Consider the following 137760-nt stretch of genomic DNA (forward strand, 5'->3'; position numbering starts at 1 on the left):
AACTGCGCTACCGAAAGACCCGAACGCTGGATCTGAAGCCCTGATGAACAGGCAGAACTCTGTTCAATGCCATTGGCTGAGGTATGAACGGCCCCTGAGAATGGAGTCATTTCTGGATATCTGCCACAAGTCTTTTCGTTGGTGGTCCATAACCAGACTCCGGTGAAATCGAACCTGTTACTTGTTGCAGCTGTCAACCAAGCCATCGAGCCTGGGCTTTGGAAGTCTTAACAAGCGCACCATGTCTAGACTATCGGCCGATAGGATTTGACGTGCTGCTGGAAACGCGAAATTGGAAGCCACATCGTTAACCCTCCCAGCTTCAGCGTTTCGAAGCCAGCTCCAAGAGTAGAACGCAAAAGGGCTATGGAAATATTTCAGATTCCTAACAACATGCAGAGAATCAAGATAAACCGTAGACCAAGCTTTCCAGTCATCAGGCAAGCACTCAAGTTCTTCCCAACAAAGGGCCTCTGTAACACCAGGTCGTTCGAGTTGCAGTATAGCCATTTCGAGCTATGATTCAACATTGCTGCAAAACGGAATATCTTATTGATTATAGGTGCTCTGCAATTCTCCACACCATGCCGGTTTGACTGGTCGTTAGCATCTCGAAAGCCGTCCGGGTTGATGGACTGCGATAAGACAATAGAGGCCCCTTTGCTTATGCTGAGACACGACTTGTCAATATTCGTGGATATTTGCGTTGGCCTTTGAATACTACCCTCGGAGTGGAACCTGAACTTATGGCATATACTTGCAGGGCGATGATTGAGGTACATTCAACCTTGCAGGTATATCAGACAGCTATCAGACCTGTTTCTACCAAGGCGAAGTTCTACTGTGTGCTTGCCGTCGTCATATAACGATGGCGTACCAAGATAGAAATATAATTGCCTTGAACGGCTTGCATCGACTCCATCGTACTGTAACGTCTTGCCCTAATATGACGGAGATCGATCTGATACCCCTTAGGTTTGCCACGACTGTCACGGTCACCTGTCCTGACGCTACTATACTTATGATAAGTATCAGTTATTTGTTCAAAGAGAAGGATCCCCTGATATTTAAGTAGTGCTAGTGGTATACCGATCCTGTCTCGTTAACATAGTTCTCATAGGGGCATTGGTTTTCAAGATATTCCAAGGTCTAAAACCATAGCATTGGCTTAACTATGACTTCAGCTTACTATCAACTCGATAAGTGACACGGGAATATACCCGTCGTTTGCAAACGATTGAATTCAAAGTAGTTTCCGAGTCTATGATGCTCTTTTGTGGACAACGTGTTCTTGAAGCATCAGGGAGAGTCATATCTACTGATGACACTCATGCGGTAGACAAGCTGTCTGATTTGTAAGGATTTACGTATTTCTGATATCATGTTACTGTTTCATTTACCAACAAGCGTTTACGTCTATAAGGTTTAGGATGATATCACTGCAAAAAGCTCAACCGCTGAGTGACCAACAACTTGATCCAAAGATAAGATTGTTAAGTTATGTTATCAATTTTTGACGCTGAACCTCCATCACACGTTCCATAGCGCACATTCTCAAGTGCAGAAAATGGGAAAAAGACTATCTGTGGTACTTACCTGCGAAGGCTGCTTTAATCGCACGAACATAAATTTCTCAGCATGGCCTAGGCGTTATCTTGAATGTCAAAGGAGGAAAGATGGCAGCAACTATCGTCGGGACGATCAACAGAATCTACCTAGCTAAGTAGATTGGAGATTCCGCAAGGTTTTTCGCTGTTAGCAACTCTCACTGGCGGCAAGGGGCAAGAAAAGAGAAGTTCTGAACCAGTGTCGAAAATGACAAACGACGTCGAACCGCCACTTCAGAGAAGAAGACAACTGCAAACCCGGCGCGAGGCTCGGGCGAAATTCCACAAAATGCTGCCGTTGCGAAGAAATAGGATCTGCTTTACAACAACATCACAAATTATTAATTAGGGGTTTATTGCGGATTTAAAATGGGGAGTAAGTCTAAGTTTATGAATATGCGGTCCTAAATTTAGAATTGTATAGAAAAGGTTAAGCTATCTTTAGGATAACATAGACAAGATTGGCATAACTTTAGACTACCTACCTTAGTCAAAACTGCTAAGTTTCCCATCTGTTCAAACCAGTATCATGATGTAATATGCAACGTGTGAAAAGTTGATGCTGAACACATATCGACAAAGGCAGCTGCCAACCTAGGCGATAGTAACTGCATAGCACTGCCAGGACGAATCGGCATGACCTACTTGGGTTCTGTTACTTGGCACTACCTAACCGGCCAGTCAACCTCGAATGCAGGTACGGCCGTCGAGTCGTCGGGCCATCTGAGTTTCCAACGACACATCCTGGCACGAACACACCAGTCCAACCGGCGAGATAGAACACTTCCGATGTGTGTGAACTGGACCATTTCTAAAAATCATAACGAATACGACCCAATAGCTCAGACTCAAGGCAGACTGACATACGTCCCCGTGCCCAGCAACCAACAATTGACGTACATGCTCCTTCCATAACAATGGAGTACGACCTGACGCTCGACTCCCACCTCGCGTTCAGCAAAACACCGATGGCCAGTACTTTATCTATCAATCCAGGCGAACGGTATTGCCGATGGCGTGAGGCAGACGACCAGATTTTCTGCACCGTAAGCAAGAACCGGTTTCCAAAACAATTGGGCACTATATACTAATACATTTAGAATAAACGTTTTGCAAGTCCGAGTACTCTGCGAAACCACTACTGGAGAGTGCACGAAACTGACCTTGAGCACAGAATGCAAGGCAACAACAAAGGCATGACCCAAAACGACCTTCTTCGTAAGTTGGAAATAGTTCAGATGGGGTTTTCTGGTACTCGGCTCTTGTGGCAACATTCCGCATGACTGGTCGCCACGAAAGGCCAAGCATGCTGGCGAGTCCCCGCCGCCGCAGCCAAAACCCTCGTTGCTCAGCCTCATGGGAGGAGAACCCAGTACCAGAGGTAAATAGGACGGTAAAATAAGATCCCGATGACGTTTCCCTAGACGACTCTCCACTACTCTCCGAAACTAACACAGTAATCATAGCAGTGAAGCATAGAGAACGGAAGTAACAAACGACTCAACAAGCTCAAGAGCTTCGCCATAAACACTAACGCCTATGCCAAGAACGCTCACGAGGTGTTTAACAAAAACACCGTCGTCCTTCACCTTTGCGGTCTGGTACAAAGGAGTCAATGGCTCAGCGCCAGTGCTTTCATTGCAATGGCAAGGGGCACTATGCCTCTCAATGTCCCAAGAAGGAGCCAGAGAACAATAAGCTCGGGAGCCAGGGCGCAAGGTTCGCCCAAGAACTACAAGATCCCGTAAGCATTACATGCTTTTATCATTATTTGTTTCTAATATTATTTTAGCGCTTTGCTGCTTGAGAGCAGCGCCTTTCTGCCTTTGAGAAGAAGACTGATGCCAGGGGAGGAAAGAAAACTCGGGACCTCGATCCTATGTAACGAAAGGACTTAGGTAAATTAAGATAATCTTAGCCTAAATTTAGCCTAACTTTAGGATATTTGTTATTAAAACTTTATCTTTATTTAGCACGTCGACCCTTTAAAGGAAGAAGTCGGCGATCTCAAAGCAAGACTTTTTGTCAATGAGGCTACTGTTGCTGGTATACAGCAACAGCTAGTTGCCGCGGCGGAAATTAGCTTTAATCCCCCCTTTTACTGTTATACTAGTTTTTGCCCTCATTTGGTATGAATGACACTTCCAGTGCCCGTAAGGCAAAGTAACATATCCATATAGTGTCATTTTCGAACCAGTGCTGCCACCCTCCCTGTTCTTCGGGTTCAACCTGAGATGTGTCGCATTGAGGTGCAATGGAAGTTCATCGCAATTGAAGACTCGCTATCAAGAATGCGATACTACAAGAGTAGGCAGCACAACAGAAATTAAGGAACTCGTCATGCACAATATGACACTCATAAGCCATGCCAAGTTGAGCTACTACAAAACTCATACCGCTGAACAACCAAATACACATGTTCCTGGAAAGCACCTTCCAAAAAGTATGGAGGTCATCGAGTGCGGGCCGGGAACAACCCGGGGTAGTCGCGTGGACTCTCTCCACGTGCTTAAAATAAGCTTAATTTGAACGACATATTGACCATATTGTGTCTCGGATCAGTCATATTGGCAGAAACTTGATTGAACAAACATTTTACTGATTGTTGTCATTACTGTCCTTCAGGACAAGCTATCATGCTATCTATGTAATCAATAGTTGCCCAAACCGTCACGCCGTAAACCATGTCATCAGAATGCTAAACCCTCTAAACTCGCTTTAAGCCATGGAAAATTGTAGAAGAACCTTGGTAACACGGTAGGGATCCGCGTTGGAGGCAGGACGACGGTCCTCGAAGTAGCCATAGCCCTTCGCCGCAGTTTCGCGGGGGACGCGAATACTCGTGCCGCGGTTGGCAACCCCCCAGGTGAACTGGTCGATAGAACCAGTCTCATGGCGACCAGTCAGGCGCAAGTCATTGTCCTCGCCATATTCAGCGATGCACTCGACGTGGTGTGGCTCCAGCTTCTTGAGGGCTTCTTCGATAACCTTCATACCACCCTCCTCGCGCATAGCCTTGGTAGAGAAGTTGGAGTGCAGGCCCTGGAAAGATATTAGCATTAAATTTAGACAAGGAAGGAGCTACTCACCGCCCCATTCCATTCGCCCTGGATCGGCTTGGGATGCAGAGAAACCTTGGCGCCGAATTCCTCGGCGACACGGTGTAAGAAAAATCGTGAAACCCAGAGTTGGTCGCCCACTGAGAAGATTAGGTGGTTAGCGAAGGTCTCGCGATTTGTGGGGAATCCCGAGGTTTAAGCGGGGTCTCCACCAACTTACTTTCGATGCCATTGCAGGGACCGACCTGATACTCCCACTGAGCAGGCATGACCTCGGCGTTTGTGCCAGAGATTTTGATACCGGCATCTAGGGCCTTGTTAGATACAATACGGATAGGAGAATGGCAGAATCATCAAACTGCTATAGCTTGAGAAGAGCACAATCAGAGAAGTTCACTCACATAAACAAGCCTTATAGTGTGCCTCGACGATGTCACGCTGAACAACCTTTCCAGTACCAACACCACAGTAGTACTCTCCTTGACTTTAAATGGATTAGTTGTGCGCGTGTTCTGACACAGCATGAGACTTACGGAGCAGGGAAACCACCAGTGGGCCAGCCATAAGGTCGGTCATCACTTCCGAGCAAAGTGTACTCTTGCTCCAGACCGAACCAAGGCTCGTCATCGGCATACTGATCCATCACCTTGACACAGTCGTGGCGGAAGTTGAACTTGTTGGGTGTGCCATCGGCGTTCCAGCACTCAGCAAGAACGATGATGTTGGGGGAGCCGCGGAAGGGATCGGGATACACGGCGCAGGGGCGGAGGTAAACATCAGAATTCTCGCCAGGGGCCTGGTTTGTAGAAGAACCGTCAAAGTTCCAGACAGGAAGATCCTCTGGGGTGTAGTCCTTCTCGGGCAGAGTCTGCGACTTGTGAGCTCGTGTTCATATTCTCAATCGGGTAATTTTGCAGCCCCGGAATCGGTGATGTGGGTCGCCGCATTTCGACTTACTCGGGACTTGGATCGGGTGCCACCGTCGGCATCAACCCAGACGTATTCAGCCATGATCATGCCCTTCTGATCGAGCTTAAGAAACTTCTGGAGAGTCTCCGTCCTTGAGGTGATAGGAGCAGCCTGTGGAACACCATGTTAGTGGTTTGATGATAAGCAGATTGCTATCATGAGTACCAACCATTGTGAATGTGATTTAAATGTGAGGGGCCGGGCAGATTCTAGATATGAAGAAAATATGAAAAGAAGATACAGATGTATCAGGCAATCAAACGATTATGTGTAGGATGACCGAAAAACTAAACCTTGGGAGGCTGGGGCGTCGCGGGTTTTATGTTTACGGATTCCAAAGAAAGGTTGATGCTCTCGCCCGCCAAAAGATAAGGATTCCCTGTGGCCGGATGCAGGGGCGTGGCTGTTACCGGCTTTCAGAGTGGGGTTGAATGTATTCCGTCACAATCCTCGATTGGCGTTCGGCATGGCCTCTTTGTGGAGGGGGTGTATACATGAAGCTTAACAAGACACCACACACAGGGAAGATACTTGTTTTGAACATGCATAGACGTTTTTTTCTTCCTGATGAATATGTATATAAGGTATGCTGCTGTAAACGAGACCCAATCGCCTATGCCTACCGCAACTGACTCCCGTATAATCCCTATGATAGATCTCGCCACGCAAGTCGAGAATAACTCAGGGGGAAGCCAGTAGCTTCCTTCAAGTGGAACACATTTTCCATAATTGCACCACCGTCTCCAGCACGTAAGTGCTTCTCCGGCAGCCGGCTGAATGAGAACAGGGCCTTCTTCAGTGGGTAGTATCGCTGTCGTAGCGAAACTTTCAGGGCACTGCCGCCTCAGCATAGTGCTGAAAACAGTATGACATAATGGGGCGGTTTTGGCGGAGACGGTGTATGTGCAAGGTACTCATACTTTTTTGACACAGCCGCTCAGCGGGTATCCCCAGCGGCATAAGGCGGTGCTTTTCATCAGCCTCCGTATCTAATCATCACCGGGCCGGCGAGGTTTGGTAGCTGATTAAGACGACGATTCGGCTCAGTGCCGGCTCAACCTGTTCTCTGACAATTAGTTATCAAAATAGGCGGATATAAACCGCTTTGCTCCGCTTACGGAGCCTCGACTCCATTGAGGAAATGCGGCCCAGTATACCACAACTAATTGACCCAAACTCTTATCGCAGCAATGGCCCATTAAACACATTAAAGTAGAGTTAATTGCGCATGTGGTTGTGCGTATGTGGTACATACTCTGTACGCATGCCCGGATAAGGAATAGTGGGGGTGAGATAAGGTGAAAACCATGTGTTTCCAGCGTTGGCAATTCGGACCAATTGTATATCCTGCATTCAAAAGCTTCATGCAGTCGTCACTGAGTACCTAGGTAGGTCAGTCAATCCGTGAACCATAGATAAGAAGGCATCCCGTGGCGCCTCCGTCTGCTTCCCCAGGAAATTGAACCCCCAAAGTTCCCTCCCACTCTCAAGTAGAGGCTATCTAATGGTGCCCGCGCCTTTCGTGGGCAAAGATTCTGGGGTTGGGTGGGACAGGTGTAATCCTTGTGACTTCGTACGTCTGGTCCACATTCGCACATGCTGCAGGACAGGTAGCAAATGTGGTGTCCACAGGGCATGTCTAAAAAGAGCTCCAGGACCAAACTGCGCCCTGAGCCTTCTGATGTGAGCCATGGATACCCCGAAATACACCAGCCAAGAGCCAGGCCCAGCTATTTTGAGAAACGCTTAACGCCTGGTGCTTGTGACTCTCCAGGAACCCCGACAGCCTCGGTGGTTCCGGTTTGTCCCTGATCTGTTACCAAATCGTTTCTTGAACCCCAGACGAACCATACTCTTTTTGGTCAGAAGGCCCTGTTTCTTTGTTGAAGTTGTCCAACCATGGGCAGTAACACCTCGGCCGGAGTGCAATTCCTTCTACCACCGCTTCTTTTTTGGGGTTCATTCTCAGCGCTGCCCGGCGACGAGTCGGTGTCTCTCCAAGCACGCCCAGCCTTGTCACCAACGCCACCCCAAAAAAAGAATACCGTACCCAACGAACTAAAGCCACACACCCGAGATGGACAGCAACTTGCATGTTCTTATCATTGAGTCGTGATTGGCTCAGGGCATGCTCTGCATAATGCCTGTTATCTCACGTTGGGTTTCGACCGACGGCTTCAAAGCCGTTTCAGATATCTTCGTCTCTGGTTGGCTATTTTCATCACTAACCGAACTGTAAATCGCTCATTGATTCCGATCTTCAGGTCCTCTTCCATTTCCCCAGACCGTACAAAATTGCAATGTAGATTTCGGGACACTCCTGACTTTCAGGCACTGTCCTGGATTGAGAGGCTGTGGTCTCCGGCTTCGGGGATACGCGATGAGTCGAATAATTGAATTGCTGGGGTTTGCCGTCAACTATTAGCGTCGGTCCGGTCGTGTCAGTCGATTTTCCTCACCTCTTCATCCATTCTCCTTGGGTAGGGACTCCATTCTGCCGGGTGTCAGGGTTCAATTATTCCCGAGCTGAATCCGACTGGCTTGTAACGAACGGTTCTCGTCAGTGGACTGACACGCACGAGAACATGAGAAAAAATAGAGCCCTTGACGATGCCAGGGGTAATGCATATTCCGACAACTTAATTGAGATGCTCTCAAGTAAATGTATGGTAATGACAAGGCAGGCCAAGAGGAAGAATAACACCAGAGTGATTAGAGGGCGCGTCTGAAGACGTCAGGAGAAATTTTCTTCTCAGTCGAGGATTCGTGTGAGATTAGCCAGTGAAGGAAAGCAGAGTTATGCAAATCGTTCCTGCTCTGTGAGTGGAAGAAAATTATCTCAGTGCAAGTGCAAGTGCTCGAAACTTTGGTTTGGTAACTATGGCCAAACACCACAGCTACGCCTCCCTTCATTAGAAGAGAGTCATCCTAACTTGATCATAATCTTCTTAAATGTTACTGTCTTTTCAAAACTCATCATAAGTTTCATTGCTTTAGAATAGCAGAATAGTCACTCAAAGAGGCAATGCTCCTACTGAATGTTCCACACTGCTGAGATGGAGATCTGCCGTCCCCCCGCAATCCCCATTTTGACTCATTGGAAAATTGTCAGACCAATCAGACTCAAGCTTGAGACTATTACACATTTAAATGAGCAACAGGAACTGATCCGATTCTGGGCTTACCCCAGGTTTCCTCGATATCTTCCTATCTCTGGAGGAGAAAGAGCAATTAATCTCGATCACTAAAGGCCTCATGTCTATTGGATCGCCAGAAGGGGGATGTAAATCGGTTGGCTTTTCTCGCTCCCACCCTCCCGTCCTCCGAGATCTGGAGAATTGGGTGATGGAATCACGTCCAGATAACTTGTTGCGCGAATGAGATTGAGTCTAATTGTTGAGATACCGTGCCGGCTTTTGAAATCAAAATCTGCCGATTTCGCATTGGACTCAAAGTTTACCCACCACGGAGTCAACTCCGGGTTTGGCGTTCCGAGATGCAGCGAGACCCGGCGGGGTGATTGACGGGGGGTGACGGACTTTCACCGGGGGTTGGCCGTGCCAAGCTGGAGGCACTCAGCATCTGTGTGCGTCTTGACGCAGTTCAACACCATCCAGTGGCAACGGGTAATGGTGGTTTAAATCTCGTGATGGATCAAAGGGGATCAGAAGGGAAAGGGAGTTGCTCTTTACATCACTTTATTCTCATTGGTCTTGGCAGGAAGGGGCCAAGGTCAAGAATTGCCCTTGACCCTCAAAATGACGTCGCTAACTTGTGTTTCTACACACCCATGACGCTCTGTATGGGCACGTCCCAGTACCAGCTCGCTACTGCCATACCGCCAACGCTCATCGTAACTGCCATGAGGAAATTGACATCATTGTTGTCCAGAAGATCCCAACCGTTTTCGACAGCCCGCGATGGTCGCTGATCTCCAAAACTTGACTTGCGGTGCTTGTCTTTATGATGGTAGACACCAGCATGAGCATCGTCATCGTCCACAATAGCGGAACCACCAAGCTTCTCTTTTGCCTCACTCTGAATGGCCTCGGTTTTGACATTCGAATGAGCGGCCGCGTCCATGGCGGATTCGGCTACTAGGACGCGGTTGCCGCCTTCTCCCTCGACAATTTTACCGGACCGTACGTCCCTGACTGACCGTTGAAATAGGCCACCCAAGAAACTATCCAAGACGCTGCCAAGAGCACCCCAGATCACCATGAACCCCATGAACTTTCGTCGCTCCAGCATCGTCCATGCGGTACCGCCTGCGGGCGTCTGAGATGACTCCTCACTGCAGGACGGTAGGAATATCATGGATGTGGTGACAATAATCATTGACCCCAGCAAACCTGCACCTAGCCCCAGTAAGGTGACACCACCGTTTGTTCCGCGAGGCACCTTTCGGAGTGTTGGTGATGTGATCAGTCGAGGTTGTCCTGAAGACAGGATACCGAGCTCGGAGCTGAAGGTATCGGCCGCAACGGCCGCATAATTGGCAATGATTCCAACGACCAGGAGGTCACCGCCCCATGAAAAGCATAGTGATCCCGTGGGATCCGGAGTATTAGGATCGGCGAATGCGGCTTCTCGTTTTCGTAGTTGGTTCGCGTGGAGGACGGAGAGGACAGAGGCCATCAAACTGTTGGCGAGGACTTGACAGATCAGTCAATTGATTCATAAATGGCTTCAAGTGCTTACCTTGAACATGTGTTCTAGGCCCTTCGCCTCCAGATGTACCCTTTGAACGAAGCGTATAGTTGGCCTTGATGCCTTCTTTGATCTGAGACGTCGTCAGACATCTCCCTTGCCCATGTAGCGGGCGCAAATACTTACGTGTGTTACGCGTGTTCCGGCAAGGAAGAATACACATAGGAGTGCAAATGGAAGATTCCATGGGTGGTAGGCGTGTGCGGCAGCTGTCAGAGTCGCAGCGAAGATGCCAGCGGGCGTTAAAGAATTCCTGCTCTTGGCGCGGTAGATGAGCGCGCAAGTTGCGGGGAGAGCATATAGCAATCTCATGACTGATGGGTTTAAGCGCTGAGAGTACTGAAGTTTCAGGGCGCAAAAAGTGATCTGAAGTTTGTCGTTGTTGAACTTCTTTGTGGTTAATTGCAAGAGCTAGCCAATTTGGCATCAAAGCTACCCTCGTCAGCTGACGTCAGCGATAATGGCGTGGAACGAGAAATACAACCACGTGTGATAGCTTGAGCAAGATCGTCGCTCGACAATAATGTAATGTCCGGCTTTGGAATAGGAGAGGGAACGTCGTGTTTTATAGTCAAGAATTTCCAAGTTATGTCTAAGCGGTCTCTATCGACTCCCCAGCTACTACTCGATTCTGTGTAATTGCCTCCGTTACTAGTACATCCCACCATTCCTGATAACTCCTTCTGAAGACAAAGATGATGGGCTGAGGTTGCGCCAGAGCTTTGGATCGGAAGCGAAGAATCAGAAAGAAGGCCTTGCATCCAAAGATAATTAGAACAATGGAAGATCGAGTTCCAAAGAGGCACTCGAGTGAAGGTTCAGTCAAAGGGGCCTACCCTGAAACTCGGTGTTCTTATCTGGGTGAAAAGTATAGGGCTAAAGCCTGGAATACTATCTATCATACCGGCCTTACTTCCTAGCATAATTAAAGGTCGCTTTGGTCTTATCAGCCTCTTACAGTCATCGTTTTTTGAGTTGATTTCTATCCAACTCTTTTGAAGCACTCCGTGGATATCCACTTTTCCGGTCCGAGATTCCCGGACTGACCGGATCCGAGCCGAAATATCGATAAGATGACATTTTACCATACAGAGAAGACCGATCCTACAGGCATTTTCAGTGTTGACCTAAATGTTTGCTTGGAGTCTTTTGACTATAACTCTAGATCAACCTGAACTAGAAATTCAGTTCTTATGATAACATGTATATCAGCTCTTTTACAAGTACTTGTTGATGGAACATCTTCTGTGTATGATGATAAGGAATACTTTCGTGGCTTCTTGATTGGTATTGATACGAAAGTATGAGGATGAACTATAGGGACGATAACTATTGGTCATGCGAAAGGCAGAAAAAACTATAGATATGATACACAGGCTCTTCTGGCGCCTTATCAAAGTTTCGAGTTTTCTCTCCAGCATTTGATTAAAATATATACATAATAAAACACCAATCCAGCGCACGCAATGCTCAGCAAGCAAACATCGATGCCGCCAGCGGCGAGTTCCAATTTTCGAGTCCACCAATAAACAAATAACACGCTTCATTCTGTTTTGTCCGTTATCATCATAATTGCACTCATCCAATGTCGAAACTGACATCCTAAAACTCATATTCAGGTCTCATCCATATCTAGAGTTTGGAAAGATATGTATGGCGCCTCTTCGCCACTTGTGGGTGGCCAAGCCCATTGGCTATGTTGAAGAGAGACAGGGCCGGCGGCCTCGAAATTCACCATAGGGGGTGCTTGCGAATACCACATCCCTTGTTGAACAATAGGGTGAGAGTTCATATTGGTGGACATCATCCCTTGAGGAAAAGTCTCGTTGATTGGCCATTTGTTCATCTCCTCAAACGGGGTGAACGAGTGAGTTGACACACTAGTAGAAGAGCCCGACGAAGATGGCATAGATGAAGATACCCTCGAAGAAGCTTCAGCCTGAAAGGGCGAGGGCATATCCACCAAGGCTTCATTGCTCCCGATAAAGCCATTTGGAGGTCGGGCATTGCTCTGAGGGGAGTGCGACATGGATCGCATAGAGTTCATGCTCGGCTCCAACAACCCAAGCGCGTTCGTATTGTTATTACTGCCAAAAGCACGAGCACATGATTTGATCTGCTTCTGCACACTGCGCAAGACTGTGCCTTGGTAGAATCGCTCGTCTTTGCTGATCGTGTACAAGGAGCTTGCCAGAGAACAGAGACGACTATCCCACTCTGGACGGAAGTAGCTATGATCAAGACTAAGCCCTAGGTTATCCCGGAGGAGGTTGAAAGCTCGGGAACAAGTGTCCATGAGAGTACACAGAGCTTTAGAGAGGGGTTGCTGGAATGTTGAGGCTGAGTTTTGATTGAGTTGTCTGGTTGGCGAAAGGGACTGTATGATTTGTTCGACAGAAGCGCAAAATTGATGAACAGTCTCAGCCGGGACCACCACTTGCTCGTAGAATGAGCCATTTTTGGGAAAGAGGAACTGAATGATCATGGTATGGTGAAACGCAACAAGCAGTTGCCACAATCTGTCATCATCTTGACCCTTTGCTCTCAGATCGTTTGTATTTGTACCAAAAGAGCGGATAGCTTCTTGACAGATACCAACGCCATGCTTTGAGGCGGTTTGATCCGAGGTTTGGGAGAACAGGTACGCAACAGTGCTGACAACCTGGGCTAGAGGCCTCATTTCTCGAATGTTGCCCTTTTGCTTTTGCAAGGTGTTGAAGTTCTCAGAGACGAGGTCAAGCTGAATGGTAACCGATGAGGTCGAGGTCACGGGGAGAGATTCGAGGTCAAAGGTTGACGGTGTGGTCTTGGGCAAGACTCCTGCTTGGATGGAGGTCCAGATGTGAAGGGAATATGTTGTCCACCAGAGATTGGAGACAACTTCTTTCTCGACATCAAGGACGTCAACGCCATTTATGCGGCTAGAGTTCGGCTGGGAGGCATCCCTCGACATACAATCCTTGATCTCGATAACCAGCTTGCTTGCAACTTCGATATAACAGATCGCTCGGCGGAATTCGTGGGAAGATAGGGCATTCCAAGCCAGCAGCACCAAGGTTTGTGCTGTGGTAACCCCTTTATAAACTCTCGTAGGCACACCAGAGTATACAGCATCATTGTCCTCGGAGGGGTGATAGCAGGGCCGCATCTGTAGCTGAGTCTTGGCCCACTGCAGGAGTTCATGTCCACGAGTAACTGTCGAGTCCTCTCCGACGACGAAACTAGCATCAGCTAGCATCACAGCCATGAGGATTTCGTCACAGGTATCCTCGCGGATCTCTCGAAGCAGCAGTGTCTTGGAGATGAGAAATGTTAGGGGATGTGTGGAGAACCAGACGTCGATAAGCTGGTTCCTCTGTCGATGGCTCAAGGTAGACAAAGGGCTACAATATGCTGAAGGATTTTCGAACATGTTGGTAGAAGTGTCGTTGGACAATCCAGATCGGATCAATTGGTTACTTTCATTAGACTGAGGAGACCCCAAGTCGCTATATCTCTGGCCAACAGAAGCGACAAGGTCAAAGGCAATCAGGGACAGCAGGCCAGTGAATTCGGCGTCTGTGCTTTGCTGCTGCTGGGCTTTTCCTACTTCTCCAAAAATCAACGGGGAAAACTTGTCCTGGAACATCTGCTCAAGGGATGTAGCAAGGCTCTCAACACCATCAGCCAACGGGGCAAGATCTTCGTGGGTTCTGCCAGGAGACATAGAAGAGGCAGAATTGGCAGAGCACGATCTCCTTCTCTTACTGTCAGGTAGTTCATGTTCACTCCGCACCTGTAGGTGATTGTTGGCTTTTGTGCTGTCGAAGCTCAAGTTCCGACCCTTTGGTCTTGGAGGCTCAAAGTCGTAAATGCAGTCGGCACCTTGCTTACGACAAGCCTCGCAGATAGTTTCGTTTGAGCACTTGATTTTTCTCGCCCGACAAAACGCACACGATCGTCTCAAGGGATGTTTCGAGCTCATCTTGCTCGAGAGGTGTAAACGTTGAAGGATCAGTTACCATATGTTAACAAATCTGGGGGCCAAAATAAACTGGCAGCTCTGGGAATTTGCCAAAAAGGGATCTGATCTCGGTAGAAATGCCGAGGAGACGATCTTTGTATGAGGTTGAATGGCATCGGCTGCCTGGGTTTAGTTTCGAGTTAGAGTAGCCTCAACAGGAGCTAGACAAGCCCACACTGTAGGGTTTAGATCAGATCAACGCTCAGGGCCTCCAAGAAGGTTTCCCCTCTCATTGGCAGGTAATATTAGTAGTAGCCGAAAAGCTTGTCAAGCATCCATGTCAGAGGCCTGCATCATTTAGGGCTGATAGTCTCGATAGGGTGGGAGTGGCAGTGTCTGGGTCAGTGAAGCACCACTCTGCTGGTAACTTGGAGGGAGAGACTTGACGTGAACTGGCAGACAAAAGAAATGTATTGGATGGACTGAACAGAGCTAAATATGACACGGGCTGGAGGCAGTGTTGACAAGCGTCAGATGCTTATTCTTATTTTGAGGGTATCATACTGAACGAGAACGTCAAACACGCTGCCAGGCTCCCGGCAAGGCATCTCGGTGGACCCGATGTCATGGACACGGCTTACATTGCATTATTATATACGAAAATTATCGATACGCGAAGCTCGGTCTTACTGTTCTTCGTGTACCGCTCGTAAGTGAGACTGTATTGCAACAACACGAAAACCTTACTGTGAATCAAGGGCCAGGATTGTGATCTGGTTTATACTCAATGCTAACTCTCTTGGACCATACTTAACTCGTTCCGGAGAAGCCTATCGCATAGCCTGCCTAATATGGATCAGTTGAAAATAGTTCAGTGTCTCGCAGCACGACTTAATTTAGACCCTCCGAGCCCGTACGCAGTTCAAGAGCAAACACTGTACGGAGGAATGCGTCAATCCGGGCTGTGACCTGATAAATAGCCATCAGGGAGGAGAAACATGGTCAGTGATTTAATCCTCCGACACTGATCTCACTCGGCATCTAACATTGAGCAAGGATGACCTCAATGGGCGGTAAGGGGTCAAACGGTGCCGTTTCTTAGTCTTAGTGTGGCGCCGAGCCATTGGTTCTCGCATTGCTAGTTTAGTTGGGCTGAGTCTTACATGGCTTTCTCGTGGCTCTCTGCTTGTGACCAATGATGAGATGCGAATCTGTGTCCCCTTGTAATAGTATCCTCAGCTGAGTGATATGTTTGCTTTGTAACATGGATGCTTTGATGAGATTATGACTGTTGAGTTCGGCAGTTCAACTCATTCATGTTTATCAGAAGAAATTCCACTTCTCACCACACAATCATATTTTCAGCATTGCTTCATCAAGCGTCGTAGCTCAAATAAAGTTGATACCAGGCCAATAGCCCCCACACGGAACGTCGTCATGCCGGTGGCCCATGGTTCGACTAGTTCTAGACCCTGCGCCAGAGATATCAACGGGAAATGCCGACGCTGTCAAGTCACACTCACCCTCACACTAATAAAAAAGGCTTGATATTGTGGTGGTAGAGTTACTGGCCAACCACCCGATTCCGGTTTACCTGACATTAGATGGGCCCTCCATACAACTTTGTGGCTGTATGCAACATGCACAATGGCAAATTCCGTCGACACCTACCACGTAGTATGCATGATGAGACTGCATTTCCAGCCAAGGCAGAATCCCTCTTCAGCTATGGCATTCGCACACTGACGGTAATAAACATGCTTGTCATGTTCTGATTGAGTCAACTCGACCCAGACACTCATTACACGATGGTAACACAAGACACTTTGTAAATAGTCCAAATCCAAAACTTGATTTAATTGCCAATAGGCACATGATTGATGATATCCGCTAACCTGTCCCGCACCATATGTTGAAATGTCACGCCCTAATGCTTCGCCTTCCCATCCGTCCGTTCCCACGTTGAGTTGAGGGTGTACAGTCCCGTGTACCTCGCTTCCGACAAAATCATTACGTACCAGAATCCTTTACTTTTAAAAGAGACCCTCGATCTCGCCTGTCTCGACATTGACATCAACATTGAGATACCCAGGTGCTGTTGGCAGACCAGGAATTGTCTGAATATCAGCAGCAAGGGCATACCTGGTAATTTGTTAGTCACGTTACGTCCAAAAAAGTAAATAAGCTTACAGGTATCCCGCTCCAGCAGCCATCCTGACATCACGAATGGGGATTGTGAAGCCAGTAGGAGCACCCTTCAAGTCAGGATCATGGGACAGAGAGTATTGGGTCTTGGCCACGCAGATAGGTAGATGGCCGTATCCTTGGCGGGTGTAGGTGTCGACCTTCTTCTGGGCGAGTTCGCTGAACTCGACCTTCTCGGCACCGTACATCTTCTTGCCGATGGCCTCGAGGCGCTCTTGAACAGTACCCTCCAGATCGTAGGTCAGCTTCAGGTCCTTGGGCTTCTTTGAAGCCGCAATAACACCATGAGCCAGGTCGACGGCTCCCTTACCACCCTCAGCCCAGTGGTTAGCAAGGATAGCATCTTCAGCGCCTGCGGAGATGGCCTCCTCACGAATGACAGCGATCTCGGCCTCTGTATCGGTAGAGAACTTGTTGATAGCTACGACAACAGGGATGCCAAAAGACTTGGCGTTGGAAATCTGCTTCTTCAGGTTCACGCAGCCAGCTCGCAGAATGTCAACGTTCTCCTCCTTGTAAACGGGGCTGAGCGCAGCACCAGGAGCAATGGGAGGTGCGCCGCCGTGAACCTTGAGGGCTCGGACAGTAGCAACAATGACAACAACATCGGGAGTAAGGCCAGAAGTACGGCACTTGATGTTGAAGAATCGTTCACCGCCCATAGTAAAGTCGAAACCAGCTTCGGTGACGACGAAGCCAGCCTTCTCATCATGGTCCTCGTCAGGCTCAGTACCAGCAAGCTTCAGAGCGAGCTTGTCAGCAAGAATAGAGCTCTGACCGATGCTGATATTAGCAAAAGGACCAGCATGGACAAATACAGGAGTACCCTCGAGTGTCTGCATAAGGTTGGGCTTGATAGCATCCTTCATGAGAGCAGTGAGAGCACCGCCCGCACCGATATCATCGGCAGTGACAGTGTCGCCATTTCGTGATGTAGCCACGACCATTGAACCCAGACGCTCACGCATCTCGGCCAGACTGTTGCTAAGTGCCAGGATAGCCATACACTCGCTAGCAACCGTGATATCAAAACCAGTCTCTCGGGATTGGCCCTTCTCAGTGGGGGCGGTTCCAACTGTAACTCCTCGAAGGTGACGGTCATTGACATCCAGAACTCGTCTCCACGTGATCGTCTCGGGATCGATGTCCAGTCTGGCAAACCGGTGAATCTCATCCTCAGTCAGTTCATCAGGGTTGGTCTTGTCAATTCCGAGCTTCTTTAATCGGCGGAACATGACAGGAGCGAATTTTCTCTCGCCGTTCTTTGTGGGGACTAGCCGCTTGTACAGAGGTCCGTCCTTCTGAGTATTCTCGTGGAAGATCCGAGTCTCGATAGCAGCAGCCAACAAGTTATTGGCAGCGGTGATGGCATGAATATCACCAGTAAGGTGCATGTTGAACTCATCCATAGGGATGACCTGACTGTAGCCTCCTCCAGCAGCACCTCCCTTGATACCAAAAGTAGGTCCCTGACTGGGTTGTCGAACATTGGCAAAAGTCAAATGTCCAACGTGAGCTCCAAGAGCCTGAGCCAAGCCCATTGTTGTGGTGGACTTGCCCTCACCCAGGGGTGTTGGGGTAATGCCAGTGACAACGACATAGCGGCCGTTTCGACGGTGCTCCAGTCGCTGCAGGAGACCGAGGTCAACCTTAGCCTTGTATGCACCGTAAGGTTCCAGCTCATGGGGAGCAATACCGATCTCGGCAGCAATGCGTGTGATTTCCTTAGGGTTTTGCGCTCGTGACACAGCGATATCTGAAGGGACGGGATTCTCCAGTTTCAGGGGCAGGGGGGTGGTCTTTCGAAGCTTCTGAGACTCGAAATACCACGTTGTAGCATCGACGACATTCTGCATCAACATAGCAACAGTCATGGGTCCAACTCCACCAGGAACGGGGGTGATGGCGGACGCAACTTCAACTGCGGCAGCATAGTCGACATCACCAACAAGTCGTTGACCAGACTTCTTGGTGGCATCGGGCAAAAAGTTGGTTCCGACGTCAATTACAACGGCACCAGGCTTGATCCAGCTGCCCTGGACGAACAGAGGCTGGCCAATAGCAGCAACAACGACATCTGCATTCTTGACGTACTCTTCGATGTTTTGCGTTTTGGAGTGCAGAACGGTGACAGTAGCATCAGCGTTTCGCAATAGGTAGCTCACAGGGCTACCGACAATGTCGCTTCTCCCAAGAACAACTGCGTTCTTTCCCTTCAGGTCAATTCCCGACTCCTTGAGAAGGATCATGACACCCTTAGGTGTGCAGGGAACGAAAAGAGGTTTGCCACCCCTCTTGGCCAGCTCTCCAATGTTCTTGGTGCCAAAGCCATCAACATCCTTCTCGTCTGCCACAAAAGATGTGACAGTATACTCAGAGATGTGCTTAGGAAGAGGGAGCTGAACTAGAATACCGTGAACGGCAGGATCATGGTTGAATTGACGGATATGATCGAGAAGCTCCGCCTCCGTGATAGACTCAGGGTAATGCAGCAGTTGGCTGTTGATACCAGCCTTTTTGATGAGTCAGTCAAGGTGAGAGGCTAAAATTTCATTATGACTCACCTCTGCAGCAGCCTTGAGCTTCATGCGAACATAGGTAGCTGTATCGCGGGTTAGTGGTGAGATGATCTCATGATGGCGGGGCAGGATTATGACGAACAGGAGTCTGAACGATCACCCACTGTGAGACAATTGAGTCAGTGTTGAACAAGTAGAGTATTATGAGCAACCTGGTCATACCTTGGATAATCTTGAGGCATGGCTTGAACCTAGGGTTGAGCTTCTGTTTCTCAGTAACCTCGGCGCAGAGTTTCTCTCGGATCGACTTGGCAATAGCATTGCCATCGAGCTTTGCAGCAACCATTGTAGTCGAGGAAAAGAGTCTTTTCTGATGTGAGAATGGGCTAATGAAAGACAAAGACTTAGACTCGACAACAGAGGTTGAAGCAAAGATATTTCGTCGTTTGTTGACTGAGAGGCAGTCTCTGTATAAGAAGTGGGCTGTCGGGTTGTGAGGAGGGGCAGTCCGAATAGCGGCGTCCACGAAAGGCACGGTCGACACGGGAGAAACCACCGAACACGTGTGAAGGGGAGTTTGCCTGTGTGACTTTGTGCGTAAATACGCCTGTGGGTGGGTGAGAATCTGACTTTGCTGGGACCCGCCTAATTCTACTGCGGGTTCGGCTTGGTGCGTATACAATCGGCAGCTCAGCCGTTGATGTCCAAGGCTTGTTCTCGTTGCATATCGTGATATCGGTATCGATAACGTCGAAGATAGAAACCGCAAATGCCGTTGCTGTCTCGGGATCAATCGGGAAATATTCGATTCAAGCCACCCGGCGCAACGGAGGACCGCGCCGTACATGATCAACTGTAATATGATTATATCCTTAGTTGTATGTAGATGAGTATGGTATTAGACCCAATGCCGAACAATCTCCTGATGTCCGACGGATCAATGGCGAGAGCATATACATGTAGATCTATGCAATGCAATGCAAGCCCTTCCGTAAGGAAATGTTCCAAGCCAAAGTTGCAGAAAAGAGATGAAGCGAACCAGCAAGGTTGTTGGGTGACGATGCCGGTAATAACACAATATTGTACAGCAACGTAGTCTCTCAGTCGATAGACTTAGTCTCTCAAAGAATATTGAGCCAGTTGAGAACCTCTGTGCGGCTCGTCCATATTCGAATACTTGCAATCAGTCCATATACTTGGGCTCGCGTGGCTGACTTTGCATTACCGCAGAATCTGATGTCAAGTACCTGCCTTCAAGAAGGGACATTAACGTGTTTCTCAGCGAACCGGACATTCACGACCAATGGGATCGAATAGGTCTGGCGGTGATGCCTTCAATCGTGGTCTTACACTGAGATTAACGAAGGCCAGAGTTCTAGAATTTTACCTGTACAAGGTAGTTAGTCACCCGACAGATCTTACCTTCACGACCAGCGGCGCTCAAGATGCCAAGCCTGAGCTGCCACTACTTTACTCTGAGCAGGGGTGAGCCAGGTGCATTGCTATAAATACAGTGCTAATAACTATTCATACCCTTATATTTACACTTTGATGACCCAGAAGGGCTTACCCCAGGTGTATCAACAGGACTCGCAGGAGTTGGGAACCTACCTAGATACCTAGTCTTCAGATCGCACAAGGTATCCTCGTTACTCTGAATATTAAGCCAGAGCGGATGAAGGTTGCCTTGGATCCATTTATGCTGGCTACTGATCTTACTGATTATCTCGTCTCTTTCGTGATACGCATCACATCTCTGGGCGATGCGTTGCGGAGAGCGAGAAGCGAGGCATCCCGATGAACGAGCTGGAACTGGAGCAACTACAAGCTATTGCTGGCCGGTTCGAGGAGGATGTTTCGTATGTGTTTGACCACGAGAGAAGTGTCGATATGAGAGCAGCCAAGGGTGGTTGTAGCCAGCCCGTGTCCTGGAGCAGATCAACGTTCTTAAGGCTATGCGTGCTTAGAACGGTTTAACAGCTGAGAGCCTCAAAGGGACAAATTTCTTGTTAAAAACAGCAGGGCTACTGGGACGATAGATTCGTAGCCATTGCAGCTGAGCTAGAGTCTATTCAGCTACAGCATAGAAATATTCATAGCCCGGCCCCAGCCAGAGGTCGCCTGGGTTTCGTTGCAGACTACCAAAGTTGCTGATGCCCCAGGATGAGGAGCTGGGAAGTGAGCTGAGACTAAATGGGAGCCATAACATGAATCAAAGAATTACTCAGAATATGACTCTTGAATCCTTCAGTGACTCTCCTCAGACTCATATTAATCTGTTTAGGCATCACAATGTGCCAAACATGGTTTAACTCAACTTTAACACCTCTCTCCCTACAAATCAGGCATTAGCCATGTGCCCCTCACAGCTCAGCTAAGGCGGGGGAAACTGATTTCGATTTTTGCCCCACCAAAACGCACAACCGCCAAAAATTCCATCGCGAAAGCCCTCGCCATATAACCACCCGCTCCGAATCTGCCTCCGCCATCAACCCCTCCTAGTGCCCCCCAGACATCGACAACATGAGGCCCATTCTTCTTGCCGGGCACGAGCGTGCGCTCACCCAGATCAGGTATGTCTGAGTCGTGTTCTGTCTCTATACATCTATCTGTATTTCAGTCATGAGGAAGTGGAGGGAGAATATTATACCCTTATAAAGCCTAAAGCCTAGGAATAACTTCGCCGGTACCCTCTACTAACCTCTCTCAATAGATTCAACAAAGATGGAGACCTCATCTTCTCCGTCGCAAAGGATCAGCAAATCTGCGCCTGGTTCTCCCACAACGGCGAGCGACTTGGAACCTACCACGGCCACGTTGGAGCCATCTGGACAGTCGATGTTAACCCCACCTCAACCATGATCGCCTCCGGTTCTGCCGACAACACCATCCGTCTCTGGGAAGTCAAGACTGGCCGTCTCATCAAGACCTGGGAGTTCCCCACTGCCGTCAAGCGAGTCGAGTTCAACGAAGATGCCACCAAGTTGCTGGGAGTTACCGAGAAGCGAATGGGTTACCTCTCCAACATTGTCGTCATCGACATCAACCCCGATCTCAACGCTGAACAGACCGACGAGAAGGCTCTCACTATTGTTTGTGACGAGAGCAAGGCCACCGTTGCTGGCTGGAGTGCTCTCAGCAAGTACATCATCGCTGGCCATGAGGATGGTAGCGTCAGCCGATACGATGCCAAGACCGGTGATCTCCTCGACAACGTTCCCGTCCATGAACTCAACCAGCCCATTGTTGATCTCCAGTGGTCTCCCGACCGTACTTACTTTATCACCGCATGCAAGGACAAGACCGCCAAGGTATGTCGGACCAAATTATCCCATATGATGAATACTAATCTTTAAAGCTCATCTCTGCCCGCGATCTCGAGGTCCTCAAGACCTATATAGCCGACACACCCCTCAACAGTGCCACCATCACCCCCAAGAAGGAATTCGTCATCCTCGGTGGTGGTCAGGCCGCTATGGATGTTACCCGAACTTCTGCCCGTCAGGGTAAGTTCGAGGCTCGTTTCTATCACAAGATCTTCGAGGACGAGATTGGTCGTGTGCGAGGTCACTTCGGTCCTCTGAACACTGTCGCTGCCGACCCTACAGGCAAGAGCTACGCCAGCGGCGGAGAGGACGGATACGTGCGAGTTCACCACTTCGACAAGGGCTACTTCGACTTCAACTACGAGGTTGAGAGGGAACGAATCAACCGAATGCAGTAGATGCGTTCTTTTCCTGTGTGCTTGCATAGTACGGCGTTTGGGGGACAAACAAATAAATGTTTTTGTTCAAATGGGGCAAAAAATAAACGGGAGCTGGACGTGATGGAAAAAGAATTGGGTGTGTAAGGGGAGATAAAGAGGTTGACAAATGGGCTTGTAATTCTTACCATCTCTCCAGGGTTTAAGGAAAGGTCGAAATGCACGATTGATCACGTTTCTACGACTTTGGATAAACTTATGACCATGCAGTCACGAACATCATGGTCGCTACTTCACAGCGCGTCGAGTTGAAGATATCAAGCAGACAATCAGTCAGATGGCTCTTCTGCTCAAGTAACTTTCTTCATTGTACTATCAGCCATTCTCACGCCTGTATTCCCACCTGTGGAGGCATCGTGTGATGCATTTTCTGGCCCTTGGTACAAAAAGCCATGCTAGATTAAGCAAATACGTACACAATGGCTTCTCTTATAAGTCCTCAAAGCAACCAAACGCCAAAAAGTCTATCCCTTTGCCCACCCAACACACTAAAGGCAATTCCAATATTCCTTCACTTCTTTTTACCCTTCTTGCCCTTGGCAGAACCTCCTGCGGATACGGTAGAGACAACACTAGATGCTCTTGATGGAGTGGCGGAGCTGTTCTTGCTAGACTTGACGGACTTGACATTATCGAGTGCCTTGTTCTGTAAAACATGTTAGTCATAGACAATGCACAAGATTAGTTATTCACTCACCTTGACGCCGTTTTTAGCCTTCTTCTTTGCCGGTGCCATACCAAGAATGCTATCTTCGTCATTCTCATCGTCAGGCTCTCGCTTGGATTTTCCATTCACTCCGTTTGAGCCACGAGCAGGGACGTCTTCGAACTCTTTAACAATGGTAGTGATCAAAGTAGTACATCGACGAGACAGCTCAATTGGTGTTCGACTGAGGAAGAACCAGTCAAATCGGAACAGTGGTGACTCTCTAATGTCGTCTCGCATCTTTTCGTAAAGACCTTCCGAATCAATGCCATATCGATCAAGTAGAACCAAAAGGAATCGGTCCTCTTCTTCAGTGTAAACTTTCTTGTTGGTAGTCGACACAGAATAGTTGATCTTGAGCTGCTGTAGAGGGACTCGATACTGTTGCATCTTCTTCCTCAAAAGCTTTTGGTGGTGACCAATACGGCGAGTCCGCTCCTCGCCGTCTTCGATAGTCTTGATGTACTTGGGGTAGTCGGCGATCTCGGTATAGCGTTGCCAAAAGACCTTTGCATAAGCCTTGATTTCTGGGGCTGACTTGCTGTCAATCTCGTTAGAGATGCCTTCATAGTCAGTTCGTCCGTATTTGCCGGATCCGTTGACAAATTGCTGAAAGTCTCGTTTGTTCCAGTCTCCGAAACCTTGTAGCGACAACTTTTCTTTTTCCTCCCTCTCTTCCTCAGTCAAAGGTGTGGCATTGTCGATCTCCTGCTGGTCGAGGGCTCTTTCGGCCTCTCGCTCTTCAAGGGTTTCTTCGTCACCGTCAGGTAGAGGGACCTTATACCCAATTTCCTTCCGATAGTAAGCAGTCTCCCTATCTTGGAGATCTCGCAGGCGTGGGGGGTAAAATTGGTAGTCATGAACAGGAACTTGCTTGGGTGCTCGTGGTGCCTTTGGCTTAGCATCGGCCTTGGGGTTGGGATACATAGTTTGTCGGAAGTACTTATCCATCGAGTATGACTGTTCCTTTCGCTCTCGCTTGGCCGGGTTGATCCAGGTCATGTTGATATTCTTCTTTGTATTGGCGAAGTTCTCGCCATTCCACTCGTAAGCAGACTCTGAGGTGAATTTTTGCAGATCATCAATTCCCAACTTCTCATACTTTGCGTTCAGCTCCTTGGTTCGGTTTTCGCCCTTTGCAAGGATCTCGTCGATATCGTCATCACCGACTTCGCCGTCCTTGGAGACCATGTTGCCAGTAGGTCCCTTGGACTGAAAGACCTTCTCGGCACCGTGCTGGATCATGGAAAGAAGCTCATCCTTGTTGGCTGCAGCTTTAGCGGCTTGTTGGGCACGGCCTTGTTGGATAACCAGTTGGTCTAGTCGTAGCTTCTGGGCAGCTCTCTCCAAAACCTTTTCTTCAATGGCGTTATCTGTGACAAATCTGTATACAACAACCTGCTTAGTCTGACCAATACGATGGGCTCGATCCATGGCCTGAAGATCAGCTTGAGGATTCCAATCACTGTCATAGAGGATAACAATGTCGGCAGTCGTCAAGTTAATGCCTAGACCACCGGCACGCGTCGTAAGGAGGAAGACAAATTTCTCCGAACCAGGTTTATTGTATTCGTCAATGGCAGCAATTCGATCTTCATGTGCTGTGCCACCATCGATTCGACAATATTTGTACTCTCGGAATACACAATAGTCTTCGAGAATATCCAATAATCGGCTCATTTGAGAGAAGATGAGAACGCGGCTTCCCTGCTTCTGGAGCCGCTTGAGAAGCTTGTCAAGGACTGCCATCTTGCCAGCGTTATAAACCAAATGCTCATCGGTTGTATAAGGGGGTCCTGGCTCGGCGCCTTCGAACAGATAGGGATGGTTACAGCATTTTCGAAGTTGCATCACGATGTTGAGTAGTCGTGTCTTTGACTCTCGTTTGCCACCAGCACCGTTAACGGCATCAATATCTTTCTCCAGAATCTTCTGGTACCATTTAATCTGCATCTCCGACATGCCGAGATAAACATTGACCTCTTTCTTGGGCAATAGACTCTTCTCCACGTCGCTCTTCACGCGGCGCAGTAAGAAGGGGCGGAGGACTTTGTGTAGTTGTTGTACGACCGTATCTTGATCGCGGTCTTGACCTGAGAACCACTGATCAAATGCCTCAGAGTCGCCGAAGACATCAGGAAGCAAGAAATTCAGAAGAGCCCAGAGTTCATGCAGGTTGTTTTGTAACGGTGTGCCCGTAATAAGTAATCGGTTTCTGGAGGAGAACAATCGGATAACCTGTGACAGTGATGACTCTTCGTTCTTGATTCGATGCGCCTGAATATTCGTTAGCTGATGAAAGTCTCGATTGTTCCAAAATCACATACTTCGTCGATGATGATGTATTCCCAAGCAAATTTCTTCAAATGCGCTTTCTCTCGAAGCACCATTTCGTAGCTGGTAATGCAAACATCAAACTTCTCGTCAACAAGGCGATCGTTGATAAGGGTTTGTCGTTCGTCTTTCGCACCCTGGAGCACCAAAACATCGACCTCGGGGGTCCATTTGGCAAACTCTCGCTTCCAGTTATCGAGCGTGGACTTGGGCACAATGACCAAGTGTGGTCCAGTAATGCCAAGAATGTGTCGCAGGTAGCCAAGGAACGAAATAGTCTGCAGGGTCTTTCCAAGACCCATTTCATCGGCAAGAATACCAGAAATACCATTCTCGTGCAGGGAAATCAGCCAATTGAGACCGGCAACCTGGTAGTCTCGCATGGTGCCATGGATGAACGGAGGGGATTCTCGGAAGACCGTCTCAGCGGAGCCACCGTGCTTTTCGTCTTTCAAGAGTTCGGCGTCTTCTTCAGCTTCGGTACGTCGACGCCGCTCACTCATGGCGCCCCCTTGCCTTCCGGCGCCCTTCTTGCCTCGCGCAGATTCGGCATTCTGTCGATCGATTTCGGTCATGATATCGCGAATCTTGGGGTCGGGGTTTGTTTCAATGAAGTGGCGGAAGAGATCGGTCAGGCCGAGGAGGTATCGAAATCGACGAATGGTGTCATCTTCCTAGAGGTTCGATTAGATTGTTTCGTGTCATAGCCTTCTCTTGGGGTGCGACATACCTTGGATTCGCCTAACCGATCGTGTTTCTTTCCAAAAATGCTACGACGAAGTTGGTTAACTTCTGTGCGGCGCCTACGGCCATCCCCAGTAGGCTCTCCGGCGACGCTGCTAGCAGTGGTGCTAGGATTTTCGGTATCAGTGTAGTCGGGTGTCTCGTCAACTTCCTTAACAAGCTGTCAGCACAAGGTCTCACCCACAAATGTAAAGAATTTTGTGAATATAGGAACTCACCATCTCTTCTTCTTGTCGATGCTCCTGCGCGTCAGACATGGACGCGTCAATATCGACAGCTTTGGCTCGAGAGCGAGGCGCCATTGCGAGTCGAGTTTAGGATAAACCTCTTTACGCGACTGGCATCCAGAAGACGCGTTTCAACGGCTTGCAATGTGAAGCACAAGTCAATGCAAGTAGTCTATTGGCTCTTGTAGCGTATTCTGTGTGTATTTTGAAGGGTATGTGGTGTATTCAACACAGCCACGTCGCTTGAAGGATTGGAAAAGAAAGTGTGAATGCTGTTGCGAAGGTTTGGCGGGTAGAATCTAAACGGTCACCTCGAAGGGGGCCAATCTGGGCTAGCGGCGTGCATAGACCCTTGTAAATGGCATTGGGCCCCACGATGCAGCAAGGGAAGAAAGGATATTCCGATGGTTTTTAACGACGTCACTTTGTCTTACTGATCTTGTGTGAAGAAGTCACTGTAAATCTGAAAACAACCAGGTGAAGTATTCTAAGCTTATATTATCTTATATACTCGTACAAGTACGCGATTGAAAGAGATTCTGGTGAGTTGCTGAGACAATCTAATAGTTTGTATCAAGTCACGTGGCTGGAATCCCCCCACACCTACAGGTACCGACCCCTCGGTTAGTACCGTCCATCAGGCTCTGCCCATGTTCTGTTGGAGTGGATGACCTGGGCAAACGCTTCATGACCCCAACCTTTACCTTGCCCAACTGTTTTTGAGATCATAGCTCTTCGGGAGCAACATACCCAGCTTGTCTGACTTCGGTGTACCGCGAATACATAGCATTTTCTCCCCGGTCTAGGAGCCTCTTCTGATACTAATACTACTTCCCTCTGATTAGCAAGTGAGGCGATTTCTCCCTCGACGTTTTCTAACATATCTGACTCTTCGTTTCCAGTTTTCCACATCTCTTCGTCGCTTAATCACGATGGAGCCTATGAGGGGCGTCTCTGGTGGCATGGGCAAGCAACCTGCTCAACAAGAAAGCCCGGAACAACTCCTCGATGTCTTTAAGGCAGCCGCCCTGTCGGTGACCAAGCTCTACAAGATATCGGCTGCAGGGCAGTCAAAGGCTCGTGCCGACGGATATCAGGATTGCCTCGATGACCTCTTACAATTCTTGGATAAAGAAGGCATGGGTCTGGGTGATGGAGAAGGGTGGAAGATCCGGAAATGGGCAACAGAACGACTCGATGGGCGTGAAAGCAGCTCTCTGAACACGGAGAGCGAGGACGAGGTCGACAAAGCAGAAACAGCCTCGTCACCTGAACTCACTCGAACGGCTATCCCCCCTCATCCGGCGAACCAAGTGCGAACTGACTCCGCACCACCGAGCATTCCCCCTGTTGCCGAACAGCCTACGTCGATAGTTGTCCCTTCTCAAGACAACTTTACCTTCCAGTCTTCACACCCGTACCCGAATATCGCTACTCTTGACCTGTCTGACTCAAGACCTCACGATGATGTGCCTGCTCCCACACGACCAACGAAAACTAGGCTTGCGGGTGGTCCGAGTCGATCTTACCCAAGGGGACCGGGACATTTGGTACAGCGTGCTGGTAGCAAGCGCAAATTGAACTTTGAGGAAATATTCGATCTCGGCAGTCTAAGCGGAAAGGATCCTTTCGAAAAGGGAGGGAAGCGTGGCCGACATGCTTGATTATCCAGCGAGCTCATCACCTTTCCTTATCTCTACACACAACATGAAGCATATTTGTCTCGGAGCACTGGGTACTAGATGGATGGGATGGTACGAGGCATGTTTACAGACGGACGCATTGACTAGCGAAGAGCATGGGCGGCGTTTGGAGGACGTAACGATTGCATTTGGGGGTGTCTGGTTTTCATTTTGTGTCTGGCGATTGCCACATTTTTCATAACACGATAAATTTGATGATGATGATTCTCTAGCTATTCCTTCTGAACCAATGAAACTCCTTGTATGCTTGTATGTGACTGGTCATGCTCTCATGGTATGGCAAAGCCCTATAACTTCCTAGGTCGAAGGAGTCGGTAGAGAAACAGCTCCTTTGCTTCATCCTCACATGTAGACAGATCCAAGGTATTGTCATTTGATCTCACGTCCAACTTGTCGGGTTATCTTCGGTCCGAACCCTTCCAAAGGAACACCAGAGCTTGGTTTTGGGCTGACTTGCAGGGAACTTTCATGCAGCGCTAGAAGAAAGGTACCTACAGTTGGTAGCTGCGTACCCCGGCCTTGACCTCATTAATCGTGCATTTTTGTCTTTCGCGAACTTTTGAACCTGTTCGCGCTTTTCTTTTTTTTCTACGTTTTTTGTTACTTCTCTTCTTCCGCTTGCATCGCGAAAGGTCCGTTCCACAAAGGTAAATATTTCTTCTTCTTCTTCTTCTTCTTTCTAGCATTTATCGTTGCAATATTCTATCCCTTCATAAGATGATGTCAAGGCTATGTTGAACGATTGCGCATTGTTCATTCTCTTCTCTCAGCAGCCATCGAGTCTTCTACTGACACTGATTCACGTAGAAGTATCGCGCACGAAAGGCACTACTAGTTTTCCTTCAAGCTAGTCAATATGTCGGATTCTGGCAAGCAAGACGAGAAGCCCACGGGCGAGCACGAGATCGATCATGACCGCGAGCACGACAATGAACATGAGCAAGGAACTGAGATGTCAGGGGCTGAGGAGGTGTGTTAGGCGCGCAAAGAGGTGGATTTCAGAAGGAAACTGACGCCACACCCTTAGGAAGAAATCACTGCCATGAAGCGCCGCGTGGCAGAGATGGAAGAGGAGGCCAAGAAGCTTCGCGAGATGCAAGCAACTCTGGAACAGCAATCTGCGGACCTTGCGGATGACAAGGAATCCATCGATGCACGCAGTATCTTTGTTGGCAACGTCGATTATTCAGCCTCGCCTGAAGATATCCAGAGTCACTTCCAGAGCTGCGGCTCCATCAACCGAGTGACCATTCTTCTTGACAAGTTCACAGGTCAACCGAAGGGGTATGTTGGCACGTGGGAGCTTTTTGAGCATTGCTAACATATCGCACTGTAGCTACGCCTACGTCGAGTTCACCGAGCCGAGCTTGGTCGCCCAGGCTCTTGTCCTCAACGAGAGTGTCTTCAAGGGCCGCAACATCAAGGTGACCCCCAAGCGCACCAATGTCCCTGGCATGAGCCGTGGACGTGGTCGCGGTGGGTTCCGTGGTGGCCGAGGCTTTCATGGCCGAGGCAGCTTCCCTCGCGGTGGTGGTTATCGCGGTGGCTACCGTGGTCGCGGACGAGGTTTCGCCCCCTACTAGGAGCAGGGAGGCACTCTGCCCTTGGGACATGGTCGACGATCTGAGCAACCTAGGCCTTTCGAGATCGAAGTTGAGGAATCTCACGGGCTTGAAAACAACCCCTACGCGCATGGATATGTTGGCCTGTGATGGAACAGTTTCCATCCATTTCTTTTCTTTGAATTTAGGGTTATGGTAATAAGGAGAAGGGTGCTTTACTAGCAGAGAAGGAACAGTGTAATACTATCGATTATCCAGGAACAGGAAAACACACAGATAGCCAAGAACACAAAGGGAAGGGATAGGAGTTCCGGTCTTGACGTTTCTTTCGTCTTAGCAAAATCACAGTCATATCCATCAATGTCTGTTCCTCTCATTAGCTCAGTACGAACTTCGCCTGAAATCATTATAAGCCAAAATACAATCTAGTCAGCTACTTTGAGTATAACTGGGTTAGGGTGTCGATCCTAAGCAACTTCGATTATGTAGGTCCGTAGGAGGCTTAGAGTAGTGACATGTTGCCACGCGTTCCTCTTGGAGCTTCATATGCCTGTGAGGCCGCCCGTGTGGTACCCCCCACATCAGTTCGTGCCAAGGCTTGGGTATTTAGCGGGAATGACTGTGATTACAATGAGACAAATCTAGTGTCAGGGTGCATAATATGGAAAGGAAGATCTGACATCTCACTGAAGATCGCAAGCTAAATAAGCTAATGCGGTGGGCAATTCACGACATCATACAGCCTACCCTATAGCTCGAAGTTTATGCTCTCTCGACGCAGAAATGTTCTTGATCACGTAGTTAAGTGCAATAAGCGTTTTCTTTCATGTGTACGTAGTTAATTCAGTTTCTAATAAGGTCTGATATTCTTGCTCAGCCACTGAAGCTGGTATTGAATAACCCCATACATTGTACAGCCATACCGTTGCAAACGTGTCACTCCTCGCGCAATGTGCTAAAATTAAATGTTTAACATAGCATGGCTAGGACATGAGTCGTCATCCTCGACTACTCCAGATTACATTTGCTGTTCGAGATGTATGTTGTCAACGCAATCAACAAGGGTATCATTGACGTTTTGCCAGTGGCTCAGCAGTTGCTCAGTCACAGAGGTACAAAAATACTGTAAATATATTAATGAAATAATGCTACTACGAAGTTACGGCCGAAGGGTAGGTTTGGATGTGCTCCGTCGAAAGGGAAATTTATAAAGAGAAATATTAAATCCTATAGCACACGTGTGTATGGGGCATGTTTCAAACTGTGTCCTGATAAATGCAGCCTTTTGGTTCCCATGTTGCCAGTCTTTAAGCACAAGCATCAACCTCAGCGACCTAGGTCGCTGCAAGGCATCATAACCCTGCTTGAGCGCCCGATGCCTGACGAAAGCCGTGCCGGTAAGCCGTACGCCGCAATTAGGCTCAGAACATCTGTTCACAAACCCTTACAGGTGACTGAGATTATGATTCCATAGCGGCACTGTCGCTTTGTTTACTGCCGAGGTTGTACGAAATACGTCGTAAAGCGCAGCCGTGGATTCCGCAACCCAGGAAGACAGATGTCATAAGCATTATTTGACAATTTCTCAGCCAAAGTGGCAATAAAACACTGGAGCTCTTGAACACCTTTGAAATCATTGCTCAGCCTAGCAAGTGACTAAAACGTGCGACAGCTCAAGATTTAGGTAATACCGGGTAGATACCTTCGATCAAAGTACACAAAGTTGATTCTGGAACCGTTCATCTTTAATTCGCGGGGTTCATAGGGAACGTCCAAAGGAGCGGATGCAAAAGAACCTCTTGGTTACCTACCAGCCACTAATACAAGGTAATATCTTGTCGTCTAGTCATCTGTAGGCCTCCATTGCAGCCCACCAAAAAGGCCCGGATACATAATACAGGGTTGATTAGAGAGCACAGGCTAGCCAAGGATAGAAGAAAATATAAGGACTTGATTCTAATACCTAGACAAAAGTATATGTGTAAGTTTGGTCGAAGGTTATTGGGGACGTCGGTGAGTCAATTTTGGCACCCTATCTCGAGGATGGATGCTTACTTGTTCCTTGGTTGATATAGTAGGTCCCATTGGGAGGGTTCCTCTGATCTTCGTAATATGCACTTGAGGAGCTGCCTCTTATTGCTTTGCTGGGTGGAATGTCTAACAAAGTGCGATCCGTAGTATATATTATACAGCACGACTACCATTTTGTAAAACCCATCCACGTAGGAGCTACCTATAAACAAGGTGGCAGGACTAGGTATCAGAAGAGTACCCCCACTGACTACCTAGGTAAGGTCCTCCCCAGCCCATGAAACCGTACTCGAGTTACAAGGCTCCAAGGTTACTCTGGCCAGGTCGGGTCGATTAATTATCCTTCTGGCATCATCAACGCTAACCACGAGACAGAGAGTATTGAGACCAAACCCACACAAAACAGTTCGTGGCGATCAATCAACTCCGTTCACGAGCTTCTCTGTCACCATTTATCGTTACTAATCCACGAACATACCAGCTCAATTACAGCAATTTGGTTTGTCTTGCTGCGCTCCTCTCAGCAGCCTCAGGATCACTACTCCTACCCTGGATCTTCCCGTTCCGGCCGCTGTCGTCCTCGCTCTGGAAGCGGGGAGTCCGTGTCTTGGCCTTAGCCTCTCAGTCTTGGGTCTTTTGGACCGCCCGTGCACAGCCTCAACCTCCCCCCATTGCCCCAAAGCAAGCGTCGTCAACTTTCTTCAGTGAACCCTTCAACCTCCACTGATCACGTTCCGCGAACGCCTTCAACGACAAGGCTTCATTGCATTTGTCTGGCTACGAACCTATTCCTACTCTTTCACCTCGAAAATATCGATTATTATCATTGCCGTCGCTGTGACTTAGTCCCTCGCTGCGCAGCGCAAGAGGTGACACCATGACCAGTCGCACCGATTCTAAGTAAGTCCATTCCCAGCCTTTCGCCCATCGCATCGCGTCCAGCTTCACCTTCAACCTGACCTTTACCCATCTCCTCCTTCACTGCTACGACGACGACCGTACTAATGCTCCTTGTAGCAGGCCCAACCTTCGGGTTACCAGTGAGTTACAGCTAATCAACCTGCCCCACCGTTCGGCTTGACATATTGACATCATCCAAGTTATCGCCGCCGATGGCCTATACAAGAGGGATGTTTTCCGTACGTTGTAGAACCCAGAAACTTCGCTCGGCCTATCCGCTAATCTGAACCAGGCTTTCCTGACCCTTTCGCTGTTGCGACCATCAATGGGGAGCAAACCAAAACGACGACTGTCAGCAAAAGAACTCTAAACCCATACTGGAACGAGAGCTTTGACTTGTAATGTACCCCGCCGCTTTGGACAAAGAATTTAACCAACTCGAGATTATCAGTCGTACCAATGAAGATGGCATTCTCGCAGTCCAAGTTTTCGACCAAAAGAAGTTTAAGAAGAAGGACCAGGGTTTCCTAGGCGTCATAAATATTCGCGTTGGAGATGTTATCCCTGAGCTCAGCCCAGATGCCGATGGTCAGTTTACTTGATCCCACAACAGAAAACGTGAAGGAGCTTTCTGACATGCGCTTAAGACCAGATGCTTACTAGAGACCTCAAAAAATCAACCGATAACCTCGTCGTCCACGGCAAACTTATTATTAACCTGTCCTGCAATCTCAGTGCACCAGCCCGCGGTGGCCAGGCATCGACCGCACGACCATCTCTCGGCACCGGCCCGTCGAATGCTTCGAACCTCTCCGCCCCTCCACCGGAAAACCGACCAGGATCTTCACTTTCTGGACCGAACGGCGCGGGTGGCTCACAAGTCAACCTCGCCCACCGTCCATCCAGCATCAGCTCTGTTGGTGGTGCCAGCGCTTCAGGACCGAATGCTTCCGGACAAACTCGACAAAGCAATCAACTCAGCCCATTCGAGGATGCCCAGGGGCGACTACCAGCTGGCTGGGAGCGCCGAGAAGACAATCTCGGCCGTACCTACTACGTTGATCACAACACCCGCACGACGAGCTGGAATCGACCCACTGCTTCTGGCGCCCAAGAGCAACGAAACGATCGAGAAGCAGCTACCCAGGTTGAGCGCCAGAGACATCAGAACCGCACTCTGCCCGAAGAACGAACTGGCTCCAATTCACCGACGCTGCACGCCCAGCAGCCCCAGCCATCAGCATCACCAGCTACTAATGGTGGCGCAGTGATGCATACTGGAGCGACGAGCCCTGGTACGGGAGAACTCCCGCCTGGCTGGGAGCAACGTTGGACCCCAGAAGGTCGACCATACTTTGTTGATCACAATACAAGAACAACGACCTGGGTAGATCCACGTCGCCAACAATACATCCGCATGTATGGCGGTCAGAATAATGCCAACGGCCAGATTCAGCAGCAACCCGTATCGCAACTCGGTCCTCTGCCTAGTGGGTGGGAGATGCGCCTCACAAACACTGCTCGAGTGTACTTTGTTGATCATAATACCAAGACTACCACTTGGGACGATCCTCGACTACCATCGTCTCTCGACCAAAATGTTCCTCAGTACAAGCGAGACTTCAGACGCAAGCTCATCTACTTCCGTTCACAGCCCGCCATGCGAATTCTCAGTGGACAATGCCACATCAAGGTGCGACGATCTCACATCTTCGAGGACTCCTTTGCCGAGATCACACGCCAGTCTGCAACGGATTTGAAGAAGCGACTTATGATCAAGTTCGATGGCGAGGATGGTTTGGATTACGGTGGTCTCTCTCGAGAATTCTTTTTCCTTCTTTCCCACGAAATGTTCAACCCCTTTTATTGCCTGTTCGAATACTCCGCCCACGATAATTACACCCTTCAGATTAACCCACATTCCGGCATCAACCCGGAGCATCTCAACTATTTCAAGTTCATCGGCCGTGTTGTCGGTTTGGCTATCTTCCACAGGCGATTTTTGGACGCCTTCTTTATTGGAGCTTTGTACAAGATGATGCTTGGCAAGGCGGTGGCTTTGGCCGATATGGAGGGTGTGGATGCCGATTTCCACCGATCATTGCAGTGGATGTTGGATAACGATATATCAGGGGGAATTCTTGAGCAGACTTTCTCGACCGAAGACGAGAGATTCGGAGTGATGACTACTGAGGATCTCATCCCTGATGGTCGCAATATTGATGTCACCAATGAGAACAAGAAGGAATACGTTGATCTCATGGTCAAGTGGCGCATCGAGAAACGTATCGCCGAGCAGTTCCAGGCTTTCAAGGAAGGGTTTCAAGAGCTTATCCCTCAGGATCTTATTAATGTCTTTGATGAGCGCGAGCTGGAGCTTTTGATTGGAGGTATTGCCGAAATTGATGTCGACGACTGGAAGAAGCACACCGATTATCGAGGATATACCGAATCCGATGAGGTCGTTCAGCACTTCTGGGCAACAGTACGCTCGTGGGATGGCGAGCAGAAGTCCCGTTTACTACAATTTACTACAGGTACTTCTCGAATCCCAGTCAATGGCTTCAAGGATCTCCAAGGCAGCGACGGCCCACGACGATTTACAATTGAGAAGGCGGGAGAAATCACAAATCTGCCAAAGGCGCACACATGGTAATTTGATTATGAAAATTGACTCTGAGAACAAACCACTGACTCATCAACAGTTTCAATCGACTTGACTTGCCTCCCTACAAGAGTCTAGAAATGCTTCAACAAAAGCTTACCATCGCGGTTGAGGAAACTATGGGCTTTGGCCAAGAGTAGACGACAACGATATTACTTTCAGCAGGGACATTGAACTGGAAAGGGTCAAACTGCACTCAGCTGTACTGCTTTGTAGTTTCCGCGAGACGGCGACTTCTTTTGCCTGCCCCCATAGGGAACACCCTCTCTAACATACACGAACTTTTGGGTATTTGCTTCAGTCCCAAGAGTGGACAGACCTGGGTCGTTTGGCGCTGGTGGGATTAATTTGCCTTCAACATGCGATGCAACAACTGCTTCTCCCTGTCACCCCAGTAAATAGACGATTTAACAGAACTCGAGTGCTGCCGTTATCACAGACGCACCTTGTGATCTGTTTCGTAAGGAAGCATTGGCAGGCATTGTGGAATTACCGGACATCCCCGGGATAGACGAGTCCTTGGATGTGATGATGCTTGACAGACGAAGAGAGAAAAGAAAAAAACTGTACTTTGCTATGTATTACGTGTGATGTCGGTAGTAGCACCGAAGCCAGCATGGAAGGGCTGGAAGTTTAAGAAGAAGGATAGGGTTATAGCGCTTCATTTCAAGTACTTATCACATATATCACTTTCACTATCTACTAACCTAGGTAAACCTACCTGCTAAGCTAACTTTTTTACTGAAAGTATTTGCCTCGGCTGTCCTATGACCAGTCTTGAACACCTTTGTGTGTCGGGCAGAGCCTATCTATGCCAGTAAACATCACGAAAACAAATACACACATAACGACTCAATAGACCAATTTTGGGCTTATTTGATTTCTAATTATTGCAGTGCCCTCGCAAGACCGACCACCCCCTATTCGGGCCCTTTGTATCAGTCGAACCTGGCTGCATCTTGATGAACAAAAGCATTGGAAAGCCGCCCAATGAAACCAAAATACTGAGGGTAAAAAAAGGAAAAACAAAATATATGCGGATTGAACCCACCGTTCCGCATTATTATACATGGTTGACACTATCATCTCCTTCCCATCACTTCGCCGGAATTTAGATGGCTTCCACATCTTCCAAACCCTCCTTGCTAAGAGCAAAATCTGATGAGGAGTCTTTATCGTGAGTAAGGGTGAAAGCCGCGGTTTCCACCTCGTCCTCCACCACGATAATTAGCTCCAGGTTTGCCGGCGTTTTTGGGTCCCGTAGGCGCATTGGCGGGTGGTGCATGTTGCGGGTCAGAGTTCGCACTGGCACTGCCAGCACGGTTAAAGCCGCCCGAGCCTTGGTTGGAGTTTGGCTGAGGAACATCGTCGTACATGCCCTCCCATGAAGTAGGGGCCCCCCCTCCTCCACCCATACCATAACCTCCATGTCCTCCATGACCGCCGTAGCCTCCACGGCCTCCACGACGACCTCCTTGAGCTTGTTGGTATTGATTATAGTTGTTGTTGTCGTATCCTCGACCACCGCCGCCGCTGGCAGAGGCAGTGGGACTAGCACTACCGGAAGCAGCATCTTGACCACCTTGCTGGCCCTGCTGTTGCATCATCTGCTGCTGCATTTGTTGCATCTGCTGCATCATCTGTGGGTTCATGTTCTGCATCATGTTCTGAGCATTGGCACCGCCGCCTCCTCGACCCATCATCTGCTGTTGCATCTGTTGCATCTGCATCATGTTCTGCCACATGGCTGGGTTCATGGGCATTCCTCGGCTCATGGCCATTTGTGACTGCATCATGGCGAAGTACTGTTGCATGCGTTGGAAGTATTGGGCCATAACCTGGGGTGTCATGCCGTTGTTGCCCATCTGTTGGCCCATGGAGCCCTGGCTTGACTGGTCGCCGTCCTTTCTGAATTTGCCGCGTCGTGATGCCTCTTCCTCTTCTCGAAGGTTACCCCTGGGCTGGGCTTTCTTGACCTCGATGGGTTTCCCATGAATTTCCAGTGGCACGTTGATACAGGCATCAACACCGGCTTCATTTTCAAACGTCACAAAGCCAAACCCTCGTGGACGACCGGTATCTTTGTCCATCATCAGAGTCGCATCTACAACGCGGCCGAACTGTGCAAAGTATTCCTTGAATTCTTGATCGGTGGTTTCCTGGCTGACACCTCCGACGAAGATCTTACTGGTCTTCTCTTGTTCGTCTCTGGGAATGGCGCGTTTGGGGTCGATCTGCAACGCAATTAGAGTGGTGAGTTTGGCCATTTTAAGATATATATGACTTACGATCTTGCCATCAAGGAAATGCTCCTTGACCATGACGATATTGACAGTCTTGGCGTCCTTAAAAGTCAGAAAACCAAACCCTCGCGACCGGCCGGTACTGCTGTCTCTCATGACTGTACATTCAACAACTTCACCGAACTGCGAGAAGTAATCTCGCAATGATTCTACCGGCAACTGTTAGTACAAGTTTGGAGAGCTGCATATGTTTGTCACTTACGATCGGTGGTTTCCCAGTTGAGACCGCCGATGAACATTTTACTAAACAAACATGTCAGTATACTTTCATCTTAGAGTTGTTCATGCATTCTGAATAACAAGGCTGTTGAACACGGGTCTCCTAGGCTTGATAGAACAATAGGACCCAGCTGAATGGCAAAGTGGCTTGCTCAGAAAGGGCTGCGAGTTTGCAAATGATCAATAGTTTGCTGAAACCTTAACCTTGGCTTAGAGAAAAGAGCCGACAATCGAGATTTGAATGCTTGGTACAGCAGAAAAACAGATAGATGGCTGCGGTTTGGTGATTGCAATGTGATGAAGGAGTTTGTATCCTTGAAAAAAATGGGTCATGAAGGGCAATATGGGTGCATGCAGAGGAGTGTACAGCCCAGCAGGAGGTCGATTGATTTGAAAGTTCCTGTTTCTTCGGCTTGCTTGATGTTGGCGGCAATTTCTGTAAGATCCCTGCGTGTGGATGCATCAAGGCCAACATAACAAGGACCATGGTTGACAAACGTTGACCAAACGGCCATGACAGTCGAAAGTATGGCGCAGACATTGCAATGAGAGATGCCAGATCAGCTTGGTCGAATACAATTTCGTCTTGTGCTATCGTCTTGACTGTTCTCTCTGTCTCTGTCTCATGCTAGGTACTGGCCTCGAGCGCTATTCGCTGCGAATCTCGCTATAGCACTCGAGAGTGTTTACCACTCCCGTCGGTTCAATAAGATCTCTGCGACTGAGGGCTATGGAAGACTCAAGTAGTAGTGTCTTTCGTCTGGACTAGTGCCGAATGATTCATCCTGAGATGTCCGTCCACAGGGCGTAACCCAGTACTGATTGTGACATCCTCCTCTTCCTCTCATAGCTCATAGACAATAGCAGCGGACTCGCCACAAACTGGTTATATCTCTTGATCCACATATCCTCCTGAATGAGTCATGATAACTCTTCCAATCTGAATCTTTGCCGTTTGATGTCTCCGATAGCAAAACCTCTTTTTCTTAATTTGACCACGACCCTCTCTAGCCAAGCCAACTTCCGAATTGTATGCAAAAGCTAGACCGATGGCCACTACTACGTGGCAACGTGGCAGTTGCCATGAGGATTCAAGGTTGTAAACACGCAAGGCGAACCGTGATATTCTCGCAAGAGCGAATTCAAGAAATGTAATCACAATGCAGAAACAGTAAAGACTTACCCATCTTCTTTGGCACTCGCCTTGTGTACAGTTCCGTATGGAGGTGTTGGAGCATCGTCATGCATATCAGCCTGGCCTGTGTGACCGGAGCCGCCGTATCCTCCTCCACCGAGGTTGAAGTCGACATCATCATCATCGTCATCCTGATCTTGAGTCATGTGTTCATCACCTCCAGTTTCTTGATGTTGTTGCATCCCGCTATGATCATCATTGTCGTTGTTATGGATGTTAGTAGGAGGCTGAGCTTCTGGGGCAGGGGGGACTGCTGGAGCGGGAGCAGACGCTGGCTTTGCGGCATCGTTGTCATCGTAGCTGTCTAAGAGTTAGCATCCTAGGTAGACGCATATGGTGTTTATGCTCGCGGCTTATATTGCGATGGATACTTACAGGTCGGCGAAGAGATCATCCTCGAAGTTCTCGGGCTCAGTCATGGCGACGGTTGAGATTTGGCGCGTGTTCGTGATAGGAAAGTTCGAAAGCTTGGGGAGCGCGAAAGAAGCGAACGACGGGATTCGCGCACTCTACACTAAAAAGCTGTAATGGGTGAACAGGGGCAGGTAGGAAGAGATGCGCAATTGATATTGAGAACTGAGTCGAATCAAGAGTCAAAGAAAAGGAAGAGGAGGCGACCGAACCATGAAGGTAAAGAAAGGTGCTAGGTTATCAAGCCGCAGAGCTAAAGCCTAACTGACTTTACTGACTAAGCCAAAAGTGGTCCAATCAGAAAGCAGCACCATTAAGTTACAAACAAACAAGAACCGGAATCTTGGGTTCTTTTCGAAATTCAAATGCTTACTCCGTATATCACTGAGATTTGGAAGATGATGAACTTGAAGTTGATTTTCAAAATCGAACTCTTGCCTACTATTTGAGAGCATTTTGCCCTTTACATTTCATGCTTCTCCGTGACAACCCCTAAATTCCCTGTCCATCGTCTCCAAGCTCCATTGTCAAGAACGCTGCCTTGTTATTTGGGCATTACATGGAAAGGGAGGTTTTGTTAACCTGGCTCGGACCGCATGCGCTCGTTGGTGAATCGCTCTGGGCTGTAGTTATTCGTACTCCGTAATGTACCAAGGCTCGTACCGCCTGTTGGTTGAGGAATCCGCCCCGTGGCCGGAGAGCTGAGCTCAGGCCACAGGGTTAAAGCACAGTCCTCAATTAGCAGACACCCCCCGCTATGAACCTGTCCGAACCCGCTATTTCCAAGCCATGGTAGTGCTGTTTGCGGGGTGATCTCGTGGTTGAACCAGGGCAGCCTAATTAAGCCCGTTTCCATTATGCTTGATTGATCCATAGTAGAATAGGTCGACCAACCCAACCTACTGACTTTCTTGCACTTCACAACATCATTGCGTCGCGTTACATCGCAGCATGTGAAATACCTTCCAAGGCTCTTGTCCACGGCCTCTTTTCCTCTTTAGCGAACCATGTGGTCGTCATCTGGCAGCGGCAAGAAGCCCGCGCAATCTGTAAGTCATGACTATCAGCGTTGAAGCTCTCTGCTCTGTACTCACGAGACTCGACGTAATGGCGCCCGCCTCTGCTAACAGCCCCACCGCCGCAGGAGATGGTCCAAGTCGGTATGTTCAGCGAGGAGTTGTGAGATGTCGAATGTCTGCTGATATAAGCTCGATTGCTTCGAGGCAGACCGATCAGAGTATGTATTCGCTGACATGGGGTTCCTTACCCTCCAAGCTTGTGCGCTGAAACTTATACAACTAGGTCCGTATCGCCATTTTGGAGACCGCCACCACGAGACAGCTCTACTCCAAAGAGAAACATCACGTCGCCCACAGGCCATGGCTCAGGTCTTGTTGTTGGCGCCTCATATTCGCATGCGGATATGCTCAAGTTTGACTCTTTGTTAGTTGGCTTGATCTTGCTCAATGCTTAGTTATTGTTTGCTGATGTCAATCGCCAGAAACCTCTCCAACTCATCTCGACCACGAACACCTCCTTCTTCTTCAGCTAAGATCCGGATTCAAGAAGCTTCTCCACCGTCGAGGACCACGCCTGGAAAGAATGGTTCACCTCCATACAAGAGCTATATCAACTTTCTCTCCAATACAAACGATGACTGGAAAGCAGACGAGGACGACATGATGGGCTACGAGGATGACGATGGGGATGACTTTGGTTTGCCAAGTTTGTCGAGTATGAAGAGGAGAACACGGCGCATTGCCACACAGAACAAGGCCGAATCAAGTACATTGTCACCGACAACAGAGGGGCCTCCTAATGCTCTCTTGGCGAGACGATACTCAAATAGTGCCGACATCGCAATAGAGCGACCCGCGCCCACATATCCCATGCCAAAAAAGAGTGAGGGGAAGATTCTTCGGCCTCAGTATAAAGAAATCTTAAAAGGTTTGCTGATCACACTTCAAAGTGCTGTCGCAGAAGTACTGACGATGACTATCAGACCCCGCCAACGCTCTGCACCTCATCAACTATCCCACGGTTCCTGCCAATGCCACTCCCAAGGAAGCCGATGCCATAAACTCCCGAATTACACGTATTAATAAGTTTAAGAAGCTGTTACAAGCTTCCACTATTTCACTGCCTGATTTGAGGTCACTCGCCTGGTCTGGCGTACCGCAAGAGGTGCGCGCCATTACCTGGCAACTCCTCCTCAGCTATCTTCCTGCGAATAGTGAGCGCCGGGTCGCCACCTTGGAGAGAAAACGGAAAGAATACTTGGATGGTGTACGACAGGCATTCGAGAGAGGAGGGAACTCCGCGACTACTGCAGCCAACACAGCCCCAGCCGGCCGAACAAGGGGCCTGGACGAGGCCATCTGGCACCAAATCAGCATTGATGTACCCCGGACAAACCCGCATATTGAGCTGTACAGCTACGAAGCTACGCAGCGATCACTTGAGCGCATTCTGTATGTATGGGCTGTGCGACATCCTGCCAGTGGCTATGTGCAGGGTATCAACGACCTTGTAACGCCTTTTTGGCAAGTCTTTTTGGGGATTTATATTGGAGATCCTGATATCGAGTCTGGAATGGACCCAGGACAGCTCCCGAAGTCCGTGTTAGACGCTGTCGAGGCTGATTCCTTTTGGTGTCTGACAAAGCTTCTCGATGGCATCCAGGACCACTATATCGTGGCGCAACCAGGGATTCAACGCCAGGTTGCTGCTCTCCGTGATTTAACAGCACGTATAGACGGCAACCTGTCCAAGCACTTGGAAAAAGAAGGCATTGAATTCATACAGTTTAGTTTCCGTTGGATGAATTGTCTCTTGATGCGTGAGATCAGCGTCAAGAACACAGTTCGCATGTGGGACACTTATTTGGTTTGTCAACACCCATCTTCTGGCAACTCTCAAAAAACTAACTACTTGTCAGGCTGAAGAGCAAGGATTTTCCGAGTTCCATCTATATGTGTGCGCAGCCTTCCTTGTGAAATGGTCAGATAAGCTCCTGAGCATGGACTTCCAGGAGATCATGATGTTCCTCCAAAGCCTTCCCACTAAGGATTGGACGGAGAAGGACATCGAGCTACTCCTGAGTGAGGCTTTCATTTGGCAGTCCCTTTTCAAGGGTTCTGCCGCACATCTAAAAGGCCAACCGCCCCGCGAACCTGTTACCAACCTACAGCTGTGAAGAATCCCGTTGTCTTGTACAGGGTTAAATGATCATATAGGAGCGACTTTTGGAGTTGGTTCATAACGGGTGTGGCAAGGAGTTGTAGCAATGAGGAATTGCTGCGATATATTGGCATCGTAACGAGGATAGGAAATCATTATCGGCATCTTCCTCTTGTATTTGGTTCCTGGCTGTACGAACTCGGCAAAGTATGAGTCTTTGTGATAGGGTTTGGTATCATATTTATTATTTAGGGTGGATTAGCCCAACTTCCTACAGTCGAGAATTAAGAATTAGAGGACCCCTTCTATCCCATCTCGTCCTTATCTTTCATTCATCCAACATCATTTGTTTTGGGGTATGCCTCAGTTACATGATTTTGCCTCCCAAGGTATAAAGGGTTTTTAGACAGCCAAGTGTCTTGAACGCGCTGTATGCCATCCACATTATCTCAGATTTCCAGCCACTCATAGAGAAACAATCCAACTCCGGAACGCCAGGCCGTGAATATTAATATATACGTGAGCACCAAAACCATCCAGTTTGATGGTGGATCAGTGTGCTGTAAACATGTGCTGTCGAAACTCAACTCAGTTTACCGTATTGAATCCTTTCTGGGCTCTATCAAGTCTCTTATGAATCCAAGCTTCTCGCGGTCTTCATCGCAGACTCGAGCCCACTCAAGTAAGAGGCGCCAAGTGTACAGGCGCATATCTTCGCGACGCAAGACTTGGCTGGCCCAGTCTCTTCCTCTCTCAGCAATAAATCGCGCGGCGGTATCCCCGCCGGCTTCTTCATCTGTAAAGAATTCGAGGATGGGGTAAAGGTCCTGAAAAGTGTTATCGAAGGGTACAAAGTGAACCCATGGAGTAAGACGGTCGTCATGCCATTCAGCATAGATAGTAGCCTTGAGAGGCATGCTCGAGGAACGTAAGAAGCCACGAAAACGGGCGCTGAATGAATTGCCGTCGGTATCAGGCAAAAACTTGTAGCGGTACTGCTCCTTCATGGTCATATGCTTCAATTCGCTATAATAAGGCGTGACAGGATCACAGCCAACTTTTTCACAAAGAAGACGTTTGAACCCACAGTCAGAGATTTGCATCAACCATTGACCAATAGTTTTGGAGGCGCGATGGGTGCTGTTGTAATGGTCGGGAGTTGGCAGTTGAAATGTCTTGGGCTTGACGCCTTGATGCTCAACACTGTCAACATATGAGCCATTCAGCATCTGGATAAGACGGTGACGATGGAAGCGATGCCAGACATCAGCTCTCGGCTCGCCACCAGAAGCATCACCTCTCCAAACAACGCCGGTTTTCTTGGCGTGCCATGCTGGACCCATCTTCTCCCCTCCAGAATAGAATTCGTCGGCAGTAAGGTACATGGCGCCAGGGATGAGGATCTCGTTGTTCATAGGAAGCTTAGATCCGCCAAACAATGGTATCAATTCGGTAGAAGTCGACAAACTGAGAGGCGCAACAAAGCTCCCGTGCATTTGGCGCAGATGTGGTTGCAAACAAGGGTCCTGGGCGGCAGTCCAATTTTTGATATAACCCTTATAAGCGTACTCGGGGTCCCAATTTGAGGGATATTCGACAGGAGCCTTAAAGTCTGAGACTTGTTGAACATTGCGTGACGGAGTGTTGGGGTCACACGTCACACGCGCGAGTTCCCAATAGTTAGCTGAGCTATTGTACCAGTAGGGATCGTAAGGCTGAGGTTTTTCGTCGTCGAGCTTGGACAAAGTCTTAAATTTTGTGACGACCTCTTTCATCGGAGCAATGCGCCGATTGCCGCGTTCTTGTTCGACAAATTTGGACAATTCGTCGAAAGGAACAAGAAGTCGAGGTTCATCCATGTAGTTGATTGGCATGTCGACGTCGGGCAAATCCTTTGCAAACTCTTGGACGAGGTTGGTCCAGAGTTCAAGCCACGGCACACGATCGGTTGCATCGCCAACACCGGTAGCCACGCCATTGCGAACTTTCACGACCCAATGCCAGGCGGATGCGCGCCTGGCTAAGGTGTGAGCGTCAAGCGCCCAATACGGAGCCAAATCCTTGTATATACGATCGAAATAATCCTCAACTACAATGCTATTGGAAGCGACTGCAGCCTCCATCCACTTATCGAAGCCTGGTGGTGGGTGACGTCCTCGGCGGGCGCGATAACGCTCAGCAGCATCATAAAGATCATGACTTCGTTTTGAAAGGAGGCTCTCGTGGCGAGCGCGGGCATCTGCCATGAGCTTCTTAATTGGGTGTTTTGGTCCCATAGTCACTGGGCCCTTGGGTTCTGTCACATCCCAGCCCTGGCTGCTGGTCCATAATATATAATTGGTGATAGCGAAGCATATGAGAAATAGGGTGCTGAGGTAGCGAAAGACTAATCGAGAAGGCCAGTTCGATAGCCATTGTTTGAACCGAGGCCACATCATGGCCACGGATATGATGTAAGATAATGCAGGAGCCGGAGGAGTCGGAGAGTCTATGCGCGCCACGGAGGAGCGGGAAAACGAAGCATCGACGGACGAATGCAAGCTCAGAGAGCGTGGCCAGAGTGCATTTTTAAGCAGGATATTATTCGGACTTGCGCCGGAGAAATATATGTTCGAGGTTGCTCTAGGTAAGAATTCGAGGGATCGCGGTGGTTTTTGTTGCAGGAAGAGATGTAGGAGCAGGAGTAGATTGGATGGAAGAAACCAAGAGAAAAGAAAAAGTAGAGAAGGGCAAGATCAGATAAGCGACGTGAGAATTGGTGAGTTGAGGTTGTGGTGTTGAGAAAGGTCAGGTGGAACGGGAATGATTTCCAGGACAAGTACCTGCCCTGTCGAGGTGGAAACTGGAAATCGCCGGGAAGTCGCAAGTCAAATCCAAGAATTGGCCTGAGTGGAGGGGGCTTTGGAGCGTGGAGAAGTTCCTTGGAGATTTGCGGAGCCACCTGTATACTACCCTAACTTGAGCAAGGTGCTATAAAGCCAGGGTGGTTGGAGCTTCGTCGTTGTAGAGGCTGTCAATTGAAGAGATCAGGGTTCGAGGGGACAGAAAAAGACTCAGGAGCATCGCCAGGCTTTCTCTCCAGTTCTTGTCCTTTTAAGGCGAGGGGTCGAAGTTGTGTCTCATCAAGATATCCAAACTCTAGCCAGATCCTCTAACTACATGTTAGTCACCATATGAAGTCCGCTTCTACGGATATGGAAATGTATCATGCAACATTTTCTGAGCTAGGTAGGCTAGAACTTCGCTTCAGGGGAGCACCATGTACCGAACAGTTTATACAGTTTAACTAATGGTGAGTGCAGAGGGTCTTGAAGACGTGTTTAAAAAGCATAATTAAGTTAGGTTGTTTTATGTGATTCAGCAACACCCAAAGTCTAACCTAAACCTTGGACTTGTTATCCCTTGTTATTCGTATTTTTCAAGTCTTGGTCTCTCACAACACTTTCCACGTAGTACTACCCATCCTTGAGATACGCCCACCTTCCGTAGGAGGTGATGAAGTGACAGCCTGCAGCCAGAAAGGGGTAGAGGGGAACCAGACAGCCAGAGTCTCAGAACGGAAACTACTGTCCTGCCCGCGTCTAGCCATTAGCGGGGTGGCTTGGCAGTCCATGTTAGTGATCGCACGCCGGGTTCTATCTACTGACTTTAGTCTGGAATGCTATTTATGTCCTTAGTAACCAAGGTATCAATCGAATCCACGCCCCTTGTGTATCTTTCACTTATGTATTCTTAATGTCTTAAAATTGATCTTTTCATTGTGATGATACGATGTTAACTAACATCAGTATCTTCACTGCTAACTACCTTGGATACGCCTTTATGCATATCAAATTAGTCGCGTCTAGTTTTTGCTTTGGCGCGTGGTGGCTGACTTTTATCCATTTGCATACGCAAAGTGACATAATAGCGGGTGACGAGGAACGTGTAAACGTAACCATAAAATGTCTCTCGTTCGCACTACATTGCGTGCGGTGCCTGTACTCCCGTCCGTACGTAGTATTTGTTCAGGGTTCAATGTTAAGCATTCCGGTAGCCATGAAAAAATGCTTGTCACTTGGCCGACATTCTGTCCAAGGGTGAACCATCAACCAGCTGTCACATACGGAGTAATAAATCACTATACGGGTCTAGCTACGGTCATTACGATCAACCATGATACGTATGTACAGACGCACAGTCGCTTTCATATATCCCTGTGTGTTATTATATCCTTGATGAGCCGCGGGTCGATGCGGGCAGCAACCGAGACTGCAAACATGGATCATAACATAAATCAAACAAACGAACCCACTTGATTCCTGAAACCGAAAGAGTCAATTGGCTCTTCCTTTGATTGTAGATATCTGAAAGGAAATCGCTGCGACCCTACAATAAGTTTTGTGTATAACCAACCTGTAATTGAAGATGCAGTTATCCCGGCTCCGAAATGACAACCCCTGTCACTGATCCAGGTCAACTCATTTGTTTAGTTTAACCGCTGGAGCCAACCACGAACTCGTTTTCACAAACTTTGTACCAGTAGTCAATGGACGACGACCCCTTTCTCGCGTGGTAAGGGAGAGAAATTCTGGGGAAGATCTTCCCAGTAGCTTTATTAGTCTATTTTTATCGTATATTTAGATTACGAGCCAAACGATTATTATTCCCTCCTTGTTTGACTGATAGTCGATAAAAATCGCGACTAATAGATGCTTGGCCCGAGACAAGTTGAAAGCTCAGCTACAGAGTACAATTAAACAAAACCAAGAAGCAGCCCCCCAGAAACAAACAATATTGGCTTGGAAACCAATCATATTACCTTGTAGTCTGATGGTTTTCAACCCGTTGGTTAGACCCGGAATGCATATTTCATACTTTCCTACAATATCTTTTAAATTCATTGAATATCCCAATACTTCCAGCTTGATATTCACATCGAAATTCTCTGTACACTACTTGGGACAGCCATATATAATCGCCACCCCAGCAGCTTAGTTGTTGTCAACTTTCAGCTAGCAAGGTATTAAAACATTTCTGAAATATCTATTTTGGCACCATCAATGCAAACATCAAGGATGACAATAGCCATATCAAAGGTCTCTGAATTTTATACTGAGGCTAATAGAAAGGCGAGAACAACGGAGATATCCGTATAGCTTCTTGCATTTTGGAAACCCTGACATGTTGATACGTCTGAGTAGTAGTTGAGCCAAGATCTAGTGTTGAGCCAGTAACACTCCCATCTCCTTGCCCAAGCAATCAAGACACAAACCAACGAACACCAAGTATTCGCCACTGGCTTTAAGAACAAGAACACGAAATTTCATTCCAGTTCATGTCGATTGGAGAGAATTCGCCTGCTTCCCGTCAGGTGGTCTAGAGGCAATGTGAACGTCATGGATTTGGGAACGTGAAACTTTCTGAACCCAGTGACAGACTGTGAGGCAAAACGATTCCCGTTAAAAACCTCAACAAAAAACAGCTCTGGATCTTTGAACCGATTTCTCTACCATCGCAAGAATCACTTCCAAAAGTCAATTACTTTCAACATCTGTCTTTCTCATAACTAAGGTCCCCGAGGTTATCGCCAGAAGAGGTGCCCCACCACACCGGCTAATCCACGGCTTTCAGAAGCCCATCTCAGCCAATCAGAACTGCCTTATTCAACGTCAGCAAGCAAAGAGGCGAATCATTCAACATCAACCAAGAAAGCTTCGCTCCGCCAACGCCGTCAACCACGCCCGCGCCAATCTCCCCTCTTTAGGCTCTTGATATCGTGCGATCGAGGTTCGCTCCTCTGCCGAATCTTTCTCTCGTTCGAAATGCTCTCTTCCACGCGGTCCGCGGCTTCAATGGCCCTCCGAGGTGCGTGCCTTGAACTCTTCCGGCCAGGCGGGCTTTATAGCTCGAACAACGAATTCGATCGTCGCGACGCCAATACATGTTACTGACTTCACTTGTCACAATAGCCAAGCCTACAACTGCCATTGTTCCTTTCCGAATTACTGCCGCCGCCTTCACGACCAACTCTCGCCGCGATGCGAGCGCCCTCCAGACTCACTCTGCAACTGGTGTAGGAAAGGTTCGCAGGGAGGTCCCGTTGCCCAGCGAGGTTGCTCCTAAGGGTGCCTTGCAGTATGCGCTGTATGTTATTCCTGCAGCCTTTGCTTGTGTCGAAAAAATTGCATTCGTTACCCAAATACTGGACCAGCACTAATCTGTTCCATTCAACAGGACCACACTTGATGCCGTCACCAACTGGGCTCGCCAGTCCTCCCTTTGGCCCATGACCTTCGGTCTGGCCTGTTGTGCCGTTGAAATGATGCATCTCTCCACCCCCCGATACGATCAGGATCGCCTCGGTATCATTTTCCGTGCTTCGCCACGACAGTCCGATGTCATGATTGTTGCTGGTACTCTCACAAACAAGATGGCTCCTGCTCTTCGACAGGTCTACGATCAGATGCCTGATCCCCGCTGGGTTATTTCCATGGGTTCATGTGCTAATGGTGGTGGATACTACCACTACAGCTACTCTGTCGTCCGAGATATGTCCCCCAGCCCCCCCTTCGTTCGCACAGTCCGTCTAACTCCCAATCAAGCTGCGATAGGGTAGTCCCTGTTGACGTTTACGTACCCGGCTGTCCTCCTACGAGTGAAGCATTGATGTACGGAATCTTCCAGCTACAGCGGAAAATGAGGAACACTCGCATTACCCGACATTGGTACAGAAAGTAAGGATTCATAGCAGAGGAGTCGATCAGAGATTCAGATTCAGCCGAATTGCGTCAGGGCAGTACTTTCAGCGGATCTATTCAAGGGAAATGCAGTGGAATGGTTGTCGTTGAGGAAGATGGCGCCCATGGAAGCATGTGCAATTTAGACAGCTCCATCTCCTATGTTAAAGTTTGTAGTATTTGCTTTCCTTGCTAGAGGACAAGGAACCAAAGGCATTATTCCCAATTCATTAAAAACTTCAATGCACTTTGTGGTTGTGGATGGTATACATCTCAAGCAAATATGTCACTCAAAGCGTAGCACGATCTTTTAAACACACCAAGCCGAATGCTTATCGTTTTAGGGAATAGACTGCCATCTACAGCCACTCCACTGAATAAGACTGTGTCCTTTTAATAAATGTCGGCTTTGACTATCAAGTGAGTTTGGTAGTTGGGGAATTTGATGTCCCCTTGATGTGAGCAGTCCTATCAGGATAATCCTTAATTGTCGACAAGTATCCTGGTCCCATAAGCTTTGAAGTGCAAAGATGAAATTCTAGATCGGTCCTAGTTTCAGAGTATGGTCATAAAAGCGATGAACATTTCCCCGTGTTGAATGGTGTTTGTTAGTTTCCAACAAGAAACAGGATTCGGACGCCCTTTCTCGATATATAAGAAATCTATTCTCTGAGACCACATTTCTACCAGTTGTGATAAATCAATGTCGAGATTAGTGTTCGGACTGTCCAGACTGTCCAGACTCAGGGATAATTATTCAGAGTTCTCCTGCAGCCACCACCCGATCTTGACCGTAGGAATTGGCTCGATTCCGCGAAAGTTCTAAATAGAGTGTGGCCATCATGTCGCTCGGATGTGCTGAAAAATTTAGAATGAACTATTTCTTGTTCCAGAAAATGAGTTTCAAAAGTGCTATCTCCAGCCATGGCTCGAACCAATGTTGACGACATGGAGGGTGACGTAGATCCTGTCATGGGGTATTATTTCTCGGCTTCGAGACTGCACTTGGCTAAATCTGACCCTGGCTCAGAAAGATTACTTGCTTGCTTCACGGTTCTGAGATATCTTTGATAATTGGCTATGTAAGGAGTAGTAGTACACGATCTAAAAAGGGGGAGATCCTGGATGCTGAGGTCTTTAGTGGAAACGGATTGGGCAGGGCGGTGGTAGATGGGAGCAGAGGTTGATACAAGGAATAGGAGCGCAGGGAGAATGACAGCCTACATGAGTAACATCGTGTGTGTGAGTCATTGTAACTGGTAGTGGTGATATGAAGCAGAGAAGCATTTTTATAACAGGAAGAACTGCCTGGGACTGAACCTAAGTTTATGATGATCCTTAGGATAATTTTAGGATCTAGATAAAATTTTAGTCAAGTTAATCCTAAGTTTATCCTAAAGTTAGTGCCTTTAGTTACGCAACAACGAAATAGTCGCCGAAGATTTCGCTGATCGTCATGATCAGAACGAGAATATCGACGATAACCTAGGTTTGAATACTTCATTCGACCAGTCTGCCTCTTAGTACTCCGGTTTTGAACCTAAAGAGCGAGTTTCCGATGATTGAAGTGCTTACCCAGGAACTCCAAAGGTCTATCTTGAACTTCGTTGTCCCAGTAAAGCGACATCGAAGTTTACTACCCATTAGAGAAGACCGACAAGACGATGGCGCAGCCCGTGAACGAGGAGATATTGACGGAACCAACCCCTGCGAGGAAATTGACCTGGCTGAGGGGAATTCTGACGATGAGATTATTGATGAACCACAGGATACAGTTGTCTCAGTTGCCTTTGACCAGAACTCGGTGACTCGGCTATATTTGCAGCACAAGAACTGCCAAGAGATTATCACCCCATTCCCCAGACCAAGTTTTAGGCTCCCTCTAGCCAAAGATAGCCAGTAAGTGTTCAAGTTAACCATCATAACTATGCTCCAGAGGGCAAAGGACTTTGTAGAGATACAAGACCTTAAAGACTTTCAAGGTAAAGGTTTCCGGGGACGAGCAATGACGGTAGGCTTTATATATAGCTTTTTGCCGTCTTGAGAGCTCAGATATAATCAATTTACTGTTTAAGTTTACACATCTAGAAGTAATCTCCATACTCGGTAGAAAGGGCGTACAGGCAGCTGATATTTTAGACCTACTAAGCGTTGATGATAACCTTTCGTTTTTCGGGGGTATATCTTGATATCATTACCGATGAGTCGGGAGAAGGCCAGGGGCTTGACATAGGGTTAAGTGTTGCATACAGGACCTATATCAGTATCACTGGACGTATATGCTGGTACAAGCGTTGAGCTCTGCGGTCTTTCGATACAATTCCAAAGCACGAACAGTCGAAGCATTGCCGACTTATCACACAAAATGGGATGACCTACAGCGTTCGTTCACTTGCGCTTTTCAAGATCCAGCCATCTAATATCACCGCTACAGTTATTTCCGGATCCCTACTGATGTGCTTTTTGTCAACAATATGTGGTGCGTTCCTGGAACAAAAGTCTTTTATCGAGTTACTCCGAGAAGACCTTCCCGGGGTCTACGACTTTCCTGAACTTAGCCTTAATCATGGGCTCTCAATTGCTGCAGGATACCCAAATATGCCAACTGCTTCTCAGCTTCACACATATAGTTGACTAGACTACCGAGTTAGATCGATTCTGTTTAGCTCTCTCAAAATCAGTTGGTCTCAGTCACTTGGCTGACGAAGAACTTGTGCAATTCCTCTATCAAGACCAAATCGTTGTCTATTTCATAGCATTATAAAACATAATCCGTTCGCGAATACAGTGACATCTGGCTAAAGTATATGAGGTGGGGATGCATAAGGGCCTTTTCGGTCTTGGAACTTTCAATCTTCTTAAGCAGATGCCACCATCTTCGATGCTTGGATCGGCTGGGGCTTTCAGCCAAGAATCCCACCTGACTGGCGCATTGAGACGGACCAGATTAGGTAACACAATTATGAGCCAAGAATACTAAAAGCATCTCCCTTCTCGATGCTCATCTAGTAGTCGGAAGAACGTCAATCACTCCTGGAAATCTCCGCCAAGGTCGATTTCGCCACGAGGGCCATCATGTGTGAGAACTGTACCTAGCCAGGTCAGTTCAGGGGGAAAACCCCTTACAAATCATGCTGTGTTTAATGCAAGTGTTGGCGTCAATCTAAGTTGTTAATAGAGCTAGCCCTCAGTAATATTTAACAATATCAGTAGTGCCAAAAGGGTTAAGGAGTTTGCTAAACTAAATAGACAAGTACACAATAGTAAATGTGCACAACTCATGGCCCTGTAGACTTGAGTAACATCTATATATAACTTAGAATATATATTAAATAAATATATAAGCATAAACCTAAGCCCTAGCAATAAGTTCATAAGTACTTAATGGAAGGACACGATCCCAATGGTTGTCATCCTTGATCTCAGGTTTACTGGAATTATTAATGTAGAAGGAAGAGCAAAAAGAAACTCCGGTACAGGGAATCGAACCCTGGGCTCCGCGGTACTGATCTCTCAGGTTATGAGAGCGCGAAATGTTAGCCACTACACCATACCGGATTGATATGATGCTTCGTTAAGGAAGCGCAACACTACGGGTTGCCAAGTCGATTTGATTGCACAGTTTGCCAACCTGCAAGAGGTCTACGATCAGTCCTATTCAATGCTCAATACTGTTCTGGGGACAGGGCCATGCATACTTCAACTTCTGACTCTTACTCGATTGTCGACTGGATCTATACTCAAGTCTGATGTCTATCTGTCAGTCATTCAAGCGTGTTACAGTGGATAAGACTTCAATGCTTGCCTGATCTTAACTGGCTCAAGAACACTAGGAACCCTTTCATTTCCCCTGCCCTTCAGTTTTGCCACTATATAGCTGGATCTGAGAGCTTTCGTCACAGGAAAATCTTTTGTGAAGCCATGACAGTTCAGGGGTACGTGACATGACTTGTCACAACAAGTCCAGTCCGATGATGCCTGCAGCGCATGGGGAACGGTTACCACACCTAGACAGGAACCTATTATGATGTTGTCAAAAGCCTGAGAAAAACCATCAAGATTGAGGACATTAAGGGACCTTTATATTCATCCATATCCTACCCATGAACGCGGCCGACTGGGGCAATAGGAGCACTGCTTCAGGGGCCTGCGACTGCCCTGAAGAGGACTATTGAAGCAACGTTGAATGGGATTCAAGGTGTGCTTTTGAGTTTCTTTGTTTTTTGGGTCTGCATGGATGAATATTTTGATGGGATATACCACTAAGGTATCCTTCCCACCAACACACCCCCAAACCGGCCATCAACCAGAGAGAACACACGCATAAGAAGCTCGGAACGCTTGTCAGAGGTCCGCCTCCTTGGTATGTCTCACGGAAATGTATAACTCGCTGCATATTACTATTGCAGTGATGATCCTACGACTGGCTTCATCACTGACCGAGTCATTGTCTTTCCTGTCAAGCTGATGTAAAAATTCGAGTTGATCCTGCTCTAACCCTTAGCCAAGCAGTTCGAGTCCGTACTTTTCAGCATAGATGAACTAGCACCACAACCCGATCACTAGGTGCCTCTGTATCGATGAACTTGTTGGTACTGGTCTTACTCATTTTATTGGGACTGAGTTATTGACAAAAATTTCCCGGGCCATTCTGCTTAACAAACGTTGCCAGCATCCCTTGTACTTACATCCTCCACCATGAGGGTGCTTTTGTCAACCTGGGATGACTTGAGTTTTGCGACTCTGTGCTGCCGAACGTCATCTTAAACACATCTCATGTTACCGCCTGGATGTCTCACTGCAGTGCTTTTTGTCGACGAATAGATAGACTTCTTGCTGGGTAGTAAGCCATCGTCAAGATATCGCAAAATACCATCCCGAGTTTCAAGAGCCATTGGAAATTGACCAGGAAAGTGATTCAGGGGTAAGTCAAGACCGACACTCAAGAAAGACTACCTTAGCTGCAAAATAACAACACTGAATATATCTACTAAGATAAGACCCTGCCAAAGCCAACACGGTTTATGCCAAGTTTCGTATAAATTCCCGGAGTTCTTCCCCTTGCGGTGCCGTGGCACTGTCAGCGACTGCCAACGACTGTCAATGACTGCCAGTTGAATCATCCACGACAACCTCAACCTTAGGGCAAACGAACCCCCATTTCGTATGCACACAGAGTTGAATCGTGTTTACTTTCTTGCTATAAAACATTTCCCTTCCAACCTTTCCCTCCTCCTCTCCTTTCCTCCTCAGCATCCTCACCACCACAACCTGGTAAGTACATTTTCCCCATACGCGTGCCCCAGACTTATTGAGGACAATATGACTCTGACGCTTCGAAATAGAAGTGACAGTTACTGCTTTGCCCCGTGATGCTGGGGGTCGCTCAAGAAGAGGAGAATGAGTCCAATGTCCAACCCCTAAGCCAGCCAGAGTCACCTCTGGTAATTGCCACTCACTTGTGAGTAAAAGACAGGGCCTAAGAAACTGGTCCCCTCCGGCGCGCAACAAGCGCACCGCATTTCGTGCTGGCATCGATTGCGGACTCTTTTTTTTTCTACTGTCTCTTCTATTGAGACACACCCTGCCCAAGCAAGAAACTTGTAAGTACACCAAGCAAATGATGAATACATACAAAATGCTAATAGCTCAGGATTTGATCTGATCAGATTCAAGCAGATGTCGATTCTTCCGATCTCTACCCTGCGACAAGAAACACTCTCTCCTCCTCACACCATCATTGGCTTCTCATCTCTGTACCCAGCATCAAAAGACATTCTTCCCAGTTTGCTTTTGCACACCGCGATCCTCACACAAATCATCCGTTCTTTTAAATGGATATTCTATTTTCGTTTTGTTTCCAAGATCAATGGCAGAGTATCTCTTTCACAAATTCCCCTCACAAAACCCAGCTCGGACCTACATATCTACGGTAGCCCGAGGATAAACTGCATATCATGGAAACTTCTGGTTGGTTGGCTCAAAACGCAACACGAGCCAGAGACTCGTCCTTAATGTCTCTGGTATACCTCATGCAATAATAAACTTTGCACCAGGTTTGAGGAGTGCGTTCGGACGAAACGCACTTAACTGTACCCTCGTCCATCACCACGTTGCCCCCCGATCTTTTCGGGTTTGGTGTTTGGGTTCTTATTTTCTTTCTTTCCGCCTTCTATGACCATTATCGACTGGCAACAGTTCTCATATGGATCATCGAATACCACCACTGTTTTCATGACTTCTGCGTCTTTTCGACCTCTTCGGACCCCTTTCCGCCCTTTCACGAATCAATGTCTGTCATCGTACATATGGAATAGATCCAGACTCTTCAGAGCCCGAAACTCACCATCACTTCCACCAAGATTTGCTTTGTCACAAGATAAATCGCAATCTGGATGAGATCGATACAGAGGCCGGTAGCTCAGCAACTGGTATGGCTGGCGCTAGATCACCATGACGCGCATAGCGAACAACAACGTTGCCTCCAGACACGATGCCTTTCTTCTTCAAGATATCGGTCTCCAGATCACCTGGTTTCCTTCACCGTGGCAGTTGGACTAGGAAACTCATAGGAGCCAGCCTCCTGCTGAGCCATCCTGGTCAAATCTCCCTGAGACAAGAGGCTGAATTATTTCGAATGCAATGCCCTCGCACAAGCTTATGTGGCTGGGTTACCCTCTGTCGAATTGAACCACACGAGTTGACATCCTGCCTTTTCGCTTTCGATGGAATGGATGCAACTTAGAGTTCCTGACCGCAACAATACCCACAGACCTTGCCGAGTTCAATTGGGGACATCAGACTCATAGTCGGAATGATCGAACAGAATTGTTCTACCGACAACTCAAACACCCCTCTCTCTCGGGCTTGCATTCAATGGTATCCAAGATCCAAGTTGGTGATACAAAGCGATGTGCTCGGCCTCGCGGTTGCACGTTCTTTAACGGTATCTGGACTTGATGTTCGTTTCCTCCACCAGGAGACACACACTCGCAGTCTTGTTCACTCAAGTCGCACTCTTTCTGTCAATCGCTGATTGTGTCATCACATTCCAAGCCAACGCCGTCAATCACTCGGATTACGTGACTCAGCTGGCCATGACGGAACAGGGGTTGTATCTGAATTGCCAGGCGCAGAATACTGGTTGCTAGAAGCATAAGTCTTTCACCACAATCTCGATTATGCAATGGCTGGCAATGGAAACTTTCATCGAATGGAACTCTTGACGATGCTCTCTGCGTCTTCTTGGCTGTACCTTCGAGCTTCACCTATTGCCCATCATTTGTAAGTCATCACTCTGGCAGTCTTCCGTTGCTTTTGTATATCTAATGCGTTTCCCATCAGTAACTCCAGCTCTAGCCCGATGGTCTGTTTCATCTAGAGTTGAGCTTCACTCTTGTACTTGCTGCATCAACAACCACGAGTTGCTGCGGACCGATCACGGCTTGACACATTCGACTCTTTCCGGCTGTCGACGACAACTGATATCGATCGAACATTCTTTGCTGCGACATCTAGATCCTGTACATGATGCGCAATGATCCGAGTTTATGACAGAAGATTGAAATCACGTCTGGCCAATTGATACTCCATGAAGCTCGCTCCAATGTCAGGTGGTACATCAGGTCAGATTCAATGTCAAGCACATCCAGACCCGGGTAGACGTGTAGATGGTTACAGGTGTCAGCCATATCTCACGATGGAGTCGAGAGAGTAAGCGTCGTTGGTACTGATAAGCTCATTGAAGTTGGAGACAATCAGGGGTTGGCAGGTAGAGAGAGATGCGAGTCTATCGATCTTATCGGGTTTGAAGGGAAGGGGATGCTATTTAGCACACATGGTTCATCCAACTATATATACATGGGGACTATGCAGGTATGCCTGATTACACAGACTATAATTAAATCGAAGTCTTGCCCTGGCGTTGTTACTCCTTGTTCATGTTGCAGTGCCTCTGTTCCTGATCATCTTTTGAACAGCCTATCCTTTGGACCAAGAAGGAAGACAAAACTTCATTCACCAGCAGATACTTGAACATTGATGCAAATAAAACGTAATTAATAGACAGAAGAAGCTAACTCTCTGACCCTTTCACACCCTCCCGTGTCACCTCTAGAGTCTACTGTATCTTGTTTATGCATGGAAGTCTTCAAGGAGCCGGTGATGTATGATGGCAGTATGGAAGCCAAGGGCAGCCATCACGGAGAAGGCCACAATCCCCATCGCGAAGTACGGTTCAATATGGGCGATGCTGACTCTCTAGTCTTTTTGACATTTCTAGGCACAAGATCTTTATGAAGTACACCTCTGATACGCCCCTATCCATGGAGATGATGGTTGAACTCCCCAACCGTCTGTGTTGAACGCGCCTAAATCTCAGTATGCAACGCCGATATGCACCAATTTTCCCTTCATCTTAGTCTATCGTCTTGTCGTGAAGAAGTGTCTAGGTATCACTAGCCTTTTCTTTCTCCTTTTCATCTCCAAATTCATCGCCAAACTCTTCAACAATCCAGAGACAAAACTTCTCCCACTCGATCTGCCACTCTTGCATTCTCTTGGCCTTGGCATTCGTCCCAAGACTAGCCTGTTTGATGTCGTTGATCCAGTCAGTCTGGCTCTGGTCCTCGAAAGCAGCCCATCGAACGCTGTTCTCCGCGAGACTGCCAAGGCCTGCGAGACCAAGGTTCTTCCACCCCTGGAGAGCCTGCCAGAAGTCGTGTGACATGCCGGCTGTGTCCTGCCCGAGCATAGCGGGATCATCGTTACACAGACTGCAAGCAACACCACGCGCTAAAAGGGCGGGTAGGGGATGGGCTGTTACGGAGCCACAGAGACGGAGGACCTCGTTCGAGATGGGGCATGATTCGATGAGAATACGTTTCTCTTTGACCATATCGATCAACAGGGGGTGTTTGAATAGACTGAAGCCGTGGCCGATGCGTCGGGTGCCAAGCAAGATCGCATCAAACAGATTGGCATCAGTGTCAGTGCCATCCCCAAGTGTCTCTCCTGCATGGAAGAAGAAGGGGAGGTTGACGCCTTCCTCGGCGCACTGCTTGCGGAACCAGAAAAGCTCGGGGAGCAGATCAGAAAGGGGTCGGCCCAGGTCCTCGGGACCAACCAAATCATAGCCAGCAATGAGGTCAGGGAAAGCAATCTTTGTGGCGATGCAGCAGTCCATGTTCTCTATGATCAGACGGGTCGGCCAGCTTCTCAGGGAAGTCCAAATGGTGGTGAGACCCCAGAAACCCTTACCCTCTGGTGATTTCTTGAAGTTATCGATTTCCTCGCGCAGAACCTCAAACATGTGAATGTAGTCTTTCTCAGGCTCCTCTTGCTTATCACGGCAGTAGTTAAGTGGCCAAGTGAATCTATGACTGTCAGAAGAAGGTCAGAAACTGTTGATCCATGACTTACCGAAGCTCAGCCCAATTGACACCGTCATCCTTGAGGTTCTTCATGAGCTCGCGGAGGAAGATCCGGAACATGGGCTCATAGTGAATGATGGTGGCGCACACGAGGAAACATTTTCCAAACTTGACCCAAATAGCATCGACTCCATGGTGCTGCTCATGGCTGTCTGTGACAGAAAGAGTGCATCGGCCTTTCAGCCACTTGAGAAAGCCGGATCGTCCACCATGGGGAAACTCATCTGCCGCCTTTGGAAGTGGCACAAAAGCACCAGGCTTGTAGTTCTCTTCCCAAATAGATCCATCACTGTCCGCCTTGGTTCTGTAGCGGAAGCTAGGGACTGCATCCTCTCGAGATTCTTCAGTGTTGAGCGGCCGGTCGCTACACATGTGCATTCCTGGCATTTTCAGAAGCTCATCAAAGAGAAAGTCAAAGTTGACCATGGCGTCCATGTGAGCGTGAAGCAGCGCTCCCTTTGGCATGCGACGAACGATCTTCCAGAGGTTGGTCTTCTCCATGCGATCTTTTGCAAGCATGAACATCATTCCGGGAAAGATGCACTCGTTTCCTGCTTGGGCTAACTCTTCCTCAACTTGAGGGGTCCAGATGGAGTCATTCTCCTGGTCGCGGATGCGGTCGACGATGTCACTCGCGCGCTTGGCAATAGGTGAGAGAGAGGCTCTGAATGAAGCATCTGTGCGAGACTTTTGTTCTTGACTCATGAGGTTTGCTCGGCCTGTGAGATATTGCTGAAGGAAGGGGTCCGAGAGTGAGGGGATGTCTTGAGACACTTCCTCCCACTCTTCATTAGACATGGTATGCTCGTCCGCCATGATTCCTTGATCGATTGGAGGAAGTAGTTGCTCTCAAATGATCGGTGGAGGTTTATGAATAAGATAGAGCTAGAAGTCGTCCGCGAGCGATGAAACGGTAGGATACTGTGGGTGGATTAGGCAGGTCGGGGAAGCGTGCTAGGCAGAAGATCGCTGAAGTCAGATGAGCTGCTTATGATAACGAAGGATCAAAACAGGAACACGTCAGATGTGATGAGGTATGATTTGATGAAGAAGAATATGACACATCAACAAAGAAAAACACTCTGTTAGAGGTAAAGTGAAGCGTTGAATGGAGAGTTGAGGATGTGACGTATAGGCACAAACGGTTACGCTTTGAGTTGAGCGTAACAAACGGTGTGTCACTCCAAGGCCTTCGCCGATAACCGACATCTTGTTTCACGTGACTGTGCCGTCGTTGCACCCGCAGCGTGATTAACCGTCTCACAGCCTCTGATTGGCTGAGCTAGTCTCACAGCTCCCAGTAGGTAGACGCACTTTATCACCTCCAGGATCCATGCATCGTCACACTTGACTCCCTGCAGCCAATCTTCTCCTCAAGATGTTCTCCCCGGCAGTCTGTGGCTGGACACATGAAATGAAGCTATCCCCGCTTTCTATCCTGCGGTGAAGAAGGATATCCCTGGCCTGTCACCCACCTTGTGCCTTGCATCTCGGAGCATGAACGGCATAGCACCAACAATCACGTCGAATGTCACGCTGCTAATTAGTTCGCGGCTGTTCCTGGCAGGCCATTCGCTCCTGAGAATGGCCCTAGTTTTATTCGTCCTATAGCGCGAAACCCCGAGACTCCCAATGGAAATCGTCACGTCCATCACTTGGAATCACCTGCACGGGACATCACAGCTCTAGAGACCGACTTTTCACAATAAATGTGACTTTCTGCTGACCATCGTGAGCCAAGTGGCTTCCTTTCTGACTCAATCCTTCGACCAACGTGCATTCTCACATTCGGTTGGATGCCTTTGAATGGATTTATTTCTGCTGATCCTTAGTGAAGCCGAGCCCGATGGGTGATGGATAATGAGGTCTCCAGAATTATAAAAGGCGAGGGAATTCTTGTGATGTCTATGATGTTTTAGTTCTCTATTACTGTCTTTAACAATTGAGCTGGACTCAATACTACTACAAGCTCATCCTATACTTAATCTACATTGCTCACAGCATCCACCGTACCCTCTTCAAGATGAAGTCATTCACTCTGGTCACTCTCTTGTGCACCATGGCCACAGCTGCAGTCATCCCTCGTGATACTGTCTTCGATGGCCATTGCTGCTTCACGTTACAAGATGTGGCAACTAGTGCTACAGTTCAACAAAACAGCGACGGCAACTTGCTGCTTAATGCCGGCAAAACCAACGGCTTCTACTGTATCGATCTGTCCAATTCTCAGGACATTCTTCGAGACAACGCCTTCAACGCTTGCTTTCTCAGCCCAAGCGGGGCTCTCAAGTGCGTCGATCCAACGCCTGGTTTCCAATCATGGACGTTACAAAAGAGTGGCAGCAATACGCTTCTCCAGCACGACGGAGGAAGCACGTTCAACTCCTGCTCAAAAACTTCTACGAGTGCAAAGGGCACTGTACTATATGGAGACAAACACACAGATGCTACGACGTGTAAAAAGGTTACACTGAAGGCGAAGAATTTCAAGGGCACATGCAAGAGTTTTCAGGGTTGATGGAGGACAGGCGTACAACTAATTGATACCCATTCTTTACACTTGGTTCAACATTCTTGGTTTCTCTTGAGCTTTCATTTTATATAAAACAAGAACAGTTCTGGCCCCAGATTCGCAAAAATGAGTGAAATGATAGAGCCATAGATCAACATCAATGGTGATGTCAAAGTTTGGCAAAGACCTCGTTTCTAGCGCCTCCATACACAACTGCGAAGTCCTTCGCAAGCTGTTCTCGAGCTGGGACCTTTTCTCGCTTCGTAGTGACATTCCTCCCTTCCAAGAATCGATGGAAGATGTCCAGCGATACTTGATCACCGTCACTGCCAGCGTCGACATAGAGCAGAACAGACACCAGTAAATCTGCTACAGCCCAGAGAACTTCCCTAGCATCTCCCATTAAGTCTGCCAACGATTCTCGTTCAATACGCTGCCTCAGGCTCTTCCAAACGTCCAAAGGGTTCAAGCCTTCAGGCCAAGATACATTTCCTTGAAATGCTATACCTTTCTTAATAGAGTCTTCAAGGGCGTTCAGAGTGTCCTGGCCAGCCTTTGGATGCTTAATAGCCCTCAAGAAGTCAGTGCTCAAAACATCTGTAGTGCCCTCCCAGATAGGCAGTACAGCACAATCACGATGGAGGCGGGCGACATTGAGGTACTCTTGCTCTTCATTGGCAAGGTACCCAACACCACCGAGCGCCTCCATACAAGAGAAAAGTAGCTGTGCCGATGCTTTGCAAACGTAAGCTTTTGTGAGCTGAGTAAGGACCCGAATCAATGGCGCAGCATGTTGTGCAGAAGGTGTCAGTGCCTCTAGCGCAGGCGAGATATTTGCGTCTGACGCTGTGTCATGCTCCGAAACGCCAAGGACATATGACGTAAAGATGGTAAGAAGCATCAGGCCACGGTACTCGGAAGATATCTTTGAAAGGGTTCTCATGTGTAATGAACTCTCTGTGAGCTTCATTCGAGTTCCCTTTCCACCACCAACCTCACGAACTTGGGCATACGCTCTTGCAATGGCAAGCCCTCGTCCTAGATAACCCACAGCAGCAACCGAAGAGTGAACTCGAGTCAAGGTCAAAATTGTGGCGATTTCTTGGATACCGCGACCCTCTCGCCCTACAAGCCATGCTCGCATGTCCTGGAGGACTAGTTCAGCGGTTGGGAGACTTTGTGTGCCTGACTTGTTTTTGAGGCGTTGGATCCGAACTCCGTTAAGTTGCTCTCCGTTGCTTTTCGGAAGGCCTGTGGCTGTGGTAGCACTCGCATCGTGTTTGTACATGGGAGCCATGAAGGTTGACAGCCCGCCCTGGGATGTTCGAGCAAGGAGGACAGTCATTCTTGAGTCCGTTGCTGACGAAAACCACTTGAAGCCATTAATACTCCATGGTCCTAATGGTATATCTTCATCTTTTGAGGCGTGTTGGATCTCAGAAGTTGGCATGTGCACTGCTGTTGTTTCGGTCAACGACACATCACTGCCCCCTGTTCGCTCAGTCATCCACTGGCCACTGGTCCAGGCGCGCTGTGGATCTCGTGTAGTTAGATGATCGAAAGCGTTCTCGAATACTTTCTTTTGCTCATCTGTGAGTTTTGTAACGAGTTCTGGGTTACTGAGGTGTGTTTGTAGAAGTCGAGCAGCACCATCCTGCATAGCGGAAGGGCAGCCGACATTGGCACACGATGGCGTCCAAAGTTGTATGCGCATGAATTGGTATGCTCGGGCAAATGCGCCATATGGTGTATCATATCCAGCGGCGACAAATCTAGACATGTCAATAGTTGATCAGTCAACAATGTAGATGTCTTACCCTCGGGACAGACCAAAATTCTGAAGACCACGCCACCCTTCACCAGTGACTAAATCACCCTTCCACTGGCCGAATACATCACGGCCTGATCCTTTGAGGAAGGGTTTGTTATGTTCAGCATCCGTGATCCAGGCAAAAACTTGGTCGGAGAGGACATCATCTCCAAGTGAAGCCAGTTCAGCTTGGACTTGCTGGACGATTTGCCGTGGAAGAAACACTTCGGACACAAGTAAGCACAGGCCTCTGAGTACTAGTAATTGGCCTTAAACTCACACTTGAAGCACCTCTGAAAGGTCACATCATCATGAAACTGGTTGTTCAGAACGGGAGGCTTCTGAAAGAAGCCCTTATCTGCGCCTGAAGCCTCCATGACTGAATGAGGTGAGAGAAGATGAGTATAAACATGTTGGATCCCGCCTGGGGCTGCCTTATTACTGTTGGTCTGCACTGCTACAATCACAAGCCATCGACTACATCTCATCGGGGCCCTCCAGTGGGGTCAGACCTCCAACTCGAGCCAGTATTCCGCCATTTTGGGCAAGTCGTGCGGAAGAAATTCCGGGTTCATGGGTTGCTGGTGTTTTTGTCGCGGAACTAAGAGCCAGAAACGGAATGTGAACCATGATCGTTGGCGGAATCCCTCTAGTTCCTCTCACATCCATGCATGTTTTCTCCGCATTCTTAACTGGGGTCATACCTTGTCCCGAGGTTTGGGTTTCCAACCTCCACATGAACCTATTCCCGAGCCTGGTGTCGATCCCGAAGACTAACTACAAGGTCGTATTCTTGGAAGAAGGCGGAGCGTGTCACGGGAAATACAAGCCTACATTGTGGGAACCAGGTTTAGTAATTAAGGTAAAGATTATCGAGAATCATGAAATTATTCATCAAAGTTCGACCAGAATTGCTCTGAAATTATAATGGTATCAGTTTCAAGTCATAGTGACAAGTTCGTTTCAACAGCTCTCGCAAAGCGTTCAAGTACGCGCTAAGTTTTGGGCTCAGTGTGGCCGCTTGTCGGACGCCTGGTGCCCCTGGTAACTAAGTATTTCTTTCATCAAGTTCATTCCCGAAAAGGACCTTTAGCAATAAAGGCTAAAGGCCATAGAACGTTCTATATGCAATTGCAATAATGAATGAGAAGCGGAGTTTAGTTCTTTTAGCTTAGTACCTAGATAAACAATAAAAAAATGAAAACCGCGATACCAGCCGCTAATTTGTTGCCTTGTTGCTACCAGTACCAACATACAGCACAGCTGTAAACTAAACAAAGTGAACGTCCATCGACACAACATAGTCACAACCCGTATTACTGACCCATTTGAAAGAAGCCAGATGAAGCTCTAATGGTGGCTTTACCCTGTGAACTGGTCACTCAACCACTGGCGAAAGCTTCTTGGCTGCACATTGACAAGGCCATTCAACGATGTATGCCCAAAATCATAACGCCCCTCAACAGTAGCTTGAAGTTGCCGATAAAAGGCAACTTTTTCGTAGTCTCCCTGTTGGTAGAAACCACTCATAAGTCCTGCAATATCTGAAGCTTGCCATTGAGACAGAGAAAATGCCGCTTGATGAGTTAGCATAATCTTTGCATACTTATGCTGTTAACTTACCGTTCAGGGTTCTAGAGCATTGCCCAACAATGTCACGAAGCGACAGACGGTCTCCTCTCATGGTAAACTCGCGAGGCCAGTTCGCAGGTCCCAGATCAATGGCTGCAACGATGAATTGAGCAACATCATATACAGATGTCATGCAGACACGGACAGTATGTCCCCGAGGATTCTTTTCAACGCACTCAGCAGTATAGGTATTCATGTCAAGAATATATGATCCCACGTTAGCTAAGTTTGAACCATAACCAATCGCCAAACTTCCGAGCCCCTGGGGGAGAAATCTTTCCATGAAGATACCGCAGGAGAAGACGGTCCACTTCATCTGGGATGCTCTTGCACAACGTCTGAGATGCTGCCTCGCTTGGGACGAGTATGAATAGGGGTCGAGTTGATCGTTTTCGGGTCGCTTTTCGAGACTTCCTTCGAACTCGGATGGAACAAAGAACTGCACACCGCTTTGGACAGCTGCAGTGATCAGGTTGATCTGTTCACCCCCTGAAAAGGTGCAGATGACAAGATTGACTCCGTGAAGTGCGTATGCCAGGCTATTTTCGTCATTGTAGTCAACAACCATGACTTGAACATCAAGTGTTGCATATTCGGGACGTGACTGTGTTGTTAGAAACATCGTATATATATAAGAGTAATACTCACAGAACGCGAGAGAACAACAACTTGATAAGCGTTGGCTGCTTTGGAAATATGGCTTGCCAGGAGATATCCAAGGCCGGAGCCCCCAGCTATAGCTATTCGCATCATGGTGAAAGTATTACACGCAGTTCCGGTGGACTCTGTTAGGACAGTGTACAGATGTTAGGGTAGTCTAGACAGAGCTAGAGAAGGAATGACTGAGGTTAAATTTTCGAGAACTTGGCGTTACCTAAATAGCTTCTTGTCTGAATTCTTGATTCAAGATGTTGGGGGTGCAGTTGAGCCTCAAGTCTAGATAGACGCATGGCTGAGTACGGCAACAAGCATTACAAGGTAAACTCGGTGAACAAGGCTCATCGGAGAGGCCTCAGTTACAGGCAGAAGCAGGGGAACAAGACATCTGTGGTTCAAGGTCCAACCAAGAGCCTCTACTGGCTCGTGATAAGTTGCCGTGGAGTTGGTTACGGACGAATGTCTGCACGTATTCTCACACAGTAAAACTTTGAAAAGCTCTATTCAACCTCCTTATGGTCACAATTGTGGGGTGCGCTTGATTTCCTGCTTCAAGTGATAGGTCCGGAATGGTGTTGATTTGCCATGTGAAGTCAGGGGTCTCTGGATAAGGGTGCCTAACGAGTTTAAGGGGCCAGGAAGCTGTGAGAAAACTTAAACTACCAATCGCGGATTGGTCAAAATAAAGTACAACAAGTGACAAATATCCCTCCGAGATCTTAGACGACATTTGTCTGGTCGATAGCAATCGGGTACAAAGGCAGTGCACACTGAAGCACAAGACTTATCGTGATCACATGCGGCTTGTTGGTTGCCTCGTTAGCCCTACGAGAGTCAGTCCGTTTGGTTGATGTAGCATGGCTGTGTTGAGGTTCACGGTGGATATGGATGTCTCGTTCTTGGGAACTCGATGTCTGATCATGACATTCTCAGACCTTCAAACTGACTAGTCAGTAACAACCACCCACCTGATCGATTGTTTATCTTCTATCCTTGTTCCATGCTTCCGCCACAAAGGAGTTGCATAGCTCTGCGCCAGTCACGGTCACGGTAGGAGTTGACCGATCAATCTTTAACCTGGACTTATGGGGAAGGGTGTTCAAGCACTATACATCAACTGCGGCTCATAGATCACACGCCTAGAAGGTATACAGAATGCCTTGTGAAGTCAAGAAGAGGCGATTCATGGTTCGTGGGCTGCAGATAGTTCAACGCCCGCCCCATCCGCATCACTGCATCGGACAAGCCGTCATTGGCTTAAAGATAGGCTACACTGATACTAGCAAGGCATGAGACACTGTAGCCTGTTCTAGGGTGAGATCGCAGCGAGGCTCTGGTTCTCGGGGGCAAGAGTATCGAGTGTAGATCAACAACTCCAAGGGCCCATATGGAGATTGGGGGCCAAGACCCTGGCCCATCAGTGGTTGAGCTAATGCAGCAGCCCCCATTATCCATGTCTATTCCCCGTAGGGCTGACTGGGGTTCATAGGAGTGGCGAGCAATTGGGCATATTCATTGGATATTATAGATATTGTTTCGGTGGGAGACAAGTCTTAATCTAACGTCCTTCTTGCCGTGTGGCACCGGTGACTTGCATAGCCATTTTCGAGAAACAGCAGTGATGGTGTAATTTTTGGCGATCAGGAGGGTCTGATCGGAAACGGCCGTTATCGAACCAGTCTATCGGGGTTAATCTGCGATTGAGATTGGCCGTATGCAAGTGTGTCTATGTGTGATTGCTTGTGTTGGAGGATGTAAGCTGCATCACGACACAGAATTTTCAGGTACCTCTATGCAGAGGGAGCCAATTCACTATCAGGAGAAGCCTTTTGCTGCAATCCGGGAGTTTCGCTATATTGTGCATATACAGTTAATATATGTCATCAGGAGCTTACGAAAGGTTTCCCCTAATGATCAATGTATCAAGTCGCAGCGTGCTTATCCTCCATCAAGTCACTTTTCACAAGTTCTACATACCGTAGCTATTGAGGTACCAACTGGAAGCTTCAAGCATCAAATGAGAAGACTCGGGTATATTTTCTTGCAGACCCTATCTAGGCAAGGCCCGAACTGCTTGAAATTATTAATGAAACATCAAACTTGGAAAAGGCGAACACTACCATGGATGTATGCAAATGACCATAATACCCGGGTAACTATGTCTCCCAGTCATATGCTAGCTGGGCTGCATAACAGCACTATGGATGCCTTGTCGTGGTTCTACGGAGCTGCCAACAAGGCTCGTTGCTAGCTTTTTGACACGCAAGAATGTGTCCAGAACTATCCCAATTACCTGATAAGTCATCTCAGTAACCTACCTGTGAATGTCTTAACCTTCAGGTTAAAGTTTCACTGTGAGACATGGAGAGATTTAACGGTAGTACAATTCTACCATCGATGGCAGTTTCACCTGAGACATCTCTAGGCTACACAAGTTGGGGTTTAAAGCATGATGAAATTGGCTTTCAAATCTATCTTGGAGCGTTTAAGACTCACGTTCAAGAAATCTTGATTTCATCCCTCTTCAACTTCGGTTCTTTCAGCCCCATCTCAAACCTATTCGAGTCCAGCCCTTTGCTAGGCAACAGGCCAATATCATATTTCGCCCTGTCTAAGCCTGGAGTGCAGTCTCATCCCTTGTGTTACCACTGCCCTTCCTCCAGCCCTCAGTATGGTCAATCTTCTTTCTAGCCACACTCTCAGACCCCTCAGCTCCCCACGCACCTCCTCCAGGTGTGCAGATAATGATACGGTCTCCAGCCTTCATAGCAGCTGTGTTTTTAGCCCCCATGTTAATACGCCGCTCCTCGTATTCAACCTCCCCTGCATCTTCCTTTGTGTGAAACTGTTTCAGAGAAGTCTGCCAGTTTGCCTTTTCAACGTTACGCACCCACAGGTTCAGGCCGCATTCTCCGTCGCCGCCACCATTCAGCCCATACGGGCGATAGACGCGGCGCTCACTGAGAATAGACACTTGAAGGGGGATCCGGAACTCAATGTCTCGGATGACGCCGTCACCACCGCGATGTTGGCCTCGCCCTCCTGAACCGGACCGAATAGAGAACTCATGGAGAAGTACAGGATAGCGACGTTCAAAGATCTCTGAGTCTGTGATTCGAGTGTTTGTCATATGACAGTGAACACCACTGGTTCCCTCCCAGTCAGAACCGGCACCACTTCCGCCAGCAATCGTCTCGTAGTATCCGAATCCCTTTACAGCTTCGGTGCCGACCTGGTTCCCACCAAATCCAAAAGTCAAGTTGTTACAGCATCCCTGACTAGCAGCACAAGCCTGGAATGCTTTGAAAATAACATCTGTGATGCGTTGACTAGTGAGGACATTGCCTCCCACAACCGCAGCCCCTGGTGACGGCGACAGAATGGACTTGGGAGGGATCTTGACATGGATCGGCTTCAGGCATCCTTGGTTGAGTGGGATGTCTTCGGAAATCAGGCATCTCAAACAGTAAATAATAGCACTGAACGTGATGGCCTGGGGGGCGTTGATGTTTCCGTAGACTTCGGGGCCAGTGCCCGAGAAATCAAATTCCGCTTCACCCTTTTCGGGGTCGATGCGAATTTTCAATCGAATGGGAGAGCCGTCGTCCATAAAGTCAACTGCCGAGAGGTCCCTGCCTTCGAATCGCTTGTACACATCTTTGAGTAGTCGACGCACACACTGCTCGGCATTATTCTGGATATGAACCATATAGAACTGCACTGTCTCCTCGCCATACTCTGCGATCAGAGTCTCAATGAGTGAGATTCCCTTTTGATTTGCCGAGACTTGAGCTCTCAAGTCGTTGATGTTGTCAGCCAGACAACGAGTTCCACTACAGCCTGGATACTTGGCTGGTTCTTCGTAGAACAACTCAACAACTCGTTTCTCATCGAACTTGCCACCACTCACAAGCTTCTCGCTTCTGATAGAGGCGCCCTCTTGGTAGAGCTCTCGGGAATGAGGCGGCATACTTCCGGCGCTAATACCACCAATATCAGCATGGTGAGCTCGAGACGCAGCGTAGAAGAGGATGTTTTCTCCCTTCTCATCAAATGCTGGCATCAATAAAGTCACATCGGGAAGATGAGTTCCTCCATATGAAGGGTGATTAGAGATGATGACATCGCCCTTCTCCAGCCTTCCTTTCCAAATCTCAGCCTGGCGTCGTACACATGTAGACATCGAGCCAAGATGGACAGGTAGATGAGGAGCGTTCGCTACAAGGCCGCCTGTGGCATCGAAAATGGCACACGAGAAGTCAAGTCTCTCTTTGACATTTGTGCTGACACTCGTCTTTTGTAAGGCACGTCCCATCTGCTCAGCGATTGCCATAAAGCGGTGACCAAATATACTGAGCATGATGGGATCAACCTCGCGATCCTCAGATGACTTGACAGACCTAAATCCATTAGAATGCAATAGAATTGTGGTCAGCACACAACTTACTCAGACTTTGCTCCCTCCTTCTCCAGATTGATGACTACATGAGTCTTGAGAATAATCGCAGTTGCCTTTGGTGTCACAACTATGGTTTGAGTACCATCGGCAAGCATGGCTGGTCCAGGGATCGAATCACCAGTATCTAAATCTTCAAGCTTGAATATAGGGGTTTCCTTCCTACCACCCTCAAAGTATACCTGTTGGCTGTCAAGCTTCTTCTTGTCGGAAACATTCTGCTGCTTTAGTTCCTTGAGTTGCCTGTCAACTGTATCATCTTGGTGTCGAAAACTCTTGCCGATACCACGAACACGGACATCATCAACGATGATATCTCGCTCGTCAAGCGTGAACCCGAATTCATAGCGGTGCTGCCTAACGAAAGCTTGGCCAAAATCCCATTCCTTCCCATCGAAATGCTCCTTGGCCTCCTCAGGTGTCGGTCTGACAATCATGAGAGCTGACTCAGTGCCGCGGTATCTCATGTTGAGGTATTCTTCAAAAGCGATTTCATCTTCTTGGAAGCCTTGATCTTGTAAGGAGTTTCGTGACTGGTCTTTGAGCTTCTCCATTTTCTTCTTCAGTTCATTGACTGTTTTGTCATCATCCTTCCATACCAAGGAATCGGGCTCCTGTCGTTCGTCAACGACATCTGCTAAAGCCATGCCGTATGCGGAAAGAACCGAAGAATATCGATGAACCAGAATTTGCTGAATGCCCAGAGACTCCGCAATGGCGACAGCGTGCTGACCACCAGCACCACCAAATGTTGCAAGTCGATGTTTCGAAGAGTCGTGTCCCTTGGCTTCGGTAATCGACCGGATGGGCCGAGTCATTGTCTCATTAGCTACGGTCAAGAATCCATATGCAACTTCATCTACCGTCAGGTTCTTGTTATTCTCCTGGTTCACTTGATCTGCGAGTTCCTGAAGAACTTTTCGGCTGGCTTCGATATCCAACCCCTGGTCCTCATTCTCTCCAAAAATCTTGGGAAAGAATTCAGGAAGTAGACGACCAAGTACCAAATTTGCATCTGTAACAGTAGCTGGACCTCCTTTACGGTAACACGCCGGACCTGGGTGAGCGCCTGCGGACTCAGGTCCAACAACGAAAAGTCCATTTCTGAAAAAGAGGCGAGAGCCGCCACCAGCAGCGACCGTATTGATGTCAAGTTGTGGTGACTGAATTGTAACGCCGGCAGTTGTTGTCTCGAACACATGTTCGTAACGGCCTTCGCCATATCTTGAAACATCAGTGCTTGTGCCACCCTAATCAAATTAGTCTACGGCTTGGAAAACAACGGTTAACTCACCATATCGAAGCCGATGACCGGTGTTTTTGTTTCTTCATCATATGAAGTGATAGCGTATCCCACGACACCTCCTGCAGGGCCTGATAAAATTGCCTTGAGTCCTGTGAACTTCTCCACATCGACAAGGCCACCATCACTCTGCATGAACTCGCATCTCGCTCCCTTAGCACCCTTTTCCTCCTTCACACTACGAGTTCCAAGGCCGCCTTCAAACCCAGCCTGGAAGCCATCAATGTACTTGCGGATAGCCGGTGTGAGATAAGCATCAGCACAAACAGATGTAGCTCGGGAAACCAACTTGATCATGGGCATGAGATCGTGGCTTAGTGATATATGTTGGAAGCCGATATCCTTAGCTATCCGCCCAATCAGAGCCTCATGGTCAGGATAGGTGTAGCCATGCATCAGGCAAACAGCAATGCTGCGAATGCCTTGATCGTAGACACTCTTGAGTTTCGATCGAATGTCTTCTTGTTCGGCCTTTTTGAGAATTCTAACTGTTTCGCCAGACAAACCTCGAATAAGAGTCTTGCCTTCGGCTTCCTTGGTACCGACTTGAGCCTCTGCTTCTGTTTGCGTTCTTTCAGGATCCTCAGCGTAATCTTCAAGCGTGACCCGCTCGTCGATCTCAATAACTTTCTCATACAACACGTCGGGCTTCCGAATTGCAAGGTCAAAGATTTTGGGCCTCGACTGATTTCCGATAGTCAGGCAGTCCTTGAAGCCCTTGGTAACGACCATAGCAATTTTTTCTCCCTTTCTCTCGAGCAAGGCGTTTGTGGCGACAGTAGTTCCCATCCGGATCGAATCAATCTGAGAAGTGTCCAAAGCTTCACCTCGAGGAATATCTCTACCGAGGAAGTGGCTCATAATGCGCCGAATACCCTCAAGCGGTGCATCCTTGTAGTTGGCCGGGTCTTCGGATAGAAGCTTGATAATAATCTCCTTTCCATTGCTCTCTCCTACGCAGTCGGTGAAAGTTCCACCTCTGTCAATAGCGATTCTAATACCGCGCTGTGATAGTGCTGTCATGGCGGATATCTTTCGGGATGTTGGTGAGGGGAAGAGGGGGGTTACAGCGAAGATCTCAAGAGCATCAAAACGTGCGTGTGCGTTTAATGATTGAGGTAGATGTTAGCAAAAACAAGAAATGTCAATTATGTTCCAGTTGGCGACCTCCGGAACAAGTATGCATCGCTCTTTGTGCAAGTTGAAGCTACTTGGGTGAGACTCTGGGGCGGCTATCATGTCGTCACAAACCCCACGTTGCGTGATTGGTAATTGATAGCTTCAATCATCCAAATAGGCAATTTTAAGGACAGTTATTCGCCGAGATCAATGTCAGGTATTTTCAAGGACAATGTTCTCTTTGATAGTGTGTTTTTACAACTACAGGCTCCTGGGGAGGATAACAAAAACATCAAAAGAGTGGCAGAGAGTGAAGGTTTTGCAATCATATGCTGAACAGCAGCCAATGGGCAATTATGGTTTGCATTCCTGTTCGGTTTTGTCCATTGAACGATTATAAGAAACCTTACTTTGACAAGCCTGCAATGTGCCTATAAACATAAAGGAGCAGTGAGTCAAAGTCTACATGAGGCAGAGAGCAATCCCGTGCAAAAAGAAACAAACGAATCGATTGCTTATCACGATTTTGCCGTCAGCAAGACTCGAACTTGCGTTTTCAGTGCTTTCAAGTAGCCACAAACTGATGTACTGACCCCTATACGATGACGGCTTTCAGTTGTTTGTTGGGAAACGAGGCGTATAAGAAATTTATGAATGCCTTGGCAAGCATTGGACGAGGCAAAAATCAAGCAAAATGTCAAAAGGATTGCCGTCAGCAAGACTCGAACTTGCGTTTTCAGTGCTTTCAAGTAGCCACAAACTGATGTACTGACCCCTATACGATGACGGCTATTTTCCAATTGATATAATCCCTGTCACTTGTATTGAACTATACCCATGACGTGGCTTGAGGTGTTCATATGTCGTCCATGTTCTTGATAGCAATTGATCAAAGAATAAGAGCAAGTTCCTCTCATAAAACGACCAAGACGCATGCAGTTAATATGGGCGACACCAAAACCGGAACACACTTGAAGTTTAGGTTAATAAAGGGAGAAAGGAAGCACTAGAAACCCCAGTTATCGGGAGTGGCGGATCCTGACTCAATCTAGGGGCGAGCTTTATCAACAGCTTCGAGACACCGGAAAGCTTCATAAAGTTCATACAGTATTGCAAAAAGGTTCCAAGTTACTCCAGCTGAGGCTCATTCTACGTCTTTGCCGTTGCATATGCGGGAACTATTCCAGCCGGAGTCTCGGGTCCGGCGTCTCCGGAGATGCACGGAGCAGGTTACCGGAGACATGGGACGCGGAGGACGCCGGACGGCTCGAACGTGTCGCGGAATGGGGAGAATATCATGCAGCTAACAATCTACCGGCAAGTGGAAATTGAAAGATAAGTCACTGTAAGATTTTGATCGACCGTTGGAGGCAGAGTTTGGGATTGTCAGGAAACAGGCCACGAGTCACACAATATGTATGGCATGACTGGCACTCGACAGGATTGTCGTTTGCAAAATTCGATACGACGGCGTATTGTAGCTTCGGATTTGAGCTCGCCGATGGGCTTTGTAGTGTTGACGTATACATTCATCCGTCTGGCGTCATTCCTTATAAGAACTTCAGGCTTGAAAGAACTGTCTGTGCCCCACCCACGAGATCAGCAATTCAGCATGAAGTGAAATCTTATTGATTAGTGAGGTTTACTACGTACAAACGCTCATCTCATCTCCCAATGTCTCGAGGTTGGAGTTGCTGGGATAAGGCGCTGTTCTCAATGGTGTATCTAATCCAGTGATTCACTGACAACACACTCCCACCGCCTCTTCCTCTAAGCGCTTGGAACGATTTGTTGATAGGCATTACAGAACAGCTGAGCCATTCGATTCATGGCCCAAGACACACTTGAACTAAACCTGACTCGTCGGACCCCGGCTCTAAATTGTGCCAATGATGCAGTGGCTAGGGCGCTAGGTTACCAACTGCCAGCGCGAACCTCCATGCTTGTTGGGGGGTCGATCCCCATGCATTAAGACCATGTTTTTAAATCCCTTCTGTTAACCGATTGGAGATGAAAAGACTTCCAAGATGCAGGGTAGCGGGCATTGGCAAGGTACCGACCCTTATCCCAGTCCCTTTGGTCCCACGGCATGGAACCCCAGGAATTTGTCGGAAACACAGACAGTGAAGCACACAGGCGGTAGGACTGTAGCACGTTACGTAGGCCGTGGTAGGCCTAGACCTCGTGGATACGAAGCCCAGGCTCGAAAAGCAAGGGGACCGACCCAGTAGCTGTGACGAGCATCTAGAGCGCCAGGCGCGGCGATAAGCGTTTGGATGAGAGTAATTGAGGAACGAGGATGCACACTGCAGATGAAGCCGTTGGCACTCTGTTTGGAATAGATATCTCATCAGTGTAACAAAAGCAACACAACGGACGACACGGCTGCAACAAGACTGAAAGAGCCCTGAGTTGAGAGCTACTTACTTCCCCATCTGCCGTCATCGTCGGCCTCAATTGTGTTTTCATGTGCCTCGGGTTGAAAAGACGAGACAGGCCAAGTTTATTAACCTACCTGATCGACGTCACATCTCTCGCGCTCCGGATGGTCCAGTTCAGTTCAACACAGTCACGGCCAGCCCCGCCCAATCCTATTGCCTCCACCGCCCGCTTTCGGAGCCTCGCGTTGAACGAACAAGAACCCTTTTTCTCGCTGTTGATTTAAGAGAGACGGGTCCGGCTTGGTCATTCCATTCCCCCAAAACCCAGCGCCTCTGCGGGTAAAAGTGGCCCATAATCAGTAAGCCAAAAACGGGAGAGACATGGAGGGGGGTGCGTTTCCACGAGCTTCTGCAGTGGTGTCTTTGTTATTTTGCTTCCAATTGATTGCCTATCGAATTGGAAATCGCAGAGCAAACTTTGATGGTGCACATGCATGCATGCGTGTGTGAGTTTGTACAAGTATTATATGTCGTCTGAAAAGTGAGGGATCGTACTTGTGCATAGGTAGGTATGCAGTGCATGTGTAAACAAACGATGGGCTGGTCAACGTTGTTGTTCGTTGCTGCTGTACATAATAAGCAAGCTTTGGTCCCTGTAACTATGTCTATGTATCTGTCTGAGCATGGATGAACAAACTTGACTATGCATTTCATACTCCGTACTGTGTGACAACAGCTTCTTTAACGATGGGACTCAACAAGGTAAGCTAGTAAGGTAAACAACCAAACTTACACACCTCCCCCCTGCCCATGGCCGCGGCCTGAATGTGGTGAGAGCGATGAGCTGGAGGCGAACTGACCAGCCGCTGGCTCCACCAAGGCATGATTCATTCATCAGCCGCCTTGCCTTGCCTCGCCTCGCCTCGCCGCTCTTTATAAAGCCTTGACCATATTCATTTTCCACCGCCAGTCTTTCTTTTGTTTTGATCGCTTCATCTTCTATCACTGTCGTTGTGTGAATGAATCTTTGATTTGGTTCTTGCTTTCCACGGATTTCTCGAAACGCCGTCACTGCATCCGATTCCTATAAAGACGTCCTTACTTGACTCAACTCCTTACCGCTCCCAACATAAACTCTCACCGACTGAAGAACCTGTTCAGTCCATCTCTCAAAAGCCTACCTTTTCTTCTACAAAAGAAACCAAAGAAACAACGCCATGCCTCCCAAGCGAATCCGTTGCACGGCTGCTTCGTGCCGTGAGCCCGCTCAACGGATCGTCGGCGACTGCACCTTTTGCCAAGGTCATTTCTGCGGCAAGCACCGCCTACTAGAAGACCACAAGTGTACAGGTCTCGAGGACGTAAGTCCGGCATCTCATACAAGCCCATGGTTACAGACCCGCTAACCCACATGCAGTGCAAGAAGCAGTCTCACGAGCGTAACGCTGCACAACTCGAGTCGGAACGAACCCAGGTTATCCGGGGTGTGTAAATCGACCAACGAGAGTCATCATCACCTTACATATCTATCATGGTTCGGACTGGAGACTGGCGTCACTCCTAGAGTCCGCAATGCGCATTCTGACGGCCACGACGTAATGAGATTGGATTCCGAGACAGCATCTGCATTAGATGCATAGCGCTATTCGCCGTTGTATATTTCTATTCGGATAGTTGAGGGTGCGTTGGCGTACAGGATATGATAAGGGACATTGTCCCCTCCTTTAGCGGGCTCTGAATTGATTCAATTTCTTCATCACAATCACAAAGCGAAATGTGTCCATTGAGATTTGGTAATCCCTGGAATTCGCCGATCAACCGACGGTTTCAGTCGACTGCTGCTCTAGAGGCGGTGACATTGCTTGACCACTTGACTCAGAATGGAGTGAAGATCCGTTGTCTTGGCTTGATTACGTGTTGTTCGAGCCTGGCCTCGAATGCGACTTTAGGGAACCACCAGGACCCTGTCTTGTTTTACCGGCTTATCTCCGATATCGTATCGGGCCCATAACTGATCTCGTGAGCATCTATCAAGACCGCGCATACGATAGTGCCATCTAGCTAGGTGGACCACAGAAGTGCGCCAGCAAGAGACCAATAACTTTTTCTTTGTAGAATAGGGTACCAATGGGTATTAATGCGTCTGAAGCGCAGTCTTTCCTGTCAGTTCTCAACGCCAACCTTCAAAGTCGCTCATACACGTGGTCAAATCGACTTCTGCCAGCGACTCTAGGCAACTCGATCCTGGGGATTATTATGGGGTGGTTGGTTCCGGGGGCGGGGCCGCTGATGGGGTTAATCGTCTGTCATGAGAACCTGGGAACCCATCATACACCACCCTCTTCTTTGATTACAGTGTTCTGTGTAACCTCCATTTTGACCATTGTATCGCTCTGAGCCTCCGATTCAATTTTTTCGGCTTTGAGCTGGCGTCCGGCAAACACCTTTGCTCGATCGGCAGCTTTGCATAGTCCTTCGAGGCCAAGATCACATTCACCGCACTTGCGACCGACAGGAAGACATACCGACTGTCCCAACCCCACCAGAAGATGATTGATCTCATGCCATCGATCTTGTGGGAGCCATGACTGAAGTGTTGTTCGTGTCTCCTCTGGGTTCTTCGTTTTGTGCCAACCCCAAAGGTTCGTGATACGATGTACGTGCACATCAACACCAATGCCCAGATGTTTACCCCATGCTACGGACATGCAGAGATAGGCCATCTTGGGTCCGACGCCCGGTAGCGATACGAGGCCCTCGATGGTGTTGGGGATGTCGCCATCCCATGTATCGCGGAGTATCTCAGCTGTTTGCTTGATATACCTGAACACCAGTCAGTCCAATCTCGATCAGTTCATACCGATCGGGTGACACAAACTTTGTCTTGTTGTTGTGAAAGCCGACCGCCCAGATGAACTCGTTCAGAAGCTTGGGGTCGATTGCCAGTATGTTATTTAGGTTTAGTCCCGGGGGCGCCCCAGGTTCAAACGGTGGCAGTTCAGTTTGCATCTTCTTCATAACCACGGCGTTCACCGTGTCCTTTGTCTGACTCGACAGCATGAGCGCCACCAATGTATGAAATCTCTGGTCTTTTGGTGATGCGTTTCGATCCGCTAGGCGTTCGCATCCCATGGTGTCAACAGCTGCACCGTAAGCTCGCCCACCTGGTGCCCGCATCTTCCTCACGGTATCATAAACAGCCTCCCAATCCGAGGGGGGTTCCATCTTCGTTTCGCCAGTTATTACATCGAAGGCTTTGCGAGCGGGCTTACGAACCCGCCGCGCTTTTGTTGGAGGTGATGGGATATCATCGAGGGCTTCGTCGACCACTTCAGGCTTTACAACTTGGGCGGATTTTGAAATTTCGGTCTTGGTCACTACGGCACGCCTTCGTTTGCGAGCAGGACCTGCACTGTCTTCGATATCGGCGACCATGGGTTTGGACTCTTCTGTTGAGGTAAAGGCGAATTTGGCTAGCGCAGACCTTGTCAATCGTCGCGGAGGTGACATAGGCTCAGCCTTATGATCGAATAGTTTCGAAGCATCTCTTGATATTCGTGATGAGCGCATTTTGTTTGTTTCGTCTGATTCGTTTGGTAATGTTAGATTGTTCTACTCCGTAAGTCGCGACTTATTATGGTCCCCTTTTCATAGATTGGCAAATGAAATCTAACGAATTGCAAAAAGTTGTCCCCACCTCCCTCCAGTGTTAGTGGAGATACCCCATATTCTGGATACTTACCTGCCTAGTCTGCTAGTCTAGGGCGATGCTTCTTCAAAACACGCCAGGGACGCAAATAATATCTGAAGGAAATATCTTTCCTTGCTTAGATCTTATGGAGGCTCATATGGTACTCGCAGCTCTGGGCCTCGGAAATATATTGTGCTATAGAACATATGGGAAATTTAAATTTCCAAAAGCAGATTCCTAGGTAGGTAGCTGCCAAATAACATGTAGGCATGATAGCTTGAAGCTTCGTGAGATGGATGTCTGGCCACTTTAGCAAGCCAATTATTGCGGCCATCAAGGTTCCAATTTGTGCGAGTACCTAGACCTCTGGGGTAATAAAGCTTTCGAATAAAACATGGTGCCAAAATCTGGTCTAAAGATCTACTGAAATCCCCTAAACTTACCTAAGTCTTTTCATCCGTTAGGATAAACGTCCTAAACTTTCTTGCCTCTTAAATATAGGTTACCTTCAATAGTATAATGCTTGAATATTCCTGTCTAGGTACCTAGATAACCTCACAAGTACGAGGCCCTGGCACACGCCTACAGGGCTTTGACTATAATTTATGAAAGTACTATGAAGGATTAAGGATAACTTCCTATGTTGTACCCCAACGCGGTATCAACTTAGCAGGTTTTTGACATTCGTTGTTGATTTTTGCCATGATGGAAGGTTGCAAGGCTCCTGACAGCCAGGCCATAAGAATTGTTCCTCCTACGTCGCGAATAGTAGTGGAGTGACAGGTACGCATAATACACAACACTGTATCAGTCGCACAGGGCATTTGTTCAAGGTATCTATCAAGGTCCTCAAAGTTGGCACTTAATAACAGCGGCTCCCGGTGCAGAGAGAAACAGTTTGCCATTTAACATAAAATTTTTGATATCATTCATCTATACTACATTTTGGGTCATTAAATCTTGGGCTCAAGCTTTTGCATATCGACGACGGCACGGATACAGTCACCCTGCTTCATCGTCTCGAAGGCGTTGTTGATCTCGCCGAGAGTCTTACGGTGGGTGATGAACTCGTCGACCTTGAGATCACCCTTCTTGTAGTCGGCGACAAGGTCGTTCAGCTGAGAGCGGCCCTTGACACCACCGAATGCACATCCTCGCCACACTCGGCCAGTAACAAGTTGGAATGCTATCGAAAGTCAGTATCTTGGAATTCCAATGCTATTAGGAGTCAACTTACGTCGAGTAGAGATTTCTTGACCAGCGGCAGCAACACCAATGACAATGCTCTCACCCCAACCCTTGTGACAAGCCTCGAGGGCAGCACGCATGACACCAACGTTGCCAGTGCAGTCGAAGGTGTAGTCACAACCACCATCAGTCATCTCAATGAGTTTGTCTTGGATGGATTGGTCACCGAGCTCGGTGGGGTTCACGAAGTGAGTAGCACCGAACTTGTCACCCCAAGCCTTCTTGGAGGGGTTGACATCAACAACAATGATCTTGCCCGCCTTACGGGCAGCGGCACCCTGGACGACTGAAAGACCGACACATCCGGCACCGAAGACGGCCACGTTGTCACCCTCCTGAACGTTGGCTGTAATGGTAGCAGCACCATAGCCAGTAGTGATACCGCAGCCAAGCAGACAGGTTCGGTCCATAGGAGCATCGTGCTCGATGGCGACTACGGAGATGTCGGCGACGACGGTGTACTGAGAGAAAGTGGAGGTGCCCATGAAGTGAAGCAGATCCTTGCCCTTGCACTTGAATCGAGAGGTACCATCGGGCATCAAACCCTTGCCCTGAGTGGCTCGGATCTTGCCGCAGAGGTTGGTCTTTCCGGACTTGCAGAACTTGCACTCCTTGCATTCGGGGGTGCTGTTTGAGAATAGGTTAGCTTTTGCGAGATTGATCAAGGTATGGAAAATGCATACTAAAGGGCAACAACGTGGTCACCAGGCTTGACGTTGGTGACGCCCTCACCAACGGACTCAACGATACCAGCACCCTCGTGTCCGAGGACAATGGGGAAAGCACCCTCAGGGTCCTTACCGGAGAGAGTGTAGGCATCTAAAATCAAGTTAACACACTAATATTGAGCTGATTTGCACGGCTCAAGAGCTACGAGAGCTCGATGACGTGAGTAGAGCATACCTGTGTGGCAAACACCAGTGTAGTAGACCTGGATACGGACCTCATTGGCCTTGGGAGGAGCAACCTCAATGTCCTCAATGGACAGAGGCTTACCGGCCTCCCAGGCGACGGCGGCCTTACAGGTGATGGTCTAGTGATAGCATCAGCAACGCGTCTTCATGATGTTTCTCGTCCAGGGCGGGGCACTGGGCATGATGAGGGGTAGTAAAGCTTGTGAAAGACACATACCTTGCCCACGGTAGACATATTTATGTGTTACGAGGATGAAATTGACTGTCGATGGAGAAGGAAAGAAGTGAATAACAAGACAGACAAACAATTTGAGGGGTAGATGAACCTTCAAGGGGAATCTGTTTATGTACGTAGAAACAGTAGGAAAACCGTCCGCACACTCAGATCCCGATCACCGAGCAACTCCGGTGCGGCAACAACGTACCCCGCAATTGGAGCTCCAATCCACATTCACTGAGATAGGAAAAGAATCGCGGCTTCGGGCATGAGATCAATGCTCATTGGGCGTATGACGCCCGATTTCACTCTCCTTACGTGAGAGCATTGTGCGGGGACATTGACAAAGCATGCCAAGGCACTGCGCCATTGGTGTGAAGTGCTGAGATGGCATTGCCAGAGATAGCCAGACTGCCCCTAAGCCGGAATACTCTTTCGGCAGATGAGACCGATCTGGCCGACGGTTAGGAAGAGAAGCCGCACCTGTGAGTCAGGACGAGAGCTCTTTGTGGCTTCACGGGGTCGGAAGACCTTCCGTTTGACGCCGTGCCCACTTGACGTGATCTTTGGCAAAAGGTTAAAGCGGTCTTGGTTCCGAACACTCGGGAAGATGAAGATAAGAAGAGATTACTACATTTCAGAATTTAGAAAGAAGCAATTCAGACCCTTCTAAAACTTCAATCAGACAAGTTGGCCCCACCTTCAGTGAAGCTCTCTCTTTACATTCCGCTTTTGTTATCGCTCATTACTCATTATATACCAAGAAAAACCACAGTTCGAAATGTGATCGAGTATCCGTATTTTGTCTTGATAAAATTTAGGCTTAATGATTTCCTCTTGATTTGCAAGAGCTCAAGTACTGCAGCCTTTGCGGGCACAGAATTCGACTTATGTGAAGTCTTACAAGTCATACAGACATGCGACAAAGGAGCAGGAAAGTCAACCTTCAGTGAAACAAACATGACTGACCTGCGTTCACATTTTGCTGGGATGATAACTATTGGCTTGGCTGAGTTATTAGAGAAAGCCCATCCGATGTCATGTGCAGGGGTCGCGTCGGATAAACAGCGGCTAGTGTTACCCAGCGCGATAGCTCCAAAAAATATCCCAAGCGCGTTCAGCTCAAGCAAACAGGAGCTTGCAACTCAACACCGCTTTAACAATTCATATCCATTTCATCACTAAATACGATCATCGCATGCGAAAACAGCGCAAGGCAACGTGAGGGAGCGAAGAGCCCAGCTTAATTCACGCGCCGATAAGGCCTAGTCAGATTCGAAGGCAGAGGAGTTCTGTTTAGCATAATGTCATCTCGCTTCATTGTTCCGGACTCTAGTCCTCCACCAAGCCCAGCGCCATCGACGCCAGACAAGAGCGGCCGCGGCACAGGGTTTTCGTTTCTTGCCGAAAACCCTTCAACGACTCCAGCTGGGCCACCTCCATCTTCAGCCGCTTCCTTTACACCCGCGGGTGCCCCGTCTGATTCATACATGGGAAGCTCTTTCATGCGTGGAATGACTGATACAAAGCCTCTGAGCTTTGGCGTGTCCAACAACTCATCCTCTGGAAGAAATCTTTTTGGTCGCACAGGTGCCCCAAGCAACCCGCTTGGTCGATCCATTAGAGGACGACAGCCTTCAGGATTGAGCCGCCAGTTCAGCGCGGCGGACGAGGAAGATGAGGATCTAGAGGAAGATCACGATGCCGAAGGAGAGGTTGAGCTCCCACCCCCACGAGGTAATCTTTTTCGCATGTCTACTGCTCCAGACGAACGCCTCGAGGATGACGAAGTGGACGCCGAGATCGAACGCTACATCGACCAAGACATGGCTGGTGAAGACGATGAGAGAGAAAGCTATGGGGAAGACGACCATGTTTTCGAGCGCGAAGAATCCGAAGAACCCGATATGTTCTTGAACATGAGACACGACGACCGACCCTATGGCCAGCCTATGATTGGCGATGAATCCGACCTGATGATGCTCAACACACCTGCCGCGACAAAACGAGTGCGCCAAGAAGCGGAAAGTATTTTCAGACAAACTTCAGCCCATCTTGGCATGTCGGGGCGCCATGAGGGTTTCCATTTTGCATCGATCGCCAAAAATCTTTACAGTCAGCACGAACACGCACAAATTATCGAACCCGCCGACATGATCCTCGAAACTGAAGAGCTTGTATGTAGGCTATACGAAGAGGGAGTTGGACCTGAGGATGACGTCGAGAAGATGGACAATTCTTTGTCTAACATTACATTCCGCCTGATTGAACTATGGAAGAAGACTATGAATGGACTGCCACAACCAGAAGGAGAAGATTTTGCAACCATTGGTCCTGGTCTCAACAGTGAACCATTTGAGAAGGCCGCCTATGTCGCACAGCTAATACTTAGAATGCACCACACTCGCTTCGGCACTAATACCGACGAGGAGAAGACACCACCGCTGCCCGAAATCCTGTTCGACTGGATGCATAACAATCATAACCTGTACCCTGATCAGGTGCGTGATGTCAGCCGTCACATGCCAAGCCCTGCATGCCATCCTCTATTCTGGCAGACTGTCCGATGCTCCTTGCTGCGAGGAGATGTTGGCAGCGCATCCCATCTACTGAAAGAAGCTGGTTGGCAGAATGTTCGCCGAGGACCTAGAAGTGACTATGCGTACACGGGCAAAGCTCTTGAGAATGTCAGGCGCTTTGCCGCTGCCACTAGTGAAGTCCTGGACCAGTGCCCAGGTACAAGATCAGAGTGGGACATCTGGAATAGCAACTGGACTCTTTTCCGAATTCAGGCTCGCGGGTCTCTGAATCGGATGACCCTGTTCGCCGAAGGAAGGGAACAGGATATCCAGGATTTGATGGACGACGAGTTTGACCTCCAACAACAATCACTATCCACAATGGCTCGGAAGGCCTCAAGCCAAATACCATGGGATATCTACGAGCACTTACAAACCGTGTATGGTATCGCTCTTGGTAACCATGAGGCCATCCTGGAAGTCGCCCAGGACTGGTGTGAAGCAACGATAGGCCTTTTTGGGTGGTGGGATGATGGGAATCAACGTCATAAGGCCCTGAGACTTTCGCAATCGCAGTTACTGCGGGGATCATCTCGCTTCGCTGGCTCCGAAGACTACTTCGATCGACTGACAACTGCTTTTCACATGGTTGTGCAGTCAGATCTTAACCCTAATGTTTTAAACCCCGTCGAAGTTGCCGTAGCCTCCGCTTTTGAAGGAAACGTTAACGCCGTGCTGGGATTCCTGAGGATATGGTCATTGCCACTGGCATGTACTGTGGCAGAAGTCGCATCTCTAGGCGAATGGCTCCCCGCTCCTACCGGACCCAGCCTGTTTCCTACTGATAGTCTCGATATGGACGATCTTGCGCTACTAGGCGTGACTCAACCAGGACCTGACGAACTGGATGGGATCAAAGACACAACTCTTGTCCTGTACGCTAGGGAGCTGGCAGGTATAGAGCAACTGTCACCAGAGCGTGATGGGTGGGAAATGGCCATACAGGTGTTGGGCCGAATGGATTCGCCCGAGAGATCAGAGGAGACAGTGGGCGAACTCCTTCGAGATCTCCTTGCTACGTTGAATGAGAACTCAGGACGGACCGTGGACAAAATTTGGACAATACTGAATGACCTCGGCATGATTAACTACGCCGAGGAAACAGCAGAGGTTAGTAAATTTGAGTACAATGCTGAACTAAACTGACCCGAAACAGACGTTCGCAGAGATCCTTTCCAAGGAGTCTCATCGCTATGGCGAAGCCCTCTGGTACTATGCACTTTCCCATCGCCCAGACAAGGTCCGGGAGGTGCTGAATCTACTAATGTCCTACTCGCTTGTCCAGTCCACAGTCTACCCCTCAGAGAAGGATTTAGACCAGGATCTGAAGGATCTATTACGAAAGCGAACCGAGACCCTTGAGAAACGGGCCAAGCAGGATCTTGAAGCTGCTCAGCTGCTTGGCCGAATGCTTAGCGGTTACGCTACACTACGCAAGTTTTACGAGATTCGCGATGCTGAGGACTTGGAGAATATATCGCCTACAAAGGCCTTCAAATTGAAAAAGCAAGCGGCATCTGCATTGGTTGCTGTTATTTCCAGTTCCGACGACAACATACGTGGTGGACTTTACGACGAAACGCGGGATGCAGTGGTTAGCGAGGACTTCCTCCTGGTCCTGCTGGGAGAGGCTACTGTCTTTATTAATCAATCCCCAGCCATCGTCACACTTCCTCAGATCGATGTTCTCCTCAAAGCCATCGAGGATTTACAGACAGTCGGCGATCGAGTCTATTCGGCGTGCGACGACTTCTTCAATCTTGTATTGGCATCTGCCCAGGGACTGAAGGGCTCTACACCACAAGATCTAATGGCCAAATCAACAGCCTCTCTAGGAGGAAGCTTCATGATGACCGGAAGCTCCGTGTTGGTGAATCATCTGCACAAGTCGATCTCGGCGGGAACAAAGGTTGATAGAGGATGGGACTGGAGGAAGGGATGGCTTGCAACAAGCAAGGGTGTGGACGTTCTTCGAAAACTTCGATTGGGATTGGCAAAGGACCTGGCGACACTGTGGCTAGAAGACGCAGATGGTGTCGTCGCCTACTAGAAGGCATGTATTTGAACAAGAATGACTTTTTGATGTTTTGATATGTGAGTCCGGACTGGCGAATGGAAGGCACCTTTGGTAATACAAGACATGAGCGAAATGTAATATATGCCCCTATGTTCTCAGAATAGGAATTATATCCAAATAATGATTTATAACCCCTACTTTTTGAACACATAGTTACCCGTTCTATTCCGAGGTTACCTATACATATACCTATGGACAGGACCCATCTCCGCCGGTGTTCGGATGGCGGAGGCCCCCACATCCCCGGATATCAGTCGTTAACGCCAATCGGCTCCTGTCAATTTACAATTGACCAAAAAATTCCGCCCCGACCTCGCCCCCACCACAAATTTAGGGAATAACATCTGTAACAAGAGGATCAAAAGAGTCATCGTTCATTGTTGCCGTGTATAGCCCAGCATGGTTTCAATGGAGGTCGCCAGCCGCTCAGGCGGTGCCATGACGGTAAGCTACATCATCTCATATTAAATGGGAACCTTTCCGCAGCAAAACACAGATACACAAGCTAACCCTTACACGCGGTAATAGCAACTCTTGCGACGTTCCGGTCCTAATGCCATTCGATCAACCACCGTTCTATCTAATAACACAAGGAGAAACTTCTCAAGCGCGAAGCCTCTCCCTCCTACCTACGAAAAGCTATACACCAAGTACACCGATGTCCGTCGAGTTCTCGGCAAGCAGCGTCTGACCCTCGCCGAGAAGATCCTCTACAGCCATCTCGACGACCCCGAGGACTCCTTGCTGAACAACACCGACAATGGACGAAACATTCGCGGCAAGGCCAATTTGCGCCTCAATCCCGATCGTGTCAACATGCAGGATGCTTCTGCTCAGATGGCTATTCTTCAGTTCATGTCCTGCAACCTCGCCAAGCCTGCAATCCCTGCAAGCATTCATTGTGACCACTTGATTGTCGGCTCCAAGGGTGCTGAAGATGACTTGTCTGCTGGTATCCAGACTAACAAGGAGGTTTTTGACTTCCTTGAGTCTGCGGCGCGCAAGTATGGAATGGACTTTTGGCCTCCTGGTGCTGGGATTATCCACCAGACAGTTCTTGAAAACTATGCTCTTCCTGGATTGATGATGCTTGGTACCGACTCCCACAGCCCCAATGCTGGTGGTCTTTCTACAATTACCATTGGCGTTGGTGGTGCAGATGCTGTTGAGGCTCTTGTCGGTGCTCCGTGGGAACTTAAGGCCCCCAAGATTTTGGGCGTGCAACTTGTCGGCAAGCTGAGCAACTGGGCTTCTCCCAAGGACGTCATCCTCCGGCTTGCTGGCCACCTCACAGTCCGTGGTGGCACTGGTTCCATCATTGAGTATTTCGGTGAAGGTGTCGAAAGCCTAAGCGCCACCGGAATGGCTACTATCTGCAACATGGGGTAAGTTTGTCTTATAAATCAAGGGATCTGGAAAATACTGACTTCATCTAGCGCCGAAGTCGGTGCTACAACATCGATATTTCCTTACACCAAGGCTTCAGCTAGATATCTTGACTCGACCCGGCGATCTCAGGCGAACAAGAACATTGAAGCCCTGGAGGCCTTCGCCAGCAACAGCTCCGACCCTGATGCTCGATGGCAATTCAAGGCCGACGAAGGCGCTGAATATGACGAACTCATCACCATCGATCTTTCGACTCTCGAACCTCACATCAATGGCCCTTTTACACCAGATCTGGCCACACCGCTCTCCAAGTTCAAGGAAGTTGTGAAGGAACAGGACTGGCCCCAGGTTCTTTCTGCAGGTCTCATTGGTAGCTGCACCAACAGCTCCTACGAGGATATGACCCGAGTCGAGAGTTTGCTTAAGGATGCCAAGAAGGCTGGGCTGAAGCCTGCTGCCGACTTCTACATCACTCCCGGGAGTGAACAGATCCGCGCTACGCTTGAGCGCGATGGTACCCTCGAGACATTCCAGGAGGCCGGCGGAATTGTTCTCTCAAATGCCTGTGGTCCCTGTATTGGTCAGTGGAAGCGACAAGATGGCGTCGAGAAGGGCACAAGCAATGCTATCCTGACCTCGTATAACCGAAACTTCCGTGGCCGAAATGATGGCAATCCTGATACCATGAACTTTCTGGCCTCTCCCGAGATCGTCACCGCCATGGCCTTTGCCGGATCCACTACCTTCAACCCTGTGACCGATAGCATCAAGACACCAGATGGCAAGGACTTCATGTTCTCTCCTCCTCATGGTCTCGAGGGTCCCCAGACCCCTTTCGAGTCTGGCAACGCCGAGCTTGGTGTATTATCCCAGGCCCCGGACCCTAACACCAAGATCGCCATCTCTCCCACTTCCGAGCGTTTGGCCTTCCTTGAACCCTTTGCTCCTTTCCCCTCGTCTGATCTCTCAGGCCTTCGCGTTCTTGTCAAGGTCACAGGCAAATGTACCACCGATACCATCTCCGCAGCCGGCCCCTGGCTCAAGTACAAGGGCCATCTTCCCAACATCAGCACCAACACCCTCAACACTGCCATCAACAAGGAGACCGGTGAGGTCAACGCTGCTTACGACCTCGACGGCTCCAAGCACACTATTCCTGAGCTTGGCCAACTCTGGAAGGAGCGTGGTCAAGAGTGGCTTGTCGTTGCTGAGCACAACTATGGCGAGGGCTCAGCTCGTGAGCACGCTGCCCTGCAGCCTCGCTACCTTGGTGCCCGTGTTGTTCTGACAAAATCGTTTGCCCGTATTCACGAGACCAACCTCAAGAAGCAGGGTGTTGTACCTCTGACTTTTGAGAACGAGGCTGACTATGATAAGATCGCTGCTGGCGACGAGGTTGCAACTGTCGGTCTGTATGAGATGCTGCAGAATGGTGGCAAGGGCGATGTTCAACTTCGTGTCACAAAGGCCTCTGGTGAGGAGATCCTCATTCCCACTAAACACGCTGTTACCAAGGACCAGGCTGGTTTCATTCTTGCTGGCAGTGCTCTCAACCTGCTGTCTAAGGGCATATAAAATGAGCCGCTCTCTTTTTGAGCATTAGTAGATATAGCTTTCGGGCCACAGGATGACTTCCTCTCACGATGCCTAAAAATGCCGAGTTATGTGTTGGACTGGGGAAAAAGGGCGTTTTTGGTTGGGTGAAAATGCCGAGTGATAGATTGTTTATACCAGCAATACCAATTGTTTTTGTTCTCTAGCCACTCCCATGATTTACAAAAGAACCACGTGCATATATGCGTCTATTATTTCTTCAATTGGTAAGATACCTGTATTGCTTCTTAGAGAAGTGGAAACTTCCTAACTCTGTAACTCCGAATTCGAACTCCTGAACTCCTGTGGCATATTTACATTTAGATTGTTGGAATCCTTTGCCCCTCGTTGACAAGAACGAAGATGGCCGTTTGCCCAAGATGCGCCTAGTCAAAACTCATCAAGACAGCCTCCTTGACTCCTTTGCAATGCACCGTCATCATATATCGTGTGAATTCATCAAGCGTTCAAGCTCTGAAAGTAACTCTCTGTCTCTTTCGTCTTGTTGTTGACATGTCGCTGGCGTGCAGTCGTCTTATCCTCGCATTCCCTGAACCAAGCGCAGGCTTTCAACCAAGCCGGGTTATTCCGCACATATTCAGGCAGTTCCTCCTCGGGTAGGTCACCAAAGTCAAGAATACGCTTGACCCCCCCCGGCTCTGGTGGTATGTAGGGGGGAGTAGTCCCGTCTTGCTGAGCTTGTTTGATTTTCTCTTGCTTCTTCACCTCTAGAGCCTGTAACCAGCGTTGCCTCTCCACAACCTTGCCAAACCACTCTTTGCGTTTGGGACGCCGTCTGATTTCGTCGCACTTCTTTCTATACCAGGCACGGGATCTCTTATGTATGTGATGGATTGCTGGATTCACCGGAAGATAGAGTGGCTTTTGGTCGCCGTAAACTGGGCGGTACTTGACAATACGCGAAGATACAGTAACATGCGGAGGTGGTCGCAAACTTGACTGTCGATAAATGAGTGAGTCGAATGCCTCAGAATCGAACTCGACTAAAAGCCTCTTTTTGCGAGCTTCTGCTTTGGCACGGGAGGAGAGCGGCACGGGTTTGGCCGGCTTTACTTCCTCATCAACGTCACTAACATCGGCCATATTCACCTCATCATCGATTTCGGCGCTGACTTCAGGCAGGGTACCTTGAAGATGCTGTTTCCTGACTGGGGGCCCTTGACTTGTCAGGGGAGCCGAGCGCTTAGTGGGAGTTGATAAGAGCTTCGCCTTCGAACTCATTCGTGTTTCTGGATAATGATGCTCCGATTTTTTCTGTGTATTGTCCTTCTTTGGCTTGGATGTCCGAGGAGAAGACCTAAATTTGAGACCGTCTTCAGAGGTAAACTGAATATGATTCACAGGAGAGGTGGAAGAAATGCGCGACTGAGAGTCACGGCCTAGGTAAGGCTCGATCTTCTTAAACCCTCCATTTGAAGGAGACCCCTCAGAAGCCGCTTGCGCCGTCCCAGCCAAGTGTTGGCTGTCAGTTGTATCAACGGATTGCCCATTTCTAGGCGCATCCATCTCGAGATTCTCTGTGGGATGCGTTGCCGACCCAGTATTTGAGCAAGAACTCGGTTTTTTGGTGGCAAAATCGAGACCAAGCGGCTGGTTTATCACCCCCTCTGTCCCCGCTTGCAAATCCATTTCCAATGGCGTCCTCATGTTCGACACAGCATGTGAATTTACCTGGTTAGTAGAAGAGCTCTTATCATCTTTCGCTACATCTTGGGCTGCCTTAATCTGCGCGGAGCCGGGTGTTGATCCAACGTGGCTGGTTCTGTTCCTCTCCGGCCGGGGAAGAAGGTTTCTGTCATTTGTATCAATGGATTTGTCTTGCACCAAGGACGAAGGAGGGGCCTCTCGCTCATTTGCTTTCGGAGACTGTGTCACAGGAGCGATGGTATCCGGACCCGACGCATCTTGAGATGGTGGATCATGCCTAGAAAAGTGCCGTGAAGGTGTAAACACAAATTTGCCTCGACCTCTTTTAGCAACAAAATTCCTGTTAGAGGGTCGGAAGCCCTTGGCCATATTCGTATCAGAGGAATCTCTGCTGGCGGCAGTTGGCTCTAATGATGAGTGTTCATCACAGTAATGTCTGGAACTAAGCAAAATGATCTTATCACAAGCGAGAACGGCACAAGTGCCGCCGACATGTGTCGAGGCAGTCATTCAGAGTCTCGTTGATGGGGCCAAAACGCAGAACTGATCCACCACACACAGGCTTTTACGACTGGATTGAGTCATGAGGCGCGTAGATGAAGGAATACCTAGAAATCATGTTAGCAATGTGCATTTAAAGCAGTAACGCAATGCTGAGCAAGTATTAGAGACGAAGTCGAATCAGATCTTTTCAGTTTTGAATGGCCGTCAAGCTAGGCACCTCATCGGTTGGCACATAATCTCTTCTGACAGGTGTGTTGATTCAATGTATCTGCTGTTTGTCGCGGCCTTTGGTCAAGATCCGTGGCGCAGACGAGGAAGAAGACTCCATTGTGCGACAATGAAACTCCATGGTAATCGGCCCCAGCGCTCTACAAACAAGCTTATAATGTAGGAGAGCGGTTACAGCTGGGGTGCGGTATGGAATGACAGTGTTGATTCAGACAACAATGTCATCGATAGAGTCAGAAGAAGAGAAGATGGCGCAACCAGAAGGGTTCCGTTCAGTCAGACCTTTTACCATAGGCATCATTTAACGAGCATAAAGTAAGACAAGGAAACGAAATCAAAATATCTTACCGAGGTCTGAGACCACCCAGAGAAGAGTTCTGCTTCCCTATCCGTGCCTTGTGATTGTTGTGCTAATCGAAAATACTGCGCAGTCGATAATTTGAATTATGTAGGCGGAGGCGAAAGGACAGTGTTATCCTGTAGTAGGTAGAAAGAAGCAAAGGGAGCTAGGTCGCGTCCGAGACAGTTCCCCACGGCTGCTGCCCTGTGTTGAAACAGTAGGAGTGACTATGTGCGTTCTGAGCTTAGGTATGTATGTATGTATGTATGGGTTGACGAGCCAGCCGACATCGGGTAAAGGATAGAGAATAATATCTAGGATCAGGATCAGGGAAAGAATGAAAGAGATCTCCAGCCGCCAGAGGCAGAGAGGCGTATGACTGTGGTCGTTGGTTTCGCGCCTCTCATTGCGGGCTGGTCCTGTTGCTACTGGCTCGCTATTGGCTCAAACATTGGTGATGATGATGAAGGATGGGGTGCAGAGGCGCCGGGAAGACGGTGAGTTGCTCCGAGCTGGAAAACTAATTCTTCCGCCCCGGCTGCCATGCCTACCAGTGGAGCCCCACAAGTCAACTTACACCCATGAGCGCGTCCAAAGGGAAATTCTGGCCTGCCTGTTGACTCAAGCAAAACGTAGGCGATTAGTAAATTGACTTATGCTTGTGTTAATGGAAGCCTTTTTCGAGACTAGGTTTTATCCAAGGCTACTGCTACTCTGCAGTTGGTGAGTACAAACGCACTATAAAAATAAAGTATAAAGTATAAACCAAATGCACCTTTCACATTCTTTATGATGCAAATAAGACGCCTCAAAATTCATTGATCCAGGTACTCAAGTACCGTGCTGATTTGTCTCATTGGAGTCCCTTCAGATATCTGGATAAAACCACCCACTTTCGGTCCAGATACGGATGAATCTTTCGGCACAAATATGTACCTGATCTGTATTCATATCTAAGTCTTTTCAAGTCCGATCACTGGGGCTAATTCCCCCTACAGTTCAGCTAGTGGCGATACAATCAAACCTACCTCGATATTAGATTCCACGAATTTATATATACACATCATGACCTATGCAAAGCCCAAACTTTAGTGTGTTGCTGGTGCTCCGTATGTTCTGGGCTCTTACATGGTCAGTTGGATTAGGTAACCCTGACACCCCTCCATCCCCTGTTAAATTTATCAGGCACTAGCGCGGGGGTCTTGAGCTCCCTGACGTACAGCGCCAATAACCACGTTGCGACTCTGGAACCAAATATATCATTCGTCTACAAACAGCAATATTTTCGACCTGTACATATGTCGATTCTCCTCAAGTAGGGTGTTGAAAGCTCAAGTCCCAATAAAATTTCTAGGCTTTGCGACACTGGAATGAATTTTCTCAAATCTGCCGTGGCCTCGGCCATTGCACAAGGCCCTCCCTTTCCATATAACTTTGGCGACAAGGTTGATATCGATGAGTCTATCTGGACACTGTACAATGGTACCAAGAGGGTGAGCTCAACGTCGCAGAGCGCACAACGTGGACCTGCTGACAATCTCTGAATAGGAAGATGGTTCAAACTGCAGCATCTTTTCCTTCGATATCACCACCAACCGATCTCAACTCCCCCTAGCCAAGAATGCCCTAAAGAAGCTCCGAACACTACGGCACCCAGGCGTGATCAAACTTCTAGATGCGGTCGAGGTATAGCAAGACTTTCGGTTGGTTTAAGGGCATTCCGCTTATAACATCTGGCAGACGGAGACGTATATCTACATTGCGACCGAACGAGTAGTACCCTTACGATGGCACGTTCGAAGAAAGAGTCTCAGCCCTGAGACGATAAAATGGGGCTTGCATAGCGTTGCGGTACGACTTGTTATGCTATTATTTTGATCGATATTAATAACGTCACAGCGCACTATAAAATTCATCAATGAAGACGCTTCCTCGATCCACGGCAGCATCAAAGTTGGATCGATATATACTTCAGAGAGTGGCGAGTGGAAGCTCGGTGGCTTTGATGTTCTCAGCAGCCTCAAGGACGATGAGTCAATAATATATGCAAGACGTCCCCAGATAGGTGCCCGCGTACTCAGGCTAACATATTAATAGACATACGGTAGCTTGGTACCTGATGCGGGTCGATATTCTCCTCCAGAGTTGGCACGAGGCGGATGGGATGTTATCAAGAAGAACCCCCACACAGCAGTAGACGCATTCAATCTTGGAACATTGATCTTTGAAGTTTTCAACGGCGATTACAATGGAGCTGATCAGGCTGGCCAAACGAAGAGCATCCCCCCTTCAATGCAGTCCAGTTATAAGCGTCTGTGTAACGCAAACCCAAAGGCTCGGATCAGTGTGGGAGCTTTCCTTGATCAAGGCAACCGAAATGGCTCTTTCTTTGACAGTTCTCTCATCAAGCTGACTGAGGGTATCGATAACCTGGACATTAAGACGGCAGATGAACGAGAAGAGTTCCTTAGGTACATCTTCAACTCCTTCCATACCTCGAAATTGCTAATAACTTGAACAGTGGACTGGACGAACTAAGCGATGACTTCCCAGAAGAGTTCTTCAAGCTAAAGGTTATGCCGGAGCTGATGAAGTCTGCTGAATTCGGTGGCGGTGGCCCTAGGGCTGTATCCGTAGTTCTCAAAATCGCATCTAAACTTCCCAAGGACGACTTCGACTCAAAGATTACACCGTTCATTATTCGCCTGTTTGGAAATCCCGATCGAGCTATTCGAGTGTGCTTATTGGATAGCCTTCCTTTGATGATTGATCAGCTATCACAGAAGATCGTCAACGACAAGATCTTTCCACAATTGGTACAGTCTCTGTTGCTCTACTTCAATGCAAGGCTAACACATCCAGATCACTGGCTTCACTGACGTAACACCGGTGGTACGAGAACAAACATTAAAGTCTGTTTTGGTCATCATCACTAAGCTCTCGGACCGCACAATCAATGGTGACCTCCTCAAGCAACTTGCAAGAACCGCAAATGACGAACAACCGGGCATTCGAACAAATACAACTATCTGCTTGGGAAAGATTGCAAAGCACTTGGGTACTTCGTCCCGCTCAAAGGTCCTTATTGCAGCCTTCACTAGATCACTCAGAGATCCATTTGTACATGCTCGAAATGCTTCCTTAATGGCCTTGGGTGCCACTGCGGAGTACTTCACTGATGAGGATAGCGCATGTAGGATCTTGCCCGTTATCTCTCCTGCCTTGATTGATAAGGAGAAGATTGTTCGCGACTCTGCTACCCGTACTATGGATATATATCTCCAAAGGATCAAGAAGGCAGCTGCTGCCATGCCTGAAAGCGTTTTGCCTCCTCCTCAGACTAATGATGGCTCAGCTCCACGGATGAGCACCCCACAGCCAAACGAAAACACCCCCGGTGGCTGGGCAGGCTGGGCAATCTCTTCCTTCACAAACAAAATATCTGCGGCTGCAGGCGAAATCAACGCAGAGTCAGACTCCCGTGCTGCTTCCCCTGGTCCGGCGCCCTCACCTAACTCCGAGCCCAAGAAGCCGGCAACGAGCACCGCCTCGTCACTTCATCGCCAAGCAGTCAAATCTCCCCCAGCAACACTCTCGCGAAACTCTTCACATACCGCGAGTGTAGTGGCCGACTCATTCTTACCTGCCGACGATGGTGACGATGCTGGAGACTCATGGGGAGATATGAACGATGACTTCGACAGTTTCGACTCTCCCGGCCAATCCTCCAAACACCCTGCAACAACGACTGCATCTGCTGCCACTTTTGATGATGGCGAGCCTGATTTTGCTGGATGGTTGGCTGCGCAATCACAGAGAAAGCCCGCCAAGGCCTTGCCAAAGGGTTTATCAAAATCAGGTGCAGCTAAGAAGCCTGCGGCTAAATCGGCTGCGAAACCAATTGCTGCGAAAAAGATTGATATGAAGCCGAAGGAGACAGAGGACGATGATGGTTGGGGCGATGGCTGGTAATAATAGACTCAAGAGTCAGAGAGGTTTGAGGAGTTGGCACCTTTCATGAAATATCACTTTGCCATAACCGCTGCCCTTAGTTAGGGAGCATCAGGATACCATTCTCGAGCATATATGGGTATGTCGATTGTTGATTGAAGCATTCATAATATTTTATTTTGACACAAATAGACACTGCCATCTGGTAACACCCACGACACTAGCTATAAGTGCTTTAAGATAGGAAAATATTTTCAATCCCTAGGTATTCATGCTGAAGGTCAATCAACATCCTACTCCGTAGCTCCAGACCGATTGCTCACCGAGGTGAGCATTGCGCCCCACTAAAATCGCTCACCTTGATTTTTATTTTTCCCCACCAGAGCCAACAGTGTTCAACTCTCTCGCTCCAACCTTCTTCCTGCGCAACCACCAGATTCCATCTCAACGTCCCTCAGAATGGCTCAAGGCACAGTCAAAAAGCTCGGACGAGCAACTCCGGCCAAGATTACACACTCAAAGCGACAAGCATCGAAAGTGCATAAACCCAAGAAGTCAAAAGCGAATGTCGACAAGGTGCACAAGAAATTCACAAGCGGCATGACGGCGCGCACTGAAGCGCTGCTCGGTGAGCGTGCAGGACATCTGGAATTGCTTGGACAAGGAAAGAAGAAGACGGACAAAAAGACGACTCAAAAGGGCGGCTCGAAGAAATTTGGTTAAGGATTATGTGATGATACCGAAGGCGAACGATGATCGAACTTTTTTTATGTCTAAACGAGTGACTGGGCCTCCCTCACAACTGCGCACCAACGACGGCCTCCACAGACAGGCACGACTAAATACGCGAGTTATCTCACTTAATGGACTTTACGATGGGATACCTCCCAAGGATTTCCGAGCATCTTGTAATTCGGAATCCTGAAGTTCCTACCGACCCAACGGCTTTTTGTTTTTGGAGGGCTCAATCACGGAACCAGTCACCGTCACTTCTTTGCTGCTGCTACAAGGGCATGCCTAGGGGAAAGGACATATACTAAAGTCATCCTCTACCTTTCCACGAAGAGTGGTCGAGTGGTATCTACCTATAAACCTATGAACCTCAAAACCGCTCCTAAAATCCTTCCTCCCTCGGCCACTCTTCGTTTTTCGTCGCGAGTTCGAATCCTGCAGCCTTTCTCTATTTTTGCTATAGACTAAAGCCAAGAGCAAACTTATTCACCACTACACCCATTCTTAAGGCTTCTGATCTCCATAAACCTATAGCAAACTGTTTGTTTGCAAACGTGGCACTAGATACGCCATCTGTCCTTCTCATGTCGAGAGGCATATTATGTCCCAAGCAGTTACTTGCCAACATACGCCTTGTCCCTAGTTAATAAGTTAGCGATATAATCAATCATGACCAGCTGCATCAACTTACATATTGCAAATCTCAACCAATATGCCATTTTCCACGGCAAAGAGGTGTCAGTTTAGCGAAGCAGACTTACTGAATGTCCTCATCCAAGGCATTGTTCTTGCCATTGTCAACTTGATGATGATATGTAGCTGCAATTTGGCAACAGTGCTTGTGCACTGTTCTCGATAACAGTCTTGAAAATGTCAGACTCGAGAAAGGCGCTGATGACTGCTTGTTCGAATCGTCCCACCTCATTCTGGATAGAGCCCTGACCAGAGTCCTTAATCTCGCTCTTCAACTGAAATATGTTGCTTGAGATTTCATTGAGGCGCTCCTCCATAACACCCATCTTCTGATCCAACTTCGCTGAGTTTTCAACGAGGATTTCAAGAAGGGAATTCGCGTCTCCATAGGCATGATCGACATTTTTCAGGATCGGAACCAGATTATTGGCACGTTCTGTCTGTAGTTTCGCCTCAAGCGCCATGCTGCATTTGATCTCATTGGCCATGATTGTGAGTTTCACGAGATCATTGGCAGCAGACTCGGAGTTGAGCAGAATCCTGCGAAACTCTTGCGCAAATGCCTCTACAGTTTCCACATTGGGGCCAGCCGGGAAGACAGGACCTGGTATATCAAAGCGGATGTTCCCAAGCTCAACGGAGGATCTTTGAAGAGATCTCAGACAGAGCCGTCAGACTCGACGTCAATCGTGGCAGCCATCGTGAACCGCGTGCGTAGATATCCTAACTGGCCGGCGATTGTCAGTCAAGATGATCAAGAAGTAGCACGCGGCTCTTGCTTACCTTTGCGAGAATACCACGGTCAAAGCCGTAGAGTATGAGTTGTCAAGGCTACAGGCTAGGGGAGGAAAGAATATTCAGGAAGTTGATCCTAAATGACAAAAAGACTTAGGTAACTTAGGATAACTTTAGGGTAACTTTGCTAAACTTGGGATATCTTTTGCTAAGTTTATTTTTGATACCCTATATCCAGGTATGAGTTTTCTTGCCCCCCAAGAGGATGAAGTTACCATGCATGTAGTGTTGCGTTGGTGAAGAGTTCAGGTTGGAGTGGAGGTGCGGGGTGTGGTGGATAGATATAAACAATCACACTGGTACTCCTGCTGGCTTAGGGGCATACCATCATGAACTCGAATTTTTAATAGCAAATGCATACGAAATAAGGAGTCTCGAAAAAATTGCACTCAAGGCTACAGGTGTTCCCCATTAGACCCACTTGACCGCCGCTGACTTTCTTCTGTTTCTCCTTCGGCTTCCTTCGAAGTACTCAGATGCCCACCGTTGTAGCTCTTTTGTAATCCGTAATATGCCCTGCATTTCGGCTTGTCTCTCCAGCCATAGAAACTTGTCTTGGTTCGGGCATGACCACATTCGCAACAAACATGTCGATTGCCTTGGGCTACCCATTGTGCATGGACAGACTTATCACCATATACTATTTCTGCTGGTGGACTTCTGTTTATATTGGAAGCAAGACAGGCATCTCCGGTTAGTAGCTCGTCCATGTATAAGATTTGTGTAGATGCGGTCTGTGATAAGGTTGTAGGAGGTTAAAAGAGGCTTGTGTTCTTCAACCCATGCAGCATCAGCGTCATTTGTTGGGCGTGCGTTCTTGGTGCATCTTGCGCATTTGGAAGCGTCCAGCCAGCCAGCCCAGCCTAGGGAGATGGCTTTCGTCTGGTCGTAGTTCACGACAAGTCCCATAGACGTCATGACTTCCTTGATATAACCATTCCTGATGTTTTGCAAAAGGGTTTCCACTGTGCGGGTTGGGGTCTTCCTCTCCATACTTGATCCTGTGCTTGTAACATGCGACACATCGTGACTCGGGCCTGAAACCCCTGAAGGCATTGCGGCCGGGCCGGCGTGGTTCTTCGCAAAGAGGGTTTTGATAAACATCTGGATGACCTATGTCGACCCAGAATAGTTGATGATCAATCAGACTAACGAATTCTCCAGGTTGCTTTTCGTATCCGTGTGCATTCCGCCAATTCGTAAACTTAGGGCCTCTATCCTAAATCATAAAAAGACTTGGGTAAATTTAGGTAAACTTAGGTAAGAGTTTAGACTATTTGGTTATTTCTGAAACCTAAACTTAGGGTCTTGACATTTTCTTGCTCCCTGCTAACCATACTCCCAAAAGCAGCGTACAACCCATGCTGTTGTCACACAAACACGACCCCCTCGATGACTCTCCTTGAACCTGCGGAGCCATATATCTTATATGCCATGCATATCACAATGATTTGTCTTCCTTGACGACTGCGGGATCACCAGTCCGAATGGCACAGTCAACTTATGGCGATTTATCCATTCCAAAAAACCAGCCTCGGTTGATCAAACCCCTATACCCACGCACGACCTTTCTTGATACCTAGACCTCAACAGTTGTTGATGTCGAACACCTTTCCCTCTGCCGCGTGAGTCAAGATAGAAGTCACCACCCTGAAATCTCTGGCGACATCCACCATCCAGTTGGACACGGCCATTCGCACAGCCTTCTCTCCCTTCCAGCTTGTGCCACTCACATACATCTGCCGGGTCTCATTGATCTTCTGAACTAGCTCATCATTCAAAGTAGAATTCTTAGCGCGGAAAAGCACAATCATGAAGATCTCATTCAAGTTAGCACCGTCATCGGGGAGTAGCTCGTAGTACTCCGAGTCCCTCAAGAACGCAGCGACTCGGCGGGATAAAGCAGTCATGTTGGCCAGCAAATTTGCCATACCTGGTCGACCTTCACTGAGGAGAACAGCGTATGCGGGAAGGGCACGGAACCGCCGTGAGTTCTCCAGGCCAATATTCAGAGGCGAGGGAATGGTGGACGCCCCTCCCGTGGAGAGGTATGCTGCATTGGGGTTGGTGAAGACGGATTGAAGGATAGCAGGTGATCGCGTGAGGAACATGCCGCAGTCATAGGGCTGATCAAGTTAGCGATTCAAGTTAACACCAGGCACAGTCAAGCCGGAATGGCATGGAATACTCACGACATTGAGAAGCTTGTGTCCGTCAACGGTGATACTGTCCGCTAACTCGATGCCGTCAACACGATCGCGAAGAATTTTGTAGTCGTCCTCTTCGGGAAGAGCACGAGCAAAGATACCAAAGGCTGGTATGTTAGGATGAACTGTATCCTGCAAAAGGGTTGGATCTTACCTCCATCGACATGAATCCAAGCTCCATACTTGTCCGCCAACTCCCTTACTTTACGCATCTCTTCAACCCCCGTTAAAGCATATCGCCCGGTGTTGACCTCTCCAGCGCTTAATACAATAACACTTGCTGTATCTTTCTTCTGAAGTGCTGTTTCCAAAGCCTCAAGGTCCAATCTCCATGGCTCACTATCGCTGAGTCTCAGCTCTTTCACAGCCCCTCGCCCGAAGCCGACGACACTCGCGGCCTTGGACAACGAGCTATGGCCTGAACTTGTGAGGATCTGGAGCTCCCTGACGCCAGCAGAAAGACAGGCTGCAAGCAAGCCGACTTCACCAATACTCTGCCCGCGTTTTTCCAAGATTGCTTCGCGCCCACATGCAAGTCCGAGAACGTTGCTGCCCGTAGCTCCAGTTGTGAATGTGCGACCTTTCCAATCTCCAAGTCTTAGTAGCGAAACGAGCATCTCCAAAGCTGCATCCTCCAATATAGTGGCAATTGTCTGCGCTGGCAGATGGACCTGGACATTCTGATCCAGGCGGGAGACTACATTGTCTGCCCACTCAGCAATAGGAAGAGTACCACCGGTGACAAACCCGTAGTAACGGGACGAACTGCCCTGGCCGTTACACGCGGGAACAATGTCCTGTATGATGTGTCGTACAACATCTTCCTGTGAGACACCTCGTAGGTAGTCCTCCGAACCAGGCCGAGGGAGCTTGGCTTCCGCGGTCTGAATGGCAGATAACTCGGGGAGAGTAGGTGCCGGAGCGGAGCCGGGCTCGGGGCCGTGGCGACGGGATAAACGGGTCCGTTGGACGTCGAGATTGAACAAGTCACTCATTCTTGCCCAGACTGTATTTCAAAATGATGGTTATGTTATAAATGCCTCGAGAAATTGTCTAACTTCAGGCAGGTTTAAGGAACATGAGTCACTCAATTTACCGCTATCTCACACCGTTCATGTAAGCCTCCCCACTTGTCTTCGCCCCTTAAGCCGCAGCTTGCGGCACGATCCTTCGACAATAGACGATAATTGTCACGGTGTTTACTCGTGTCGTTATCTCGGCCAACTTATCCGATGCTCCTTCGGGAGGTGGATTAGCCCGATACAAACGTTTCCGAACTCAGAGAGACTTATATAATGACACGCAATGGATTCAAGTTCTCGGTCCATATCATTGTTTTTTTTACTCTATGGCCTGGTATGTCCTGCTGTCAAACCATCCGCCACTTGCTTCTAGACTGAGATCTTTGAACTCGATACAAGTCCACCTATATAGTGTAGCTTAATCCAACATGTGGTATGCGCCATGCCAAAATCAAATTAAATCAAATCAGAGAAAAGTGCAGGCTGCCGCCTTTGAGTCCCAGAGTTGGGCATCTCTCTATAGCTTGGCGCTCTCGCCAACAGCGCCAATCTTGAGGTCCTTGCCATACTTTGCCAGGACATGTTCGTTGTGGTACTTCCAGAAGGCCTTGGTAGCGTTCTTTCCAGACCAGCGCTTCAGGATCTTAGCACCACCGGGGTGTTCGTCGATGAACTCTGCGGGTGTTTGTCAGCTTTGTTCTGCGAGTTTGGGCTCGGTGGTCGTACTGGTCACGTCGTAAACGTCATTCTCAACAATGAGCCAGAAACCGTTGGCCTCATCCTTGTGCTTTCCAACCTCAGCGGTAGTATATGTCTCGGACATCTTGGTAGGTAGGTAGTTATAGAAGTCGAATTACAAGGGAAATGAGAAGTCGATGAAAGAATTGAGCTGTGAATGAAAGCGTAGGTGATAAGTGAATAAATCAAGTTGATGAGCTTGGAAAACAAGGAGTTCTTTCCGGGGCGCCGTCGGCAGGTGGGGGGGTCTTGCCTCGGTTCACGGTCACGAGCAGCACTTTCACCCATTGTAGGAGCCTGGGGACCGGGGGAGCTGGGGAAGTACGCTAGGAAAGCCACTAAGTCGGGGAGTCTGCACCTATCACAGGGAGGCAATTGTCAACTTTCACAAGGAAGCACTCGATTTGAAGCTCCAGTTGGTCCCATCGGCACCTGGTACACAATATGGCCCTATTGGAGTCGGGATGAGCTAGGTATCTATCTACCTTGAATGCTGCAGCAGATTGTTGATGTATATCTCCAGATTATTTGCAGAAACTGAGCAAATGCGTTCTGACCTAAAACTCAAGGTCCTTTGCAGTACGCCGTCTTCTGTGTACTCTTATGTTATCTTGGCGCTCTATACCCTTTATTCGTTGGCTCATAAACGCTGGTAAGCTTATTATTAAACGACAACTGTGGTAGATCTTCTTCGGATCGCGTCACGGAATCGGTCCGCAAACGCTGCTGTTCCACGACAATCACTCTCTGCTCGCTTCTCGAGAGCCTTTGGCAGCCATTCACTAATTTTTACAATCCGATTCTCGTTCTACGTCTCGTCAGTTCGGCTGAATCTCTCAGCAGCATGCGCTAGACTTACGGATGGATGAGTGCTCAGCATTTCTGGGGCTTCTTCTCCGCTGGCATGCTGAAGTGCGTGCATTCGCTGCCAGAAGCCCAAAGCTGCGCGAGGGTCATAACATGCTTCGGCCATCATCATTAGGCCGATGTAGTCTGCCTCGCTTTCCTGCTTTCGACCCATGGGAAGGTAGAAGAGCAGATCTTGTAGGTAATATCCTCCCACGACATTCCAGAGTCCAAACAGTGCAAGACCAGGCAGGGCTCCAGCGAGGAAGAACAAACTTCCAGCTGTAAGATTTCCTACCCATGCAGCAGAGAGGCGCTCTGCTGCATGAGAGGCTGTATTATGCGCGATCTCGTGCCCTAGTACTGCTGCGAGAGCATCCTCACTGCGGCAGACGTTGATAATACCGCTATGCACAAACACTTTACCCCCAGGGAGGACAAAGGCGTTTGCTGTTCCTATGACCAAAGGTCAGCAAACCGATAGTCGCTGCACATGATCGCCAAAACGTACTATTATCAGCTATCACGAAGATCTCCCAATTGAGGTCCGCCATGCCGCTCACGGGGATTAACTTCTTCATTACCCTCCTGACCAAGATGGTCCTTGGATCCCATTCGGATAGAAAATGACCACCTTGCGCTCTGACCTGCTCAATGACCTGTGCAGCTGCTTTCGAATGCGCGCGTGCGACCATAGAATCAGAGAGGAAATTGAATCTTCGACGGCCCGTGACCGGCACGGTTTGGGAGTTGTAGAAGTAGAAACCAATGGCGGCGAGAACGGTTGTTATCACGGTGAGACGTGAATTACGACTACTGCCTGCTTGTGTGAACTTGCGCGCTGCGCGATGTGGGACGAGGGGTCGCGCAGCTTGTAGGCGCTCTTGTAGTTCTCGTTCGGAATGTTGTTGGGGGCGATAATGGCATTGCGAGAAGGTCCTACGACGAGAGATAGAGGATATAGCGGTGCGATGAATAAGGAAAATGGCAGGACGGCTTATGCTCAGTGACGACTTTTGAAGTAAACGAGGGGCAGTCATTGTCGGATTCGGCGGCCAGCGTGATTCGGTCAATTGTCGTGCTGTTACCCCGAATTTGTCCTTTAATCAGAAGTACCGTAGCGATAGATCGAGCAATTATCACGAAACAAGCGGACCGCGGAGCTGGCGATTTCGTGCTTGTTGTGTGTTGCTTTGTCTCGTGATAGGTATTAGTTCAGCACAAGTTAGAAGAAGCTCCATGGTTTGCGTCATGATCAGTGTGCAGGCATTTCCGCTATCGGGGACCTGTGCTAAGCGATAAAAGTTTAGTGGGTCTGTAGACTAATTTATTTTGGTGGCTTGGGGGGCCCTCGGCTAATAGCGCTGACGGCTGGCTATAACTTCAGTATTACACCAACGCTCTTAAGTAAGAAAAATGCAATGAAATTATTTACCTCCTTCTCATCATCAAACCTCATAGATTTCTATAGAAAAATAACAAGACGGAAGTCTTAGTACTTTCTTCCATGATATGGAAGACTCCACTGTCTTCACGGTCTTCTTTGGTGACAGTTGTTGCAGCCCGCCGTAATATTGTTTCCGTTGTAGGAATCCTTGGGCTCAACATCCACTCATGAACACACGAGCGTATAGCTCTGCAATTGTTGCCAATGAATAACAGATCAGTCAGATCGTCACATGTCCCTAGCACTTAATAAAGGATACACTTCCCTTCATTCGTACCAAGAAGATCTTTATCCGTATCTAGTGGTCGGTGTGTCTGATGTTTGGTATTTCCGAATAGTATCACGAACTATACTAACAAATTTGCTTCCCCATCACAAACCCAACAGCTGACATTTAGATTCAAGCTTTACTATCACACAGGGACTTTCGTCATATAAAATCAACGGCTTGTTGTTGTAGGCATATGACCCGGAAACTACGGGCTTGGCCTGACCACCACGCGATGGAGCATCTTCACCATAGATAGCTCATTTCAGGGCAACCCTGACATCATCTCAGCAACCTAACCTCAGTATAAGCTCCCTGATAAATTCCAAACACCAATTTTGCACCTCTTTGTCCTAGTTTGAGCTCGTAATCATTCCCTGGAGGTCAGACTTTGGCTTACACCATCCTCGTTTGCTAACATGATACTAGCTTCTTTGAGTAGCTTTGAATCCTGCATCACACCAAGAGGGTCTCGTTTTGCAGGCCCTCTTATCAAACATCGCGTCACATTGGTGTGGGCGCAACGGCAGCGAACCACACATTCAACGACTTATAGTCGAGTGTGTAAGCTCTATCGTTACGCTATCAGTCTCTTTCTCACTCTCTATTCAGGGGTATAAAAGGAGCTCTCCATCTTTGAACTGCTGCGACCCAAAAGCAATTCTTATCCTCTATCATATTCTCATAACGATTGCCTGCTTTATTTGATACCAAAAACAAGATGGGTGAATTCGTCAACGGCGAGCCTGACTTGGGCACCATCAAACCTTCATTCACCTCTTCATCCGAACCTGAAAATTCTCAGTCAAAGTCCCTCATCCAGGCTTTATCCTTGGAGCCCCATATCGAGGGGGGCTACTTCCGCCAAACCGATACAAATCCTATCACCATTCCTTCACCGTATTCATCCGAAGCTCTCTCCCACGAAACTCTAGCTCTTTCGGGCCCTGCTCGTGAAGGTTACAGGGCGGATACACGACGTCTCTCTACCACCATTTACTACCTGCTAACCCCGCGCCATGCTCAGGGGAACTTCCATCGCAACCGCAGCCGCGTTATTCATACCTTGCATCGTGGACGGGGACGCTATGTACTCATCCACCCCGATGGGCGCATCGAGTCTTTTATTGTCGGGAATGCGGTTGAACGAGGCGAGCGTATACAATGGATCGTCGAAGGTGATGTCTGGAAGGCAAGTTACTTGCTCCCCAACGAGCCAGACATCGACCATGAGTCAAATAGGGAGGAAACAGGTGGTCTTCTGATCTCAGAGACGGTTGTCCCTGGCTTTGAATACCACGACCATGCATTCCTTACCCAACAAGGAATTCGTGAACTACTCAACGAACAGCAAGCCCGCGGACTGGACTGGCTCGTGAGAAGATCTGAGTAAATGTTTGATGGCAGTGATTAAGACCGACTTTTGTGAAAGAGGAGAAAGTTGAAGAAGAAACGAGTCCCTTCTGTAGAATTTTTGGAAATGTGTTCTGTCGTGTGACAATCTCATCGCCATTGATTACATACTCCGAGCTTTAGAACAGGTGGCTATCAAAAGTGTAGGTCGGTATGATGTTGTCCCTAAACCCATACCAATACATTATTCTAGTCATGTGCATCGTATCGACATTATTGGGTATCGTGGATATGAAAAGCCAAAGTCGTCCCCATTGTCGCTATGCATCGTTCGTGTGGTGGTGCTTTATCGGTGTTGGAATTAGTCCTCCTGGACCCCGTTTGCCAGGCTCCCTTCCTCAGCCATTAAAACTCAATGAGTGGTGGTAGTTCGTTTCAGTCCCCGGTTTTTTCTCTTCATGTAAATGGCACTCGTGTGACAGGCCGTTCGCCTGGGAATGGCTTCCTGCCAATGACGACGTGTATTGGTATATAAGCGTGAATCCGCGTATCGATCAGCTCTCGTCGGACATCAACCAGTGCCACCTACGATTTCAAGTCAAATAAATCCGAGAAAATTTAGCAGTCTGCTTACCTCAATCTGCGCAGGAGTTCTCTCGTAGACGCGGTTGAAGAGTGTGAAAGAGAAGCCGCTGAGGCCCATCAAGAAATTCCTTTCCCACATGCGCCCAAGTTCCTTTAGGCGTTCATCCTTTGGCCAGCCATTCATGGGCATTTTGAAGATCCGCTCTTGAACGTCAACAAAACCCGCCTGCACATATGCCTCACGAACATGGGCAGCCACATTGGTTGGCCGGCCCACCAATGCTGAAGCTTCGTTGATTTCGCGGAACCATGTTGCAAGAGGTCCGTTCGGTGGAAGGCTTTCATCATCAGACATTATAATGGCATCGTATTCCTGTGACTCGAACCACCCTCCTGGTTTCAGTGTTTGAAAGGCTTGGTCCGCAATCTGCTCCTTGAAGCTAGCCCAGCAGCCAGATGTGACACGGGTATGAATATAATCGAAAGACTGAGAGTAATCCCAAGGCTCAGAGCTAGAGAGCAGTAAGTTTCCAAAGGGTCATATGAGGTCTGGTTGTTGACGTACGAATCTTCGACGTAAAAGTTCACGTTTGGGGGTACCTTTCGAGGCTGTATTGGCGAAAGGTCGGTTGCGACGACTTCTGTTTCTGGAAACAAGTCGCCCATTTTAATTGCCCAGTCACCAGTGCCAGTAGCAATGTCGAGGATATTTACAGGCGGTGCCCTCCTTGACAGTGGCGCAAAGTAAAGACGCTCGCCAAAGAGTTTTACTAATGCTTCATTCTGCAAATCAAGTCGCTCACGCTCTAGTTGGTCGTTGGGAAACGCGTAGGCTAAACGGTGTCATTAGTGGATGAATGGTGGTGAATGGATAGGGAAAGCTTACAGCCAGCCCGGTAGGCATGATATGTGCGCCCAAATTCTTCTGGGAAATTCTGCACGCTGTCTGTCAGAGATTCAGAGTCTCTAATAGTTCTTGTTAGGCGGGATTAACACGATGAAGGTGCGCTATGGGGTTCGACAACTTACATGCCTTGAGCATCAGGCTACACAAAGTCAGCACGCCCTTGAGCCAAAGGTACAGAAGAGAAGTACATACATCAGGTTCAATAAAACTGTTCCCACCAGAATTTGAAGCGAAGCAGTTGAAAGTAAACTGGAAATGGTGAAGACTTGAAGGTGATGAGTTAGGCATACTGCCACGGCTTGGTGACTGAGCTGCCATTACAGCAGGCGCCATAAGATAGTCACAGTTATGTATGACAAGAATTGGGTATCAGGCAGGAGAACAGAAGCGGCTCTTGACTGAAATCATGAAGAGAAATCGCAACTCGATCTGGCGCTGAGAAACGCTGAGACTCATACGCTGTTGACTGTCCAAAAGGCTGAAAGATCCTGAAAGTCGTTCTGCTCCACGGCTTGGTAGTCAATTATGGATACCGATGCGGAGCCAAAATCTAATGGTGACATGAATCGAATATGTGTGCGGGTGATAATCGCGGACAAGAAACACGAGACAAATTCGACAAGGAGGTTCTCAGTGGTATCGTGGAGCTTGCAGCACAATGAGGGGAAGACGGGAGCAAAAGACGATCGACACTAGCTACTGAACCGTCTCTCTAGGAGGGACGCTTAGAGCGGCATCAGGAAGAAGTGATACGTAGTACCAGCGAGGTCAGGAGAGACCAGTAGGTAGGAGAGTCGGGAAATAGAAGCTAGTTATGGAAACGGAGAAGGGCGAGAAGCTTGAATGGAATCCCCGCTCTCTGTAGAAACACCAGAAGAAAAGGAGCCAAGCCGAGAAGAGCAATGCAATGCAATGCAGTAAAGTAAAGGACAGGGTCAGTTGAAAGGGAACGGGAAGCGACCCAAACACCTGGTGCGACCGAGGCTTGAGGAGTGGATTCAGTCAGGGTAGCTAGCTAGTTAGCTACCTTAGGAAAGGGGATCAAGAGGATGGCCATGGAGACAAGAGACGACGGGGTCAGGTAGCTTGGGACCCAGCAGCTTGGGACGGGTATCTAGCTCTCGGCTTTCTTGGCAAAGCCACAAAGCCCTACCATAATTGAATTGCAAGTGCAGGTGGAAGTGCAAGTGGAAGTGGAACAAGCGCTTGTTGCTGATGTGTCATTGGCATTGGATGTTGTGCTGTATTGGTGTGGTGACTACCCCGGTCTAAGTTAGAGCGCCTATGTACAAGAGGCGACCCATCCAGTCGGGAACTGGGATCCCAAAAGGTGAATCTTAAGTCGTGTTTGTAATACAGCCAGCCCATCACGCCATATACCTATTACATCCGGCAGCTGCCTACCTCTGATTCACCGAGTATTCGCCAAGCATATACACCCGTAATTAGGATATGAGAAGAGGAGGAGGAATGGTATGTCGGCAAAGGTATGCAAGTATGTGGCTGTCCACTAGAGACAAACGCGCATATACGATCCCTTTAGCTCACTGGTAATATTCCGATAAATGGGGCCGGGCATATCGGGAACCCCTTGTGAGGAGACAAAGTGAGGAAACAAGCAACGCTGGAGTCATTGCAGCGCAAGCAGAGCAATGTTCTGAGCCAGGACGCAAAAGACGTTTGGGCGTTTACTAAACCTTTTCAAATGTACTTTCGGTATTAGCGTTGTATCAAGTTATGCAAGGAGATGCCATTGGACACGGTAGTTCTTCTGAGCCTGCAAATGACTTCGGGTACGCAAAACAAACTCCCGTCGAGACCCTGGTCCCTTATCCCTCTCATTCATCAAGGGGCTTCGGGCGGTCCCAACGATGTGGGTGGGCTAGCTCAAGCCTAATGACTGGGCGCTGGGATAAAATCCGATGGCCTGGGTCGGACAAGGTGCAACCAACCGCCTTTCCGACGGCTTGGGAATGGTCACGATCCTTGTTCTCATGTTGGTGGATGTGTATCTTGAGAGAACTGTCTATTTAGCGTTGTCCACCGGTTGTCCACCGAATGTCCTATGCGAATTGTCAGGAGGGAGGCGTTCAGCCGATTCATCAAGCATCATTTTAAAACCTGTTAGGTGGTTGATTCTTAGCCGAGGTCGACACCCATGGATTTGGAAGACTGCGGGTTATCAGAAGCCACAACAAAGGTTCAATCCACATCAACGAAACCGACGACACATGCAAGGGGATGCAATAAAACTTAGGAACTCTATCATAGGTGACAAAAAGCTTAGGTAAACTTGCTTCTGATCAATGAAGAACGGTACAAGTCGATGAGATCAAAGGTCACGATAGCACCTACCACTACTGGATATACAGCCTAAAGTTCAATTTTCGCTTTGTGATGGAAATCTCTTAGAACGAGGGTACTGACTGTCACAAGACTATGACAAGGGTGAAAATATCTGTAAACTTTACCCTTAGACATCCATGTCAAGCTAAAGATGTCAATACCTAGAACAGTCTCCGTTTCATTCTGAATTAGGAACATATCGATCATCATTCTCAGTTCAAGATTTAATGTGAGCTCACATATTTTGTCCCTCTTCAGCATGGGCTACTCTGGCCCCGATTCTTTTAGTCATGATTAGACCTGGCTCTAACTCTGAAACTGGTAGAAACTCAATCTGCCTCTCGTAATAACCTCACTAATAAGGGACAGCCTGGGAGCACAATCAACGCCATGGTTTGGAAAAATTTACCTGAGCACACATCTCCCAGTAGGTAAGAAATATTTGTCATCGCAGGCCTTTTCACTGCTAGGTACCGGCATCGTACCGTCCCGTGTTTCACGTCAACTTAGCTGCGGTTTTTGACGTGAAGTCAGTAGCCTCTTCCAAACTCAATGCGTCCTTATAGTACCTAAGTAGTATGTATGCACGCATATGCTGCTGCATAACTTGGCAACTCAGAGTCGACTTTTACCGCCAGAGGCACCTCTTTACGCATTCCTTCGTACATAAAGTTTAATTACTTCTGCTATTCCTGGCTTCTCAAACACTCCTTGTCCTTGTCAACGTCGTGCCCGGAAGATATGCTTCTGCGGATCCATTAGTCTAGGGTCTGTCTTCACCTTTCAGAAACCTCTTCTCTCATTTCGAGTTGAGTCTCTATTAATAAGCGGGCCAAATCAGTCCCTGTCTCGTGAACATTTCCTCCTTCGGCGTTTTCCATTCACCTCTTCTTCCTCTCTCCTGGTCCAGCTGTATTTGTTTTCCAACATTGGAGGCGTGTTAACATCAAGGCTGTAATACAACCTGCGCATTGACATTTATCGAGATATGAAAGTAGCAGTAGCTGATGGAGGCAATAAATTTCAAACCCTCAATTCTGACTAATACATTTACATAGGTACCTGGTCAAGCCAGCCCATCTCTGGTGAGTTTATTTTGGTATCCTCTTTCCGGGGACCGGCCAGACCGACCACACATACACATGAAGGGACGATCTACCAGTCTAGGTGAACGATATTTTGCTCGACAGGTAAAACGTTCGCTGTAGTATTCACGACCAAAAAAGGGGCTTCCATTAGTTTGAGGAATTCCAATGTTGGTCCGGTACCGGCACATGTTTGTGTTGCGGAATCTGGCTTGACACCTATCACCATCGCTGCCGTTACAATCAGTGCTATCAAAGCAACAATAATGGTCCAGTGCTTGACCGTAACCCAACAAATCAGGGCGTATTCTGGCATCACCGAACTAACCGATAGACATTGGCATATTGCTTAGCATGATGTATGCTCCTTGGCCGTTGACAATACCTACGCAAGGGTTCTCTACATATACTTGGCTTATACGCAGCTCGGAAACACATCTCTTTGTCACGACCAAGAAAAATAGAATTACAAATTCGTAGGCTCATTACCGATAGCCAAAGGTAGCATAACAACTTGTTTTCTTTTGGTGACCTAGTCTTGTTCTCCAATATCATCTCCAGGGTCGCCATCAGCACTTGAACCCTAAACGTTATAATCTCGGTGCAAGTTCCCATGCCCAGCTTTGTACCTCCGAAAGCGAATTCCCAAGAAATTCTGGGGGCAGCCCCCCAACTCTTCCTTACTTGGTTCCGAAACCGTTTCCCCGGGCATCCCCGGCCTTAACCTAATTTTCCACCTACCTTGCCTGTGGAAGATGGCCTATTGGTTAGGGGAACGGGATGATCTGTTCCGTCCCAGCTTCCGCACTAGAAGAATCACCATTCGAGCCATTCATGCGTTGTCAAGGGTGAATCACAACCGTGTCGCTGAGATTTACGTATCTTGTACTCTGTACCCTTTAATTATATTACCTGCACAACTTCGAATGTGCACTGCATGGCATATTCCACTACTTACAGTGTCGTACATGCTACACTGCAGAAACAAAGTTATATCATTACATGGCTTGTAGGTAAGCATCACATGGCTGTGGCAAGGAGAGATCCAACACATATTGTATATCCATAGGAGATGAACTTTGGTAACAGCGCAGGTATCTACAACAGACGATCAGATACTCGGCATTTAGCCATTGCGCTTGGTTTTGCCTATGGTTTTCAATTGATTCTTTTATCTAAGATATATCCAAAATTTTAAAGCAAATCTACAGATTGCCCTCCTACTCCTGTGGGGGTATAAGTCATCTCATCTAATTCACCATCAAATAGTTACAAAGAAAATCGTTTCCCCAAGAGGACGTTGCAAGTCATTACTCTCATAACAAGCAGGCTCATCCTGCTCTAGAAATCGCTCCCGGGGTAAGGGCTGGCTATCCCACTTCCGGGAACGCTGTCATTGCTTGACATGTATGTTTGATCGATTCGGAAGATCCAGTCCATCTTGTCACGCTCGCTCCGTGCTGCGAATAGCCAAGTGTTGTCTGTTCCATAAATGGCAAACACTGCGGACTGCATCCGCTCTGGTAGTCGCTGAAGTCCTGGCCCTCCTGATGAGGCACCAGTTCCACTGCCTGTCCATATAGTAGAGATAACACGGCCCGAACCAGTTCGTCGATGTCCTGGTGTGAAATCGGTTCCCCCATCCTGACCTTGCACTCCAGAATCATCGGGCTCCTGAAGCAGGCCCAACACCCCAGGCTGACTGTCTATACGAGAGTTTCTCAAACTGATGAGCCCAACCTCGTCACCATCAGTAGCAGAGTGCAAATGAAGGTACGGTCGCCGAAGCTCGACGAATCTCTTGACCCAACGAGTTGAGTCGCTGTTCGGAATCATCAGGTACCCGCCTTTCAGCACTTTGGGGTTCTTTGGTACTCGGATAACTGTTGCAATAAGTGTCGGCTGCGCTGGACCGTCTGTCATCAGACCGTCTGTTGGAGGTGCCATGTTGGTCGGGCTGAGGATATTGTTCGATGGATCAGGATATTTCTTCCATAGCTTCAGGCACTTCGTCAACAGATAGGCCTGGTCTTCATTATACTCGGGTTTGGGCAGTATCTCTTCCACAGTAATTGTTTCTTCCTCCTCAACTTCTGTAGCTTCTGGTGTCTCCGATGAGGCTTCTTCTATGTATTCCTTCTCTGACTCTTCTTTGACAGGCTGGTCCTGTTCATCGACGTCGGGTTCTCTTATTTCAGGCTGCTCTGGGTTAGAGAGATTCGTCTCAGGTTGCTGTGCTTCCTTGAAGAGTTGAGGTTGAGGTTCGTCCGCGGGAGGTTGCTCCTCGTCATCGAGAGAAGGAGTCTGTGAAGTTTCTGGTGTGTCGTTAAGCAGGTCATCGTCGCTTGGAATGATTGGCTTTAGCTCCGGGGAAGGTTCAGGCTCGGGTTCTTTTTTCTCAAGCAGGGTATTTGGTCCATCCAAACCAAGTTTAGCTAAGACAGACTCTGTGACTGACATATCCGCGGCGCGTCTTTTCTTCTTACGAGCCATGAGAAAATCGCTGACCAACGACACCCCTCGAGGTGTCCAACTTGTTAGGTCTTCCTCGCCTTTGACGTAGTCATGTTGGCTATTTAGCCTCCACAGGTCGCCGACTTTCTTGACAGGAGCAGGGCGCATGGCAAGAGTGAAAATGCCAGTCGAGGAGCGCACGAAGCGAACGTTCTGCCAGAGTGCTGAGAACATTGAGGTCTGCCGCACGAAAGTTCTTGACAAAATCTGCACGCAAACCTTTTGCGAGAACTTCATCGGTTCAGCCAACTTCTCAGAGCTGATCTCCCATGAGATTGTCATTTGAACTCGATACTTATCCTGCGTCACTCGATCAAGCAGTAGGGAGTTGTGCAAGCTGGAATCCCACTGAGCGTAGATTGTGAGGCTTTTAGTACCATTGGCATTCTCACGAAAGATCGGGCTCTGTGACAACTTCAGAGAGATATCAGGTTCATTGGCTCCCATGTCAGGTGTCTTCCCAGCCGAGTCCACAAGTCTGATCTTTCCAACGCGAACAGCAGTGACGCCACTCCATGGAAGAGCATCGCCAGAACTGTGAGAGATGTTAATGCCGATTCTTCGCTGCAACCCCTGATGAAGCTGAAAAGTCCCCGTGTCAAGCTCGCTGGTTTGGGTGACTTCAACAGCGCCATATTCGCCGTTCTCGTTCAATTCCATGATTTGGATCCGGGAGAGTAGATCGTGCTTCTCTTGGGTGTAGAACTGCGATTCATTGATTCGAGATGCTTTGGCTTTATCTTCTCTTACAGGCACAGCATCTCGCATATCATCCCAGCTGAGCAGCTTATCCAGATGCATCGTGGAGACCTTGGCGAAGATGGCGACTCTCAAAGTGACATCTTGGGGGGCAAACAGAGGAATGCTCATGCTATGAACACTCTCAAAGCGAATTGGTCCCTCATCAAAGTCTTTGATCATTTGGGTCGTGGTAATGCCATCCTCTTCAGATATGCCTGGGATGAAGAGCTGTGCGTGGACTTCTGTGCCTTCTCGTTCAGCAAACCCCACAAGCTCGTGCATCACAACATTGAACTTGAGGGTGTTTGTTGGTGCACGAGCATGTGATGGTTCGAGGGAAAGCTTGATGATACCGACAACATGTGATGTGTAAGGCGATAAGACATCGAGAGTTGAATCTTGAACCCGGCACTCGAAAACTGCCTTCAGTGGCACATCAACCTCGCCCACAAGCGTATATGAGGGCATACATGTCTCAACAAACGGGTTATCGAGACTGAGGTGCTGTGCATATTCCGGCTGGTCAAGATACTGGTGCATCTGCCGCATCTGCCTTACTCGGTCATGTAGTTTCTCCAAACTCCATAGATGGACCACGCTGTGCTTATAATCAACCACACGAATGCCAATACACGGCTTGTGAGCTTCCTCGAGTGCCACATCATCGCCCTCACCAGTAAGGCCATTGAGCACCATATCATAGGACGAGCACAAAACATGGCCGACGTCAACCGCCGCAAATTGGAAAACGACGTGCTCGTCAAGCTCGTGGCTCATGACCTGGGCTTCTTTGAGAATGGATGCGTTTTGCAAAACCGCCTCAGCCATTTTCACAAAATGTCGGCCTCGCCAAGTCTTGACAGTCTTCTTTGCCATCTCAATCTCTTCTTCTGAGAGGGTCGGGCTCTTCTTTGGCATCTTAAGGGGATCCATCTTTTCGATCTTCTCTTCGAATTGCTTCCGCTGTTGGTTTAGCTGTTTCTGCATGTCTTCCTTTAACTCCTTCAACGCCGCCTCCATCTTGACCTTCTCCTGTTTGATTTCTTCAATCTCAACGTTAGCAGCCTCAGCACTCTTGAGTTGGTCCTGGTACTCTTCTTTCTGTTTCTCCAATTTGCTTTGCAACTCCTCGCGGACCTCTTTCAATCTATCGTCGGGTTCTCCTTGTTTTGGGGTTGAGGGCATTGTCAAAGCGGTATCCAACGAGAAGTTATCCATCGTGCCGTTCGACAGGTACTTATCCCTGATCGGGTAGGAAGACTCCGAATCGTCCCCATCCTCGCGACCATTCACTCGTTCGGCCCTTGCCCTCTGCACATCCTCGAATAAAGCATTGAGCTCCTCGTCAGTAAGACTGGTGAGATTTTGATCAGATCCAAGAATTGCGCCAGCGGCTTCTCGTCTTGCGAGCGACCAGTCCGATTCCCTGCCACTTCTCTGGAATATTGATGGAGATTCTGGTCTAGAGATGTCGCCAAATTCGGAGACCCTACTAAATGATCTTTCGTGGCCGGGTCGCGGACTTGGCGAGGGCGAGCCTCGATCCAGTGCCTGGAGCTGACTGGCTGTGATGGAGTGTCGAAGCAAGCTCTGTGGTCTCTCTGGTACCTCAGCCCGCTCTGCTCTCGCCTCCATAGGGTGATTGAATCGAAAGATATGGAAATCGCCCAGAATGACACGATAACCAGAATGAAGTTGTGAAGGCTCGGTGATACGCTTTCCGTTGATCATGACCGAAGCACCTTCACTGGGAGTGAGAGTCACAGTCCCATCGGGAGCGTTTTCAAAAGTGCAATGATCGTGCAATATCCTGGATCCGTTAAGTCGGATGTTCGCTTGATGATCGGCGTTGGTATCGACATTGCCCACAGTTGTGGTACCCGGCTTGAGGTTGTAGACCAGGCACTCAGCCAGAAGCGGATCGTCGGACAAGTTGACCAAATGTGGCATCTTCTTCGGCGTATGCAGGCCAACGAACCCTTTCTCAATACTGACACCAAGTTCTTCGAGGGCTGCTTCACGTTCTTTGTGAATTTCCTCCGTTTTTAACAGTTTCTCCTCCCATGTCTGATTTAGATCCGTAAGCAGCTTCTCACTCTGGCTCAGCTGCTCCGCGATCTCTGCCTTTGAGACCTTCTTCAGAACACCGTCCGAGCCAGTGATGCTGACCATCTGCTGGTCTAGGGGTGTGCCTTCAGGATAAGTCTCTCCGGTGACAAGCCCGCCTCCAGCAGCTCCACCAGGAACAGGACCAGTCCCAAGTTTGCTTCTTAATAGCGATAACTCCTCCTTCAATTCTCTGATCATACGGGCGTTAGCATCCTCGTTGACCACAGCGTGGTTCTTGATTCGCTTAGCGGAGTCGGCATATCGGAGAGTGCTGAGCGTTTCATCAAAATTGATATCAGCCGGACTGACGGCAGCAATCATTGCCGTCATACTGTTACCACCCAGTGAATCTTTCAACAACCACGTCAGGACACTGTCTCGATAAGGAACTTGACCAGTGCCTTTTTTCTTCTTGCCACCGGTTGATAGGTCAGCCAAAGCGGCAATAACGCGACCCAATGTCGACAACGATCGGTTAATCTCAGCGCCCTCTTTCAGCCTCGCGCCAGTGGCTCCAGTTGATGTCGCTCGTTCAGAACCTGCCAAATCCACCAGACTAATCTTAGCGACCTTTTCCATCTCCATCTTTGTGTCGGCATCGTATTTCTTCTGCGTCAACATCAGGGTGAAGACGGCGTGACTTCGACTTGATGTTTGGTTCATATTGGTTGCGGCGACTGTTCGGGCCTTGTTTCCTTCATCCATAAGATGTTCAATTTCCTGAAATTCGTTGACAGCAAGCTTGGCAAGATCCTCCACATAGGGACCTGTGGAGGGGTGTTCTCTGACTTTGAGGTTGCCTTTGGTTGAGGGGTTGAGTAGATCTCGGACACGTTCGTTGTAGATCTCGAGATAAGAGACTTCGACTGTGCATTTCGTTGTTTTATCCTTCTTCAGCTCATCGATCCTCCTGAACATATCCTGGCAAATCAAGGGAACGATCCCGATTTCCTTCCCATAGCCCATCATAGAATATGATTTCCCTGAACCGGTTTGGCCATAAGCGAAAATACAGTTATTGTAGCCTTGGAATGCATTGTCGAGAAGGGGCTGTCCAAGATCATCGAAAAGGTTCGATTGGCCGGCGTAATTGGGGTCGTCTTTGTTGAATGACCAGTACGAACGATCGAATGCAAAAGCTTTTGGTCCTCCATCTTTCACGCCTTTCCCTTCAGGTGCGGTAACCACCGTCTGGTTTCCTTTCATCTCCACGATACATTTTGCACCTCTTTCGATTTCTGTACCCCATTTCAGTACCGCTCTTTACCTATGCAAGTCAAATTCGCTGCTTACCTCTGCTGTTGAAAGGTCGACATCTCACCACCACCTTAATATTTCCTCCGCCTGCTGGCGGCATGGCTGGCGATTTGTCTAGGGGACCCAAGTCGGTCCCCTCCGGACAAAAGCTTGGTTGTTGAGAATGCGCGGGATTTGGATGGGTACACCCAAATCGATATATACCAGTAGCTTATAGTTTATTGTAACAGCATGTGGCTCCACGGTGTAGTCGCCGTCCGAAACTTCAGCGCATTGTCTCGTCGGTAGGTATCGCTACGTAAGGGGTTGACCGTCCCTTGAGGCACGGGCTAAGAGGTACGTATCCAGAAATGACGATGTTGTCGGGTTTGGTATCGCTAAGGTATTTAAGGATTCGACAGGGGCTCGCTGTGGGCAAAGCTCGTCTCGCTGGAGCTACCTTCCTGGGAGCTGAGCTGCAAGAATGCTTGCCTGTTCGTTGTCAAGTACGAGTGAATAGAATACCTACCTTGCGATGGTGCTTGTCAACAGTCAACAAATTTGGTGGGCGCGGTCGGAGGTCGCGCAGCAAGCTGCTTGGTCCAAGTCCCGTGCTTTGATTGGCAGCTGATGCATGAGCAGGGGATCTGGGGTTGTTAGTAAGAAGTTGGGAGCGGGATTCACGTGGAAGTAGCTCCAATCTTGTTGGAGGTACACTAACTGCCGAGCATTAACCGCAAGCCAGCCATCATCCGTCCTCGTCAGCGTTGAAACAGCCGCATCTGTTCACAATCCCAATGGGTTTGACGGTGTTAATTTCATGAAACTCATAGACTTCATGTTCTCCCCAATTCATTTCGCTTTTGGGTTCAACCTTTGATGTTGACTTCCGCCTCTACTTTCGCTTCTGCTCCAGTTCCCCGCGCTTCATTTGTGGATCATGTCCATGCACCAGCCAATTCGTTGACAAATTCAACGTCTCAAACCACCGAGGTACGCAGACCTCGAAATTGTCAACTTCTTTATTCAAATACAACGTTAGTTGTGGTTCTATAACGGTTCAATTCGGTGATATAATGAAGCGAAATATGGAACATTTGAGAACCCTGTGGTGGCCTTTACTTTGTCAATAATGATAAAGCCAAATAACACGTTCTTCATCGTGAGATTGAGTGTCTTGATTGGCGAACACTGCCCTGATAATTGCTAGCAACTAAGACCTCTTCGTCTCGCTACTCCGGAAGTTAAGCCATATGAACCGAAATGAAAATGACTCACAGAGACATCTCGCTTGCAAACCCAATCCTTGAAATGCCTTCGAACTCATGTACGAGCACGGAGTCTCTTACATACATAGTATGTCTCTCGATTGCGTCTGTCTGACTAAGAATCCCTCAAACGGTTTGTAGCCACAGACTGAATGAGGGAAACTCTAGACATATCCAGGATGTCGTAACATACTCCTTCAGACGCCATGACGCTTAACAGAATCCAGGATCAGCCATGCTATTTATCCTCATACTTCTTTTCAAATCAAGGCCAACGGGCTGAGGATAGCAATTGTTGTCTGATGCTCGCACGCCTGCATCATTCAGGAATGATGATGAACTGAAACTTCGAGAGGCTGTGGCGTCAGTAGTAAATTCAACGAATGATTAAAGTTTTCGAGTGCAAATCGTAGATTGCGTAGGACAAGGGTTCGAGGATCTCCAATCGACTATTGTAGTGAAACAGTTCGCCTTAGAGGAGATCATCTGAATCCAACGGCATGGTCGTGCTAGCACCAGGCACACTTTTGGAAAGAACAAAATTACTTGGCTTTTGACAGTTTCGAGAAAGAGAACGGGGTTCTGTGTCGCTTACAAGATCGGCAACCTGCAGACTTATTGGTCAAGTGGCTTTGCGCGCCATTGCCCCTAGACCAAGAGATGCACATGGCGCTTGCTTCACCCAATGAGTCTCACGATCGTTTGAAGCTTGAGCTGTGGTACGCGCAGATCTGGGTTCGCCTGAATAGAGCATGACTTTTGTCGACGTGATCAGCCTTGCGGACATCCACCACAACCCCCATATTAAGTTATTCACGCACGCATTCGAGGAGTAATAAAGTCTGGGTTCAACAAGCGTCCTTTGAACTCCCTCCGCGCGGCGTTATTGGCACCAGATGCACCCGTTCGATATTTGCCACGCTGGCAGGGCGGACGCTGGACGCCGCTCACCAATGACCAACCACACCTGATTCGCCTCACTTTCAAAGGCTCACGGCGTATGGCAGGGGTTTGCTGCCATATTGGTTCTGGTTACAAGGAGTGACAAAAAACACATGCAGCAAATCAAATCTGGGTACCCCTTGGAGACCTTCAAATTCGTCTTGGGATATCATGCTGTGGAGCGGTGAGCATAGTCACACGCAAAAGATTAACATACCTTGGGTTCGCATACATTAGCATGAAAGGTACCCTCTAACCGTCAGGCACATCGTAACCATATCTTGTAACTTAGCAGGCTGTGCCAGATTTGGATAAATACCCTCCTTTGGCCCAGTTCATACCGCTTTATCCTTCCCAGCCTGTCTCGATATTCGTAGATTCCTCAGTAGAATCGACTGTGCGACCATGTCCTCTTCAATGAACAAATACTGGATCCCGCATCAAGACATTCACAGAAAAGTCATCACTCAAGAACTCCAGTATTATCTAGGACCCCAGGCTACAGTTCGCCCATACACGTTGGAGGTATCTCTTTGTCAAGCTAGCCCAACGGCTATCCTTTGCTCATGAATTCGAACGTAGGGAGAGGATGGATTCCTCATCACCACTCCCGGATCCTGCCTGACAGATGTTGGTCGCTGCTGGTTTGTAAACGTCCTCAGTTGGTTGACATTTGATAGGAACAAATCGATGATATTTGCCGAAAGTCGAAAGATCTGTGGGATCGACAGGCCGCAGCCAAGGTCCAACAGAACCCCGAGAAGTTGCTGAAACGACCGTTACATCAGCCTGTCATTGTTTCGAGAGGGTCTTCCAGAGACTCTCATCGACGTTACCACGACCGACGCCGGCAGGATGATGATTGAGTCCCAGCATGACTCAGCAGTTAAAGTCGTGCTACCTCTCCACCTCTCCAGTACCCCGAGGGAAGCCTGACAGATACCTGTGGGGGGGGTTTTCTGCACATCGAGGGCTGGCAGCTGCAGCCATCATCACCCCCGGACTTTGAGGCCCGTGAAACAATTTGTGTTGGAATTTTAGAGTGCGGTGAAGCGAAGGGTTGCAGGCTGCAAAGAACCATGAAGTAGAAGCTGTCCGGTGCCCAATATAGATATGTGGAGGATGAGATACCCAATCGAGTCAAACTAAGCAGGTGTCATGATGGCTGTCATGTCTGTCCACAGATGCGGTGCCATCTGGCATGATTCCAACCCAACAGAAACCATATGAGTGCAAATACTGCCCAAATTACATTTGTTTTAGGCATGTAGCAGGTCGAGCTGGAGCTGCACGAAAGCATAGGAGTGGAGTCGTCATATTCGGGACCCGGCAGTCTTCGTGTTCCAATCGGATTTTAACTTGTATATGCTGCCATGCTTGTGTGATCGTGCGCAAGTTTAGGTAAAAGGCGATGAATCAAAGCTGGATCTGATAATCCCACAGTTTGTTGGTTGCATGCGCTACATGCCTTGTGCTAACTCATTTGGAATCGAGAAGCTTTTCATACTTCTGAAGGTCCATGGGACCAGTTGACCAGAGGACTATGGCTTGCACGCACACCTGTTTCGACTCTTGGTATGGTTGTTTCTTATCACGAGTCATCTTTTGCTCTGTGATATACCCTATCACGTTGACAAACTCGCCGACACGTGTTTGCTCAGCTGTGAGAGATTCCAGAAGCAGGCTGACATCCACCACAGCAGTGGCATTGCTATCTCTTGGATAAAGATGACTGAGGAAGAGACAGGCCGAAGAGGTTGAGTAAGAAGTGACGCTATCTTGGTTAGCCAACAGTATGTGCCGTGAATGAATATGTGAGCAAGCAAACAGAGAGTGGGACGGTGTTCACCGGTCATACCATCCGAGGAATCTGACTTTGTCACCGACAGGTACAGCAGGGAGATTCGACAGCAAGTGAAGCTGAGAAGAAACTGGGCCCCGCGACATGCCCGTTGCGCGTGGCTACTGGGGGCCTTGCTAGGGGATTTTGAGGCCCGAAAGATGTGATTATGCTGCAGCTCCAGAAGAAATCCCTCACAATCAACTCTGCTGGTGACATAAAGGATATGGGGTAGTGAAGGGATTTAATGGATGTTGAAGATGCAGTGTATTTTTTATGTTGACTTCACGTGAAATGGGACACGAAGAACTATGTGTACAGTGCAAATATTCTAAGCTTTGGTTATTGCTCTACATCATACGGGTAATACAGTGCGAACCCACACTACTCTCATATACCCTATATCGCCAGTGCTTAGGTTATTGTGGTGGGGGTTTCAACCACATCTCTTCTTTTCATCCAGTCACGTATTGGTCAATTCTACCAGAATGTCTGTTGAGTCACCTCCGAGGTTCATCTACAAAATTGTCCCGTCGCCGCCTGGTGACCCTTTTCCCAAGGAACACCCCTTATCAGAACTTGACCAGAATGATGGCTTTGTCCATCTGAGCACGTCCACTCAAGTGAGCGCTTTTCGTAAATAGTGTTATTGTCCACTAATACAGTTTACAGGTACCGAAGACCGCAGAATTATTCTTTACTGGATCATCCTCACTATGGGTTATCAAACTTGAGTTCAAGCAGTTCGCTGATTCCGTCAGATGGGAGGGCGGTTTCCCCCATCTGTATGGTAATTTTGGGGCTGAAAATGTCGACTCGACTGTGAAATTTGTTCGTGAGGAGAGTCAAACATGGGGTGAAGTGATGGCAAAATCAGAATGGCTGGATTGAATCTGTTCTTTTATTTTTTGAGGAGGTGGCTTCTAGGGACTTGCCCCTCCATCAGTCTGTTGATAATCACATATCTAAAGGCCGAGATCCTTTTCGACCATACCCTTACAAATGGGGTGGTAAAAGTCCTTGTTCTTCTCGAATGTTTGTAATGCCAGCTGTCTATCCACCTTGTTGAGGGCGCGGAACACAGGGCGCACAAACTTCATTCGACCAACTCGTCCAAGCAGAGTGGCTGCGTCTTGGTAGATGGCAGAATCATGAGCTTTGAGAGCAATTAGGTAATATGCTGACAAAATTTCGACATTCTTTGACGATAAGAAATCGTAGGTTTTCCCCATGAGCTGCGCTCGGTCTGCGCTCAGCTCACCGGACTGCTGCACCTCAGCCAAGAAGACAAGTTTCTGGTTGGCAGTGAAGTTCTCAAGATCCTTAGCGCTTGGTGCATAGTTCTGATGAAATGTCAGCGTAGAAATACAACACCATGGACGGCGGAACTTACAGGGTCTTTCCACTTAGTTGCGAGGTCGTAGCACTGGTTCGCCAATGTAGTGTCGAACTCAGGCTTAGGGGGTAGACCGGGTGTGTAGAATTTATCCTCCCAGTTGATCTCGGCGACATTCTTGGAGATTTTTTCATCTCCAAGGTTGTTAAAGAAGTCGAGAAAGGTTTGCTTAAACTCAAAGGAGTCGAGAGACTTGCCAGACCACTTGGTGAAGTAGAAAGGAATAAACTTGTCAAAGTTCTCTCGGCCAACAACGCCCTCTAGGTAGTAGAGGAAGTGGAAGCCCTTTTCATACGCAACGGTACTATAGACATCCTCAGGGTCAACACCCTCGTGCTTTATGATAAGTTTGGTGTACTCATGGTCCTTGCCGAAGAGTTCCACAGCATCCTCTGTGATATGGTCAGCTAAAGTCCCAATAGCAATATCGCGATACGCACCAAGAGCTTTCCATCCAATGATGGAAGAGAAATCAAACTCGGCATCACCGTGGATGGCTGCTTGGATACGACGCTCAAGGTACATCGTCCAACCCTCATTTAGCCAGCTGAATCTCATTAGCATCGTCCCTTCAGGTCATTGGTCATCTTGAACTTACAAATGTTCCCAGCTGGCATTGGAAACCAGGTTACCACTCCAGCTATGGCTCAATTCGTGGGCAATGACGTCCACATTTTGACGATCACCACTGATGATAGTAGGCGTAGCAAACGTGTAGATGGGATTCTCCATACCTAGAGTCATATAGGTCAGTTTCTTTTCTTGCTTTTTGACTCATAGCAAAACCTACCTCCATATGGGAAGCTTGGGGGTAAGACCAGCACATTGTAAGCTCCCCACTTGTAGGGGAAAACGAGTTTCTCTGCCACTTCCATGAACTTCTCCATATCACGCTCCAGCTCCCACTTGCATTCTTCCAGCTCATTGGGACCTGTGGCGACAATACTTCGAGGGCCAATAGGCGCAGTCGCAATATCGCCAGAAGCTACAGCGAAGAGATAAGAAGGGATAGGGACCTTTTGCTCAAACTCATAGAGTTTCTCTTCGCCAGGCGTGGCATTATGGTCTCCCACAGGAACACCACTCGCAACAACTGGCAGGGATGAAGTGAGCTTGAAAGTGAAAGTGGATTTCACATCAGGAGTGTCCTGACACGGGAAAATAGAGCGGGCATTGATAGCCTGGCATTGAGAGAACATATACGGGTGTTTCTTGTTCGAGGTCTGGGCAGGAGTAAGCCACTGAAGAGCAGTGCATTTGCTTGTGGTCTTGAGGTCAATGGCGAGATCAATCAGTTCACCCTTTGCAACTCCGCCTGGCACATGGATATGAAGAGGGGCGCCGAGGGGCGCATTATACTCTTTCAGTTCCCACTCGGACTCTGTTGAGTTGATACGGATGGTAGAAATATCCACATATCGAGAGTCAAGAATGATCTCGTTGCTCTCTTTATCGGTCTGTGACTCAAGCTGAAGGACAACCGAACCCTTAAGTGCCTTCTCCTCAAAGTCGATCTGGAAGCTAGCAGTTGTATGACGAGTTCGCCAAGCGCTATAGTTGGAGAGGGTGCTGGGATCGCGATTGGCCGTCATATTGACTGTTGCGAATGTTCGTCTTAGATTGCGATTATGGGTGATCTTGACTTGACAAGTTCGCAGAATGGCAGGTTTCTTGAGTGACGAGAACCACGACATGAGGGTCTGTCGAATCGCCAATGACACAACTTTATTCCGGTGGGCTCAGTAAGGTATGACAACAAGGCGTTTCCATTCAGATTCCTCTTCTAGAACATCACGTGAGATGGCCCGCGCAGTAGACCAGCCACCTTCCAAAAGGCGTATCAAACATGAAGATAGTGGCATTCTCTCAAAGGGACTTTTGTATGTGAACTGCCTTAGGTCCATTTACGACACTACTCCGTAAATTGGAACAAATTGGTCCAGCAGTTTCGCGCTCAAAAGTGAGGCCGTGTTTATGTGTCAGGCAACTGTACCTTCAGGTCTAGTCACGTGCAGTAGACCTCTGGTAATGAAATCCGTGATCCAAAATGGCCTCCATCTGGAATTGGGATGGCATCGCATTTCTCGTAACACGGCGTCAGGCCGGATGTGGAGTAGAAGTCACGATTTTCCCGCCAGAAATGTCTCTCGCGACTGACTATTCAGTCCGGATACTCATTGGAATTAGAAAAGCCTGGCTATCTTCACAAAGACATTCCTACCATTATCATGTACTATTATTCGTGGCCCAAGATGCCGACAGATATATAACCACCTATAGCCAGCCTGTTTATCCCCAGTAACGAGCCATGGGACAGAGGCTTAGGCTCGGTAACAGGCTTGGCACACCTGAACAGGGCTATCATGGAAATCAGAGGCGAGAGAAAACGTCCGGAAGAGAGAAACTCTGATATCCGTTCTAATTATATCTCAAAGCAAATAGGGCATCAGACAAAGCTTGCGTAGAAGACGATAGGTCCGAGGCTTTCACCATTATACACCCTTATTCTGAAATACATAGTGTTTTAGAGAATTGACACATAAAACGAGCAACTACTGTGACAGCAAGGCTAAGATTAGTGTTTTGGATGAGTGGGAGCTATTGATATGGTTTTTCAATTCTAATCCCCTGAGCTGGAAAACGAATTCGACTTTACGGTCCAATCGGGTTAGACCAACCGTTGATGGGAGCTAGGTTTTCGAGAATATTTCTGTCCTAACGGTCAAATTGTCACGATATCGAAGGTAATATTTGGGCAGATATTGTCATCTCCGAGTCATGACAGGTTCTCCGATGTACCGGTATTTTAGTAAAGGCAAATTGAGGGTCCTTCATGATCCTTGGCCAACCTTGGACAAGGGATCATTGAGGGTACTGAGGCCCTCACCATACAATACTTTAGAAGTCTCTTGTCTCTAGTGAGAGAAGCAGGCTCCAAGCTTTGTCACAAACAAGGCCTCCGCTCTCACTTGATCAAAGTTGCCACTTCGCGATAGCGGAATGCTTCCCAGGTTCATGCTGGGCTGGGGACACTCCGTGTAGAACGTCATGACGGCACTGAGGAAGTTTTTGAGTCGATACTTCAGGGCAAACTACTTGGCGCTGCTGCAGGAGGCGTCATGGTGAGGGAGTAAATATCACCCCACGAAACCACCAAACCGCAAGCGAGCCTGGGCCGGGTCTGCGGTGGTAACGGTGCGAGTTGACGGGTGGGGGATCCCAGCTGTTGATTTAATGCAGGGGACGTGCAGAAGCAGTGGAGGCTTAGATTCTTGCAAGCTATCTGGCTATCCTAGGTAGCCCTGTTTAGTAGCTTCTACCCTGGTCTTAGCATGCGGGTGCTATCGAGTTGGGTCAACGTGGGCATTGCTACGGAGTACTCAGCGTCTTGACCTTGACGAAACCGGCTTTTAGATGAAGCGGTCTTAGAAATAGTAAGAGGTAGGGTTGCCACGCTGCCAAGCCTCCGTATGCGTTGAAGACTTGCAAGTGATTGATTGATCAGCGAAGATCTTCGCAACTTCACCCAACGACGAGGCCTCGTTCTCGTTTGAAACATACTCTTCATTGTCCGAGCTGAATGATTCCGATAGGTCCATTGTGGCTATCTATTCAACATGTTTGTTTGCCTGTAAGTGCACTATCATTGCTCTGATATACCCAAAAGATCATAACATAGAGCACATCTAATGTCCCTTGGTGATCACTCCTTGAGGTGTCCCACCACTGACTTGGTGCATGTATTACATATCCATAGGTAAATACTCTGGTGTTGCCTACGAAGTCAATGCCCATTGTAATTATCTGTAGCCGAGATCTTAGATAGGAGAATGAAACCGACTAGTCGTGCACGAGATGATATCTAACTACAATGTGGTCAATGATCCGCGATATCCAAGTTGGCATGTAGGGCTACACTTAACTTTCACTTCCACGTGTTCTACCCTGGGCACACAAGTGAAGCGCCACAAAGTCACCCAGACGGCTGGATGTCTTAATTGTTCACCTTTAACGGGTTGGGCAAAGGGATCACTTGGGTAGGAAAAGATCCGGGCCAACTACTGAAGGTCTATGGACTCCATCTCCCCTGTCATTTGACGCTGTGCTTACCCGATTGTTCAGATATCTGTTCCTGAAAAGGATGCCAGGTTGAAGCTTGTTTCATGTCGAGGGGCTGGGCGAGCCTGGTTTGCCTGATGGCTTGGCTTGAATCACTGACGAACCATATCAGACATGCAGGATCTTGTGCTATTGCGCAGGGATAGCTGAAGGGCAGATGTGACGGGAATATCCAATGCCTCAAAACAATATTGTTGCTTCAGATAATAACTGTGCCGCCCAGGCGGGTGAAAAAGAACACTCCCGGTTGGCTGACTTTTTCCCAACAAGGACCAATGTCTCATTCACGTCCCGCACTTGCCTCGACAGCACGATCTTTCAGTGAGTATAGCCATGCCACAGGCTTTTGTTATGAACAATGAGTAAGGTAAATGATCTTCACCCAGTGACAGCTGAAACTGACACTGGAGGTCTGAACGCAGACCAATACTGGCTATTGTTGACTCAAGACACCTATCATTTCTGCTTTACGATCACTCACCTTGATGGGGAGAAATTCACCTGTACGAACATGGGTGGTTCAATTGGAAACACCGGCGTTGAGGATGTGTGCCTAGATCTGAGACCTTCTAAAACCATCGGCAAGGGTGATATGTTCTAATTGACCCTTGACCGGGTGGATAGCCCGGACCGACCGCAAGCACGGGACAGAACAAGGGGCCCATGCTTTCTGGCAACTCAACATAAGCGAGCTCAGCTATGAGAGTTGAAAAAGGCACAGCGCCGTAGATCCAAGATGGTTCATTGCCATCATGGTGAGGGGATGGTGCAACAGCTTCACGATGTTGCAGTGCAGTGGACCAGACCCTCGAGATGGCATATTAAGTCATTGTATAGCTATATGGACGATATTATTGCCCTTTATAGCGTCGTCCGGATAATACAGTAGTAAAGAATATGCATATCGGAAATGACCAATGTCTAGTCACTTGATCACATCAATGAACCAAGAGAGTAGGAGATTCGCCGTGTATTGCTACAACCTGCTGGTGACCAAAACAACCCGCACCGGATACGAAATGAAAAGTCAACTAGCTCCAGAAGCGGTTATGTTTCAAGAGGCAACACGAGTTCACAATGTACTATAGGTAAGGTTATTTAGATATTCCGGCCAGGGTTACATGTAGAATTCCGGCGGACAGTGGAAAGAGGAAACGAAGCGGGAAAAGCAAAGAACAAAAAAAAGGCAAGGTACCTTAGTTATGTAAGACTATATGACGTACAATGCAGTTCAGAAACCTTAAGAAACACCGGAAACATATCATATGCAATATGCAATGCAGCAGTCCACACTTGTCAGCATGTTTCGAGACGTTGCCAAAAACCTATGTAAGTAGTGCCGGGGGATGGGACGAAGGGTCTTCATCTTGGCCAGAAGTCACTGTCGTATTGTCTCTACGTATTCTCAAATACTACAGTCATTGTCGATCGACTCTCTGTACTCCGTAGATCAAGCGGGAATTCTCTGCTTGCCCTAGTTCTAGTGGACGTTGCATCCGGGTTTTGCGTCTAAGTGATCAACGGTTGCCTTTTGTCGGGGATAAAGACACCATTGGTATCCCTGCAGCCGTTGAAGGGAGAACAAAAGCAAAGAAAAAGCGTGCTCTAGCCAAGACCAAAACACTATCATTTCGTCAAGTCGTCATATTCATGTGATATCCCTACTATGCATACTACAATTGTATGACGGACAAAGGAACCTTGACTATCAAAATCTTAATACGGTGGGGGCAACATGTTCTGCAATGGATACTAATAAGTTAGTAAAATGATAGCTAGGGAAAAAAGACGGCATGCAGTGGCATCATTGCAATATGTGACACAAGACAACTGGAAAACTCTAAGAGTAGTATTCGGACCCTATCATACAGAGACGTGTTAATGATGGACATCGGATGGCCGACTACCCGTACCACACGTGAGGGAACATGAATAATGAAGCCTTCAACTCCGGTAAGCAACATGATGATATAGTTGCAGTGCAGGTTGAGCTTACTCGTGCAATAGCTGCAATTGGCTCATGCCAGATTGGGTTTTCGAAACCCTATCCTCTCGGAGACATCTACTGTAACCATAAAACATGTCGAGCGAAGCAACCTGACGGCATTGTTAGCCCGTGGGGCGTGCCTCCCGTCCGTTTTGACCTCTCCTTCCAGATTTGATACGTGATGGAAACTGAAACACGCCTTCCACGGGGAGTGTCTCTGTTTGTCAAAAGCCACTACCCAACTTGGAAGGACTGGTGCATTGGGCTTTCGTCTTTCCCTTGTGACAAGATAAACTCATCGAAAATTTCTCCCTCCTTTTCCTTTCCTCTCGCTTGTTGAATTTGTCAGTCTTAATCGCATCACCATGATAAACAGTCGCACGAGCCACAGTTATTCATCTCTTTGTGGACGATGATTGATGGGAAGTTTCCGTCTTCGCTTTGGGAGCTGCGTGCCAAGACCCTCCGGCTCAACTAGTCACAGTACGTCTAGGGTCTGATCTCTGTCCGTCATGGTGGAGAAGATACCCCTGTCCCGGTTCCGCTAACGTAGTAGCCGAGGTTGGGTCCAGGGGCAGTATGAGACATGGATTGACTAAGGAGTTCTAGGGAGTCCGGGAAGTGATGGAGGGCAACCAAAGAGCAAAACCCCCGAACGAGGCGTCGAGTAAAAACCGTTGGCAGCCACAAAACAACTTCATATTTCTGACAGGCCCTGTTGATCTATTCCTTTTTGCGAACCCACCCCGAGCCCGGTTGACAAAGTTTAGGCCATCCTGTGCCTTGCGGCGAGCATGGACCATCCGTCAAGAACCATGACCTTCGTCTGCTCGTCAACTTCACCTTAGCTCCTGGTCCCGCGTGCCCCAGACCTCTTTGTGCTCCTATCCCATGCCGATATCAACTATTCTGGATGTCTCTAGTGTCTGGGGGCGTGACACCATATCCTTCAGGCGGGGCCATGAGTTCTGACCAGGATTCAGGCCCAGGGCCTGGTATCTCATCATGGATTGTCCAGAACAAGGGGTTGATTGAGGCTGCTCTCCGGTAAGTGCATGTCCAACCACAAACGAAGAAAGCTAACCGGAGAGCTCATAGCTTGGCGCAAAAGCAATGTCTGGGATCCCTTCCACAGCTAGAACTGTTATATACCATCTGTCCCAGGAATCCGAAACACTTAAACCGGACCAGTACTGTTGTGCTTCATGCTATAGCTTATTGCTCTCATCTCCACGGTACATAGTGCCATCTCGCCGTGGCAATTAATCTCTGACACCCTCCTACTTCCCATTGTGGCAGCCCGATCTAGTAGTATTGTTTCGACGCAATGGCTCATATTGCCAAGTGCCTCGTCGATATCGACACCACCTATATAACCAAGCAGTCTTCGCAGTCACCCAACGATTCGGTATAAACGTCCTCCTGTATTTCACTATCCTCTCATTTAACCCAAGCTTACATATGCTTTCTTTTCAGAAATTGTCACCATTACCTCCGCAGGAGAAACCATTTACTTGGAGAATGCAACAACCTGATCCGTCGAAGAAGTATCAACTTTTTCCAAAGGAGAGAAAATTGCCCGTCCTCAACAGCAGCAAAGCGGTAGACCCAGATAAGGCAACCATGGGACCTTCGATTACAGCAAGTGATAAGACAGACAACCAGCAGACAACACTCAATGGCTTGAAGAAGCGCTTGAATCAACACAGCCTGGCTCGACGACGCAAAATCAGTGTGCCTGAAGTTGGACCTATGACAACCGTTCAGGAGCTTTCAATGGACTCTCGTAAGTCATATGGTTGGCAAAGGTTGTTGGATTCTAGACTAATATCCTTATAGCTACAATTCCTGGCCGTCCACCTTTCCACGAGCGCTCCATTAGCGCACCTGGCAATTCGTCCAGAAACTACCATCTTACCGATACTTTTCTTTTTGCATCGAGCGATGATGAGGGCCCCGACCCTAAGGCTTCGATGAAGGGTGAGACTGAGGCGGACTCTAGAGGTGCAACTCCGACTTCACCAAGACACCTGGCCCCTTTGGTCATCCCTAGACGAGGAGGACAGTCACCCTTACTCCGTCGCCAACAGTCGTTGAATTGCTTCCCTGTGAAGAACGAGCCTCTCCGAAGGGGCCGCACCAGCGAGTCGTCTCCCCAAAGTTGCACCTCTTTCACACCCAACTCTTCCATGCCCGACCTCACAACACCAAAGTCCGCATCAACAGGCTCATCGACTCCCATGCCAGTGTCTGCACCACTCATGGAGCCTCAAGCTGAATCCCCTCAGCTTTCTGATGGACGCTATACCCCTCCCGTTGATTCAATTCGGGCAGGACATCGAAGAGGTGGCTCAGAATCTTCAGTGATGGACAGAGGCCGTCCTAGGAAGAGGCGTGATCAGCGCACCAATAACGGACCGATCATCCAGAGGACAGAATCGAAGAGTAGGATTACTTCAGAACAAAAGGCCTTTGAGAACCTGCCAGTTGGTGTGAAACATATGGAGGCCTTAGAGAGAATCGAAATGCCTGAACTTGCGTTGCTTCAGAAGCAAGCTTATGAACAAGTCGGGCGCTTCGAGGTTCTGAGAGCCGAAGATGTTGAGGCGCTCTCCAAGGAACTCCGCCATTTGGACGAGAAGACCGAGTACCTTCGTCGCACTTACACTGCCCTTCGTTCGGGTCGCAAAAATCTCCACTCTCGCATTTGCCAGTACCTGCGTTCGCCTCGTGTGGCCAAGTTCAGCAACGAGTCTATGCTGAAGCAGGAAGAGGCACTTACCGAGCTGGATGCCTCAATTGACGACTGGGTGAACAAGCTGGAGCAGGCTGAGAACAGACGTACTCGTGTTCGCCAGAAGTTGCTTGAACACGTTGCTGCAGCTGCTTGTCTCCCTCTTGGCGGGCCAAGCATGACACGTGAGCCTGTAGTGAGTGGCCCACCCTCATCTGGCATTGGCAACATCTCAACCCCCCCTCGGAGCCCTTCGAAAGAGACCGCTATCTCACCTCGTACTGCCAGTTCACCTTCTCCCCAACGTGTTGTGGCTCAAGTACCCAGCACTATCCTGGAACAGCCTGTGATCGAGGAAGAGGCTACGAAAGAAAGCGCTGAACGCGTGACCAGCACTGGATCTCTGAATCGCTCTGATGTGGAGAGCATTCGCATCTATGCCGGTGACGATGTTTACGCTCTGTTAGCCGATGTTGAGGATGAAATTACCAAGATGGGCAAGCAGCCGGTATATGAGCCTATGCCCCCAAACAATCTGATCGAAACAAAACGCATTGAACTTCATCGTCAGAGAAGCCACGAGCTACTCAACGGACTTTCCGGAGAAGCACACGCAATGAAGAAACGGGATTTCTCTGAATGCCGTGCCATTTCCCCTCTTGCATCTCCACCAACCTCATCTGCCACCAAACAAAACGAACAGACGGAAGGTGACCTCCCTCTACTGACGAATGTTGTCTATCGCCCTTGATGAGCTTCGGCATCTCTCTGAGATTTATCACCATAGTCCTGCCAAAACTGTATCGCATTTCAACGATTCACGGCCAAACCATTTACAATCATTTGATACCCCTACGGCATTTTCTACATTTTTTTTTTGCATATTTGCGCTACGTCTACTCATGACATTTTACGGCTGCAACAGCATATCATGCATTCATTGTTTTATTATGTATCATCATAGGGCGCAAGCTGGAGGCTTCTGTCATTTATCACAGTATTTCCTTTCTTGAACTGAGTTCACTTCTTATATTGTATCAATGCACTGTTAGTTTGTTGCATATATCACCCTACCATAGTATTACTCTTAGTTCCTTCATAATGATATTATCTTGGCATGTTTTCTGCCAAGACGCTTTCAACGTAACTCCCTATCTTCTCCTCTTTAAAGTCAAAGCGGAAGAAACCCGTGATGTGATCAAAGAGGCATGTAGTATCGAAGTGCTTCTTTGTGGGCTTGTGATACAATGCAAGATGTGGGCATAGACAAGGGTATTATGCAACCTTTGGGGGTTGACCGTACCAAGATGGCAAGGAGACATGCATGGTACGTACTATGCATACGCCTTTAATTGCCAAGCAAATTTAGGTTTTAGAAATTGAGCCTGCAGGATCGTCGGCTATAACAAGATGATATGTGATAGTGTTGAAGGCCAGATGGGACAGACTGAAGGCCAAGCAAACCATGTATGCATCCTGCAAAAGCAATCAATTTCTCGAATCTAACTCATGTTAGAAGCTGACCGAGATATTGACCACCAAGGCGTATAACGACCTATGGAACTGGTTCTCGAGGCCAAATAAGTACAGTAGATGTTGTATTTGGGTGATGCAGCCCGCGGCTACCGCCAAACATATCATTTATGCCTCTATTCCTGTTGTTGTCGTCCACTCCCCCTGTATGCAGACCGTTCATCCACTCCCCCTGCTTCCCTGCGGGTCTTCTTTTCCCTCTCCACGTGCAAACCAAGTGAGCGGTCAATCATCGACAATCATCGTACGATATGGTTTACAACGCCTCTAGTTCATCTGCAATATGCCGAACATCGCCCCTTTAGGCACGCAGTGGAGAGGACCAGTCGGAAATTAGTGAAGGACCATCATCGGAAAACGATCTGCACCGTTGGGAAACAAGGGCTATTCTTTGTAAAACTCATAGTGTGGACACTCCCGATATTGTGATTATACGGAGGTTGAATTATCCGTAGAGTGGCCCTTTTTGAGTTTTCTTCGCGGATGCTTCAACGACTGGTGGAATGGGGACTTGGACCGAAACGCATGATGCAGTCTTCTTGGCGTTCGGGTGCGATGACACTCGGCTCGAGTCAGTTGAATGTGTCTGTAGGTATTCCATATTAATAACGACGGAGACCATCTAGGTCTTTCCCGTCTGCATATCTATCATTACAAGATGCTTGCCCCTTGTGCAGGAGCGAAGAGAACCATCAATTCCTTTGCTCCATTCCGTTGCCTGTTGTTGTCCTTTCAAAAATTCGTACATTCCACCGTGCACTTCGTGAGATGAGCCAGCCCCGAAGCACCAAACACCGTTCATGTTGTCCCATCACATTAAATATTACTCGTACCAACTCTCTAGTGCGTCACAATTCGAACAACCTGTAAGATCAAGCCAAAGAGAAGTCCTCTTGCCACCTCCTCAATCTGCAGACAGTCAAAGACTCGGCCAAGTGCTTCCCCGGTCGCCGCCTGGCCCATGACACCCATCAGAGCAGCTGGAAGACCACTCTGAATTAGCAGTCGGCGGGCTTTGACGCGTAGCTTCTCCTTCTCATCGGCTGTGAGCTCAGCTGGCCAGCCTGCGAGCTCGTGCTCTGTTGGCATCATATTTTCTCGTATCTTGCGAAGCTGTTCCGCGATGCCTGAGTCCGATGTATTGGCATCAATGACGGATTTCTGAATCAGTGACTGGACAGTCAAGAGAGACGGGTTGCCAGGACGTAGGAGGAAGGATTTTGCAGCCGCAAGAAGAGTCCGTCGAATATTCCACGCCGATGACAGGGTGTACATCTCGTTGATGACAGCGAACAGGAGTTCAACCGCAACACGAGTCTCGGGCTCTGACAGAGGGGTATACTGTTTACCAGGCTTCAAAGACGCCCTCTTGCCGTCAGTCACCGAAGGGGGAGGTGTTGGGATTTGCTGGGAGCCCTTGCGGTCCTGCTGTCCCTTTGCACTCTGAATATCAATATTGCCTTCAGGCAAACTATAGTCGTCCGCGATCTGATCGGGAGGAGGCGGAAGTTTTGTGAAGTCCAAGCTAACAGCTGATGGGGATCGCAGCTGAGCAAGGCTAGGTGCACGGCTATGCTCCCGACTAGGAAGAGCACTCGCTGACGCTGAAGCAGACTCTTTACATTCCGAACGGCTGGCGCGAATGTCCGCATCCGACTCACTTTGCGACTGATAACTAGGACGACGCTCCATGGGTGGCATTTTCCCTGGCTGTAATGATACAATAGACGAGCGTTGGCTATCCATGCTATCTCTCGCAGAGCGGACGGGAGATCTTACGCCGCTTAGTTGGCTGGGAGGTGTCGAGATCGAAAGCCGGCTAGAGTTAGCCGTCAGATCTACTGACTGGGTAGATTTCCTGCTAAGACCAGAAAAGGTACTTCCAAAAACTCCAGTGACACCACCCACGAGACTCTTGCCACCCTCCATAGCACCCTTGGGCCCTGATGTCAGGGCATCCAACATACCCTTACCCATGGTTTCCCATCCAAAGCCTGCTTTGGATTCGCTGTGGGTATGCCCCTTTGACTTTTCGAGGAATCGCTTCATGCCTTCGCTTTCGGCTAAGCTCTGGTACCAACAGGCATCTCGTAGGTACCTCTCCAGTTCACCGCGCAGAGATTCGCGAGTGTGAAGCTTCCAGTCAGGCAAATCTTTATGAAGCTCGGTGAAAGCAGTTGCACCAGAAATGTTGGCAATTCGTCTAAGGATTTCATGCAGGGTTTCAAAATCTGCGTATCTTCGTACGATCATCCATCCAGGGTACGCAGTAGCTGACGGCTCAACCTGCACCCAGTAGTCCCAGTTAGGTTTGCTGCGAATTCTGTTTGGCTCGCCAGGGGTATCATCGTGGAGAGTTATTGTGGCATTGTGAAGGGTCAGAGGAGCTCTCTTAGGGGCATCCTCTTCTCCTTCATCTGCCACTTGTCCTGGTGGTACAATTTGATCGAAGCTAGTGAAGCGAGTGCCGTCTGATCGACGAGGGGACGACTCAGGGCTGGAAGAATCCATTGGCGATCGAGGTGTGACAGGAGTTTGGACGATGTCACTCTTTGATGAGAACCCTTCCGTTGATGTCGCCGATGGCAGAGGCACATCATGTTTCGTAGCAGCTGAAAGATCTGGCGCACCAGACAACCTTTTCTCAGCATTGTTCGAATCCTTTGGTGAATCGTGAAAAGAAACCACCGACGCGCGTTTTCGTCGTGCTTCTTCTTCGGCAATCATCTCGTTCATGCGTTTCATCTCTTGCATGGCTTCATCCATCTCTTCCTCAGCCTTGCTCAACTTCTTCTTGTGGCCAAGGGGTTCCTTGCGCCGAGCCCTTTCAGTCTCCAAAGAGCTTCGCCCTGGCTTGGCGATCCCAATATTTCCGACATTTCCATCCAAATCCGCAAAGACGTTAGTTGCCGCCACACTCGATTCCGGGGCCCGTTGCATGCCAACATCGATAGCCTGATTTAGGTTTGGTTCGCCAGCTTCAAGCAAGTATACGATCCATCCATTAATCCAGTCGGCTTGGCTGCAGGTATGTAGTGTATTTTCAAGAACCGAGTTCGCGAGGATCTCACGCAAGAAAACCCGGGCGGGGTCGCAGTTGTACGCGTTTCGGTCCAGGAAACCAAGAAGGTCCTCGGCCACCATTTTGAATTTTGACGCTTGCTGACGTTGATTCAAGAGATTGGCCAAATGGCAGTCGGGGTTGGATGCCAGGTAGTTGTAAACGGCGTCGGCAGCAGTCATACTACTATCTGGAGGAAGTTCGGAGAAAGCGGATGCGAGCTCAGACATGAACACGATGATAATGGAGGACGAATTGGTAAGAAGATCGAGAAAGGCATCCGCAGGTCGCTTTCGGCTCAGGTGGCTAGAAACGGAGAGAAGGTAAGATGTGAGCGTCTTGCGACACGCCAAAGGAAACGAGTGGTCAGTCGGAACAATCGGACTGTACCACCACTTGACATAGTCCCTGACAATAGCATCGACAAGGCCTCCGAGTGCCTCACGGGTCTCTGGCCGGAACTCGTCGAAATTTTTCAGAGCCGGCTCTTCATCATCGCTGCGGTCTTCGCGCTTCTCTCCTGTTTGGTTGTTTCTGACCTCTAGAAGCCTATCTATAACGTCGATCCCTCGCTCTCCTCGTACAGCTTTGGCGAGCTCTGGGTTACGCGCTTCCCATGAAATGAATCCGGCAACTCCGCCCAAAGCGCCGATTAGGACGAGACCCAAGCGTCCCATAGTGAAGTATGTGAAGGCAGCGAAACCAACTGCGACGCCGGCGAGTGACTCTGGAGTCGCTGTAGCAAAGAAATGAATGGCCTTTGCAATTGGAGTACTATCTTCAGTTGCAGTTCTTGTATTGATCGTTTCGGTTCTCGTAGAATTCGTAACGGGGTTTTCAGAGCTCATTATGTCGTTTGTTGTAGCCATCTTGCTGACGAGATCATTTGCATCTGATGGCTTATCTGTTAACAGCGGCTTGTCGTCTTGTGTCTGTGAAAGTGTAGGCAACGGAGATCCATTGAGAGCTATAGCCTTCGGCTTTGGCGGGTTCGTAAGGGAAGCACCTGGCTGGGGCGCATTCTGGTTGGGGAATGCGGTTGAACTCATGGGGAATGGAGGGCTGTCGAGGGTTGTTTCGGTACACAACCCAGAGGTTGCAACTCTCCTAACGAACGAAGAAGACACTGGAACTCAGGCGAGCTCCCGTACGCATAGCCAGTGGAAATAGAGTTAGATGGAAAACGTGAAGAAAGGTGAACCCGAGAGTAAAAGGAGCAAAACAGTAGATTAGATAAAAGTAGGGAATGAAATGAAGGAATCGTGCAAGGTTTGGAATTTGTCTGGAACGCTGGGGGTAATGGATGTGGCCGAATTACAGCAGGCGCAATAACTAGTTGGTGTCGCGTGTCGGAGGTGCCAGGTGGGCTTTTTTAGCCTCAAATTGCCGAGCATTGGAATTGCTTGTCTTCAAGTCTTCAGGGGTCATGGCCCCTAAACCTCAGGGTAGGGCTGCGGCCAAGTACTGGAGAGAAAGCTTGATAAAATAGGCTTGTAAGACGGCACGCCAATTTCATCCTAACTTTGCTCGAATCTTTCTATCACCCAAAATCGAGGCAACAAGTTCATGCTGGTGCGGTCCGTGTCACAAAATAGTGGGCTTCAACTGCCATCGTGCACTAAAAACGGCAACAAAGTCTAATGCTGCCCCTGATTTATCTCCACTGTAGAGTTACGGCGTCCAATCTTTCTTATGTGATGTCTTGTTTCGTTTGATTAACCTTGCCAGGTTTATGTACCCTAGGCCGCCTTGACGTGATCGGTCGATCTCTAATTTACTTGATGTAAGATGGTGAAAACTTGAGTGAATATCCGAGGTGACGAGAGAGGGTTAATCCTGAACCTGAACAGCCAAACCCAAGATATCAAGCTAGAATGCGACA

The 137760-nt window shown here is 48.5% G+C and overlaps 36 protein-coding genes across 36 annotated transcripts; 15 read left to right on the forward strand and 21 right to left on the reverse strand.

The window, feature by feature from the left end:
- Window positions 1-2524: 2524 nt before the first annotated feature.
- Window positions 2525-3355, forward strand: FSUBG_2769 (uncharacterized protein; the record flags this gene model as incomplete). The annotated part of the gene is made up of 4 exons (XM_036680577.1): window positions 2525-2653; window positions 2708-2825; window positions 2907-2988; window positions 3082-3355. 4 exons carry the CDS (start codon window positions 2525-2527, stop codon window positions 3353-3355), a joined length of 603 nt encoding a protein of 200 aa, XP_036541625.1.
- A 970-nt stretch (window positions 3356-4325) lies between these two features.
- Window positions 4326-5807, reverse strand: FSUBG_2770 (glutamine synthetase; the record flags this gene model as incomplete). The annotated part of the gene is made up of 7 exons (XM_036680579.1): window positions 4326-4649; window positions 4697-4806; window positions 4887-4973; window positions 5068-5150; window positions 5200-5534; window positions 5624-5746; window positions 5805-5807. 7 exons carry the CDS (start codon window positions 5805-5807, stop codon window positions 4326-4328), a joined length of 1065 nt encoding a protein of 354 aa, XP_036541626.1.
- Window positions 5808-9415: 3608 nt separating this feature from the next.
- Window positions 9416-10657, reverse strand: FSUBG_2771 (uncharacterized protein; the record flags this gene model as incomplete). The annotated part of the gene is made up of 3 exons (XM_036680580.1): window positions 9416-10290; window positions 10337-10418; window positions 10472-10657. The coding sequence occupies 3 exons, from the start codon at window positions 10655-10657 to the stop codon at window positions 9416-9418; spliced, it is 1143 nt and encodes a 380-aa protein (XP_036541627.1).
- Window positions 10658-11960: 1303 nt separating this feature from the next.
- Window positions 11961-14309, reverse strand: FSUBG_2772 (transcription factor; the record flags this gene model as incomplete). The annotated part of the gene is made up of 1 exon (XM_036680581.1): window positions 11961-14309. One exon carries the CDS (start codon window positions 14307-14309, stop codon window positions 11961-11963), a length of 2349 nt encoding a protein of 782 aa, XP_036541628.1.
- Window positions 14310-16321: 2012 nt separating this feature from the next.
- Window positions 16322-19358, reverse strand: FSUBG_2773 (formate-tetrahydrofolate ligase; the record flags this gene model as incomplete). The annotated part of the gene is made up of 5 exons (XM_036680582.1): window positions 16322-16430; window positions 16479-19006; window positions 19058-19095; window positions 19155-19175; window positions 19235-19358. 5 exons carry the CDS (start codon window positions 19356-19358, stop codon window positions 16322-16324), a joined length of 2820 nt encoding a protein of 939 aa, XP_036541629.1.
- A 2177-nt stretch (window positions 19359-21535) lies between these two features.
- Window positions 21536-22736, forward strand: FSUBG_2774 (eukaryotic translation initiation factor 3 subunit I; the record flags this gene model as incomplete). Its single annotated transcript, XM_036680583.1, has 3 exons — window positions 21536-21585; window positions 21726-22323; window positions 22371-22736. 3 exons carry the CDS (start codon window positions 21536-21538, stop codon window positions 22734-22736), a joined length of 1014 nt encoding a protein of 337 aa, XP_036541630.1.
- A 550-nt stretch (window positions 22737-23286) lies between these two features.
- Window positions 23287-26861, reverse strand: FSUBG_2775 (ISWI chromatin-remodeling complex ATPase ISW2; the record flags this gene model as incomplete). Its single annotated transcript, XM_036680584.1, has 5 exons — window positions 23287-23421; window positions 23473-25758; window positions 25809-26489; window positions 26546-26719; window positions 26778-26861. The coding sequence occupies 5 exons, from the start codon at window positions 26859-26861 to the stop codon at window positions 23287-23289; spliced, it is 3360 nt and encodes a 1119-aa protein (XP_036541631.1).
- Window positions 26862-27718: 857 nt separating this feature from the next.
- Window positions 27719-28450, forward strand: FSUBG_2776 (uncharacterized protein; the record flags this gene model as incomplete). Its single annotated transcript, XM_036680585.1, has 1 exon — window positions 27719-28450. The coding sequence occupies one exon, from the start codon at window positions 27719-27721 to the stop codon at window positions 28448-28450; it is 732 nt and encodes a 243-aa protein (XP_036541632.1).
- An 895-nt stretch (window positions 28451-29345) lies between these two features.
- On the forward strand, window positions 29346-30072 carry FSUBG_2777 (RRM-type RNA binding protein; the record flags this gene model as incomplete). Its single annotated transcript, XM_036680586.1, has 3 exons — window positions 29346-29459; window positions 29517-29773; window positions 29826-30072. The coding sequence occupies 3 exons, from the start codon at window positions 29346-29348 to the stop codon at window positions 30070-30072; spliced, it is 618 nt and encodes a 205-aa protein (XP_036541633.1).
- A 2887-nt stretch (window positions 30073-32959) lies between these two features.
- FSUBG_2778 (e3 ubiquitin ligase hula) lies at window positions 32960-35787 on the forward strand (the record flags this gene model as incomplete). The annotated part of the gene is made up of 7 exons (XM_036680587.1): window positions 32960-32982; window positions 33100-33122; window positions 33183-33221; window positions 33275-33380; window positions 33434-33570; window positions 33630-35634; window positions 35688-35787. 7 exons carry the CDS (start codon window positions 32960-32962, stop codon window positions 35785-35787), a joined length of 2433 nt encoding a protein of 810 aa, XP_036541634.1.
- A 1032-nt stretch (window positions 35788-36819) lies between these two features.
- Window positions 36820-39783, reverse strand: FSUBG_2779 (heterogeneous nuclear ribonucleoprotein HRP1; the record flags this gene model as incomplete). The annotated part of the gene is made up of 5 exons (XM_036680588.1): window positions 36820-37881; window positions 37936-38099; window positions 38153-38193; window positions 39353-39664; window positions 39740-39783. The coding sequence occupies 5 exons, from the start codon at window positions 39781-39783 to the stop codon at window positions 36820-36822; spliced, it is 1623 nt and encodes a 540-aa protein (XP_036541635.1).
- A 1099-nt stretch (window positions 39784-40882) lies between these two features.
- FSUBG_2780 (GYP1) lies at window positions 40883-42971 on the forward strand (the record flags this gene model as incomplete). Its single annotated transcript, XM_036680590.1, has 5 exons — window positions 40883-40935; window positions 41078-41218; window positions 41277-41722; window positions 41778-42661; window positions 42714-42971. The coding sequence occupies 5 exons, from the start codon at window positions 40883-40885 to the stop codon at window positions 42969-42971; spliced, it is 1782 nt and encodes a 593-aa protein (XP_036541636.1).
- Window positions 42972-43548: 577 nt separating this feature from the next.
- FSUBG_2781 (beta-1 2-xylosyltransferase 1) lies at window positions 43549-45390 on the reverse strand (the record flags this gene model as incomplete). Its single annotated transcript, XM_036680591.1, has 1 exon — window positions 43549-45390. One exon carries the CDS (start codon window positions 45388-45390, stop codon window positions 43549-43551), a length of 1842 nt encoding a protein of 613 aa, XP_036541637.1.
- Window positions 45391-48759: 3369 nt separating this feature from the next.
- On the forward strand, window positions 48760-49553 carry FSUBG_2782 (NADH-ubiquinone oxidoreductase kDa subunit mitochondrial; the record flags this gene model as incomplete). The annotated part of the gene is made up of 3 exons (XM_036680592.1): window positions 48760-48802; window positions 48907-49081; window positions 49172-49553. The coding sequence occupies 3 exons, from the start codon at window positions 48760-48762 to the stop codon at window positions 49551-49553; spliced, it is 600 nt and encodes a 199-aa protein (XP_036541638.1).
- Window positions 49554-58120: 8567 nt separating this feature from the next.
- FSUBG_2783 (adenosine deaminase) lies at window positions 58121-59921 on the reverse strand (the record flags this gene model as incomplete). Its single annotated transcript, XM_036680593.1, has 2 exons — window positions 58121-59048; window positions 59095-59921. The coding sequence occupies 2 exons, from the start codon at window positions 59919-59921 to the stop codon at window positions 58121-58123; spliced, it is 1755 nt and encodes a 584-aa protein (XP_036541639.1).
- Window positions 59922-61128: 1207 nt separating this feature from the next.
- FSUBG_2784 (uncharacterized protein) lies at window positions 61129-61623 on the forward strand (the record flags this gene model as incomplete). The annotated part of the gene is made up of 1 exon (XM_036680594.1): window positions 61129-61623. One exon carries the CDS (start codon window positions 61129-61131, stop codon window positions 61621-61623), a length of 495 nt encoding a protein of 164 aa, XP_036541640.1.
- A 163-nt stretch (window positions 61624-61786) lies between these two features.
- Window positions 61787-63804, reverse strand: FSUBG_2785 (acyl dehydrogenase; the record flags this gene model as incomplete). Its single annotated transcript, XM_036680595.1, has 3 exons — window positions 61787-63389; window positions 63435-63651; window positions 63708-63804. The coding sequence occupies 3 exons, from the start codon at window positions 63802-63804 to the stop codon at window positions 61787-61789; spliced, it is 1917 nt and encodes a 638-aa protein (XP_036541641.1).
- A 985-nt stretch (window positions 63805-64789) lies between these two features.
- Window positions 64790-65812, reverse strand: FSUBG_2786 (isoflavone reductase family; the record flags this gene model as incomplete). The annotated part of the gene is made up of 3 exons (XM_036680596.1): window positions 64790-65004; window positions 65051-65663; window positions 65708-65812. 3 exons carry the CDS (start codon window positions 65810-65812, stop codon window positions 64790-64792), a joined length of 933 nt encoding a protein of 310 aa, XP_036541642.1.
- A 2515-nt stretch (window positions 65813-68327) lies between these two features.
- On the reverse strand, window positions 68328-72498 carry FSUBG_2787 (5-oxoprolinase (ATP-hydrolyzing); the record flags this gene model as incomplete). Its single annotated transcript, XM_036680597.1, has 3 exons — window positions 68328-70116; window positions 70164-71422; window positions 71467-72498. The coding sequence occupies 3 exons, from the start codon at window positions 72496-72498 to the stop codon at window positions 68328-68330; spliced, it is 4080 nt and encodes a 1359-aa protein (XP_036541643.1).
- Window positions 72499-76192: 3694 nt separating this feature from the next.
- On the forward strand, window positions 76193-76467 carry FSUBG_2788 (AN1-type zinc finger; the record flags this gene model as incomplete). The annotated part of the gene is made up of 2 exons (XM_036680598.1): window positions 76193-76336; window positions 76393-76467. The coding sequence occupies 2 exons, from the start codon at window positions 76193-76195 to the stop codon at window positions 76465-76467; spliced, it is 219 nt and encodes a 72-aa protein (XP_036541644.1).
- Window positions 76468-77302: 835 nt separating this feature from the next.
- Window positions 77303-78545, reverse strand: FSUBG_2789 (endonuclease III; the record flags this gene model as incomplete). The annotated part of the gene is made up of 2 exons (XM_036680599.1): window positions 77303-77798; window positions 77836-78545. 2 exons carry the CDS (start codon window positions 78543-78545, stop codon window positions 77303-77305), a joined length of 1206 nt encoding a protein of 401 aa, XP_036541645.1.
- Window positions 78546-79619: 1074 nt separating this feature from the next.
- FSUBG_2790 (alcohol dehydrogenase (FDH1)) lies at window positions 79620-81063 on the reverse strand (the record flags this gene model as incomplete). Its single annotated transcript, XM_036680601.1, has 5 exons — window positions 79620-79852; window positions 79904-80541; window positions 80598-80733; window positions 80818-80947; window positions 81046-81063. 5 exons carry the CDS (start codon window positions 81061-81063, stop codon window positions 79620-79622), a joined length of 1155 nt encoding a protein of 384 aa, XP_036541646.1.
- Window positions 81064-82349: 1286 nt separating this feature from the next.
- FSUBG_2791 (nuclear pore complex subunit nup85) lies at window positions 82350-85674 on the forward strand (the record flags this gene model as incomplete). Its single annotated transcript, XM_036680602.1, has 2 exons — window positions 82350-84734; window positions 84781-85674. The coding sequence occupies 2 exons, from the start codon at window positions 82350-82352 to the stop codon at window positions 85672-85674; spliced, it is 3279 nt and encodes a 1092-aa protein (XP_036541647.1).
- Window positions 85675-86100: 426 nt separating this feature from the next.
- Window positions 86101-88665, forward strand: FSUBG_2792 (aconitate hydratase mitochondrial; the record flags this gene model as incomplete). Its single annotated transcript, XM_036680603.1, has 3 exons — window positions 86101-86145; window positions 86230-87086; window positions 87138-88665. 3 exons carry the CDS (start codon window positions 86101-86103, stop codon window positions 88663-88665), a joined length of 2430 nt encoding a protein of 809 aa, XP_036541648.1.
- Window positions 88666-89142: 477 nt separating this feature from the next.
- Window positions 89143-90720, reverse strand: FSUBG_2793 (uncharacterized protein; the record flags this gene model as incomplete). Its single annotated transcript, XM_036680604.1, has 1 exon — window positions 89143-90720. One exon carries the CDS (start codon window positions 90718-90720, stop codon window positions 89143-89145), a length of 1578 nt encoding a protein of 525 aa, XP_036541649.1.
- Window positions 90721-92793: 2073 nt separating this feature from the next.
- Window positions 92794-96097, forward strand: FSUBG_2794 (SCY1 kinase; the record flags this gene model as incomplete). Its single annotated transcript, XM_036680605.1, has 10 exons — window positions 92794-92916; window positions 92972-93109; window positions 93164-93274; window positions 93323-93456; window positions 93532-93894; window positions 93945-94239; window positions 94286-95391; window positions 95480-95513; window positions 95685-95701; window positions 95758-96097. 10 exons carry the CDS (start codon window positions 92794-92796, stop codon window positions 96095-96097), a joined length of 2661 nt encoding a protein of 886 aa, XP_036541650.1.
- Window positions 96098-96720: 623 nt separating this feature from the next.
- Window positions 96721-100796, reverse strand: FSUBG_2795 (l diaminobutyrate decarboxylase; the record flags this gene model as incomplete). Its single annotated transcript, XM_036680606.1, has 8 exons — window positions 96721-96745; window positions 96868-96907; window positions 96954-97444; window positions 98222-98328; window positions 98375-98707; window positions 99241-99720; window positions 99787-99908; window positions 99956-100796. 8 exons carry the CDS (start codon window positions 100794-100796, stop codon window positions 96721-96723), a joined length of 2439 nt encoding a protein of 812 aa, XP_036541651.1.
- Window positions 100797-101340: 544 nt separating this feature from the next.
- Window positions 101341-101646, reverse strand: FSUBG_2796 (cytochrome b5; the record flags this gene model as incomplete). The annotated part of the gene is made up of 2 exons (XM_036680607.1): window positions 101341-101498; window positions 101550-101646. The coding sequence occupies 2 exons, from the start codon at window positions 101644-101646 to the stop codon at window positions 101341-101343; spliced, it is 255 nt and encodes an 84-aa protein (XP_036541652.1).
- A 579-nt stretch (window positions 101647-102225) lies between these two features.
- Window positions 102226-103447, reverse strand: FSUBG_2797 (mitochondrial metalloendopeptidase OMA1; the record flags this gene model as incomplete). Its single annotated transcript, XM_036680608.1, has 3 exons — window positions 102226-102369; window positions 102421-102863; window positions 102919-103447. 3 exons carry the CDS (start codon window positions 103445-103447, stop codon window positions 102226-102228), a joined length of 1116 nt encoding a protein of 371 aa, XP_036541653.1.
- A 1396-nt stretch (window positions 103448-104843) lies between these two features.
- On the forward strand, window positions 104844-105515 carry FSUBG_2798 (DUF985 domain protein; the record flags this gene model as incomplete). Its single annotated transcript, XM_036680609.1, has 1 exon — window positions 104844-105515. One exon carries the CDS (start codon window positions 104844-104846, stop codon window positions 105513-105515), a length of 672 nt encoding a protein of 223 aa, XP_036541654.1.
- Window positions 105516-105931: 416 nt separating this feature from the next.
- On the reverse strand, window positions 105932-107255 carry FSUBG_2799 (methyltransferase; the record flags this gene model as incomplete). Its single annotated transcript, XM_036680610.1, has 6 exons — window positions 105932-106060; window positions 106110-106572; window positions 106626-106893; window positions 106947-107026; window positions 107090-107106; window positions 107160-107255. The coding sequence occupies 6 exons, from the start codon at window positions 107253-107255 to the stop codon at window positions 105932-105934; spliced, it is 1053 nt and encodes a 350-aa protein (XP_036541655.1).
- A 4484-nt stretch (window positions 107256-111739) lies between these two features.
- FSUBG_2800 (kinesin) lies at window positions 111740-117119 on the reverse strand (the record flags this gene model as incomplete). The annotated part of the gene is made up of 2 exons (XM_036680613.1): window positions 111740-117000; window positions 117056-117119. The coding sequence occupies 2 exons, from the start codon at window positions 117117-117119 to the stop codon at window positions 111740-111742; spliced, it is 5325 nt and encodes a 1774-aa protein (XP_036541656.1).
- A 4417-nt stretch (window positions 117120-121536) lies between these two features.
- Window positions 121537-121939, forward strand: FSUBG_2801 (uncharacterized protein; the record flags this gene model as incomplete). The annotated part of the gene is made up of 2 exons (XM_036680614.1): window positions 121537-121671; window positions 121721-121939. 2 exons carry the CDS (start codon window positions 121537-121539, stop codon window positions 121937-121939), a joined length of 354 nt encoding a protein of 117 aa, XP_036541657.1.
- A 74-nt stretch (window positions 121940-122013) lies between these two features.
- On the reverse strand, window positions 122014-124036 carry FSUBG_2802 (leukotriene A-4 hydrolase; the record flags this gene model as incomplete). Its single annotated transcript, XM_036680615.1, has 5 exons — window positions 122014-122391; window positions 122442-122836; window positions 122885-122991; window positions 123043-123178; window positions 123235-124036. The coding sequence occupies 5 exons, from the start codon at window positions 124034-124036 to the stop codon at window positions 122014-122016; spliced, it is 1818 nt and encodes a 605-aa protein (XP_036541658.1).
- Window positions 124037-130173: 6137 nt separating this feature from the next.
- FSUBG_2803 (uncharacterized protein) lies at window positions 130174-132035 on the forward strand (the record flags this gene model as incomplete). Its single annotated transcript, XM_036680616.1, has 2 exons — window positions 130174-130336; window positions 130390-132035. 2 exons carry the CDS (start codon window positions 130174-130176, stop codon window positions 132033-132035), a joined length of 1809 nt encoding a protein of 602 aa, XP_036541659.1.
- Window positions 132036-133657: 1622 nt separating this feature from the next.
- Window positions 133658-136927, reverse strand: FSUBG_2804 (PX domain protein; the record flags this gene model as incomplete). The annotated part of the gene is made up of 1 exon (XM_036680617.1): window positions 133658-136927. The coding sequence occupies one exon, from the start codon at window positions 136925-136927 to the stop codon at window positions 133658-133660; it is 3270 nt and encodes a 1089-aa protein (XP_036541660.1).
- Window positions 136928-137760: the final 833 nt, after the last annotated feature.

The sequence above is a fragment of the Fusarium subglutinans genome (assembly GCF_013396075.1).
Source record: "Fusarium subglutinans strain NRRL 66333 chromosome Unknown NRRL66333_c0000025, whole genome shotgun sequence".
NCBI lineage: Eukaryota > Fungi > Ascomycota > Sordariomycetes > Hypocreales > Nectriaceae > Fusarium > Fusarium subglutinans.